Source organism: Anopheles arabiensis, chromosome 3 (genome assembly GCF_016920715.1).
Source record: "Anopheles arabiensis isolate DONGOLA chromosome 3, AaraD3, whole genome shotgun sequence".
NCBI classification, from domain to species: Eukaryota; Metazoa; Arthropoda; class Insecta; order Diptera; family Culicidae; genus Anopheles; species Anopheles arabiensis.
This window is the reverse complement of record NC_053518.1, coordinates 4,377,307-4,521,485: the sequence shown is the minus strand read 5'-3', so window position 1 is coordinate 4,521,485 and position 144,179 is coordinate 4,377,307. Positions and strand designations below refer to the sequence as shown.

Genomic DNA, 144,179 nt, shown 5'->3' with positions numbered 1-144,179 from the left:
CATTTCGCTGCTGGAATGTAAATAAATACGTGCGAAGGGAGCACAGAAATGCAACGTTTAATGATGGAAGGAAGCTGCCGCAGGCATAAAGGCGAATATTTGGCATATTTGTTTGATCCATGCTAGAAATGGGTTAACGATTTTATTGATACTTGGTCAAAGTTACGTTTTAACGGCCCTCGTTCCTGCTACACTTTGTTGTGGCGTGACAGAATGAGTTGAATTTGCCACTTTATGCCCTAGGCTGTTGCTAACGGGGAACGATCGTACGCGTCTCGTGCTAGATCGTTACGTTTCAGAGTGTGTGTTGCCACTGCCGGACCGACTGAAAACTGAGATCATCAATTTTATGTTCGTGCTTCCTTGGCTCGGTGTTTCTAAATATGAACCTCCAACAAATGCGAATGCTATTAATCGTTTCTCTTCCCTCCCCCTCCCTGGTTTTAGCACTCAACCTCGAGCAGGACATACCGGATTACGATATGGACAGTGCGGACGAGGTGTGGGTAACGTCACATGAGAAGAAGCTCGATCTCGATCCGCTCAAGTTTGAAATCATGATGGATCGGTTGGAAAAGAGCTCCGGCCAGACGGTGGTCACACTAAACGAAGCCAAAGCCCTCCTAAAGCAGGACGACGAAGTGAGCATAGCTGTGTACGATTACTGGCTGAACAAGCGGTTAAAAATGGTAAGCAGCCGATCGCTGTGGACGAACGTGTCCCGAACAAAATTAATGTAAAATTGTCTCTAAAACGTTTGCCTTCTACCAATGCCATTCCAGCAACATCCTTTGATACTGTACGTGAAGACGGAGAACCGGGGCAACATGACACCGAACAACCCGTACCTTGCGTTCCGGCGGCGCACCGAAAAGATGCAAACGCGAAAGAACCGCAAGAACGATGAGTCGTCGTACGAGAAGATGCTGAAGTTGAGGTACTGATCATGCGACGGCTCTTCTTCGTGCCACGCACGGCGAGAGTACACACGGTTTTGACACACAAAGCACACACCCACACTCACCACTCTTGCCGGACGGCATTCATACGGGACCGTCTCGGTCCTCCTGTTTGTTGCATTTTAGGCGGGATCTCTCGCGCGCGGTGACGCTGCTGGACATGATCAAGCGACGGGAGAAGCTAAAGCGGGAACAGTTGCACCTGAGCATCGAAATCTACGAGAAGCGCTACCAGGCGCAGGATTTCCATGGTCATCTACTGTCCGAGTTTACTTCGAACGCGACGCGTGTTTCGAGGTATGGGGACAGGGAATTGGGTGAAATCGATTCGCACGATGAAGAACCGATTGTGCCTAACCAGCCTTTCTCCGTGTTCTCTACCTTTTTCCCCCGCAGACCTGCCTTCGCTCCGATCTACTCCAACCAGTACGCACCGTTGGCTGGCGGCCAGGGCGTGAATGCGGTGGGCACGGGCGCCGGCTCGTATGCCTCCTCGTCGCAGTACGGTGGGGCGGGTGGCAGCAGCGGCACGAACAAGCGTGATAATGAGAGTCTCAGCAGTCGAAAGGAGAAGCGACAGTACAAAAAGCGGAAGCAAAAACTGCAGAAAGACCGTGGGCTGTCGTCGGGCGGTGCCGGGAGCGGCAGCGGTGGTGTGCCGGGCGGTCGTGGCGATGCTGCCGGGGGCTCGAGCAGTGGGAGCGGTCTGGGCAACTCGGCCAGCCATCACCATCTGCATCCACAGCAGCAGCTGCACTATCACGGTTCGATGGTGGGAGGCATCGGTGGCCGCGGTGTTGATGGTACTGTGTCGGGCGGACATGGGACGGGTATGTTAGCTTTCGCTGGCGTTTTTATCAGGACGGGAGCGAGTAGTGTCTAAATTTGTTACGATTTTCAATCGTTTTAGATCATCATCACCATCTGCACGGCACCGGCGATCATGCTGTTTCGTCCGATGACGAGGAGCTGGCGAATCTGCAAGGAACGTCGCCAGAAGAAGAGTACGCTTATGCATTCCGAAGGAGCAAACACAGCCAGTATCATAGGGTAAGGGGAAACGGCACGAAACCGTGCGGTTCTCAAAGTGCAAAGTTTAATGCTAAATGTTTGTTGTACAGCCTCGTGCGGATGGCTACGGTAACTGGCCGTGGACGTCTCGGGAAGAAAACGGTTCGGCGGATCCAAGATTTCGATTTACGCTTACTTCTTTACGATATCCTAGGTATGTTGGTACAGGAGAAACATTTCGATTGCCATTTCCGTCCTACATTAATGCTTCCGTTTGTGCTTCTTTGTAGACCCCGCTGTATCGGTTTCGCCCGCAGACGCTTGGGGCGCGGTGGCCGTGTCATAATAGACCGAATAGCGACCGATTTCGACGACCTGTGGTCCCGGCTGGACTACACGATTGTCGAGAGTGAAACGATCGCATCGCTAACCGCAAACGAGCCAGCCAAATCCCGCGACGAGCAGCAGAAGGAGGACGCTAACAACGAACCGATTGTGGTGCCGATCGGAAGGCGACAAATGGAGCGTACGGTCAGCGTGAGCAGCAACTGCAGCAACACGAGCAGCAGCGCGGGTGTAGTGGTGTCGTTGAAACCTCCCCGTCTACTGCCCGGCACCACCACCGCGGCCTCCGTCAACCACCACCAGCACCACCAGCCGCTGGTGAACGGAACCGATGAGCCCGGTGCGGCCACGAACGGCACCCCGGGCACGATCGTGTCGCGCCGGAAGCTGATCCTAAAGCAGGAGCATCCCGCACTGCGCGATTACGAATCCGATGGCGGCGAGATCCAGTTCCTGGCCAGCATCGGTCTGATGAACAAGGCCGAGTCGCAAGAGTCGTCCGAGGGCGCCGCGTTCGCGAGCACAAAGCGACGCCTTCGGTTCGACAGTGAGGAGAAGGACGAGCAGGTTGAAAGTGTAGTGGCAAGGGAGCAGCAGCAGCAGCAGAGTGGCGTGTGCGATGAACGAACATTGAGTGGCGTTCCAAACTCAGATTCAATTGTGATAAAAAGTGAAAACGACACGGAACCGCTGGTGTCGACGGTGGGTGGCTGGGGCGGTTCGGTTGTAGTGAAGCAGGAGGAGCCGGAGGTGATGGAGGATCACCAAAAGACGGGTGCAGCCTCCGGGGGAGGAGTGCCGATGGCAGAGGACTTTGAGCAGTTGATAGACAGTGTAAATAGTCGCAATAACGCCCGGAATCGTTTTAACGTTACAACCGTAGCCGTAAGCAGCAATAGTATTAGTTCCACGTCGAACGTCGAAAGGGTCACCACCACGACCACCAGTCCGACCACCGCCACCGTCGGTGGACAGTCGCAGGAGCAACAGCAGCAGACGGTCGGTTCGTCCGCAAGCAGGCAGCAGGGCCCGGGTGGATCTCCTTCGCGCTTGCACGACGCCACGCGCGAAGATATCGACGCGGTGTACAAGGATTTGCTGAACGACATTCAATCGAACTGGTTACACTTTCGCCCGAAAACGCCGGAACCCAGCCAGGACGATCTGCTTACGCTGGACGGTGAGGACGACCTGATGGAGCAGTGTCTCGGTTTGACCGATCGCAATCGCATCACGCTCGAACTGCAGGCGCTCGACGAACAGCTACCTGCGACGATATTCTCCACCACCGCCAGCAGCAGCAGCACCAAGGGATCGTTGGGATCCTCGCTGTTCCGTACGACACCGTACGCGCTGGACAATCTTATCGAACCGCATCCGTTGTCGCTCGACGGTGAAGGCGACGGTTCGGGAGCGAAAGCAGCAACGACTGCTGGCGCATCCACGTCCTCCATCGAGGTAAAGCTGGAGACGTCGGGTTCGTCCAGTGGGGAGAACAATCTCAGCGTGCCGTCCGAGCTGAACCTGAGCTTGAACGAATCGAGCGAGGACAACGAGAAGATGCTGGACAACATTCTGCAGGAGTGCGCGATCGATGATCCGAAGCAGCTGCACCAGACGAGCAACTTCTGGAACGGCATCCTGGACGACGGTATGCTGAACAGCCTCGACACGGGCCCGAAGGAGGAGGACGAACCGATGCCGGAGGATCCGGACACGAGCGAATCGAACCTGCTCGCCTTCAGCACGGCAAAGATTGGCTATCATTCGGATCTGGTAGGGTACGGGCGTCCTGCCGGTGCGGCGGATCGGCGCACGAGCAAGAGCAAACGGCGCAAGCTGCTGAAGCGCTGCAGCTATCTGGTGGGCAGCAGCTACTTTGCGGTGAAGAGTTTGCCCAAGGAGGAAATCTTCCAACCGCTGCTGGATGCGGACGGTCAGCCGATCGTGCTGGGCGATGGTGAGCTGCTGGATGCGCTCGGCCCTGGGGGCGACCAGTGCGACCTGCACGACGTCGACGAGGCGATGGACGCGGACACGGCGGTCGGCGTCGAAGCGATGGAAATTAAAATGGAAGAGGAAGCCTCGCTGGCCGCGGCAGCAAACGAGCTGTCGGAGACGTCCACTCCGATGGCACTGGGGCCGGGCGAGCAGCACGTGGTCAAGATTGAGCCGCCGGACGAGCTGGTGGCGTCGAGCGAACGCAGCGAGGCGACACTGTTGGGCAGCACGCCGACCGCGGTACAGTTTCTACCTCACAACACTACGTTGGTTGCTCCCGACGGGACCACCATCAAGATGGAACCGTTCAATCACATTAGCTCCATGGCGGCCCGCAGCTCGACACCGGACGGCGCACCAGCGGGACGCGCAGTGCCGACCGGCTCGACGACACTCATCCCGGCCACCATCGTGGTCTCGCAGCCATCGTCGACCGGCGGCAATTCGTCGATGTTTTCCACCACCGGTGGCAGTGTGCCGGCCGTGGTGTCCGTCGCCCTTCAGCAGGGTGGTTTGCATCAGCTCGTGCACACCTCGTCCGCCCCGTCGATGGCCCCAGGCACGACAATGCTCGTGATGCAGTCCATTCCATCGAACAATAGCGCGGGCTCGGTACAATCGACTCCATCGGCGTCGGTCGCTGGTACGCCGACCTCCTTCCTGCTGAGCACTAGCGGAAACACAAACGCCATGGGCGCGGCGTCCTCGATCGCTGGTTCGATCCTAGTGCAAACTTCCGCCTCCTCATCGCTGGCCAACGCCGTCCAATCGTCCTCCGCCTCGTCCTCATCCGCCGCCTCGCTACTATCCAACTCCACGCCGATCGTCGTCACGGTGCCACCGGCCAGCAGTAGCGGCATGTCGTCGGTAACGGCCGGCGGCGGCACGCAACCGATGAGTGTTGTAATGCCGACGAGCGGTACCAACACGGTCGTATCGATCGCTGCACCGATCGTCGTGTCGTCTGCCTCCGTCTCTTCGCTGGGCCAATCGATCGCCAACGCCCAGTCAGCGTCGATCATCGGGAACAGTGCCGTGGTCAGCAGTAACAGCGTCACGTCCGGTGTGAACACTGCCACCGCGCTGAACAGCTACATCGTGCAGCACAACTCGACGCCGATCATGATTTCGCACCAGCAAATGCAGCAGCTGGCAAACAGCGGCGGGGCGAACATTATGACCGTCGGGGGACAGCAGGTTGTCACGACCAAGCAGCACCACGGGGAAACGTTTGTGCTGACCCACGCGACCGGCAAGAAGCAGATCAATGGACCGTCCGATGGAAGCAAGAATGCCACCACATCTGCCGGTAAGCTGTCGCGTCAGCAGGAATCAATGAGCTTGTTCGTTCAATAACGTTTTTTTTCTTTCTCATTTTAGTCACGATGCAAAACATCAATCATACAAAGTTCCACGCGCTGCTGGGTCAAAAGCTGGGCGCCAAAGCGAACGACAGTGCGCACCAGAAGCAGCTGGATTTTTTACGCAAAGCCGCGCTGGTTACAACCGCCACGGGTAACAACGCCGCGCCAAAGATGATCGTGAAGACGGCCAACCATGGCCAGCAGCTGCTCGCTGTCACGGCCGTCAGCAGTGCCGGCGGCATGACGGTGCACCATCCGCAATCGGCGTCCCAGCAGCAGCAGCAGCAGCAACAGCAGCAGCAGCAGTACAACGTGATCCACCAGAACTCGCTCAACTCGCCCATCACGATCGTGTCCGCGCAAAGCTCGGGCCAGGGCCAGGCGAACAAGATCATACTGAACTCGTCGCACTTGCTGCAGCAGACCGGTGGGGTGCCGTTGAACCACGGCAAGCTGCAGCTTACCACCGTACACCAGGGCCAGCAGCAGGGCGGAGGAGCAGGTGGTCAGGTCGGTACGGTCAACAGCGACGGGCAGCTGGTGACGCTCGATCCATCGGGCCAGGGGCAGGGCATCGGTGGCGTTAAGCAGGCGGACAAGAACCGCGTATCGCTCTACAACATCAAGGGCCGCACGCCGATGATTGTTACGAACCAGAAGCTGCTCAACCTGCTGCCACCGGCGCAGCAGCAGAAGCTCGCGAACATTGCGATGCAGCAGACGCACCAGCAGCTGCTGCTGAACCAGGCGGGGCACGGGGGCAGCACGACGATTCTTAGCAAAGGGCAGATGATTCAGCGTGTCCCGGTAAGCATCCGGACGCTAACCCAGTCCCACCAGCAGCAAACGAACCTCGCCGACATGGTCGTGGTGAACAACCCGAACAGTATCAAGTTCATTCAGGCGGCGGCATCGGCAGCAGCAGCAGCGGTCGCAGCCGGAGGCGGAGGCGGAGGCAATGTGGTGAACAACAACAGCAGCAGCAGCACGGCCGGAACGCTGGCCACGAGTCGGGTGAACTCCATCACAACGTCGGTCGCGTCCAGCACGACCATGAATGCTTCCTCCGACGGTGGCACGGGTGGCGGCACAGGCAGCAGTAGCGGTGGCGGCGCAGGCAGCAGTAGTAGCAGCAGCACAAGCAACTGTGTACAAGTGGCCACACTGTCCACCTCGACGGCAAACGTCAACAGTAGCGGCGGCGGTGGAACGTTGGCGAACAGCAGCAGCAGCAGCAGCAGTAACTCTGTCGCTTCAGCGGCCACGTCTACGGTCGTCACGGCAGCGTCGGGCGCTGCTGGCGGCGGCAGCACAACGGTGGTGGTTGGTAGTGCCAACAGCAATGGTGGTGCCGGCGGCAACGCTAGCGGTGGTAACACTAACTCTACAGCCAGTATAAACATTACCAATAGGTGAGAGTCGAAGATCCAGCTCAGTAGGTAACTGTTACTGTATTTTAACTTATTACTAATTAGTGTTAACGTTTAGGCAGGGTAGGAAAATAGTAAGCAGGAAGCGGTGTGCAGATGTTTGTGAGAGAAGGCAGACGCGTAGTTGTACACAGACCGAACGAGTCTTGCGTAGTGGCAAGAGAAAGCTGAAAGACACTTAAGAAGAAAGAGGAAGAGGTGTGGTGTCGTGTGGTGTGGCCATGATAAAACACACAATGTGAACATGTGTGTGTGTGGGAGTGTGGAAATCGGTCAGCCTGTGTGCTTAGGGAGGAATGTGCTGATAGGATTGACCGTTTTACTGTTTTTTTTATCAAAAGATGGCCAAAAGTCGTTTTGAAGCTCGTATACCAAAACATGTTTTAGAATTTCTGAACAGTAAGAGGCATGTATTTGCACAGGTTTGTCTTTGTCCATACCCGTCATATTAACTACAGGAGATTTAATTATTCTGTGATTCCTGATCTCTTGATGATCGTTGTAGGGATGCTATTTTTTAACTGAACATTTCAAGAGCAGATAGTTTGATCAATTCTTAGTTGCCGATCTCGAGCGCGCGCGCTCTTTCTTTCTCTCTCTATCTCTTTCTAAGTCAACTCTTTCGAAATTGTAAACGCTAGTGAATTTTTAACAAAACCTGTTTTTCTTTTCCAAACAATCCCAAAGCACACCGAAACTTTGCCACAGGTTGACCGATGCAACCACGTTCGAAATGCATGCGATTGATGCATATTCGTGATTTGTTGACAGACACAGTTCCAATGTGCACAGAACTGTGTGTTTGTGTGTGTGTGTAATAACAGCAAAACTGGCACGAATTTGGTATGGTAGTGAAGGAATGTTCCTACTGTTTCTCTTGCACCCATTTTCCTCCCTTCCGTTGTGTATTCTTTTAATTTTCTAAAAGGATATTGCTTCTGAAGAGCAAACGCTGCCCTCCCGCCCTTCATCCCTCCGTGTAGTAATGGAGAGCAACGACCGGCACGCGATTTACCATCACTTTTGGCAATCCTACACCGTATCTCTTGCAGCCGAACTGTACAATGCTAAGGCAGCATGTTTCTTTGACACGAAGAGGAGTTACGGAAGGAGTTTGTGTGTGTGTGTGGTTCAGATGCATCATCGCTGATGAAAGCGGAAAGCAATGTAAAGAAAAACGCATGGCAAACAACACACTATCGAAACAATCGAACCCCCTGTCCTCTCTATCTCTCACACACATTCTGTCCGCTCATCGTCATGATGGAGGATAGTGGTATGATGAAACGGAATAAAACGTTCGGCGAACTGAAACGAAGCGAGCCGGTGTGTTGTAATAATAGGGTCCTGTAAGTAATACATAAGTATCTGTACATATTAATAGCTTTAAAACAACTGCATAACTCTAGCTCGGTTAGACCGTTGTAGCAGCAGCAACAGCAGCACCGGCAGCGGCAGAGGAACGATCTAAAACAAGCCAGGGGAATGATGGAGGGGGGAGGGGGAGGGGGGGAAGAGCTCTAGTAGCAATCTGTGTGTTTGTGTGTCATTCATTGGTGAATGCAATAAACGCGCTAGTAAAACGAAGAAAACAAACCTACACCTCATACACTCATCAACAAAACAAGGAAAATAAAAGCAGAAGCAATTCCAATGAGGGAGAGCCAAGTGCAAGTGAAAAGCAGAAAAAAAGAATAATTGGTTATAATAGAATATACACTAAACGGAAGCAATGAGAAGCAAATGCAAAAATAACGAAAAATACAACAGCAGCAGCAGCAAAAAACATGCAACCCAAAGGAATATTGGAAAGAGCATATATATGTAGCACTGGATAAGCTTTCGCGCGACGTAAGCAGGAGTCCTTCTAATTATCTTTTCTGTTGAGAATTTTAGTAACGTTCGGAGTTCCTTTTTTAGTTGGATGTTTGGTGCAAGCCGAGTGTGTTTGAGGAGAAAAAAAACGGATCTGTGCGCATCATAGTGATGACATTTGGTGGGTGGTTGGGTTGTCTGTTCGGAGGCGAACGGCTGCGAACCAAGGCTCTTGTGCTACTAACCGTCAATTTCCCATTTTCTCCCAACAAAATTGCCTGCAAAATCAGCTTCTGTTTCTCAATCCCACTTCGCTCCTTGGTAGTTTGGTCTGTGTGTGTGTGTGTATATATTTGTGTGTATTTGTGTGTTTTAGTTCGTGTTGTTGTCGATCCCCCGTGGTATGTGTACTTCCTGTGACACTGTTCTGTGTTCTTGTTTGTTTGTTTGTTTCTCTGCCTCTGTTTTGCTCCTTGTTCCTTGTTTTATGTTTCTTCTAGTTACTGTGTCTGTGATTGTAATGTCGTCTTTCTTTTGTTTCCGGTACTTGAAAGTTGTGTAAAAAAGCAAAAGAAGAAAAAAAAAAGAACAACTAGTTAGAAGTAGGGATTTACTTTTACGAAAAAACAAACAAAAAAACAGAAAATATCGTGCGCTACTACTCTGGTAATGGTAAAAATCTCGTTATAGTAAAGTAAATTAATAATGGTAGTAAATTTATGGAACTAGTAACGAATATAGAATTACATGACTGCATTAAACAGGAATAGTTAAACAAAAACAAAGAGGGAGAAGCAAATCGACTCCCTCTCTCACCACACTTAAAAACAAACGCTTACGGAAAACGGTTACGGATTTACCATTTTCAACCTACATCCACATCGGGGGGTGGGTTATACACAATATCGTGCAAACCGCGTGTCACGGCAGCTACAAAAACATTGACCCGGTAACCTGTTGGTAAGACACACATTAAAAAAAAAACGGTTCTTAACAACAGAGGCGGGAAACGGGAGACACGTTCTCATTCTTCATTCATTATTTCACACGCCAATAGCGAAATGATGACGATGCGTGGTGTGTGGTGTGGTGGGTGGTGGTCATGACTAAATATTGCAAAACGTAAAGACACATCCATCCGGTTCTACTTCTACATTCACAAAGAAATACCCCCCGGGGTACGATTTACTACCAAAAAAGCGATGTACTACTATTATCGCGTAATAATACTATTACTACTACCTAGATACTACTACCACACAACCTACTACTGCTACTACTACTACTACTACTATTACGCCTTTGGACAGTTCCAGTCGCGTAAGGACGCTTAGGGGATGTTTTATATCAATAACGATCCTTTGAAAAGAGACGCGAGACGCCAGACCGGCCAGGCTGCTGGGAATAACCGGGCAAGAAGCTTTATCGTCATCTGGCACGGGTGAGAGGGCTCTCTAGCTCTGTGGTAGATGCACACGTGTGTTGCAAAAACGAAGAAAAGAAAGGAACAAAAAAAGAAAACAATTGTTTTAAATTGTTTTGCTGTAAATCGTGTGTTGTGTACGTCGTCTGTTCGGTCTTATTGTGTAAGGGAAAAATCAATCAATACGGTTTAAAAAAGTGAATAGTTAAAATGCTCTGCGAACTTTGACCCAGGTGGTGGTGTTGTACGAGGCGGAGAACCCTTCCTTATGCCAAACATTTGCACCCCTTTCGCGGAAATCATTGCTGCTCCCTCCCTCCCACCCACCCCCGTTACACGGTTGTCTATCGCCTATTGCTTTTTGTCCACTGCATCAGTGTGAGCGTTGTGTGTTGCTGTGTGTGAGACAGAGAGAGAGGCACGAAAGCGGCTTGTTTTAGACACTTGTGAACTCCACCGACTGATATTGTGGTCGCGTCGAGGGTAACAACGTGTTCTTCTCACTTATGATGCAAAATGTTCCCTATTTTGTTCTGTCTGTCATGCTGCTGCTACTACTACTTTCATTGCCGCTACAAATAGTAGTTACCAGCAAAAGGGAAGAAAGATAGAGCAAGCAAACGTATAGTATTCCGGATTCCGGACGTGTTTGTCCATTTTACATGAACCCGAAGCAGCGCAGCACATGGACCTTGGGTGTTTTGTGGCACTACAGAAAATGTTGTGGTGAGCCGATAGATATGAATGTAGCAAAAATAGAGTTAAAAGAAAGAGATACAAGCTGGTAGCAAATCGTAAGCAGGAATGGTAAATGAACATTGGTAAAGTGTGTGTGTGTATGATGTGGTTTGGTGAAAAAAGGAAGATAAACATTTCCAAAACACACAACAAGAAGTAACAAACTTACAACATGAAGGATGAAAGAGAAGTAACGAATGAGAACAGCTGAAAGGAAGCGGAGGAAAAACAAACCAAAATGATATGGTCCGTTGATTTGTTGCAAACACCGCTAAGCTTATAACACATGATGGCATATATTCGACAAAAGTTTGATAAAAGAGGAAAGTGAATGAAAAACAAACAAAAAAACAGTCAGTCAAAATTCAACGAAACAACAAAACATAGTGGCAAACACTATGGTAAAGACATGGTAAAACAAACAATGCACACAACTTGTGAGAACACAGAAGAAGAATGGATGGAAGCGGCTGAAGTAAACGCGCAAGAGCGGAGTGAGATTGAAACACGGGTCCCCTCAAGTAAAGCAAAACAAAACAAAAAAATTGAAAATGAAAAACAAAAGTCAGCAAACCAACCAGAGGAGCTAAACAAAATTGGAAGTAATATATAAATGCATGGTTATGATGTAAAAGAAGCAAGCAAATAATCTTAACAACTGAAATATGTATGAGAGACGGGCAGAGAGAGAGAGAAAGAAGGAGGAGTACACAACAGCAGAACAATAGTAAGAGCGCCCGTCCACGGACGGGAGTGGAGGCCGGAATGACGGACCTCCAGATGGCGGCAGCGTCAATCCGTTACATCAGATCACTCAAATCAAGTATTATCCTTATGATGAGAAACCAATAAATAAACGAAAAACGATAAAAAGAAATGAAAAAAAAAGAATCAATAAAGTGTTTGAATTCAAGTTAACACTAAAAGAAGGTAAAATGTGAGAATATTGCATGTTTTAAACAAACCCAGTCTCGTTACTAATGTCTTGTTTGCTTTTAGGTCAGCTAGAGCAGTGAAGTCATGAGTCGAGCACGGCCAAATGCATGAATCAAACCGTGGGCCGATATCTTATCCATCCGTCTAGCGTGTGTGTTGGTGGTGTCAGTTCTTCTATCCACGCTTTCATCGACAGGTGAGACGACGCTTACGCCGGGGGTTTCTCTAATCTTATCTTGCACCACCCTCCTGCGGACATGTAAGCATCATAATCGGTACGGCGCGTTTCGGCAAACCCCGTTACTATCGGCAATGTCACCGCGGGTGAGACTTATCGACGTTTAGTGTGTGGTTTGTGCCCGCGGGTGGAAGCAGCCGAGCCATGGTGGATACGCTAGCCCGGAATGTGCTGCTGGACGTGGAGCAGGCGATCGTGCTGTTCGAGGAGCTGCTGCTGGTAAATAATGGTGCGAACACGCCGCGCAGTATCCTGTCCGTCGTGGTGCACAAGCTGTGCGAGGAGGAGCTCGGGCACGTGCTGGAGATAGTGCGCTTTCTGCGCCGCTACTACCAGTGCCGGACGGAGCACACGGAGCAGCGGGTGCACACGTTGCTGGTCGGCGTCGAGGAGCTGTTGAGCTATCTGAACGCACTGGTGCCGTGCATACCGCGGACGGGCTGCTTGCTGCTGGTGTACGGTCTGGTGGACGAGGCGTTAGCGGGCGGGGCCGAGTTCCTCGACCTGGAGGAGTCGGTCCAGCGGGTGGCCAATTTGAAGCTTTCGCTCGAGTGCGTGGTAAAGGATGTGACGTCTGCTATCGCGCAACCGATGGCGGACGACGATCGGCACAGTCTGGCGGCCCTGTTCGAGCAGATATCGAGCGAGCTGCTGAAGCGGCTGGTGGACGAAGCGTACGCGGACTGTGCCGAGGGGCTGCCGCACGTGTGCGACTTTGTGGAGCATCTGCCCTGTATCGATCATCAGATAATCGCCTGCCAGGTGCTGTACCGGCGCATGAACATGGACACGGGCCGGCTGCGGGTCGGTGCGACCGTACTGGCCTATCGCATCCGGAAGGTGATGCGCTACACGGACTTTGCCCGGGCGAAGCACGCCGGCGAGATGCGCAAGTTGAAGCTGAAGCTGCCGGAGGGCGTGTACGCGATTACCTGGGGCTACGTGAACATTGCCGGCGCGCAGTTTATGGCCCCGAAGCCAAAGTCGGAGCGGATCGGTGAGCTGAAGTGCAAGCCGGCCGGGTGGATTGAAACCTGCAGCAAGACGGCCAAGCACGAGCTGCAGACGGACGATCGGGGCAAGAGCTTCGCGATCAAGAACACGCACACCGGGCTGTTTCTGACGGACGTGGAGGGCGCGTTCTGCTACGTGGAGACGACCCCGCCCGACCGCTGGACGGTGGAGGTTATCAAGCGCGGCGAGGACGTGTGGTACAAGATTACGAACCGGCGGACGGGCAACTCGCTCGTACCGGCGGGCGAGGTGCGCGTCGGCATCGACGACCAGTGCGACGGGTTCAATCTGGTGGACTTTAACGAGCGGTCGCTGGTGGTGGTGCAAAAGTTTGAGCTGCAGCGTAAGAAGGCGGCTTGCAGTGTGCAGTAAGGCGGAGTGCAGGATGGCTCGAGGGCGGTTTAAATAGTGTGTTAAGAGAGACAGTTTGTGTTAGTTGTTGTACATCATGACAATAAAGTGTTCACCCGTTACAATTCAGCGTCGTTAAACTGCAAAAGTGAGGCGTTTCGTTCGGGTTACGTTCAATGCCCTGAGTAGATCTCGCGCCTCGTCGAAACAAGTTGAAAATGATGTGTTGGAAATCAAATTCTTTACTCACGGTTGAACAAACGATGAACGCAATGAAGATCAGGACGTGAAATCCGAATCCGGGATCGGGCAAATTGTTTCCAGAAAAAATGTCATCGTATTCATCAATCGCATCTTTACCGAGCGACTTTTCGTTTTGGGTGACTGCTTTGGGGGTGTCGTTGGGACAAAAGTTACGTCCGCCAATCATCCGGAAACCCACCCAAAGATGGAACGGAAAGGTGTGTGTTTGTGTTGCTTCAATAGAACCAAAGCAATCAATCTCAGCAACCGGAGGAATGGATTGCCGATTTTTTCTGTCTTCCGGATCTCCTTCTCCAGTTTCAGATGGCCGTAGTGTCACAGCTTTTTTTTGCTTTATCCTTCTTTTCCAATTGCAACCTGGTGACGGTGGACGGTGGACGACCCGGATGACTGCTATATTGCACCGGGGCTGCCGGGGCTGCAAATGTTAATCAAAGTTTGATAAAGAATTTGATCATTTAATTCTACCGTTCTGCGTCATTTAACACGGGCTTCAATAAAAAGTTTTTTTTCCTTCTTTTTGCTGTTCTGTTACCCTAAGTTGACCGATGAGGAATTTGAACAGAGGGGAAAGAGAAGAACGCCTTTGTAGATTTGGATTTGAAGAGCGTATTGATTTCTTTTACAATTATGTTTAATACATAGACAAAAGAGTTCAATTGGCTTATTTTAAATGCATTTTGCAGAACATTATCAACACAATACAAAGTATTTTAGTCTGTTTTGAATACGTTTTAGTCCCTTTTCAAGCGCCTTCCAACTCGATTGGCACAGAAGAATGTTTTGTTTTACTTACCAATCGACGATAAATTTGTCACGCTTTAGGTTTTTGTCCACTTGAGAGCAAGCCCAAGATTGTGTCAGTTCGTGTGAAAGGACGATTTTGTAGCAAAATGTTCCAAAAGACTGGATTCTACCGCCAAATACACCAACAGTGTGTAAACAAAAAAAAAAAAACAAAACTTTATTACAACACAATTTCCAACTTACGAACGATGAGCGTCTTGGGATGTTATTTTTAAATTAAAAACTATTAATCGAAGAGGAAAAAAAGAGAGCGTTCCCCCTTTTCGAAGGTGATGATGAGAACACTTTGCAGTAGATGAAAATTTAGAAGAAAAAAACACGAGAACATAAAAAAAAACTGTTGCTAAGAAACCCAGCTCGCGCGCGCGGTTCGTGACGAAAAGCATAGCTAATGCGATCAATTGCAACCGGTCGACAGTGGTGTTAGTAGTGATGGTGTGTGGTGACGTTGGATGTAGGGTTGTCACGTGAAAGTGACTTTCAGGTTTCGAAACCGAACGAAGCGTTAGAACGATGGTGTGAAAAATGTGTCCTAATGGCGCTTGCATCCCTTTTTTTCGCAAAGATCTATGCGCGTTTGTTCTGTTTCTGTTTATGCTTAAATGATTACTTTTTTGGGGGTTTTTTGGGAGAAGGTTTATACGGTCGTGTGTGACATTGATTGTTTAGTGTCATCTTGTTTTCCCGTTGTTCCTATTGCAGGATTGTTGTGTGTAATTTGTCTTGTGTTTGGGTTTGATTATTATCATTTCTCTTTTGCTTAATGAGTTTCCTGGCGAGCTTTGGAGTTTGAGTTACTAATTGCTTGTGTTGTACATTTTTCTTTTATTCAATTTCATTTTGTTGAAATGAGTGTTTAAGAAATTTTTTTTTACTTAAATAGTTGCAACATTTTCTAATCTCCTTTTTCTTTTTAAAGTTCTCTTCCATTTCATTGATTTGCTATTCACTTTACTATTCTATCAAACTCTTCCCTCTTCCTCGTTGATATAATACTCATATTTCAGACACCCGGCAGTAGCATCAGCTTCATTTAAATGTTTTTTTGTTATTCCTCCAAGAAGATACGCCATTTCGTTCTACACCCGGAAGGTGAAGGTCCCCTAGCCCGCCCCACCAACAAACCAACCCCTCGTAAAGTTGTGCAATTAATTAAATTTTATTTGATTAGTCAGTGGTGCGGAGTGGATGGTGTTGCAGTCTAAATGAATGACCAAAACAAAGGGAAAAAAGCACAAAACAAAACAAAACAATGTATAAGGAACTGAGCCTATCCACGGACACGAACATCGAATTGAGGATGTGTCGTCCTCGTCGTACCTGGGACTGCCCAAGTCTTAGCATAGATGGTCGTTTTTTTCTTTTTTTGGTTTGGACTTCGGACGACAAAAGCGACGATGAGGATAATCTTGGATTCCAAAAATGGAAGATGGCTCTGGAAGTGTCCGGAAAATTATGCGAGGAATGCTCGTGACACGGTGCAATAATTAAAAGTATGTACACCGGACAAGACGGTGGGTGGTGTGGCAAAATAAAAGGCAAAAAAGGTACCAGGAGAGAGAAGAAAAAAAAAATCGTTCGCAACATCTACTGAAAGAATTCCGAAAGGACGCGCGCCTTCAAAAAGGTATGGAAAGTGTAAAAAAAAAACAACACAGTGAGAAACGATATAAAATTCTCAAGATGGCGACAGAGCGTAAATTTACGGGTTTTAAATGCGAAAGGGCAAACGAAAAGTATTTAGACAAAAAAACACAACAAAAACACGCAAGCGAAAAGGTAAATTGGTTGAGGTAATTTAGGTACGCTTTTATTTTGGTTCCGAAAATGAAAACTAATTCCATTGCATCGCATTTTTTGTTGTCGAGAAAGGACAACTTTTATCTGCTTCTATGCTGGGCAGGGTTCTGTTATGATTCAATTTGATTAATTTTTGATTAAAAAAATAATGCACAAATTAATGCAGAAAAAGGGTAAATCGGGTGCTCAAATTGATAATTGAAACGAATTGAAAGAAATATATTTTTGGGATTAAAAGAAAGAGTATATTATCGACTTTCTTTTCCACAAACATGTTCTTGTTGCAAATTTGAAGTCTAAATTTCTGTTTTAAAACATCTTATATTTCCATTTTTGAGACTTTTAATCGCTTTCTCACGATTATACAATTGTTTAAGTGCATGTTTTACAAAATACATCGTGTTATAAACTCCATTTATGAACTTTCCCCCAAAAAAAAGCCGTTTGTAACTTTCCCCTTTAAAGTGTTTCGTGTCATTCGTGAAGGAAGGGAACGGGGAAGGTTTTCCCACTTTAAAAACACATACCTGTCAAACCGCTCATTTCATGGCCTCCGTGGATAATAATAATGATGATACTACTGCAGGGTGGGGGAGGACAACTCCCTCTGCCCAAACCTCACACATGGCAACGTCATGGCACACCTCATTATCGTTCGCAGTGCGTTCCGACAACAATCCCGTAGTAGTACACCCACCGACACATGCGGACAGCGAGAAGGTGTCGTCTCCCGGAATTACCCTCATACGTACGTACGGTCCGGTTCGGACCGTGATGGCGGCGACCAACTCCACCCCCTTCCAGCTTGAAAACACGCATTTTCAAGTGGATGTGGTGTATGTGTGTACTCCTTTTTTGGAGAGGAGGGTAGGGCGAATGGGACATGACTTGACCCCTTTGCAATGCTATTTATTGTTCCGTGTGGCCATGTTCTTGCGACTGTGGGAAGGGTCCCATCCCTGCGAATAGCAACCTTTTATTATTTAATATATCGCAGTACGTCGTCTTGGAACTATTTATTTAATATATCGACCACAAATGGCCGAAATGGATGGCACAAAACCCCTCGCTCACCGAAGACACTCACACAAGACAGTGAAAAGGGTCTTGGTTGGAGGTTGGAGGTTGGGAAAACATAACATTTAAATGGTCTATTGGAGAAAATGTATCGATGCGCGCGGGAGGAACTGTTGGGCAAGAAGACACGGTACCACCATCACTCCCTTGATTGGCCGTAATTATTGGTATGCGTGAGGTGGACAAGTAATAGCTTTATACGGTGAATTGGGTGGAATATGGGAAAAATTGCTTCATTGATACTGATTCCAGAAAGGAGCCAGCTGGGGCTGGAGGCGCGGCAATAGTAGTTTACAGTGGGGATGTACTATTATTGAAGCAGTAAAGCATGTCTAGACAATTGCGGAGAAAGTATAATTATGGTACAATGGGGCATCTTATTTTGTTTCGACCATAATTGCTGGAATAGGTAGCGCAGTGAGGTGAAAATGGTGTAGGGAAATTGTTAGCTGTTGGAATTGATCGAATGATTGTATCTATGATGGTATTATACATTTTGAATAGATTGTAAGTGCTACTTAAAGTCTTTATTTTACGACACAAAAGACTACTAAAAAGGATATTTCTCAGCAAAGGATTACTTTGAATGTTACTTGTTACTTTTGAGTATTATTCTACTTACTATCTCAAAGTTAGATCGTGCTTTGTGACATTTAAAAACAGTTGCCTCTAACATATGGAACCATTTAAGGTAACGATCGTTCCATTTTAAACTGTAACACTAGTGCGTACAACATCGTGAGACAATAATGTAAGGACGGTTCATCCTTAATGTAAATGTGCGTAGAACATTCCACTTTAACGCTCCCAGCTTGTCACCTCCTTCTCCCCCTATCCCCTTCTCCAAATTGTCGTCCAATTATGTGGCGTTGATTGCCTTAAATGCTAATGATAACATCGACTCCCGGAATTGTACCCCCGAGTAGCAACAAAGATGGCCGGAGCGAGTCGTGTACCGGCCGTCCGGTGTATCGCGACACGGTCTCAATGTTTTTCGCGCCCGAATCGTGTCGGCATGTTTCGGCATCCCCATTGGAAAGGGCGCGGAAAGGACGATGCGACGCGGCACTAACGACAGTTTGTAGCCGCCCCGTGTTGTGTCGACGTGGCCAGGAAACGGGAAGCTTATTAATGTAAGGCTCATTATTCGGATGCAGCAAGCTGCTGCTGCTGCAAGGGAGCCGTTGGAGAGTAAAAATAGGAGCATTTGTGCAGGAACAGATGGAACTCGATTGGAACACACGTGTGATCGAGCTGTAATGAGGCACAAGAGGTGGAAGGTTTGGAAGGCGTTTGCTTCGTTAATATAGTGGCTCCGTGGCTCGTGATCGGTTGCCGGGCAAGGCAACAGATTTTGCTTTATTGTTTGGTGTTGCGCACCCGTCCACCATCATTATCACATTTGCATGCCGTGCCGTGGCTGGGATGTGCATGAAAAGGTGTAAATTGTCGGAATGTGGTAATGAAAGGGGTTTCTTTTGTGCATTGGCGTGACCGTGGAGCGAAGCTGTGTGTTTTGCAATTAAACGACACCAGTTTTGATTTTATTCTAATTAATACGATCGTTTTGGTACAATGCGATCGCCAATCGTGCAACTGTATGAGACAGTTTGAAACACAGTTTGATTCGAAATGTCCCCGTTCTCCACCACACACTATTTAGCTCTAATGCATCATTTAATGTCCAATTGCTCGTCAAAAGCCACGTGGTTGAGGCTTTGAAGTCGGCTTCCCTTTATTTTTCCTTCCGATCTAACCTCAAACAAGGCGCCAGTCATGTGATCCTCTCAACTGCTCATCGTTCAAACCGTTTGGCACCTGATCTGAGGTAGAACGTTCCATCGTTAGCGTGACCTCCTCCTCCCCAGATGTCCCAAATGTCGCTCGTGTTCGGTTTTGTGTGTGTGTTTGTGATGCTGTCATAATTGTTAATCCATGCCCAATCGTTGTCCGCTTTCCGCTGCTCGGTGCACAACAGTGATCTATCACGGCATTACCAAAACCACAAATGGTTCGTTCCGTCATTCGGGTGGGTGGGGAGGATCGTTTGCTCTATCAAAAAGCCGAAGCATAAATCAATCATAAACATGTTACCGCACCGGAGATTGACTGTTGCGGTCAAGTTTGGGGAGGCAAAAAAGAGAGAGAGAGAACGCCAGAACGAACCCACCGCCGCTCGGGAGGATGAGTGACATTAATGATAGTTCCGTGATTGCTGGGCTCAATCGAACCGTTTACAGTGGTACGATGGGAAGCAGAGCTCTAGCTCGGGAGTTTTGTGTGACATTAAACTGACAGTATGTTGTCTGCTAGATGAGACAATTCTTCAAACATTACGCTAATGAACACATGTCGTCGGTGAGGGAGGAATTCGAGATCACCGTCCTGCTCCAGCTCTGGTGCTAAATGAACAGAACTCTTTACAGGAGTGTTGTTTTGTTTCGTCTTGTGAATGCAATCACTGCAGTTTTTTGCATGAATTTTGCAACAAAAAACCTCAATCCTCCATATGTGGTCCACCGGAGCAAATTATCGTTGGCTAATGATATAATTAATAATTAACGTGTCAGTGAAGGTAGACGACGAACCTGTGGTGTCATGTTGTGGTGTGAAAATAAGCTCCTTCAGAATCAAGGACAACACAAAAAAGAGCTTCGAGGGACGTGATTGAGAATCTGAGTGTTGAAGAATGTATTATAACAGATGTTGGATTGGTTAAAATCCTGTTAAATTGTATTATTATTTCAAGAGAAGGTAAATTATTTGTTTAAATGTTATATTATTCTTTATTCAAAATATTTCAAAGTGAATATTCCAATTCAAGTCCTTCTTGATCTCTATTTTCTATGTCAAAAAACCGATCAACCCCACCATGTGGTAATGATTCTGTAAAGTGGTGCTAAGAATGGTGCATCAAACTAGCCGCCATAGAGGTAACTAAATCACCGACCACTTCTGTTCCACCAGCCTCGACAGATGCTCGACGACGTGCAAGAATTGTTGGCATGCTCTACACACACACACACACACGCACACACACGATCGCACGTAGATGGAGATCAATTATGTTCCATGCGCAACCCGACAAAGGCGTCAAACAAATACTTATCGCGTAGTCTTTTTTACTCTTTCCCTCTCTCTCACTCATTCTCTCTGTAGGGCTAGGCGGCTAGTGTTGAATCGTGAAGAAGTTAATTTCCTATTTGCTGTCTTCCTTTGAGCAGCGGGAATGGAGGCGAGCATTCTTTGTGCTTGGGGTCGAGAGCTTGGAAATCTCATTACAGTCCCGCCCGGCGGATGCTCCGATGCTTCCGGGCGACGATCGGGGACGATCCAGCTTTTGCTACTTCACACTCTCCTTCTCTCGTTCACTTGCGAACGTGACCGCTGCCCGACGTGTAATGATGGTTTGGGCCACTTTTGGCGCCGTCCTTCTGTACTGTAACCGTCCGTCCGTCCGTCGGCAGGAATAGACGAAGCTACGGTTGCGAACTCTTTTTTTCCCCATTTCTTCTCCATCTTCTCGCCCACACAGTGCGTGCGCGAGGACGTAAATGGTGTCCACGGGATGAGATTATGCAAATGGTGATGCAGACATTCAATTGAATAAGGCATTAATTAGATGTGTTCCCAGCCAGCCACTGGGCCATGCGGGTTCTGAAGCGGCGCGGCGCGTTAACAGTCTCTCACTCGGGGGGGTGGTTGATCAAACCCGAAGATTGATTTGCCTGGGCCGTGGCGGACGCAATCTCGCGGGCTCTTCCATTTTGGGACACTGGACCGGGTTTCCGTGATCGTGAGCCAAAGTGTCGATTGTGTGCACCTCGCAACTCCGCTCTTTCCCTTCAATTGAGGAGTTAAACACACAGCTCGCATCACACACAGTGCGGCGAAGAAATAAAGGGGTAAATAAGTTTATTTTATTGACCATCCGAGATGCAGCAATTTTCTCACGCCAGATCAAGAAGAATGGCGGCAAACGACGTTAATAAGGTCCGTTTTTTTTTAATTTGAATAACAGCAAGACAAGAGGAGAGAAATATTATCTTAATTGGTGTGATCTTTTATGTCATTATTAATTCGTTTTAAGTTCTGTTCAGAAGGAAATGAATAATATGAGTATTTAGATAAGGTAACCATGTTTTGTACTACTAGGTTTGGTAAATTCATTATTTTTACAAGATCCACATAATGCTTTTGCTCAATTCTTTTGCTATTTTCCAGATTTTTTTTAGGTTTATAAGTTCTTATGTTTTTGATATCTTATCTAAGTTTTTGATATTTAAGGGTCTTTTCGATGTTTTAAAATATGCTACTTTCTGCCAAATAAAATAAGTTATGGAAAGCTAGCAAGAATCATAAATATTGCACGAAATTGCTTTCATTGCTCTTATCGTTAGAGTATACAAATAGCACCAAATAAATGTTTATGAAGAACAATTTGTCAAACATTGCTATAAAACATTAAATACGGTTGTTACATTTCGCTCCAGTCAATCAGCTATTATGATTGTGTTAAATGAGCTGCAATTATTCGCTTTATTCTCACTTGATTTTGAACACCCAATCGCCGCTTGGTGCGTTTCTAAATAGTAAAACTAAACCCATTCGATTTGTTGGTGGGGAAAAGAAAGTCCTTCGCTGGGGGCGGAGAACGAGGGCTTTTTCAAATATTTACCCAAAACGTATGCAAAACCCTTTCGGTGCAAAAGCGAACCGTTTTACTGCGTACTGCAGTACAAAATACCTTTCTCCCGGGTGGCCAAAACCTGGGACTGGGCGCCTTCTGGAACTGAAACTGCAGCACCAGAAAGCGCCGGCTTTTGAAGGCGAGTCCTGTGGTTTGCGTGTGCGCCCGTTTGCTAACAAATGGGAAAGCATAAATCAAACCATACCGTTTCGTAGTTAGAACACGCGGTGTTGTGCTTTTAATGGGGAGCAGCAACACAAGCACAAACTGATTCACCGTAAGCAGGTAAAAATGTTAACCAACTAGCACAAACATTCACCTATTTCTGTCGCTGTTTGCCGTTGTGGTTGAAACCGCATTTTTTAAGCAATTCAAAGTGAGTTTGGTGGTCGGAATGAATCCCGCCATTCGTGGATTGCAAATGCGATTAAACCGGGCACAAACTATGCATGCAAATATTTCGCTTTCGCTGGGCAATATTAGCGCTGAGGTTGTGGTTGTTTCTGAGGCGAATTTCATGCGTCATACGAATTCAACATACACAAAAAAGCTCCTTTTTCATCCGACGACTGCAGGTGTTGCCGGGGACTCTGTGTCCTTTTTTTGCGGTAAAACAATGCATTTAACTACACTTTTAAACTGTTTCAACCTTGATGATACGCTTGATCGGCAGGCTGTCGTCCTTTTTCCCCCGGGTCAGGCGATTAGCTTTTCCAACCTCACACTCAGCATTTATCCGACCGTTTGGGAAAGGTTAGGCTGTCATAACATACACCGACACATACACACACACAAACACACGGGATCAAAACCTTCGGGCCCTTTGGGCGTCCGGATATCCCGTGGCTTTTGGAAGCAATTTTCACCGACCAACCGTATCGACGTGTCCTGCGGGAGGGACCGATCGGAACCGATTGTTGTGCTCGGTTGGTAAGCTGTTCTGTGTCGGCACTGGCGGCAGTTGGGCGTTAACTGTTTTGGCTGATGGCGAGCGAATGATGCGGGATGTATTGTAAATATTTTGCCCAAAATAGACCTTTTTTGTGTTGAGGAAGAAACCGGCGTCTTGAAGGTTCTTTTCTTGCATTTATTTGATAATTTCGGTCGGTGTTAGGAGGAATTATAGACAGCTAAAATAGGATGAAGGGAATGGATGACAAAATAATGCAGGAGTTTATAAATATTGCACAAAAGAAGGGGAACAACATCAACTAGCAAAGAATCACGACTCTTCCCTGAGCGCGCGCGTGTGTAATGTATGAACAAGCCAACGGCAGCAGAGAACGCTCGCCAGAACGACAGCGGACAATGGCAACGTTCGACATGAAGCGCAAACAAATAATAAGCACAAAACATAATCATGCCACCTCCTCAATCCACCCAACGGGGGAAAACACACACGCGAATGCAACACAATGCAACACGATCGTTAAACGGGGAGATCCTCCCTGCCCTGCCGAGAGAGGATGCTTTATGCAAAATTCGTTAATCGAATTCATGATGTCGATTGGTACGATTGTAGGTGGAGAAGATGTTTCGAGAAGGGATTGTGTGCCATCCCGTGGATAATAAGCACGCTAGCAGTATTGGGTGGTGTTGATGCTGCTGCTGCTGTTGTGGAGGGCGAAACGAAAAGTCGCATGAAAGATCGAAAAGAAGGTGACAATGGGCAGTAACGCTCCCGCATTTTCCGCAACCACGTTATGCACGATCACGTTTCGCTGTTCAGTCAGGATTTGGTGGATTTTCTCCTTCTCTTCTTCGAGCTCCCTTTTCGTTGCCCGTTTCTGCTGTTTTATGTACACAAATTCGCAAGCTCCAAAAGGGAAAGGGAAGCGATATTTGATCTTTGCTGGAACGACAACAGAACCGAGCGGAAGGAAAAGCGGAGAAAACAAAAATGCAACTGGAAGGAGAATGCATGAAGAAGTGTTCTGTTTTTGGTTTAATTCAATTTGCCTCCGTTTCGGAGCAGTCGTCAAGCTGTCTATTGGTGGCATTATTCTTACCCTTTGGCCAGTGCTGGGGCCCCGGGATGGGGTTGAGCCTGACGCCCAACTGGCTCCCGAATACCGTACCCTGGCGAGGCCATGTTTGGTCTAATGAGGCAGAAATGGTTGTCAGGTTCACGAGGGCACACACACACCGACTGCACAATCCCTTCCCTTGCTGGTTGCATCTGCTTTGCGATCGATCGTGGCGGAGTTTTTGGGCCCGAGCGATGGTGACCTTACATGGGAACAATATGATCGATTCCTTAACGCTTGTTTGCCCGTTTGCGTTTGGTGGTGAAGGTGTTTTTGTTTGCGTGTTTTTTTTGTGTCAATTTGCATAGCGAGGAATTTGCGTGCTCCTGTAGCGATCGGAACGCGATTTGCATTTAAGCAAATTAAGGAAACATCAAATTTGATGGACATGCTGTGTGCGTTGGAGGGAATCGTTTATTTTTATCGCTGACTGGAAAGGTTAAAAAGAAGGGATAACAATGTTTTATAAACGAGACACTTAAGTGTTGTGTTATTGAACTATTTTTATATCCTTTTTATTGCGAACTTTTCTTTCCCAGCTGATGAGCTAAATTGATTTGAAACGATTTATTCTTTATCTTAATCGTTCCGCTATCAGCATGTCCATTGCAATTCTAGTGCACTTAATGAACGGCGGCCCCTGAAGCAACCCGCTGCTACTTAACATTCCAGCTCGCGTCTATGCTTCGGCGATAGCTTTCTTAATCTTTCCCCCAGTGCGAGCAATCCGTTGCAGTCGCTGTACTACATTTATCTGTAGCATTTACTTGCAGCTCGCTACAAAGGCGCAAGCAAAGAGGGGGGGAAGATTGCGGGCAATGGGCATTCCAAAAAGTCAAGCCCCAAAGATTCATCTCTCCATCAGACTCCATCGGCTTTGGAGGCTTTGGAGCAGCGAGGTCGGTCGTGACGACGATGTACGTCGACCCGTCGACGATAATTTAGTACCAACTGCGGGGCACACACACACACACACACACACATAGAAACAAGGGGGGCGAGATTGAAGGAGACAAAAAGCCGAAAGCAAAGCAAAAAGAAAGGAAAATCGCTACAACGCGGCAAAGTTGTGCACATGATGGTAATCATGATCATGGGCATGTTTTATCATCTTCGACATCGGTTCCTTGGGATGATTGCGTTGGGAGTAGTTGGTGGGAGCGGCAGGAAAGTAGGAAAACTCGGGACAAACACTGTTGAATGGAAATAATCGTACAAAAGGGGTAGCGCTTTTCCATGGGATGGATGGGAGGATGGATGAAGATGGTTGGTGGTGGTTGTGCTTGGCCGATGAGTGGAGCTCAAGTGTAGTTGGAACTGTTGGAACAACGACGCAACGACGTAACGACGCAAAGCAGTGGTTTAGTTTGTATTTGAACGTTGTTGTTTTTTTGCGCAGATTTGATTATCAATTTAGAGATGGATTTAATTGAAACTGGTTTAAAACGAATCTATCTTAATCGGTACTTTCAAAATAACATGGTTAGATTCGAATGGCTTCTATAGGCTTCAACATGACGTTTTTTCAACTATTTAACTGTTTCGCATAACTCCATAATAAGATTATTAGCCAAAGCATTAATTTTATTAGTAACTTACTAAACAAATTTCATTTTATATATTAGCAAAAATCAATTTTATAAGTTTTTAGGCACTCAAGCTTGTTTAATGATTTCAGCAAAAGCTTATTTAATGATGATTTTTTTAACGGATGTTTGCTGTTTGGTTTAACCCTCCCTTTTCCATGACAAAGAATGCTATCCAGATTTTCACAAGCTTTTTGTATCCGAATCAACAATCTCTCGCTATTTGATGCCTACAATCAGCAAACGATCGAAATCAGTAACAAGTAAAACGAGGTAATTTGAAACGTAGCCAGCGAAAAACCAAAACGAAAGAGACAGGAACAGCGACAATATGTATAAACACTTCATAATGCTTTGAGCAAATACCAGAGGGAACCTTTTTTTATTATTCCTCATTTCGACTGGCTTTAGCTTACGCTATGTATCCCCAAAAAGCTTTGAATCTCGTGCCTGGCCAATGCGATACATCCAGCAACAAAAGGGGTAAAGGAAGCGAGCGGCAGACACAAGGCAGAGCTCATTAGCCCGCTGGAGGACTCGCGGCACCGACACGGCTACGCCATAAAAGTCCTATTTACCATTTAGCTTTTCGTCGGCAGCGGCCGGTGTGTGGAAGCTTTAAAGTCAATTGCTAGCGGACGTGACGGGGGGGGGGGAGGGGAGGGAATGAAGAGGGGGAAAAACAGCACATTGAAAAAACATGATGCCCCTAATTGTAGTTCTGTTGTGCCTACGGTTTGTGCTGTGCCATCAAAAGGGAGGCGAGATTCTGCAGCGCCACCGCTTGAGCTTTCATCCCCAATGGGTGGAGGGGAAGGAGATGAAGAGCGGTAGCAATGATGGCTCAACATAAGAACTGCTACATAAAACAGGCGCAAAGGGAAAGAACGAAACACATAAGCGCTACACGGTGGAGGGTGAAATAAAATCGCACGCAACCCCTCCATAAAAAAACCCCATGTGGCGGTGTTTTTCTCCTTCCATCGAGAAGCTTTTATCATCGCATCGAACACAACAGTGTGCGTGTGTGGGTGCGAGATGATGCTGTCAAGAGTGGGGGAAATTGATTGAAGCTGGTGTGCTGCTGCGCATGTGTTGCTGCGGCCTGCAGCAGTGTGCGTATACACCGTGTGTGTAGCATAATTCCAATTAGAATTATGCTTATGCTCCGCCTCGAGCGGGCCGAAAACCACTCCTACCGAGCTTTGCGTACACGAGCGCACGGTGTGTTGGTGAGCTGCCCGCTCACTGCCCGTTTGTTTTAGTGTGTTGGATATTAATTTAATCCAACGCAAAGGGCACAATTGAAAGAGAAAAAAGGCCCGTCACCGTCGCACCGGAAAGAGAGCAGCCGAGCATGCGCGCGCACCGTGTGAGTTAGAGCGAGCGAGAAGCATTGTGTCCGCGCTGTGTTCGGCTGTCGGACGACGCCTACTACGGGCTGGTGCTGCTGCTGCTTGTGGGGATTTCTTATTGGAAACGGTCCTCAGTTGGCTCAAGTGTACCGCGATGGAACGACTGTTTTCGCGTTCGATTTTCGCGCTTGCCGGTACCACGCGCGAACAGTGTCCCCGCTTCCGTCCGGTCCCGTATCCCGTGCCATCCCGTAGCACCGTTTAAAGCCCTTTGCACCCTACTCCCCTCCCGCGGTAAGGGCTTTCCCACCGCTCGAAGGGAAACCCGGTGTGGTTAGTGCGGACCGACCGGTGGGACAAGAAGCACACGGCGACACGGCAGTGCGCGGGACAAACGATTAACGCGGTGTGCTCCATGCTACTTAGCTAATTTTCACCTTAACCGCGCCGATTTTGCGAGTGTTTGTGCGGTGTGTGTGTGCGTGTGTGCGATCATTGTTTAGTGTTTTGTTTTGGAACGTGACGAACACACACGGTTCCGGAAGGTTTGCGAGCATTAAGGGTGCTTTTGTACATGGAAAGATGCGATTGTGAAAATGTGGCTTAGAACATGTGTTCCGAGATTACAGAAATGTACTGGAAGAGGTGAACAGTGAAGTGTATGTGTGTGTGTGTGTTGCCAAATTGATTAAAGCATGAAGCGACGGTAGATGAGGGAATAGAACTTGCGAACAGGCACCAACAAGTAAACAAACATTCTAGTGGAAGGAAAGTGCGGATTTGTTGGCCTTTTCCACGCTGCGTCTGTAATGTATCTTGGCCAAACCCCCGGCAGTGGGTAGTTGTTACAATGGCCACCATAATGTCGCATAATTTACCCCTGATACCGCTTCCGCTGAAGGCGGGAGTGGCCCTGGCCAAGGCGAGCCTGATGCTGCCCGGTGCTGGAGCGGCCGGCGGTTTGCTGGGGCTTGCCGTGCCCCCGGAGTCGAGAAAATCGTCCGCCACGCCACCCGAGGCACCGCACGAAAGTCCCAAACTGCCGGCGGACGACGATGAAACCGATCGGATGAGCTGCTGCAGCGACGATAGCGAACTGTCCGTGGGCCAGGAGGTGCCGGATGATCTGCGTGCACCGCCAACCCTGCACAGTCCACCGGATGACTTAAGCAACGACTCATCCCGCTACTCGAAAGACACTCCCTCGGACTTGGAGTTTGCGGCTCGGCTGCAGCAAACGAGCATGCTGCGACCGAGTCCAACCCGCCTGCACGAAGAGTTCCTTCGCAATTCGCAGCTCTACGCCGAGGAGCTGATGCGCCAGCAGATGCAGATTGTAGCGGCCGCCCGGGGACTTACCATGAGCCCGGCCAAAGCGGCGCTCGGTGGGCTGCAGTCCGACCGTAGTCCAACACCGGGCGAACCGAGGATGGGCTTTCGACCGGCGGGTAGTGGCAATCGGAGTGATTTCTACCGCCAGGATGCATCCTCCCCAGGGGAAGGGGCAGGAAGCTTCCGCGGCATCCATTCGCATCTCAGCGCAATATCGCAAATCACGCAAAATCTCAACAGCGACCTCTCGAAGCTAACGTCACCGACGGCGTTCCGTACGTCGCGCGAAAGCTCCCAGTCACCTCCGTCGGCGGGGGCAAACCTTCACGGGCTGCATCAACTCCACCAGCAGCAGCAGCAGCAGCAGCAACACCAGCTGGCTCAGCAGCAGCATCACCATCATCAGCTAGCGCTGGCCGCACTGAACAACAACATTGCCGTGGCGCTGAACGACCAAAGCCTCAAGTTTAGCATCGACAACATCCTGAAGGCAGACTTTGGCCGCCGCATCACCGATCCACTGCTGCTGAAGCGAACTTCCAAGAGTGGCCAACAGCACCATGGGCCGTCTGGGGCGGGAGCAGCGGGCAGCAGAAAGCCGGCCAGCAAAAGCCCGTCGGCAATCGATCTCAGCGGTGGCGAGCAAGGTTCCTCCACGGCGACGCTAGCGCCCCTGTTGGCCGGTACGGGAAGTGGCGTGCCGTGCAGCATAGCGAGCGCACTGTCGACGGTGAAACAGTTCTGCACGGCGGTTAGCACGACGACGACCAGCAGCAGCAGGGCCAGTTCGGGATCGGTCAGCTCGGTCGGTTCGGTGGGCAGCGAGGACGTTAGCCCGATATCGCCCCTCTCGTCGACGGGTTCGCTGAAGGGTGCGGACCATCAATCGGGTGGCCAAGGTGGTGCGAGTGCAACGGGAGCGAATGGTGGTGCTAGTGGTGGTGGTGGAAGTGCTGGGTCCAGTTCCGGGTCTGGCAGCTCGGGATCCGGTTCCGGTGGGCCGATGGTGTGGCCGGCCTGGGTGTACTGCACGCGGTACAGCGATCGACCTAGTTCAGGTTAGTGTTCAATGCTTCAAAGTCCTTGGGGAGAAAGGGTCAAGCAAGAGATGTAAAATTGGTTAGAAAAACCTTGTGAGACTGCCTGTAATGTCTCACGATTCTTAAAACACTGCTTTTGGTGCTGCACTCAAACGATTGCCCAAACTCTAAACGATTTCTCATGCAATTGCGTGTAACCTCCGCCTCAATTCTGAGGAAATTCGTTGCTGACTTTGTGTTTTCTGACGCGACAGGAATTCTGGGAGCATTTCTCGGAATCACCTGCAGCCGTACTTCTCTGCACTGTCAAACGGTTGCATTGGGAATTTGTCATCAATTTTGACCGTTTGCTTGGCATTTCATTCGGGGGCATTGCGAGTTTGAACCGGCTTGTAGATGTCTCGTGGAACACCGAAAACGATCACGGTATTGCTGAAGCTTTTACAGACAAACTCAACATCCCCGGGAGAACTATTGGCATTCATTATGGTTGCGGAAATGCGATTGGAAATGAATTGTCCTCACCCTGCGGATGGAGAACACCATAAAAGAGTTGAAAGCTGGGCTGTTTATGGGCTATTTTGTTGGAAGAAGCCTAATTATGCGGTGCAGTTTTTGGGTCCGAACGACGTAGTGCTTCTGTTGTGCAGCATAAGAAAACACCAGTTGAATGTGTAATAGAGCAGCCAACAAGCGGGAAGGCTTAATTGAACCAGACATGTATCGCTCACAAGTGCAAAAACAAACGAGGTCAGTTTGAGAATTATTTTAATTGCCGCGCTGGACACACTCAAGACAAACGGTGTAGAAATGGTTTCTTGAAGTGGAGAAATAATTTAAAATGCATCTGTTGCTGGTTCCCTTAACGCGCAGCATTGTGATATATTATACATAAATCTGTTGCCTGTTCTGCAACAGGTCAAATGGTTAAACGGTTTGGGAAGCAAACCAGCTGGCAAAACTCAAACGGCAACTGTTTGTGAGTGTGCATTATTTATCAAATGCGTCTTACGATCGTTTGTTCCATTTGTTTTTTCTTCTCCAGCAAGAGAACAAAAAAGAGTCTTCCGATTTGTGTTGGTCGCTTTTTTGTTCGTTTTGATTTCTTCGCCTTCGCCGACGGACATTGTTTCACGCACCTTGAGAATGCGTTTCTTCCGGTATCCGGGCACTGCTCGAAGTAGGTTAGCCGAGACACGCGTGCATGTGTGCAATCTTTCCTTTCTACTCCGAAGATCACAAGACCGGGCGGCCGCACTGGTCGTGAGTGTTTTTGTGTCGATTTGTGTTTTTCTTTTGCTCGCTTTGATCGACTGCTGCCTCGTGATTCTGTTATCAATGGAACGGAATATTTGATTTGCTGGATGTGCTAGGTGCAACAAGGTGCAGTAGGGATGAATAAAAGGTTTCAGGGAGAACAAAACAAAAAACACAACCATACAAAGGAAAAGAAAGGGACTACATGATCGATGGGGTGGAAAAGAGGGAACTCACTACAAACTAGACAAACAAATTAAAACATGCAGCTACGCATACTGCATCGAGCAACACGCCATGCCAGGAGGGTCTGGCGAGGGCAATTAAGTGTGCGAAGTGGTACGAGCGGGTCTCTCCCTTTGCCTTTGTACGCAATGAACGCGAAAGAAAACAACCGCCCGGTCCTACTAAATACTGTGCCTCCATCCAATTGGAAATCGCGGCAAATCAAAGTTGCAGAAAAAAACAACAACAAACGATTGCATTCTCATGAGACACAAACAGGACCCGAACAAACGGTAGCCCAAACGATGTTGGATGATGGCGTGCGAATTTACACTATCTCTCACACTGACGCAAGGCAGCGTGAACATGGCCCCGTGCTTTCACCCTGGACCGAGACAGCTCGCAAAGACGCATCATTTAGCACGAGTGAACGCGGGTCACGATTTATTTTTCCTTTTGATCGTGCAATATGATATGCAAACCGGGGGTGGGGGGTAATGTGTGCAAGAAGCAAAAAGTGGGAGCAAGAGAAGAAAAAAAGTGTATCGTTATTATTGTCAATTTTGTCTTTTAGTTGTGGTCCGTACGCGTTGTTCTTTGCTGTAGTTTGTTACTATGTATGAATACTTAAAAATATGGAAAAAAAATGAAATAATTTTATTGGTCGGGAAAAATGGAAAACTTCACCTCTGCTCGGGGGTACTTACCGATTATTGAAATTAACCCAAAGAACCCCCAAGGAAAACGGCTCCTGTGTGCATGCTTATTTCCCTGTTTTTGCTCTCTCTGTCTCTCTCAAGTGTGTGAACAGCGCGAGAGTGAAAGAGCGAAAGAGACCCCTTGCCAATGTGCCGTTTGGAAAATTAAAATGTTTTATTTATGCACTGTGAAGCCTCGTTTACGAAAATGGAGCGGTGAGAAGGTATAGAAGGGAAGGGATTTGCCTCGCACCTTTTGCAAGGTGGTGGGGTCTGTTTGGACTCGGCAGTTCACGCGCCCCGGTCAAAAGAGTAATAATTTTCCCGCCTGCCACCTTTTGGGGTGGGGGGTTTGCAGTAAATGGTGCGGCGCTCAAGCACAAAGGGAAAAGCAGGTACAGTGTGGCCCAATCGATAGTGAGGAAATGGTACCGCTGGAGAAAGAAATGAGTTCGGTGGAATATGAATTTTCAGGATTATGTATACTTTACAATTACTTAAGATACTACTTAAGTAAACTAACTTAAGACTACTAACTTTCAAACTACTTAAGAGGGTTTGAAAGCCGTTTAAGTAAAGGAAAACTGTACTTTTTTATGAAAACATGGGGAAAATGTTAAATTTGTTACTCATATGTTCCCAATTTCTTCAATGGAACTCTACAGTGCTCAACAAAAATGCTTCTACACTTACCACTTACTATCGTTGTCATTTTATACTGCACACATTAGCACCTCAAATGCAACCAACCAAAGGTGTGTTTGTATAAGAAAGCCAGGAAGAAAAGGAGCGAAATGCCCAACACTACAAACGAAAACAAAAACGATCTCTACCGTTTTTGTTGTGCTTGCGCTAGGGCATTGAAAAGGCACACAACAACACAAGCTTCTCTAGGCCTCGGCTCGAAAAGTCGAAGAAAAGTGTGCGGATGGAAAACGACACGGTATTTCCTCGTTTAAAACCCTCACCACCCGCTTATCCCCTACCCTTGTTTCCCGTCCCCCCCCCCCACCAGCAAGCGAGACACGACGATTAGACGGCAGCTGACTTCATTTGTGAAGCCCGCGTGGAACACGTTCCGGAGGACATTGCGTGCCGTTCGGCTGCACAAAAGCGTCGCCATCTCGCTGCCGGCAACCCCTTACACCCTTCCGTTTTGCAGGGTAAGGGGAAGGGGTGTTGGAAAACGTGGCCGTTGCGTTTTTGTGTTTACCTCTTCCTCCTCTGCTCAGAAACACATACACACAGACACACAGACAAACTGAGAGCCACAGGAGCTCATGTTCCGGTGAGGTGGTAGCCCGCACTCGCCGTGTCCGTGCTGTCTGGCTGTCTTGTATGCAATTTTGCACTGCAACTGTTGTTGTTGTTGTTGCTGTTGTTGGATGCCGATGGTAGTGGACGCAATGGTTAGCGCGGGACCTGCAATCGACTGGGTCCGTCTAGTTTTGTGGTTTTCCATTCACAGCGGCTTTCCGCGCTGCCGCCGGCTCGAATGGCTCAATCGCACTTCCACGCACAAGATCCCGGTGAGGATGTCGATTGGAAATTTCATTAGCCGGAAAATAAATCATTCATGTGTCACCTTCTTGCCCGGCTTTGCAAAGAACGGGGGTTTCCTTCCCTTTTCCCTCGTGTTTCCGTTTTAATTGTCATTTATTGGGTCCATTTGTGGAAGTGGATGCAACGGTGTGCATCTGTGTGTGCGCCGATAATTCTGTCTCAGTTTGTGCAACGCCTTTCGATCGGTTTTCTGTGCCTTCGCGGTGGACAGGGACCCCTGCAAGCGAGCAGCAATTTGCATTTCTAAGGTAGTGCATAAACGTCAATCACAGAAGTCAGAAGCGCCCGGAATGGGGAGGAATGGGGCAGATTTGCTATCCAGTTTTGGATTTCGGGTAAACAGACAGGCAGGCAGCAATCGTGCCGATTGCGTTCGGTTAATTAGGGGAGGGCTAATGTATCGTGATCGATCGAGTGAATGAACGGGAGAAATTGCTAAATGACACTTGGAGGCGTAATGGTGGGCAGTGCGAGCCGATTGAAGCGGGCCGATATGTCACAACCTCGCTTCCAAGGTTTCGCTGTCTACGCTTTCTGATCGAAGAAGGCGATTTGCTGGACGAATGAGCGACTCCTTATTGAAAGTTCGGTGGTTCGGTTTCGCTTAATTAAGTTTCCATTACCTTATTAGTACGAATCCAGGACAAAGTTTCATTAAAATCGCGCACTAATATTACGTTTTTCAAGACTAACCATTAGTCACACTATTAGTGCCAGAGCGGAAATCGAACCATTTGGGCACGATTGCCAATACCGTTCAAAGTAATGCACCCGTGCATCATGGTCTCGGGACAAATCAAGTCATCCGCCCGCACACACACACTCGCGGAATTTCGTGCCTTTGAACCGTGCCGCACTCGCAATGCCAGTGCAACGATTGCAAAGCACCGAGCAAAACCGTATCAATTACAATATCAATTACATAAAACCTAATCACATTCAGCCTGCATCACGCCGTCGTCGTCGTCGTCGGTGATGTCGTCGTTTGTCGCCGTTTTGGTGTGTCGTTTGAGCGTAATTTACCGCCAATCGATCTGTCCGGCCGGTGGGCCGACTGCTGCATGCCCAGGGTGGAAATGCCATGCCAAAGTGGTTGAGCGGGGCGGGCTGCTCTTTAGCGCTCGCGCGCGCGCACTCTTGCTCTCTGATCAAAAGCCTCCGAAGCCGCCAAAGCCTACCGGTGTTACGGTTGAGGGTTGGAAGATGGGAGGTTTGGTTTGTATTGCGGCACACGGCAGTAGCTTCGTTCGTCGTCTTCATCTGCAGTATCGCGTTCTTGCGAGCTGCGAGCTGATGCGATTAGATGCAATCCGCCATGCCGACATTCGGGGACCGAAAGGTGCAATAAAAGTGCAACCATTTCGGATTGATTTCGATTGATGCATTCCAGCTGGAGTAGAGTTTTGTTGTTCCTCTTTCCACTTCTTAAAAGCGTTAGATTTATTGGAGTCAGTGGCCTCGTTCGCTATTGGGGCTGGGGTGAAGTGGAAATTGTAAATAATCGATTCCGTTGGCTCACTCAGGCCGGAGTGCTCAACTTCCCTCAACCGACGGATGAGTTTGGCACAGTAACCTTCCCAGCGGGGGAGGCACGCTAGGCAAGCGCATGAACATTGGCGCGAGTTAATAGGAAGGTTAATTCAATCATCAAACTGTGCAGCAGTCGGGTCGGTCAGACGCAGTGAAGCTCCTTCTGTACAACGGAAAGCATTTGTTCTTGCCTGATGAAACACAATCACAGCGAAAGCCACACACCAGAGTAAAGAAACTGGCGACGACAGCAGAGCAAGAAGCCGCAGCAAATCGAGCAGATTATCTGTGCGTCCCGGTGAGTGGTTGAATGCTACTACATCGCCAAAGCTACTGCCTTTGGGTCGCTGGGTGGTTGGCCAGTCGTCCGGGTCTGGTAGTAAACTTGCAGTTTAAACAAGGTAGCTCGGGGGAGTCCTCCAAAGTCGTCCAATGGCGTGAACGTTGCGTGAAATTCGCGATAAGAACTCAACGCCATGCGGGAAGTTCGTTCTGTTGCAGCCGAAACGCAATCGTTGCATTAGGACGGCCGATTGCCATCACTGGTAGGCTCCTTGCTGTGCTGGTACAGGTGGTACAGGTGAACCAACCTGACCGATTGACGCGCCGCGAGCGTTAAAATGTTGATTTGTGTTTGAGTGTGATCTGGCGCTCGCGATAGCGCTCTTTGTCTGGGGGTGGGTGGAACGTGCTGACAAGTCGCCATTGTTTAATCCAATTTTTATGTAACAACATGAAACCTGTGCTGTGGAGCAAATTATTCGATCCGGGATGAGATAAATGAGGAAAGTAAACGAACTTTGCGGGGTTATGAAAAGCTTCATTTAAAGCTGTTTAATGTTAACAGCTCGTTCTAATTGGCCGCGAGTCCAAACAAAGCCTGCTGGAGATAAGATAAGAGATTGATGCGTTTATTTGTATCAAATTATCTTGCTTCGTATAGTTTATACAACTTTATGGGTCCCAAAATGGTCCACTCCTAGGTTGCATCGGAAGCAACCGTCCATCCTGCCCGCAAATAGTTTAAACTATTCCATCATACCCGCTTAATGGGCGCTTACAGTTTCGCGATAGACTCGCGCGGGACGGCAGATTAATGACCACCGACCCGTCGTGACGTATCATAAAACGTTCCACCAGCTTGAATTAATTCATTTAGCACACAGACCATCGCTAAAGGCACTCGTAGGCCGCCCGCGTGCATTAAATTACGATTTTTCATCGCTCACACTCCTTGCAAAACCGTGGCATTTTGATACCTGACGTCGGGCTGGACGCTAATCTTATCGCACCTGTTTCATGAGCTATGCTGCTCCCTTCCGAGACCCGGAGTTATGATTTTCCTTCCCGCACTCGTTTGCGCTATCTGAACGTTTTTCATTCGCAGATCACATTTTTTATCGACTTATCGCTCGACTGTATGTGCCTTTTTGTGTCACTCGCTCCACGCAGGGACACTGGTACACTGGGTTCCTTTCTTCCGATCCTCGCCGCATGCTTACCTACCTGAACGGATTGTGTGTGTGTGTGTGTGGTAATTAATTGGTTGATGAATTAATTAAACCGCGCGAGACAAACGCACTGGCCGGCTCTGGTTCCAGTAATGATAGGATGTTAGTGGCGTCACCCTCCCCAGTAGGGCCTGACCACGCATCCTGTGTGTGTGTGTGTTGGTACGGTGCTTCCGCTGCACACATTAAGATTAATTATCGATCAATCATGCATCTTGGTGGTGGTGGTGGTGGCAGTAGCGAGGTGTACGCTGTGATTGCAAACGCAACGGGAGTCGTCAATTAAATCGTCATGTACTTGTGAAGTGCACTTCCAGCTAATATGTCGTCGCAAGCCCCAGCATCTTCGAGGTGTGTTGGGCGAGAGGTAGATTGAGAGAGGGCGAAAGGCAAAGAAAAAGGAACAAAACGTACTAATCAACTTGCGAAAGGCTAATAGATTGGATGGAATCTTTCGACTGTGCTAATCAAGCAGCGATCATAAACGATGCGTCTGCGGAGTGATGCGATTGATTATGATTAATTTATGACACGAAGGCTAGAAAACTAGACAACTGAAAGACCCAAACACTAGCCCGGGTGTCATAAACCGGCGGTCTGTTTGTTTGGTGGGCCTGTCTAAAGGGGATTTTGATTTGGGGTTTAATGAGCAGATGAAGCTTTTTTTTGGAGGAAATTTCGTTTTACGGTGTGCATGTGTGACTATCCGCTCTACTCGCTTTGCAGTTAGTGTCGCTCTCTTCGCTTCCCGAAGGTGCTGAGGTGTGAAGGGTTTTTTTTTTATGGCACCTTGGAATGTTTATGGTCCTCGGACCTTTTCCCGCTCTGTGCGGTATCGTTTTGTCTTTGGATGAACTCTCCTTCTCTATCTCTCTCTCTGTCAGTCTACACCAAATGCACCACTCCACGCTCGTGATAGAGGAAAAGAGAAGCAAAAACGCACAATAAAAACAACAACAAAAAAGTCGAACACGCAAAAAAGGAGAGCAAAAAACGCGCGTTAAAACGGTTCCGAGACGGCAAAAAGGCAACGACAAAACATATCTCCAACCGACCACCCACCGTGTGACCACCCAGCAAGGATATGGATGACGCCGTCAGCATAATTTCGGCATCCGTTTTCGGCCGGCGAGCGCGCACGCTCTAATCGCTTCGTTTATCATAATCCACCGATCACAAATGGTTCGAACCGGGGGCTACCCTGGGAAATCGAACGGGAAAAGGAAAGGATGGATGGGGTCTGGCTCACACAGCGTACATGGAATGACATCCACCCAGAGGTGATGCGGCGAGAATGGACACGAAAGACACAGTAAAAGGCAGGACAATATTTGGACGGGAATCGGGAAACGGGAGGGAGAGAGAGAGGGAGAAACGCTAGCAAGATAGGGAAAATACCGTAACATTGCCAGCGGGATGTGCCCAAAGGGGGTTGCTCTGTTGTTGTCGTTGTAGTTGGGAAGTAAGTTCTCGCCTGCTCCGGGCTGGCGGAAGAGTTCTTCACTGCACCTTGGCGGGGTGAAACGTTCGTAGAGGGAAGCATGCATGTTGGTGCAATTATTTTCCCCAAATTAATTATGCTGTACAGCCACCCATTGATCTTATGATGTTATGATCACGAACATTCGTGCTTGATCCGATTAATTTTTGGTATTTTTTAATCTGTGTGTTTGCGAGCGGGAATTAAACTTTTAATGGAAAATTGCATGTTATAATGGCTACCTCGCTCGCGCTCTTCCAGTCACTTATCAATCGTTGAGGCGAGAATGAGCCTCGACACGGGAACGATTGACTGTTGTTCCCTCTATTTTGGGCACGAACTCGTTCAAGCGCGCGTATAAATTATGTCATAAAGATACACATAATTCGGGCAAAGACGACTTAACTGACCTAAAGGAATCGAGCACCAAACCAAAGTGCTCAAACGAAGAGCACGAGTGAGCAAGCCCACTGATTGAGCCGACGGTGGAACCAGAACAACGGTGCCAAGCTGCTGGTACTGGGTTAGTTTCTTCTCGTGTTTGCTTCACCGGTCAATTCTTTGGCTCGCTCGGCTTATCAATGAAGTCTCTGGGCTGGTTGGACCTTTCCAACCACTCCTGCCCTGTTGTCTGACTCCGAATCCCCGCCGTTTGACTCCTCGGTAGGTCTCGCTGTGGTTTTGCCCACCCACCCGGCACACTTTGAAATTTGTCACTTTTTGTGCGTGCTTTTGATGCGATGGGTACGTGACAGTTTCGGGGCTTTGCTAAGTGAGACATAAAACCAGGCTCGAGTTTGGTGCGGTTGGGAGACGGTTGAGAGGGAGAGAGAGGAGTAAAGGCGAACGTAAAGAGGCTGAAGTGGCTTAAGAAAGGTGGAATGTGGTTTTAGTGAAAATGAAATTGAAAGTAAGCAATGGAAAGGGAAGGTAAAAGAGAGGTAAAAGAGGTGAAAAAGAAACAACAAAAAACATTACACAAAAGCTGGTAATAACAGTTAAAGAGCAATTCTAACGCACACAATAGGAAAAGATATTAAAACAAATAAGCTTATATAGGAAAAAGAGTCTAATTAAAAAGCTACAAAACGCGCACAATAAGAACTAATAAATCGAATGAATAATTCAACGTAGTGCGTAATGTCTCGGCGTATAGCCTCGGTGTGTGGCAAATTTCCCAGTGCTCTCCTGTGGCGCACGAGATATTATCTGCTCAGGTCCGTTACACTCCGCAAATGATTCATTTGTCAATTACCGAATGCAAAGCACCCCTTCAACCCTTTTTGATGGGAACTCCTCGGACAGAGCGGGAAAACGGAGAGAAAGAGAGATGCCCCTCCCGAAACAAAGTCGAACTAAAAACCTTCTCGAGAAAGAAGCGACTGCCCAAACGGATGACGGGTCGGGCCCGGAATGTATGCATTTTAAGTGCAGTTCCTGAGTGACTCCAAAACCCATCTGTAAGAAAAAAAAACATCGTTTTCATGGGCGCAAAGGGGACCTTGCGGTAACGACCCTTTCGGGTGTGTGTGTGTGTGTCGGGTGTGAGCCGTTTTTGGCGGGAGGGAGAGCAACAAACAGGAGAGAAAAAAATACACACACAAGGGAGATTCCCTGTGCGGATATTACGGCAACAGGAAGCGAAGGCAGCAATGCATCAGTCCCCGGAGCACGAGTGAGTCAACGTACTGAGGCGGACGCACGGACCTGGAGGACCACCCAGGTCGCGCACTTGGCAATTGCTTCCATGTTGCAGTTTTTGACGAACTTCACAAGGGGGGGAATTTGCGCACAGACCTTTTGGGGGACGCTTGCCTGTTCTCGAGGTCGTGTTTCGAGGACAGGCAAACCCCTAGCCTTAATGTGTGTGTGTGTTTTGTTTGTGTGTCTGTATTTTGGGTCGGTTCCTCAATTTTACGAGTGCCTTCACGGTTGTTCGGAGAATTGGTAACGGGGTGTTTTAATTTGCGCTATTTTCCGCATAATCCGGTGGCAGCTTTGGAGCGAAGGAGTGCCGTTGGAGGGTGCTAAGGATTTCTGGAGAAGTGACACTCATTTGCTTGTAAGGCGAAGGACAACAGGCAAAACCACCGGAAGAAAATTAAACCCGCATTATTGGGCGTGTTGAAATAGAGCAAGCAGAAGCAGTGCCAATTATCACACATAAATCCGGTTCGAAGGACCAAATGTTACAGTGACGTTTCGGTTGAATGTAGGTTAAAGTGCAAATTTGACCCTTTACGACGACGCGATCAAGGGCTTCGAAGCATTTGATCACCTTCAAAGTCTTCCTGATTGCGTTAATTAGCTGAATGTGAAGAATGTTTGTGAAATGGCTCATAAATAAGCAAAAGATTAATGCCATAATTGAACAATGCGACATTGAAATGTCGATCGGTGACATTCGATCTAGCAAAACGATCGCTAACACAATGCATTGTCAATAAGATGCTGTACTGTGCAAATCGATATGAGTGTAAATGTGTCTTAGCCGGTTCATTCCACTCGTTTGAGCGGCTAATCACTCAACGTACAGGCACGTTAAAGCTCCTCCAACGATGATCACGCGATGATTGCGTAATCTCAATTAAAACTGTTTCGCTAGCCGTACCGTACCGTATTGCGCGTTTCCCAGGGAGTTTAGATCGAGAAGATCCCATGCTGCCGGTGTCGACCGTGATGTCCGTGGAGCGGATTTACCGTCCAAATGTAGCACGGTAGCGACAGAACGTTATAATTTCATCATTACCTGCTAATGGTCGGCGCACAGTGGACCGACCGGGTCAGAGATTGCCTCGCCAACTCGTTACTGCATTTTTCCGCGGTCTCGCGAACTCGCCAGCGTACATCAGTTTTAATCGTGCCGTGAAAAGTGGCCGCCGCACCGTGTGCTGTGCGCGAAAATGCCACGACGTGTTGATGCGACGATGATTAATTCACGTTTTCTAATCCATAAATCATTGGCTAGAAGCAGCTGACGAGGGGGAGAGCAATGGCGGGGGACACGAACGATCGTAAAAACCCGTCGCAATTGGCTCGATGCTCACGATGCACGGGGAAAATGGCGTGGAAAATGCGAGAAAATGCGAGTGCACACGTGAGAAGGATGTGTGTGTGTGTATGTGTGTGGGTGTGTGTGTGTGTGTGTGTGTGTGTGTGTGTGTGTGTGCTGAAAAAAAACACACACCATTGGCACATCCGGTGTGCGGTGTGCGTGCAACGGAGTGGTCGTCACAAGCGAGCACCGATCGCGCAAGATGATGATGATGATAATGATGATGATGGTGGAATAATTTAATAATTGCAACCGTCTGTAATTAAGTGCCGCCTCCGGGATTGGACGGGATTGAATTGCTCAATCGTGGTGGCGGTAGCGGGCAATATATATATAAAAAACACGCTACTCAGGCCTTCCGTTTGCCTGGTTGGGTTGGGTGTTGTCTGAGGCCTTTTTGTTTGTTTGTATTGTCGATTTTCCACACCGCTCGATTGATGCTCGTACGCGGATCCGGTTCCGGGCTGTTATTCGGCATTGACGCCGAGCGGGGATTGCGATAAGCCACAGTCGTGTCCGTGTCCTCGTCGGCGTCCGCGCGCGAGCGCTCGCCCGCGTGATTAACAATTCTAATAACAGGTGAGATCACCTGCGGTGCTGCTGTGACAGGTCCCGTGAGTAGGCCGGCGTGCCTAGCGGATGTTTTAATTGAAAATCGACGTCTAGCTTCGAAACCGAATGCCGATGATTAATCTATTAGCTCGCGAAGAGGAGGGAGAACCGTTTGATCGATCGTGCGCCAGTCTGGTTGACATTTCGTGTTTGCTACCGGCTCGTGTGTGTGTGTGCGTGTGTATTGCTGGTTGTGGTGAGTAAAATATGCGAATTGGTAGATTCATAGTGCTGCCTGGGGGACAGTATGGCTGCGGCAAGTGCATGATTCAGCTCGTCGAGATGAAGAGGGGCGAATCTTTGGTGTTGATTGAAATTAATAATCTTGTCGATAAATTATCCAAAGACCCGGGGTCCCCCAGCTTGCTGGCAATCGTATCGTAAAGATCTTGATTAAGCAGATACAATCATCACGACTTTGTACGCATGCCAGGCGTTTTAAAAGACTTGATTAGACTGTTGAGTGCAGTGAGGCACAATTTATCATTAAGTCTGTGCGTTTTTATGCAACCAAAATTCCTCTTCAATCGTAAACATAAAGCTTAAGTAAAGATTCATGTTTCGTATGGTGCGTCCTTGGGACCAAATTTAACTACCACCTAGAGGACGGTTTTACATATTGTACACTTTCCACCGAACAAACAAAAACAAGACAAAGTGCACCCTGACAACGCTAATTAACATATGAATCAAATGTTGATCGCTCTGACGTACGAGTTTAATGGGCTCGACTCATAAAAAGTGACACGAAGCTATGTACCGTATGGAAGTTGCAGCATGGCGAGCATGGAACGAGCGCGACGCTCTAGGGCCAAAGGCGGAAAGGCAAAACACAAACGGGGCCTGTATGGTGAAATGCACTTGAACGCACTGCACTGCATCGTCCACGGGCACAACTTGCGTACACAGAGTGCATTTCGCGTCGTATTCGTGTTCGCAATGGTCTTCCCTCCATTCTTCGGCCTATGCACTTGGCTCTGCCTTGGAGTCCACACGGCTTCGTGGGTGGTCTCGGAGTTGGAGCGTAGCGTCGTTTTTCATCCTGCTCGCCTTTGGCACGGGAAAAAGGAACGGAAGGAAGTTTCGCGTACCGCGTACCGAGCAACGAACGAATGTGCTAACGATGCCCAATGTCAAGCCCTGATGGCTCATGGCAAACGGGGAACGAGCGGGCTCTCCCCCTTCAATCGCTGCTTCCTCCTCTTTCCATTTTCAAACTCATTTCAGTCATATTTGGACACGAATTGTCATAATACGGTTAGATGCAGAGGGGTATGATGGGGTGGTAGTGCACACTGTCATATTCACCGACACATCGGAACGATCACTCACGCATGCAATTCGACACACACCGAAAGCTCGCCGGGTTTTTCGGTACGTTTTGCATCCGATCATAACTATGCTGTTTCATGACTAATGCTGTTCGCTCGTTAGCCTTCATCCCTCTTGCCCCCTGTTTTTTTTTTCCTCTCGCAACTTTCTCACCACCATTATCAGCTCGGACTCGATATCGTGTGTCGAATCGAACGAACTGCTGCTTGTGTGCGCTGCTTCTCTCCATTTCCGCTGGTTGGGCCAGGTCATTTTTCGCTTCACTCTCGAAAATTGAGAATTAATTTATTGCCGAGTTTTATGCTCGACCGTATCATGTTTTAAGTGATTCTCCTCCTGTGTCTCGCTGCCTCATATGCGATCCTGTTGCATCGCCTGTTTCGGGAGGGTTAAATGGAGTTCAAAGTGTTTGGAGGGGAGTAATAAAACAAAAATTCATTCATCGCGATTTTGCATGCACTTTGGAAGTGGAAATGAAACCATTGCGTTAAATATAAATTGTGTAAAGACGTTATATTTTCTTCTTCTTCTTTGGCTCAACAACCGTTGTCGGTCAAGGCCTGCCTGAACCACTAGTGGGCTTTGGCTTTCAGTGACTAATTGATTTCCCCCCATAGCAGGATAGTCAATCCTACGTATGGCGGCACGGTCTATTTGGGGATCGAACCCATGACGGGCATGTTGTGAAGTCGTACGAGTTGACGACTGTACTATGAGACCGGCAATATTTTAAGATACTCTTAATGTAAAAAAAGTATTAAAGTTTTGGAAAAGTTTGCCATTGAATATGTATTTTATTTTTTAAACAAAACAACACATTGGGCACAACAGCAAGACTCATAAAATACAACCCTAACCCCTACCTCAATGCTTAAGCCACAGTGCTAATAACAATGGCAGTCGGCAACCTTCACCACGCCCCAGCGCCCCAACCTCGACGAACAACTGCAACTGCAAGCGGAGCATAAAAAATAATCTTCTTTAGATTGAAATGTCAAAATATTGTTTTTTATGAGTCACACACCGTCACCCGTTCTCCGTTCCGTTTTGTCTGTGCTGGCCGACGGTCGGTCGGTCGGTGTCTTGTCGTTTCGGTCTTGACGGGTCCCTCCTTTCGTCCCTCCCGCCTGCTTATGCCTGACGGAAGGTACAGCAAGACGCTTTCGGGCAGTGCGCGTTGATCTTTCCAGTGCTGTCGGGAACTATTCCAAAGTGTGTTTGTGGTTCCCTGCTTTTCTATTCAACCAAAAGTGCCAAACTTTTCTTCCAAAACACTCGAAAGAAACATGACCCCGAACCCCAGCCGTGCGGAGCGGGGCGGGATTGAGCGCTTTTTCGGTAGTTTCGATTTGGTGTGAAATACAATCGAAAAGAAAAACAGACATAAACCATTTAGGAAATGATTTATCCAGATTAAGAACGCAAACAGCGCAAACCCGCAAACCCCTGGCCCACATCCCAGCGAAAGGTGGTCACAGACGCAGCGGGAGCGTTGTGCAACACGCAAAAGGACAGTGTGTGGTGAGCGAGAGACACGGCCGGAGAGGTGGACGGCACACGGAACAAGATACGGACGTTATTGCGGGCATAAAACGAATGAGAACGGACATAAGAACGAGATAAAGACGCACATCAACCGAGGACACCCAGCAAGTTCGCGTTGGGTGATCCGAATATGGGTTTGAGAGAGAGACTTTGGTTTTGCCGTCTTTGGCTGGCTGGACTTCCAATGTCCCTTCCCTTCCCTCGCAGGCTGTCGCGGCTGTTGTTGTGTCAGTGGAGATCGCGATCGCACACCCGCTCGCCGGAGCAGTAGGTCGACACAGTGGGCTCAGCGGCGCGAAAGGGAGCCACTGAGCTGGAGAGAAGGAAAGAGAGATATCATTGACCAAAAGAAACAACTCCCAGCAGCCTTCGGTCCTGCCTTCCATCTGTACGAGAGCCGCGGACGGTTTAAAACGAAATGTTTGTCACACGACAATGTAACCCGACAGGCACCTTCTGGCGCGCGCGTGTGTGTATACATGTCCGCCGCCTCTTGAACCGTCGGGGGAAGTCGGGGCCGAGCATCTTCGGACCTCGGAATTGGAAGGTTTAGATGATTAAGATGTTACGAACGGTTTTAGATGATCTTCCGGGATAGATAAATAAAGTCTCTGCGGGATCGCACCGAAGATCTGATGGGTGACGAAGTGGGGTAGCGCATTAAGGTTTTAATAGAGGACGTGAGGGATGAGAAAGGGAGAATCAACGAATCAAACGATGAAGTGATTCGATGGGAGGTCGAGAGAAGAGGCATCATTCATGGAACTATTTGGGGAATTGATTTGATGGGAGTTTTGGGCTTTTATTTGATGAAGTTACGAGTAACGACGAGTGAGCCCAAGTACTTCAATGGTGTGTCCAATGGTTGTGTGAGTTGGTTTGTAGAATGATTCATACACCTTCTGATGTCAGGGGACAGAAATTTCCTATCGATGAGTTACTGACTCCAGTTCCAATATCCAATACCTTCAGCTCATAGTCATAGATCAGCTGTCGCTTCCGTGCCGTGCCCTCCCAGGTTGCTGGCTTATGCGTGGCCCCTAGCAAAACGCGACAAAAGCTCTCCCATGCCGTCCCGTTGGACCACCGACAGCGAGGCAACTGTCACGCATAAAAATTGCTTAATAATCTACGCTCCACCGTCCTTGCAGGCGGCATTGTTTTCCTCCGTTGGCGTGGTGCGTCCTTCCGTTTCTGTGCTGAGCTCGCACCGATTAGCCAATCACTCCGAGGTTCAGACGGGTTGGTGGATGAACTGCCTTGCGTATTGCGCTACCGGTTGCGTTCGCCAAAACTGTGCGCCTCATCGCCGCTGAGGGACAGAACCCAACCGAAGGGGACAGCTGAAACAAAATAAAGCTGAATAATTTATCGACCTCAATTGGTACCGCGTTGGTGTTGTGTTTGGAGTTAAGCAAAAGTCGCTGTGTCCTGGAACTGCTCAGGACGGGTCGTTACCGTGGTACAGAGCTATTCCCAACCCTGACCTAGCATTGCTGGATCTGGAAAGCGTTTTTTTTTTGCAGCTTTAATTTATTGATGGCAACACGTAAGCGAAAGAGAACGTATTGCGAACAGTTTGAGGGTCGCAAAAATTACTGTAATATCAAAATAATTTAAAGTTTAAAATAAATTTGCCCTATTTTATATGTATTCTGCCCTCGCCAACTGCCCTCCTATTAGCGGTGCAAATGTCAAACACATCAGCGGCTGGTGGTTTTGTGGTTAGGCGTTCGTTTCTAAATTTAATTAAACCACATCGGCAAACCGCATCGACGAATTCCGCTTTCCGTTTTCTGTCCACCCGTTTGGCAGTTGGCAGTTTGGCAGGGACGGCTGCAGATTGCTGTTAATAATCGGGCAAGTTCGGTTGGTGGGAGACGCCGCTTCACGGATTCGATGGCAAGATTTATGCGTTTTTAACAAGACTCAAGGGTGTTGAGAGGAAATCGTACGCCGACAATGGGACGCTAACTGCAGCAGCTGCTGCTGCACTTGCCCCGTTCAATGGCCCCCAACTGGACACACTGAGAAGGGGCACGAGTTAGCGAGTGAGTAATGGATTTATGCGATTGTGGCCACCGACGGTGGCAAGCGAATCATTAACATTTCACCGTCGATTGACTTGTCGCCTGGATGGCCGGAGGGTCCAAGTTGATGGCAAAATAATAGAATCGATTCTAATGGACTCTCGTTTATTTCTTCTTTTTGCAGGTAAGACCGGACGATTGGAAACATCAGATGAGCTAGGCGGACGATTTGCAGCATGGAGTAAGAAATGCTGGGGGAATAATTAGAATAATATTTACGAATCTACTCAATCTGTCATTTGCCTTTCCGGCCAGTTTACTCTCTAATTGAATCGAAGAGTGTCCCTTGGTCGTGATGATGGGAAGCAATTTATATTTATGACCCTCTAGCGAAACCACAAATTGGCACATTTCAGTCGGATCGATCTTGTTCACCCTATTTTGATAGGATTTAAAACTGTTTTACTTTCAATTCCTGGGATATAGTGGCATCTCTTGCATGCTGAGCGGCTTTAGGACCTTCAGATTTCATCAATTGCTTCTGTATCTGGTTTGTCCATTTCCCACATGTGTACAGATGCAGATGCGCCACACTAACCACCACCGTTACGGCTGTTATTGCTGCTGGTGATGATGGTTATTGTTGCTGCTGCTGCTGCTACCCTTCTTTTCCCTCCTGCTTGGGATGGGATTTGCAACTGCATTGATATTGCGGAGAGATTCTTCGACAGGGCCCTGTTTTCACATCAAACTGCTGTTGTTATCCGTCCAAGATATAGATCACCGCAAGAGGGGCCGGAAGGGAGAAAAGCGCAAAGATGCGTTCGTTATGCGGGACTTTGATATTCGGTCATTAGGGAAGCTAATGACTTGTAATGATAATGATGAGGTTAATTACGATCGATCCAGCGATGGGTCGGTAGAACGAAAAATCTGGTACACAATGTCTCTACCAGCAGTCAAATCCGGTCTGGTTGCAACATATGCTGCTCGGGCAGGAGAGAGAAAAGCTGGAACCTCTCTCACTCTTACTCTCCACACTACAGACTGTGTAATGAAGCAATTTTTGCAATTGAAAGATATTTCTGATGCACAAATGATACTTCAATGTGGAGATAAAGAAAAGAGTAAAACAGGCTTGAATCTTTGTCGGTCAAGCCAAACCTTGAAGGTCATCTCGGAAAGTTCAAAGGATAAACCTGATGGAAAGGGATAATATCTTGTTTTTCTTTTATCTCGTCAATCGATGACTTTCATTACGAGCAGGTTCGTATCAGCCAACCAACCAATACGTGATGATATTATGTACCGCTTTTTTGCTACCCGATAAGACCCGATCGTGTGTGGGAACGGGATAAAGTCAGCCCCCTGTCACAACCTAGACGCGGTTGGAAAGTTGGAGCAAAATAGCTGCACGAGTGCACGAGCGATCATGGTTTTCGCGAAACGAAAGTGGCAAATGACAACCGTTTTGCGAAAGAGCGTTCAATTGCATTCGTGTGCGTCCATTACGTCCGCACAGTGCAAGTGCAACAAACCGACCATGCATTGGCAGTGCAACAAATCGCACACCACCAGCGAACGTGAGAGCATTTCGGCATCGCAGCTGCTGCAGAGTTTGGTGCGGGTTTTGTAGTAGTTGCGGCCGTTTTTTGTTGTATCCGCGACGTTCCGAGACGTCAACCATCAAGCCCCCACCGCCTGTTTTTTTTGTTGCTCCACTCCCGTTTTTTTACTGCATGCACTTCGGTCGGCACACACAGGTTGTGCACCAACACAGCCGAGCGAGCTCACGAGCGGGCGCGCGCGCGCGCATGTGCAACGAGAGCGCAAATGCTAGACCGAAACGACAAAATGTTGCCCTTCTTCGGGGTGTCCGGCGCTTGACCATTTTGGGAAGCGGTTAATGTTTGGATTCTGCGCGATGATTATTGTTTAATGGTTTGGAAGCCCAGGCCGGAGGGGGCTTTTTGTCGTGTGTGTGTGTGTGTGTGTGTGTGTGTGTGTGTGTGTGTGTGAGTTGTGCAGGAACGGATCTGACATTAACCGTAGCTGCAATTAACCAACGGAGCGCTAGAGGCAACAATGTTGACCTAGCAAAATGTCATTCGGGAGCTAATGAACATGCACTAATGGGCGGTATTGCTGTTGCCTCGTGTAGATGTCCACCGAAAGCGATGAGTTAATTATTATTTACCTCATTTTCAAGACATTATACCGCTTTTCAAGGTTTCTGTAAGCGTTTTTCCCCATTAATGAACTGATACCAGTGTCAAGTAAAATTGATATTTTATATGTTTCAATCAACAAAAGTCTGAATTGTATATTATTTTATTACTTCCAAGAATAGATATTAATTGATTTATTTCGTATATCTTTACATATTTATTTGCAACTCTATTCTCTCCCTCATTCAGCTTCCGCTGCTTCCCCGGGATACATGAACCTGTCCCGCCCGCCGTTATTCATCGTTGCGATGATTTAATATGGTGCGCCTTTTTAAATACCCAATTTATGTCCCTATCGATTTGAATATTCGTTTTCGTTCCGTCCACCTTGGACTTTATTTGTGACGACTTCTTCGGTCTGATGGTTCATGCGATGTTTGATTGGTGCCAGCCTCGCAACCCGTGTTGCCGTGCGGAATGTAAAATATATGTATATGATCGGTTTCCTTTTTATTTCCCAGCTAGGGTCCAACCCAGCTTACCGCCCAGTAGCTGATCGGGAGCTGCCAGCTGCCAGCTCACTTGCTGGAAGGAAAGCGGATATTCTGAGCTGAGTTTTTGTGCCGAATGTCTTCTCAAAATTTGACATTCATTGAGATGCATTTGCAACAAACAACCACAAATATGAAGGTGCAGCGAAAAAGTGCATTTGATCTCTTTCGAAACAATTCCCTCGAATGCATCTTCATTCGGACGCTGAAGTTATGGGGTCAAATTTCCACTCAAGCTGTACTTCTCCCTCCCGCAAAGATATCGTTTTTTATTAACAATAATTTTTAATCGCCAATCTTAACTGAACCTCAGCATGCTCGAGGAGCGCTGAATGGACGGGTGGCGGGCGACGCAAAGGGCACTCACATGTGTGTTTGTGTGTGAATGTTTGTGTGTTGCCAATTTATTAGCGTTATAAATTTCTCATGGTTTCGGAAGCTGCGTTTTGGTTGTGCGAGATGTGTGGCGGAGGTGGGGTTTTTTGTTTATTTATTTTATTCCCAACCCAAGCCTGCGTGCGTCGGGCCGGGGTCCCCGTTTGTCGGGTGGGGGCTGCATTCAAATTAGCGGAAATTGAAAATAAATTTGAATAATCCCCCAAAATATAAACTCATTTCTCATCTTCCAATTAAAATCCGCTCGAAACGAACTCGTTTTCGGGGTCGGAGCCTTTGCTGACATTGCGGTGGTTCCTCATTTGGTTCAGGTTTTTTGAGCCGACTCGGACAGACTGGTGACTGCTGCATGCTAGAGTAATCGACGTGTCTGATAGACAGAGGGAGAGAGAGAGAGAAAGCTAACTCCAGTGACCACCAAAGTGGACAAACTTGGCGCATCGCTTAAAACCGGCCCGCGACCAACGTCTGCGGTTTAGGCCGCAATACACACACATGCTTTTCATTCATTCGATACCGTCCGATCACAGCTGGTTTATGTGAGGACTGTCAGCTTAAATCACAAATATGCACGCGAATTGCAGACGCTTTGGCCCAGCTTCGTCGGTGGTTCAGGTGCATTCGGTGCTTTTGCTTTGGCGGCGGTTGCATACTCCTTAGCGGAGATTTGCTTATCGGCGCCGATGTTTTCGTGCGAGAAGCTGCCGGAAGCTGACCTGTTAGGGGCCACTTTTCAACCCCATCCCCCCCCCCCCCCGGTGCCGCCAAGCATAGAGAAATCAATTTAGATAACTGAGTGCCAATGGTTGTACCGCGACCGCCTCCGAACGGGGTGGATTATAAATGGGCGTCAGTGTACAAATGAGGGAGTCGATGCGGTGCGCCGGTCGGTAATTAAGCCATTTAATTGCAGCACACTTAATAAGTGGTTTCGGCAGAACGATCGCCTGTACAACGCAGCGCAAGCAATCTAAGTGGCGTGTTTATATGACACTCACACTATCAAGGGGGTGGTCTATCTACTATCGGTGTCGATCTAGGTGGTCGTTGGCGTGATGGTGGCCTTAGCATGTGCAAGAATGTAGCTAAACATATTAGCGGAGATATCGTGGCGTTTAGATTTGGTGTTGGGGATAGCGTGAAGTGGAAGTAGAACAAGATTACACAGGTGACAAATAAATCAGTTTAGCACGGTGTCATGTCGCTGAACAAAGGGAAAGTTGTCAAGCTATTCAAGCAACAATGTTTCACACTTGTTTGCACCTGCAAAACTGACTACAATAGCTAAGAAAAGATTCATTTAGGGCCTTAGTAGAGCAGCGCGAATCATATCACAGCTCGTCTACAGATGAGGCCACCCAGTCCAGAACGGTCCAGATTTAATGGACTCACATTAATTAGCTGATGTCTCGATCAACTAAACACCAATTGATCAATGTGAATTAGGGTCGGCCCGGTCATTAATCTCACCCATCGTGCAACGTGTCGGTGTGTCGGTACAAAACACACAGCACCATGCTCACGCTTAGGGAAAAGACAGGAAATTAGCATAACGTACTTGTTAGCCACTGGACCCAATGCCAGTCAGCTTGGGGCGACATGCGCGCGAAGATGCGTGAGCTAATGGTAACTATCGAATCGATATAGTGATGCATTGCCATTTGCAGACACAGGATGGGGCGACCCGGGTTGATAAATGACCGATAGATAGCCCCGAGCCGATGCCTTTTGCCGCCGCAAGGTGCATTTTAGCTAGTCAAGCATTTGCTGTAAATCAATCAGACAGGAAGAGAAATGTAACGCCAAGGCGTGGACTGGCCGCCGGGCACTGGTTTTTGCTAAGCCTTCACTTCCATGCGGTCCGATGTCTTCCGCAAACGGGATACGCAAACCCGTCGCTTGCGTCACTAGCAAACGGCGGGCAAAATAGGGTGGACAGGTTTCCACGGTAAACTGTTATCTTTCACGCCATACCTTACTGGCGCATACGTGCTGGCTAGTAGTCCTCCTGCTAGTGGTGCACCAAGCGTCAAAATCCAACCGTGACGTTTCGGTAGCCGCCTTCAGTGGAGTACACGGGAGCGAGTGTGTATGTGTGTGATTAGTGCGATAATAATCATAATTATTATTAATTGCTGTTAACAATCGATAATGTTGGATGGGTGGCTTTCTCCTTCTCTGCCTTTTTGTCATGAGTGGTTATTCCTCTGCCCAGGCCGCGTTTATCGATGGGATTCATTTTCCCCGTGACCGGTAGTTTTTGTCTTAATTTTGAAACATCAATTTTCCGTTGTACAAGACATTAAACGCATTTATCAAATCACAGACGAAAAACTACATGATACATTAAAGCAAATGATTGCAACAAACATTAAAGAAAAGACCACAAGAAAAATAATTGCGGATTTCAGTCCATTTGTTGATAAACTTTATTTACGGCGTGTTTTGAAAGAAGCTGTAAACGACTGTAATAACTATAATCAACTTTTCTGTAAAGTCTCGAACGATCGTGTTAAGCTCGACTAATGAAACCTGAATAGCTTTAATTTGTTGACAATCTTTTAACTGTTTAATTAAAACTCTTGCTATATTGTCATCTCTCTCTCTCTCTTTCTTTTCCCTTTCCTGTCACTTGGGTGGTTCGCTTGACTTCTCCAACCGGATCGTTAAAGCCTAATTCGAACGGTTTGAACGATGGACGGAATTAGTTGATATCAGTTAGATGGAAATTTATTCGTTCATCCGGCAAAACGTTCGGCCCGGGGTTTCGATACTTCCTCCAAACGAGCGCTACGAATGCGCTTCTTGACGATTCTGTTTTGAGACGAATCGCCCGACTCGCCCGTTGGGTATATCCCGAAGCAGCACCACCGGTGAGTCACGTCGGGCCAGCAGCTCGTTGCGTGTGGCGTGGACTGTTTTATTGTTTCAAATGTTCCTACATTTATTTCGGCTGCAGTGGCAATGATTACAATAATTCAATGTTGGTTTTTGAAATTTGCCCTATAAATCCCTTCGTTCGGCCGTAAACAATTTGTAATGCAACACGGGCCGGGCAGCAGAAAATAATTACTTAATTTTGTGAGCCTTTGGGGCGGCCAGCGTCTCTCACGAGTAAGGAAGTCCGGGAGGCATAACCTCAACGATCCTCCAGTTCTCCAGTTATATACAAAGGCACGCAAAAAGGCAACAACACTCGCAAATACAAACACAAACAAAAAGCAAAAAAGGCACGGGAAGCAAAACATGCAAACAAAAAAGGAAAAAAAGACGGATAGAGCAAAAAAAACATCAGATATTAAGCAACTCCACACTGCAATGTCCAGTGCGGCAGAGTGAATACACGTAGCGAATAAAGCAGAAAGACAGAAAGAGAAGCAAAGAAATCAAAAACAATAACACAACCAACAGCAACAACCGTCCCAGAGCAGACCCCAGAACGCCGACGGGCCCAGCGCCGGAGACGAAGAATGATATCGAGAAGCATTGTGGTACAAGTTTATTAATAAAGACCACACATCTGACATCTCGGACCACCCAGCGTGCACTGGTGGTTGTGTGTCCGAGGCTTCGGGCTCCAGAGTTTGGAGCTCCCTCGGGGTGCCTTCCCCCCACAGGGCACAGGGAATGCTGACTTCCCTATTGCTTGCTCTTTCGCTCGCTCTCTCTCTCTCTCTCTCTCTCTCTCTCTCTTTCTCTCTCTCTTTCTCTGTTCTGGGTCCGGGGTCTTTGGGTGGAGGTTCACTTTCCCTTTTCCCCCTGGCGGGAACTTGAGAAGCCCTGGCCAAGTTTGACAGTTCGGTGGTGCTCTGCGAAGAATTGCGAATGTGAAACCCAAAAAGGGTGATTAAGATGAAAAATGCTCGTTGATGTAAGAGATGTTGTCGATTGATTCTGGAACGAAGGTCTAATAATAGACATAAGAGCATAGAATTCGTAAGGAGTGCAATCAGCCGATGATAAAAATTAGATCACAAGAGGTGTCAACACGTCCCTGGGAAAGCCTCTCAGGCGGAAGTGTTTCCTGTGCCCACCGCAAGACCCTAGTAAGACCTCCAACGGGATGTCCTCATTTGCGGTCGTACGAGCCGTGCTTCTTTTTCGGGTGACATCGCTTATCGTACCAGACATCTTAATTAATTATGTTGTTGTTGGGTGCTCAAGTGCGCCAGCCTCGCCGGCTCTGCATAACGATCCCCGTGGGTTACGTCTATCCAGCCCCGTTAATTACTGGCTGTGGCTCGTCGTTCTTATCTTTGGCTGGTTCGTGTTAGCCACGCACATGCCCACTTGTGTGTGTATATGTGTATTTTCTTTTGTTTATCCCTTTTTTCCAACGGCGCTTCTCACGTGCCAGCGCGGCTAAGGTCAATGGGGGCGATGAATGAAGCTGAACGAAACGAAATTGATGACGGAAAGTCGCAAACGGAGCAACGAGAAAGCGAGAATATGCGCTGTAGAGGAGAGAGATGGCAATACTTTCTACCGAAATGATCGGAACATATCAATTTACCTACCGCGCCGGTGCCGTTTAAGGGCTCAATTTAGAGCTCGCACACAGGTTGTATCGGGTTCGGAATTCGGTTGCCCGGGTTCGGGTTCCCCGGGACGGAATGGAAAGCAGGGCACAGTGTGAGCCGCCGCTCAAGGGCTCTCGCTGTGCTTCTCGGGCTGCTCCAATAGATAGCCCCGAACGGGATTATAATTAATTATTTATTAATTAAGCACAGTAGCGCATCGGCTGTTGGGCGGTCGAATGTTTGAGATAAAGCCCGGGCACTCCCGGGGTGGGTTGACACGAATGCGCAATGTCGTGCGTGTGTGTGTTGCTTGGGAGAAGATTTGCTTACTGGGTCAGATGACCCAAACAACGACGGAGAGACCGCAGCGCAACGAAAAGGAAGTACACGATCGGAAGCGACCGATCGGTCCCTTTTTTGTGCCTTTTTAACGGTGTGTCGCGGTTATCGTGTGTTCGAATGTTTTATTGGCCATTTTATCGCGACGATTTATTATCGGCAAACACAACTGACCGAAGATTGGTTGCGGTTTTTGTACTGTTTCTTCCCTCATCCCTCTACCCGCAACATTGTCCATCGCTTGGACACCAGTTTCCATCGAGCTGGTCAGTTTCACGGTCCATGTGTTTCGAATGTCAACACACCGGCACGAACCGACACCTGCAGCACTTGGAGTAGCAGCAGCAGCAGGCCGGAAAGGAGAGCCTCCGAAAAGGAAGCCGTTTTTGTAGATGAATGTGCTGCGAGTGTTGCCGTGTGCGTCGTGATGATGCTGATTTGTGTGAGTGTGTGTGTGTGACGAGTCGAGGTGTACCGCAGGGCTCCCGCACCATAAATAGGGGTTAAATTATTGAGGATGAAAACGACACTAATTAGCGAGCGGAGGGATGCCGGCATCGTCGGAGCGCGCGGTCGGATCAAAATGAAGGGTTTTTAGTGAAGGCTAGGTAGACGATGATTAAGCGCTGGGGTGAAGAATTATCACATTTGTACGGAACGGAGCGAACGAATCGACGCAAATCGTCACCCGTGTGTGAGCGCGTGTGAGTGTGTGCTTAGTTAAGGCATGAAAGGAGATAATTGACAACGGTGTTAAGGTTGGCGGGAGCTTTCGGTTGTTAAAGTTAAGTGAAGAAAGGATCGTATATTTGTAGCCGCTGGAAGGTATCCAATTAACTAATGATGCAGACAGTATCACACTTGAACATAAATGTATGGCCGACTGTGAAGGGTATTTTATGGGCAGAAGAGTTTTATTTGATTTTTAGAGTTAAATCAATCGTACCGTAAATCTAAACACACCTTCAACATTGAGTTGTTTCCACGTTTTGTGCTTGAAATTACGTCACTTTCTGTACACAACCAACATTCAATTGTTATTTTTTTCTCTGTCCGGTAAGACAATTTCCTATTCCACCTTCCCTTTTTTTCGCTTCACCATTGTCATCCATTTCTTTTTCCGCGGTTTCCGTCTGTTTTCACATTCGCACACCGCGCCGTGTGCGGAAGCTTGTCTACGCTTTGGTTCTGCTGGGCTGCCATCCACCGCAAATGCAGCATCGGAGGGGGGGGGGGGAAACGTTTATCCCAAAGCCAAACAACGCCACTCGTACTGGTGCTCGTTTCCCTACTCGCAAATTAATCAATCCAACTGCCCAGTAATAGCTTCTGACAATTGAATGTATCCGCGGCCTTATGCACACAACCGTGCGCGGACCTCCCTCGTTGCGGCCTGCATCCCGGATGCGTTCGAGTAAAGCGCGCGAAAATGCACTTTCGTACAAAAAGTCGCCCCCAGGGTTCGACGGGGGGTTCGTCGTCCGGCCGGCGGGTTTCGTTTTCGTTGTGGAATTCTTTGCCCTCGCATCAAACCGTCTTCTTTACGTCACGTGAGACATTAAACTGTCCATTTTGCTCTTCCACCGACTCCACTGGTTGGTTTTCTTCCCTTGTCTTGCGGAGCGACCAAACCCTGGAGAGAGCGAGATAGATCCAGTCCAGCTGACTGGAGGTTCAATTTTCTTTGCGTTACGTTTTTCCACCACGAGACACTTTCCTGTCCCCTGTTGCCTTGCGCCCTGCCCGATGACCCGACCGTCTAGAGAGGTTTTTTTGCACGGGCTAGACAGACAGCGGGCGATCCGAGCGAATCCGAGTCTAGTTTGCATTTTTATTATAATGTCAATTTGTTTAACTAGCACGCGGCACGTTTCCTCACCCGTTTCGCCCGTGAGCGCTTGCGCTAACAAGCCCCAATCGAACCTGTCCGTAAGAATGGAAAATCGTTTAGAAAATGCACCGACTGGCCGGGGTTGCGGGTGGTTTTGGGGAGGGAAATACAGTCAGCGTCAGCGGCGATGCCCTTTCTGATCTACGGTCGAATGCCCTTAGCTGCCCTTCACGCAATAGCGTTTGCGGAGCGATGTTGCGTGAGTGATCAGTGATTGTGAGGGGTCGCTGAAGGTTGGTGAGTTTGACGTAGCATAGAACAAGTTGCTATTCGATTTGGAAACCAGCTTGCTGGAAATCGTTTCTCGGTGCTTCTTGGTTGAGTGCAGTCGTTTCGGACACGTTTCCCGTGTTGGAAGTCGGACATAAATTCCTCAAATAGATACACAAATCTTTAAAAACTCACAAAACATTCAATCGAGCTCATCCTCCCACCGACAAACCCAGCCGATAATCATCGCCATCATCAGAAGTGACCGAAATGAAGCGCTTCAACGCACCACCGCCGGGTCAGATTGATGTGATAATTTGCTCACACATTAATGTCGGCTTCGATCGAGCGGTCGGTGCGCAGAATTAGGCACTTTATGATGCCCATTCCCGATAATGGGGCCGGCGAACGCATTCCGCAGCGAAGCGAATTGATCGCACCACATTAGCGCTAACCCACACCCGATGGCACGATCGCACGACAGCCCCAGCCCGCGCATATGGCAGGTTCTTCTCATTTCGCCTGCCCGAATTTGGCGAAGGCTTGCAGGGGAGGGTTCGCCGCTACGCCACAGCTACACGCTCTACCTATAAATCCTCCCGAATGAAGTCACCCGATTTGCCCGAAGGATCGTGCGGCCGTGGGTTGTAGGCGCGTAGGCGCAGCAGCACGATCAAGGGGCGGTTGAGCATCTCGTAGTCATGTTTTTGTGGTTCAGCTACGCGCCGATTATCGATTAATCACGCGCTTCTAGGAAGTGGTTGTTGGGCAGAAGGGGGGTTGTGAGCATTGTGGATCAAATTTGTTATAAAATGTGAGATCTTTGCTAAGCAAAAAATGCGGTATTGATTCACATAGCAAAGATTTTCCGCAAACAAGAAGGAAGAAAGCAAAAGAGACATTACTGGAAAGGAAATGATCATACCCGACCCTCCCGTGATCGATTCACACTTCATAAATTTTAATTTTTGCTTCCCCTACCCTGAGCTCTTCTTCCTTTCCAATTACACCATTGCACGGCGAGGAAGCCTCAACAAGATGGTATGCGGCGAGAAGTCTGTCGACCGGTTTCGGGTTCGTCGCCTGCTAACTGTTGGTGTTTTTCGTTGCAACTGTAACTGTTGCACACAATTGCTGTCCATTTTTTGTTTGCTGTATTTCACCAGGTACAGGGTTTGACCACTCCCGGTTGCGATTTGCGCGTGTCGTTGGCAGCGTCTTCTTCTCGTTCGTCGTTGTCGTTGCCGGCTTCCCCCTGGCGACAGGTTTCCATTCTCACGAAGGAAACGGTTTTGCAGTGCGTCATTCGAGGCAGGCTGCGCCGGGCGATCAACACTCGTTGATGTCACCCAGAAGCGGGGACGAACGCGCGACGCTGCTTAGCCAATGATCCAGCAGCATCGCGTCCAGGGAAGGCGGTAATGGTGGTTTTGTTCCCCAAATTCATGGAATTAAAGCCGTTCGCGGGACGAGGCAAACTAAAAAACCGGTAGCCCTAGCCGGTAAACAGTAGCATTGTATCGGGCATGTTTTCCTTCCAGCTGAGAATGTCGTTCGTACGGGCAATTGCTTCAGCACCGGGACAGGAGGAGCGTCATCTCCCGGTGTGCCCGTGAGCCTGTGACAGGTGCGGTGGAGGAAATAGAAATGTTAATGAGTTAATTAGTGGTCGGACGACAACGGTCGGCCAAAACCCGAACGAAGATGTCCGATAGCGTTCCACGGGAAGGAGCGAGAGGAGGTAGCAGGAGAAAATATACTCCAAAGGCCCTCCCGGTCGGAGGTGCGTACGTTGTTGGCAGGTTGTTTTGTGTGGTTGTTGTTCGTTGTTCGTTTTTGTTGAACCGTTACACAATCCTTTTCCCACTTTCCACGCTCGATCATGCTTGTGGACAGTGTCTCTTCACACAGCTGCTTTTCACTGTGCGACAGGATAGTGTTGGGTCCATGGCTTAAGTCCACTTCTGCTCTTTACACATGTGTCAACGTGTTGACGAAGATTTTACCGCCTTTAATTGATCCTCTGTTGACGCACCGAGGATGTCGCCGATCCTCAACAACGCTTTTTTTTGTAAGTGTGATGAGATGAAAAACTCCCTTTTCCCACCAAAACCACGAAATTAATGTGCGTTACTTTCCATTCGTATGTTTATTTATCCAGCTGCAACTCGTTACAGCGAATGCGTGTGTAGCCTGGAGTATATTGTTTAACACTAATTGATCGAGGGAAATTGAAAAAAGCAACCACCGCGTACAACTTGATCGTGTAGAGCGTGAGAGCACGGAAGCATCAGGACGCACGGAAGGGGCGTGCGTTGATTAATCAAGCGATTTAATTAGACGTCATGCTGATAACAGTGCTGATGGAGCTGTATGTAGTACTGTTTGCCGCCTGCGAATCATTTGCGGGCTGATGTCTTCATTAAGGCTTAATGAGTCATGTTCCGAGCATTGTGTGGTTTTATCAAGACGATGACAGACACTGCCAGCATGTGTGCTAACTGTGATCGAAGAGGAAAATCTGTATTCAAACAAACAAATTCACCATAAACACACACAGCATCATCGCACGTTCGTTGACCCACACAACCTTGACGGCGTTGTTAGCGGACATCGCGGATAATCGCAGGTGTTATCAAATGGCGAAATCTTACCCTTTTTGCTGTCCCATTAAATGTGTTTTTAATAGCCACTAAACGGCCGAAGCCAGGGAGTGTTACTGTGGCCAGTTGCCCGTCTCATCCGCACAGGACGCGCACAGAGTGAAAGCGCAAAGGAAAGCCGGCGTCGTTGTGGTGCGGCGGGCCGGGACCGAAAAGGGATCCCGAGATCAAATTTCTTCCCCACGCCCCGCGTTTGCGTTGAAACGTTTTACGATCAAAGTGTCACAATTTTACGGCCACGGGCTTTGGTTTTGTTTGCGTTGCAAGTGTTGACGAAGCGGTCCAAGCGCAGTGGGAAGGAACGGTGGGGGAAACGATAAACCCGATCGTGGACTGATTGATTGTGGTGCGTGGATGCGTTTGATTTTATTGTGCGTTTTATTGGCTGGAAACATCGTCGCAAAACTCCTACATTATTCATTTATGCGCTTTGGACGAGCTTGATCTGCCCTGCGATCCCGGCGTTCCCCTCTGCGATGCGAGCGAGGAATGATCGATTGATCGCGTCGGCTTGTTTCAGAGCGACGGGGAAGCATGGGACGTTGGATAAGGGTAGATTATGGATGCTTTATCCACCACTGGGCCACCCTGGCTGATGAGATCGTTTCATTTTATTTATCCCTCCCGGCAGATTAAGCCCGAGATTGCAATAAAAGAGGACTTTTGATGAGCCCTGTGGACGCTTACACGCCCAATCAACCTATTTTCGAACTACATCTACAGCAATTTGTAGGTTATGTCACGAACGGTCGAACGTGTTTCGCTCATCTAGACAAACATAAAGCCACTTGGAATGGAATGTCATTTTGCAGTTGTTTTAGGCCACGAATATGAATACCATTTGATGGGTTTATTGGACGTCTCACCAAACAGGGAACTACGGAAAGATTCTCGAAAACACCTTTCCGTCTTATTAAGATTCCTTTAGCCATCGATCATGATAGCTACCAACAAGGAGAGCGATCGAGCGGCAGAAGAAATGCACCCGCTGCCATAAACAGAGTGAACAGAAAAGGGATCTATTTTGTAATCACTTCTCGACGCCCATCAAACTTCAATCTGTTACGGACAAATGACCCGAAATGGGGATTGCTTTCCGATCGGATCGGCTCAATTCCCTGGCGCACGCACTGGGTGAAGCGTGCTGGCGAAGCCGGCGCAATTGGCGCAAGTATCGCACCCTTCAATCGCGATCACGTGCAACCGATGCCAACGGCGTCGCGTGGTGACATTCCACCCGGGATGGACGCTTTCACTTGCTGGCGTGACATTAATAGAGACAAATAGATCGAAATCTTTTCCCTTTTGCCTTATGTGGGCGGCTTGATTGGAATTGGCCCAGAGGCAGGCCGTTGTTTTGACCCAGACTATCACGAAACACGGTGACAAATCAGCTCTGAGCTCTGTTTCAGTCCTGGGCTGAAAATGAAACCTCAAAAAGACTTTTGCTGGAAGGCCTTCCAGACTTCCCGATGTCTTTATATCCGGTGGGACTTTTCCCCGTCAGTCCCGTTTCGAACCACGTTGCCAAGAGCCTGGAGATTTAGGGCTGTAGGGCAGTGGTGCGAGAACACCAAGACGCGAACAACGCAGCACAACAACAAAAAGCGGCTGCCCATGTTGGGAACCAGAAGTGTTTGCCACCGTGCGCGCTCACATTCGCGTAACTCACGGTTGCCGGCTCGCTTCATCGCTTGCTGCTGCCGCTGTTGAGGCCGCTTTGTTGTGTTGGGCCTTCTATAAACCTTCAACACCACACCGATGGCCCCAGTGGCTGTAAAAGCGCGCTCAGTCGAGGGAGAAAAACACAACAGCCAACATATGGAGACCATTTTGGGACCACCCAAATCGAGCGCACCCAACACCCCTCGGGTGAAGCTGCAGTACAGGCAGGCAGGCAGAGAGAGAGAGCGGGTGGCGTATGCTGTGCGGAGCGCTCGCGTTCCGTTCGAGCAAGCGAGCGGAATTGAATCGTAAACACATCAGACGGATCTGGCTGCCCGGGCTTGTGCGGAAGATGAGGAGTTCGTCAATGCTGTTTTCGGGGGAGTTTCGGGTGGAAGCGGCCGTGCAGTGAATGGTGTGTTTGATGTTGCGTCTGCGATGGGAAACTGTGCAAGCGGGCGGTTGCAGCCCGTGGGCTGGCTAGGAGCGAGAAGCTGATCGTTTCATTTACAACATAATAACGTGCCGCGAGTTATGACCAGCAGATGGAGGGTGGGGGGAGCGAACGTTGGTGGAGTTTTATTAGATTTGCTTTGAGCTTGCTAATTGAAATGTGAGATGATAATTAAGACGAAGCTCTCGCGCTCGGATCGCGAAAGGAAGGAAGGGACCGTCAAAGAGGAGGCAAACTCACGACGTGATGCAATTCTTCGCTGTTTTGTGTGTTTTATGTTGCAATTTTGTATTGTTTTTAATGCTTTGTGTACATTTCCATCCCTCTGACTTTTCAAGCTGCTTTTTTGCCTCTGTGGGATTTCGTTCATTCTGAAGTTCCGAACATTCCAGATGTTTCGATGGTGGGACTCGGATATAAATAGCTTGAAGGATCACAAACAAAACCTTGCAAGACATGACATCAAACAAACATGACATTGATCGCCTGCAACGCATGACATTTAGACGATTAAACACAGGCAACACAATCCACGGTGTACAATTAACTCCGGAACCTCCACCCGGTGGAATCGATACAAGCTAATGACACAAACAGTACAATGACTTCCTTGTGTACTGACCAAAATAAAAAAAAGACCAAACCTGTTACTTCATCGCTACTCCAGTGGGACAAGCAAGCAGGCATATCCCCCGCGTGAGTAAAATTTATCACCTCATTTGCACGGGTCCAACCGTTCGCCTCTCGCATGTGTCACGATTCGAACGCGAACCCTACAAATGGCTTATTACGGTTTATAAAATCGGCCACAAATCTCTCGCACTCGGACATCAATTCGCCAAATCGTCTTTGCATCGGGTTCGTTTGGCTTTGTTACGTGTTACCTACGGCGAGACCCGGCCGACGAAGGAAACCCGGCCAACCAACCCTTCGGGACGTGCTTATACGCGCAGCTCGAAACGCTCGTCTTTGGGCGCTCAAGTCGTTGCCTTTCTTTCACGCTCGTTCTCTTCTGTTGCTATGCACCCGAGCACCCGAGACTGCGACGTGGGTGGCCAGCACGCTGGCAATTGGCATGCACCGTGCACAGTCACAAAACCAGATATGCACGACATGGCACGGCGGTGCATATGCAAGCGGCAAGCAGCCTGCAAACGATCGGCCATTGCGAAGGTGTAAATTAATTGAGTTGTAAATTTTTCCACGTTTCCGTTCGTCGTCGGCGGCCTTCGTTGCGCGCGAGGGTCTTCATCGCGCGGGGTCGTTTATGTTGATGTGCGCCCCGTACCCAAGGCTCGGCATATAAGGCCCGGAAGGTCTTTGATACGCTGGTGCCTTCCCTTGCGCCCTGTCGCAGCCCGGTGGACATTTACGGGAATCAAATTTACCGCTAATTTTTCTTTCCCTTTTCCCTCTGGCTATGTGTATGTGCCTTTTTTTTGGGTCGATGTAAAGTGATGGAGAGGTTGGAGAGCTGGGAGTGATTCGTCCGAGCGAAAGGGGGAAACTATCGGTTGACGATAAGCTCCCAGCAAGACAGCGCGATCGCAGATCTGCCCTTTTTTCTACATGGCAGTCAAGTTGTGTGCAATCTTGCTCTCTTTTTCTCTCTTTAGTTCTCTCGTTTACTTCATCTATCTGTTTGCTTTCTTCGCGTTCGCTAGGCATTGATCATAGCCGCCGTGGAATCCGCCACCGAGACGAGTCGCGTCGTTGGTGGGCCTGGATTTGCCCGGTTCGCCCGAGACACTGGGAGAAACAAAAAGGAAACATATCTAAATCAATCCCAACCCTCCGGCGGAGACGCAACAAGGGGCCGGGTGGGTAAAGGGCTGCCAAAAATTAAGCCACCAGACTTCCAGACGATTAAACTTACACGCACATAACCGTAAGCTAATCAGTGGGACGATCCATCAAATTGATTAGCGTCACCCGGGTAACCGATCTTCAAGGTTCATTAATCCACGTGCGTCTATGCAAATGCTGCTGCTGCTGCTGCTGCTGGGATGAGATGCCTCTGAGGACATTTGTTAGTTCTTCGGGGGGAGCTAATGCTAGTGGCCTGTTTGCAGCAGCAAGCCATGTTCAAGGTGGGTGGGCACTCCTTTGCATCGACCTTGTCGCCGAAATCCAACGAGGAATTATCCCCCAACCGGTCATACTTCTTCCAAGTGATCCTCAAAGTGGGTAGGCGCCCCGGGGAAAATAAAACATTCAGATAATTTCACCTGTACTTGGCGATCTGTCATAATAGTCGTCAGTAAATCCATCAAACAGGAATCCGAACGGAACCACCGGTCTAATGGGTTAATCTAATTCTCAACCTCCTCGCAACGAAGTGTTTCCAAATTCCTCTTCAGAAGCTCCGGCTTTATGACCACATTACGGTTATGAGTCATCGACTCGCTAAGAGGATTTACGGCAAAGAAGAACAGAGAACCGAAGCACCTCGAGCAAACGAAGCTCCAATGAAGATGTCAGAGCTTTGGACACGACCTTGACGGGCTGTTTCGTGCGCGGCGTGCTGGATGGTACAACGAAGCGGCGGAGCCTCTTCCAGCAAAGCGACAGTTCTTGAACGGTCATCAAGCGGCGAACCTGATTGTAGGTTTTAATCTGTCCGGAGCATTGCGAGTACAATATCATTACCTGAATGGGTGCGTTTAATTTCGTTGTTTTTGTAGTGGAGTCGTATGCAGGGAGACCTACACCACGCTGGAAACGCGAATTGCCCGCATCAACTCGCGGGTATATAGAGCAGATGTGAAAAAGTTCAGACAAGCTGGACCATGCGATCTTTTCGTTGTCTTGTGTTTTTTTTTCGGGAAGTTTCGCTTCTTTCGCCAGAAAGCCCTAACCTCTGCATATCGACAGGAGGGCATAGAGAGAGCAAGAGTGTGTAAGACCAGGCGAATAAGACAACCTGACACGAATAGAAGAAACACCCCAGAAGACAGACCTCCATCGTTGCGCACGGTGGTCGATGGGATACTGTGTGTGTGTGTGTGTGTGTCGATTCCTTTTTACCGTTCCCTCCGCCCGCGGGAACTTCGCTACCGGCACGGTCTGGGACCAGGGTTGCGCGCCTCCGACTTAATAAATATATGTTTTTCTTTATTGAAAACTATTCATGGGGGCATTAAAATGATTACTATATTCATTTGAATTTTAAGATGTCTTCATTAGGTTTCGGTTTTCCCGTCGTGTGCGATCGGGCCGACGCGATCGTCGAGCATCGAGCTCAAACCAGAAGAGATAGGAATGCAAAATCAGAAAAAGCCCCCCAGACCAGAGGGAAAGAAGCGAAACGAATGTCTGATGCGAGGAGGAATACGAAAGACGTGAAGTTGTGATAAATAATCAGCAGCTCGTTGGGGATGGGGCGAGCACGGAGGGGCAAGGGAAGATCTAGAGATTTGTTGATCGTCTGTGTTGATTCAGGAGGATCACAACTTTTAGCACGAAGGGCATTCATACTGTTGCGTTGGATTAAGAAAAAAGAAGCTAATGAAGAGGACGGCTTTTTGTGTTGGAATGGATTTTAGACGGATCTATTGAGTGATATGTTCCCGGCTGCCGTCTTTTAAGGTCAGAAGATCTCTTGGAGCGCTCGGTACATGAAAGACGAGCTCCGTGACGTTGTCACTTTGATGCACTACTGCGAGATAATTTAGCTGTATCCCTTCCCAGAATCAAGCCTGGCACTGGCTTTGGTAACAAAATCCGTCACAAGAAGTCACAATGCAACGCACAGTATCCAGCTCTCCCCGTCCCTTGCTTGATGCGTTCCGAGCGACCGGCTATCAGTCATGCGCAACCGATGACAAGGGCGACGACGATGATGCGTATATGCAAATAAATGAACGCAAAAAAGCACGCCAAAAATCCGCTCGCATCCACATCCCACACCGATTGTGTGCGCGCCGCACTGCATAATGAGCCGAATAGTAAGATTGCGTCGAATATGGGCAAAAGCGAAGCGAAGGAATTAAATAAAGCCGGGTACGGGTCGGGTGGTACGACGGAGTGGGGCCCTCCCTCCGGGAGGACGACGAGAACCGGCAGCGAAAAAGCGCGCGCGAATGTTGAACTCGCCGTCATACATAAATCACATAAATGGTGTACGGTTCACATTAGAGCTGAACATTATAGCATTACGAGCGGAATGAATGCCGTGAACATGCTTAATTGGGCCCCCCGTGTTGGATTATGTGTGAGGTCTCTGCTCGGAAGGAAGGTTCGGGCGCGGAGCACATGGGGCAGCGTGCATCGAGCGGGGCGGATGAGAGATGACAGAGCGATGCAGAATGGAAAGCCACTCCTCTTCTTGGGTTGGATGAATTGGAGCGAAAATTTTGGAGAAAGATTGTGGAGAGTCTTGGTAAGGGACGAAGGAGCCAGCAGTTTGGGTTTGTTTTGGCATGCTTTTGGTGCATAGAGCCTCGTACAATGCGTCACAAAATAGTGATTTCATGTTGAGATTTAATATAATAATTTCTCTGGTCATATTTTGTTTGAAAAAAGTGAAACTCAGTGTTGATTTGCATCCTTTGTTACCTCAAAGAAGGACATAACTTTTTGGCAAATGTGCCTCGTCACCAAAATTTGTCATCGCCTGTACCCTGCGAGAGCGATTTTTTGCTGTTTGCTATCGGAAGGATCACACACAAACAAACACACACACAGTTCGCCTTCGATCGTCCGGCTTTAATCTCGTGCTCGTATGTTACGGCCTTCTATGATAACATATGTGGAGCATCGCTACTGCCGCTGGCAAGGCACGGCACGGTGTTGTGTTTGCGGTAAAGCGATCGTGCGTTCCAGCGGGCCAAGAAGAATCCTCCTCGCATGTGGTCACCGAATGCGGCCCCAAAATGAAGATATTACAGTTTGATCCGAAAAAAATCAAGCAAAGCCTTGGGGCGGTTCAGTTTCTTTGCCTGCCGTTTCCTTCCCACCGGGGAACGATTTGGTTTGTTGGTTTTTGGGCCACATTGGAAGTTTTGTTTCTTTTTTGCTTGCTCGCAGCATTTTGATTAGTACAAGCCCATCAACCGTTGTGTCATGTGTTTTGAGGAATGTGTTTGTTTAGCATTTTTAAATCTTTGGATATGTTTTATGGTTTATCTTTGATTGAGATTTAGAATGATGTCTATAAACTCCACCTGCTTTCTCCTTAATTGATGTCTTATGTTAAAGATCTCATTTCAAAGTGTTGTAACAAATGTAGTGAATTCTGCAACGTTTATCCCCCAGCAGCTTTGCATTCCTTTTGCTGCCATTCGCACCATGTGTCCACCGGCAAGCGAACCACATCGTCTTGGGAGGTATGCATCCGTCAAACGGATTCGCCCATCGTCTGTGCTCGCTGGCCCACAGCCACACACACAGACACACAAGGCATGGCCTTCGAAGCGTCATTCATGCCTACACACCGGTTGAAGCCATGCAGCGCGAAAGAGGGCAGAGGTGGTGTAACTGTTTGTAAAATAAATCAATTAAGCCATCGATCGTAACTGAGCCGGCGATCATCTGGACGATCGGTTGGGCATGCCCAAGCGCACACACACACACTTACACACATACGCAGAGCGTAAATAAATATCGGACGCCCTGACGGACCATCGATCGGATGGACAGCTCGATTTGAATCGCGATTGCGTGGAGTTGTGCGACCCGAGGGGTCTTCTGCGATTCGTTCGATAAGCGATGATGCGTTTTGTCCGTTTTGCAGTGTTGCCGCTGCATGTTGGCAAACGGTGCGATGTGAGGGGCAATCAAAGGGAGACAATGCAAAGAATACGGTCGATGATGAGATTTGACTCTTGATCAATGGGTTTTTGGGAGTCTTTTTTTTGCTGCTGTCTGATGGAAGCTGTTTCTTCGGTGGAATCGTTTACTCAAAAATCGTCTTCATTTGGGCATTTGGGGTTGGCAGCATATACATGTACACATTGTGATGAAACCGGCGTCAATCGTTTCTCTTTTCCCGGCGGATCGGTTGAACGGTGGAACGCACGTTTTAAAGAATCGGGGTGTACATGTTGTGGTGCCCGTTGGGTTACCGAATTCATCGGCGGCTTCGTTCGTTTCGCTTCGTTCCGTACCGTGGCCGTTGTGTTTGGTCGCTTGTTTTTTCCCCTCCCGTACACGCTTTTGATTGATGTACGGAGCCAAACTTTAATGTCTTAATTAGTTCGAACGCAGGGAGACGGCCACGCTGGGTGTGCTGTTCCGGGAAGACGAACGAACAGCATCCAAACATTCTTGGCGCTCTTTTGTGTAATGGATACCGGGGCGGGAGCTTTTTTTTTTTGGACAGCGGCATATTGACAGCGAACTGAAATGTCATCCTGCGCGGTATGATGCACTCGCCGCATGTCCATGTGCGATCAAGTTCAGTGACCTCCATTGTGTGCGCAAATGTATGTGCGAGTGTGCATGGTTTGTGCTAATTCATGAATCTTCCATTAGATGATTGATGAACAAGCGTCATGGTAGGTGGATTAAACCGTCGCCCGAAAAGAGACAAAAACACACACAGCTTCGTACGAAACTGTCGTCTGGGCAAAGAAAATTGATTGAAGGTGTGCGGAAATGGAATAGCTTAAAGAAACGCCAGCAGGAGAAGCAAAAAAAAAAAGATTGCCAAACGCACGGGAAGTTTTTATTTATCGCTCCTTTCGTCGCCACACACACACACGCGGGTTGTTTGGTGATTCGCGGAAACATCAGACGCGCACGTCATCGAGAACGGCCGCCACACAATGGATCGTTTGGGAGGTGTTTGGCTGGCCGTTTGAATGGATTTTGTTAGCATATTTACAATGATGAATGGATTTCTTTGTGCTCGAAGGGTTAATTCAATGCTAATTCAAGGTTACCGCTCAATTATGCAGCCTGCCGGGGCGGCGGCGTAAGGGTTGAATTGGGCATGGTTATTTTGAAGCTGTTTAATGTCTCAATCGTAGGATGGATGTGTCGATTTCAAGAAAATGGAATTAGATACAAATTTCAAAACGAAACGCTAATTACGAATTGAATGTTGAAGCTCGACGCTGTTTTATGAACCATAAGTCAATCATTTTCATTAATCTAATCACTTACAAATGTTCACAATTATCTCGCAACGACACGACATTCCAGCAACACGACACATCGTCGTACAAGGCAGTCATAAAACAGTGATTCTGTACATTCTGTAACCAAACATGCACACATCATTGGGTTGAGAAGTAATAGCGCTGTATGAGCTGTAAAACATTAATGCTCGTTCATTCCTGTGTCACAGTGCTGTGCAGCTTTTATTACCCTGCTCGTCTGTCTGTACTAAAACCCATGCAGCAGGATACAGCGTTGCATAAAATGGTCATAAAATTATAGCTTTTAAATCGTCCATCCTCTCCCGGTGAAGAGGATTTCTAGCGAGGAGTGCCACGGCACTTTAAGTGTTTATGAATCTGAGCAATGAATCATAAACACTACGAGCGTTGAATCGGAATGGTCGATCAAAGCTCGGGCGCAGTTTATGGCATGCATTAGGAAGAGACCCAACATGACGCAACAATACCTCAACGCTTAAGCTAATTGTGGCTCATGAACGTTCGAGGGAAAAACCAATTCAATCAACGTCAGCCTTATCCGAACGCAGGCCAAAATCTCAGACCGCCCAGGGGTTTCGGTCCGAAAATTGGCACCATTACCGATAACCTCAAACTAACCACGTAAGCATATGCTTCCTATCTGTACCCTTCACAGCAGCTCGGTCCGCCTCATAAAAATGCGCCTTGCGAGAAGCGTGTGGCCACTTCAACCGATACTGCTCTTCAGATTTAGCTCTCAATTATCGATAAACAGAAAGTGAGAGTGCGAGTGTGGGCAGGAGTTGGTGTTAATTTTCTGCCACCGAAAGCAAAATAGGAGAAAAACAAACATCACCATGAACCTTCCGGATCCGGTCGTCCTTTCTGGCGTGGCGCAAGGGGGAAGTGCGTAAAAATTTAATAAAAGTAAAACACTTCGGGCCTCGGCGTGAGGGTGTGAAGTGACTGCTGACACACCAGCCAGATGATTACCCCCGATGGGATCAAGGGATACTGTTGTTGGGCGTTGGATAAACCAGTCGGAGGATGAGGGTAACAACAGCCCTAATTTTTCCAAGTTGGTCCAAGTCGCCCTTCTCTTCCTTGCGTTGCCGAGGGAAATGCTAAAGTGAGGGCATTCCCGTTGCTATGGAGAGGAGAGCGAGAGAGCGAGAGAGGAAAATTGAAAATCATTGCCGTTTACCACGCACCGTTCGGCGTTGGGAGGGGTAGCGGGTAGAGTGTCGAAACGATTTCATGCTTTTCTTCTGCCACCGTTCAAGCTGGAATGCTTGTGCTGTAAAAAAAGAGGGGACGAAAAGAGACAGAGCACATGGAAAACTTTTCATTGCATCTCGTTTTCGCTCGTTGCGCTTTTGTGGCGCGCGCGCTCGTGAGTGTGAAAAGCATTATGTTGTGCAAGATAAACTCAAGTGATGGGATGGGTAAAGGGAACGGTGGAACTGAATGCTGAAGAAGCTATCGGAAGCAATCGTCCATTAAATGGAATCGGTACGGGCAAAACGGCGATGGGTCGAAGGAGTGCCGAACAACGGAAAACGGATCGATTCACTTTTGGCACGAGAAGTTCATGAATTCGGTATTATATGACCGCTTTTTCCCCCTCCATCAACGGCAACGAGCCGAAGGGGGAGCGGACAGGAGCGCATCCCTTTTGGAGGCAATTTCACACGAAGGGCACGAAGGACTGCTGGGCTGTATTGGACACGATTAGCCTTATCATCGGCAGCAGATCCTACCACCATTCGGTCGTAAAGCAATTTAGCTAAAAGTGTGAGTGGATTATTCAATTAAACGCTATTGGTCTGTCCGAGGGCGTCCATATGGTGCGGACAAAGGATCATTAGAGTTGTGATTTAACCCACTCGATAAAAGAAAGCGTTGAGTGTGTTGCTGTATTGCTATTTTGAGACTGTTATCATAATTAAACGAACTCTTCTCTTGCCACCGCACAAAACCGCAGCAGATCCATTCCAAGCGCCACATCGTTTTGTGTTGGAAACGTCGTTCTTTGTGTGGTTGGAATAATAAATAAATACACAATTAAATTACACACCCTCTCTTTTAGGGTGTAGCTTTTGGGGCAGTAATTGTTTCCCACATTGTATCCACTGCTAAGCTAGCTTGTCCAGTAGTGCTGACGTTGATGAAACTGGTAGAATGATTGGTGACTTTCGCTGTAAATTTAGAACTCTCGAGCCATTTTAGGGGGCGTAGGATGGTACTACACGCAAAATACACTCACCAGGAAGCTTAGAATTCATTCACGCCTTCCGCTGACGGACGGTTGTTTGGTGTAAAATGTGATAATATCCCATTCACTCGGAACTGTCTCTAAAAATGCATCCAACATTTAGCACGAAACCCGCCTCGCCCACTTCCGGATCGTCGCTTTTTCGCTACAGTTTGGAACGAATTTCCACGGAACGAATCGAAAATGTTGGCATTTTCCCTGGCAAAGCGTGGCGATGGCACAGAGCGGGACGGGCAGCAGCAGAACAGACACAGCGACATGAAGGATTTAATTAAATTTAACTTCATGACAGTTTGTTAAGATGTGACGTTTGAAATGAAAACCGGTGGCGATTGAATTCAGGGGGGAAAAGGACCGGGGGAAGTTTGGGCGAAGCTGCCAGTATTCGTTTCGCGCACCACGGTACCGTGGAGGAAGGTGGAAGAACATTCGGCTCGATGTTGCCGTTTTTCGCCCCCGGAGGCAGGATGGACCACAAGGCGAACAAGGATTAAATGTTCAAATCTGCAATAGTGTGGCGTCTAAGCTGGCATGGCCACTAGCTTGGGATGTTGGGGGCAAAGCGTGGCAGCGAACACGGGCAGCGGAAAAACATGACAGATTCAGTTTGAAATTACATTTTATCCCAACCTCTTCACTACCTGTTTGGGTTGAGTGTTTGCGCGTAGATGTTTTGCGTGCTTTTTTTTACGCTTCTCGTAGGGATAAACTTCATTGGCGCTTTTCGGACGGATGGGCAAAGACAGGCAGAGAGTGAGCGAGAGCGCCCACTTAGAGCTTGTAGTGACATTCTCAGCACGGAAGAACAAGATCATTTCGGCTTGCAAAAAGGAGGGTGCAAAGGGAAAGGGGCGCATGTTGAGCTGCTTAAAATACAAATAATTAGTTACTAAACTATGTCTAATTAAGATTTTGACGATGTTGTTATGCTGCGGCCGTGGGGGTTTCCCTTTTCTTGTAAAAAACGATGTATGTCGGTAGTGATTTTCGCACCGTGTTTACTTCCTGGGTGAGGCCGGTGGGTTTTGGGAAGGATTTGCTTTATTATTAGCCGCACTTCTTGAGATTGGATGTCGGAACGGTTAGGTTAGGAAAATTGGTGCCAATGTTGGGATATTTTTGGCACACTTCCGCGTGATACTGGCGTGAAGAAACCGACCCGTTAATGGGTGTGAGTATGATGTTAAACGTTTGTGTTGTGTTGAATGGAATGTCGGTATTGTTTTGCGAATGAGTCCCTCGGACTGTTTGCGTTGATTGATGTTGATATGAGTTGACATGTACTGGGCATTAATTAATTCTGAGCTATTCGATGCTTTCAATTCGTTTGATTGACGCATGAGTAACCATGCTTGACCTATTGGAATGCTATTTTTATGTCAATTTTCAGTAATTTAAATTGAATACCGGCTTGAAATTATTCACAATTTACACAATCTACACGCTATGAAGACGTTTGCACGATGACGACAGTGCTTAAATGTGTTTCCGTTTCGACAACGTTACTCAGCGGGTGACATAAATTCGCTTCTTACTACGCACGCGGCCGATATTTGATACATTTAATCCGTGATTTATAAGCAAATCCACTTCCCGGGCGGAATGGCGTTTAAATCCTTTTTTCCTGTCCGAAAGCAAACCTGATCACACACAGCAACGTTACCTTTAAGTCGGACTAAAGCCACCAACTTGCTCTCGTTCGCTACCTTTATCTCCCACGTATGTGTTGAGGACCATTTCGAGCCTTGGTTGGGGTAATATGTTTTACCAAGGAGGAATGCTTGAAGGCGGTCAGGCAGTAGACAATAAGCACACAAAAAACACACTCACACCCGTGGCGAACCGTTGTGCCACTATAAATAATAACAAATCGACCAAAAATAAAGCCATTAAACTGTCAGTATGATATTTATTGCGCCGCCTACTGGCATTTGTCAGGACCTGTGATCGGGCATGGGGGGATGTGTGTGTTTGATCATTTGCGCATGTATGATCATCGTTTCCCTTGGCACGGTTGACATTTTGTGGCGAACAGATGTTTGAGTGTGTGGGCGCGAGTCCGGAGCGAAATGTGTAATTCGCACAAATAAATCCTGCTGCAAACAATGTGCAGAGTATCCGACAGACACACAGAGCGGCTTAACTACCTCACTTAGCAGGTGCGTTGGAGTGCATGTTGCAACTTTGCTAATTAATCCTCTAAATTGGAAGAATATTGTGATTTGAAAAATAGCAAAATAAGTGTATGATTTGTTTGTTTTGCACACCTCTTTGCTGTAATACTATGCCAATCTTCCTTCCAAAACGAACAATCGTCTCATGTTTTAAAGGTCCAGGACCAGTGTTTCTGCACTCAGGCGTCGGAGGTCGAAAAAGGCCTTCTTAAAGCCGCCCTCGCAACGACCTTTAATGGCCGTTCGAAGTGGGATCGGGTGAGGTAGAGTGTTTCGATTCGGCACGGTTTTCTATCGATCGTTCATGCTCACGCTGGTCGCTATCGCACAGGCCCGGCGCGGGCCACTCATAATTCATACTATTTACGATCCACCAACGCAGATTTATGCTTCGAATAAATCGATACGAAAAATCGGTCGTTTCCTGGGCCCATAAACTCCACTTCGTTGTTGTGTTGATGTTGTGCTTTATTTATTTACCTTTTTTTCTACTCCGACCGGGCGGTTTCGCTCACCTTTCAGGAAGGCCCCAGCATTACGTAGCAGAGGAGGAGGTCCCAAATGGGTGGTTGTTTTTGTCCTCGTTGTTCCTACCAGAGAGCCAAAATGAAGGAAGCAGCCAGTAGGCTGCTCATAAAGACATTCCACCTGTCTCGTAAGGAATTCACCGTCGTCACGTTCCGTACCGCCACCGATCGTTATGATTGTTTATGTTGACCCCCTACGGTATGTGCGTTCCCCAACCCCTCCCTCCATCTGAGTTTGTGCATAATGGATCAGCCCCGGTAGAGAATGAATGGTTGACTGGGAACGGGAAACGCCGCTTTTCTTTGGGTGAACCAACTACCCTTTTTTACGACCAAATCGGCAGTAAATATATCAATTGGTTGTCAAACGGTGACATGCTGCCAAAACGATATGATGATGATGATGGTTGGCGGAGCTGGTTGAAATTGCGTGACGATTATCGATTTGTGGTCTTAAAGGCACAACAACAACAAGCTCTTGTAGAGGGAAAGACTCCATAAAATGGAATCAAACGCAACAGAGTGGTGGAATTTCTTGTCTTTTTATCTAAATCAAGTTTATTGATTTTTAAGATGACAAGCTTCATTTGTTAGGCAAAAATAACATTGTACAAAAATTGGATTCCTACTACAAAACTCCATTATTTTTACATAATTTATGCAAAGCTCCCAAAACATTGCTCAATTGATTGCTTGACTTAATACACTATAAAATGCGAAGCCAGCCTTCCAAGCTTCTCCATCACCAGAGCCTTTTTTCCTCTCCAGCCGCCTTGATAGTGTTGTAAGATGGGGCGTTGACGACGTTGTTACCCGTGTAAAATCAATAAGCAATAAATCAACACCTACGGATTGTCGCCATTTTATTTTTCATCCCATCCCAAACACGGCAAACGCGATCAAACCGGTGTGGCCGTGCTTTGGGTCGGAGCGTATTATCGAGCGTGCTTCATTTTTGGTATGGAGTTGATTTTTCTTTCGGGGCCAGAAAACAATCGATATTCCACTCACAACACACTCACACAGGCACACAGGACAGACACACTGGACGGGCTGATAAAATTCTTCACCGCACAAGACAATACCAATCAGTCTCTGAGGGGACTCGGGGAGCAGGAATGGCAGAGAAGAAGCAAAAGAAAAAAAAAGACGCGCACACTGATTCGTACGTACCACCTGTCAGTGGCGAAAGATGGAGACGAAGATTTATTGCCCGCTTTGCGCTTTGCTTCAAGATCATTGATTTTTCCAACCAATAAAGGGCGTACGTACGCTTTTTGGCCCGAGTGAATTGTATCCTCCAAAAGAGCACCAGTGAAAGTGGAGCGGTGTTTTATTTTCTTTCTCCGCACGGTTCTATCTCACTGCCTGCAGACATGGCCGCCCTTCTTCCAGTTTTGAGCGAGATTTAAAGATGGATTGACACTTTAAAGAAAGAAAAAAAAAGCGCACCAAATAAAGAATTTGTACACAGACGTCACCGGGAATGGGCCTTTCTAGCTTTTCCAATAAACTGCCACCGGCAAGCTGCTGCCTCTGTTGAAGGGCGAATCGAATGTTGATTTATTAGCTCAGGCAACCCCTTTTTCCTCAAGGATGCTCGCTGGCGTATCATGCAGTGGACTGTGTCTGAGGACTGTGGCGAGGGCAAAAAATCATAACCCTAACCTATCTTCCGAGTGCCACCCTCTGCAGTACAGGGTGTGAATAGCTTGATAAACCCCAAGGAAACAAGTGTGTACTATCAGCCTTGTCCCAGCAAGCCGACTGTTGACACTTTATACCCGTGTAATTCAATAAAGATTAAAACACACACACACACCCGCAACAAACTCCTTTCTTCTCGGTTACCGCGGAGGAAGTGTCCTGATGACACTTTAAATCCCCTGGATCTGTTTGTTTATCCCAAACCCCTACACAAACGCCAGGGACTGGGAACACGTGTTCTACAAGAAAGATATTTGTTCCCTCGCAGTTGTGGCCGTGGTGCACCCTCGGCAGCAAGAAGTTGATGGGTTTCCTGCCTGCAAAACGGTATTTGTTGCTACTGCTGCTAACAGGTTTTTCCCCGGTTCCGAAGAAGCAGTGTCGTGTCCCCGCAGAAGAATGGCAATTTTAGAAATCGGGCTGCCGTTTCGGTTGCTAGGAGAATGATTTTTATTGGATTAATTTGAGGATTATTATTGCTTTATTACACCGAGCATACGGACGTTCGCTCTGCTTCCCGGTCTGAAGGTCACACCGTCTCGTCTCGGATGCTTTGGAGTGGATTTTCGGGTGAAAACTTTCATGAACGCACATTGAGTCGAACGATTCCGCCCGAGAGCTCCATTTAAAATGGGCAAGCAATTTGTGGTGAATGGGGTGTAAACGGGCACGACGGCATCTTTGGGACGGGGTAATATCTTTCCGCTCAATAGAGTGCGGGATTTGATGACTTCTTGGGGTGCGAAGGTTTTGGAGGGAGGCATGCAGAAAGATAATGTTTGGTTTGTGTTGGTACGCAGGAGTAGGAGAGAAGAAATGGTTCAGGACTTTAAATCCGAGGAGATTGCATAGAACGTATTTTTAAAGAGTTTTGTCTAGAACATGTATAATAATAACTTATTTTTCTCTATTTCTCTTACAGGAAGAAGTAAGTACTCGATGAGCAAAGCAAGACATCTTCAACCCATTCTCAATAGTATCATCTATCCGTAAGTATAGAACTTCCTTCTGTTCCCAACGCGTCCCCGAATCGGTGTTGATTGCGGAATCAAGCCATCACCTGTGGAGAAGCTGTCAAATGGCATTAGCGAGTGGCAGTCTGTATGGCCATAAATCCGCTCACAAACACACCCAGGCACAGATCGATTACCTACCGGATCAGCACAACGATCGCGAAGCCCCTCGTCTCCTCCCATTCGCTTCGCTTGTGGTTTCGGGCGCAAGGCCACCCGATCCGACGACGGGATCAGAAACGTGTGATCCCGTTGTCACTTCCGATAAAGGCAGTCGCATTCGTACGATTGATCCTTGTGGCGATCCCCCGTAGCTCATTTGCTTCCTCCGCAACCGTTCTCCGTTCTGGGCGAGCACCGGGCGACAAAATCCAATTTAATTAGTACATTAACACATTTATTGACGGACACGATCGCCGGTTCGATCGCCGATCGTGCGGCAGGAAGGGGGGCAACCTTAATGTGCAAAAATAAAATATCACTTTCATGTCATACATCACAAAATTGTCAACGTATCGAGTTACGAATCCGGTGCGGTCGGCCAGAGTGTAAATTTTTTGTCACCTCTCTGTCTGGGCGGGAAGAGCGATTTTTTGCTGTTGGTTGTTTCCCCCCCCATTTATTCCTTTTACACCAAACGATCGATTCCCGTTTGCCGCCCGTAATTACGTGATCACGATCGTCACGGGTGCGTCACATGGGAGAAACCTGTTTTGTATGTTCTTATTGCAACTGACCTCAAGGGAAGCTCATGTTGTAAGCTTAACGGTGTTTAAGTGCATCAGATCAACAACAAAACGGTTTTGGGTTGATTTTTGACATTTTGAATATCGTTTTTTGTTGTTGTCACGCCGTAACAAAACCAGAGCAGCAGCAACACGTCGAAATAAACCTTTTAACCTTCGGGGCTCGACCTGGGTGCGATAATTTCAGTGACTTTTCACCACCAGCCACGCTGCACCAGCCTGTTCCACTTGAGCCGAGGAGATGAAGAGAAAATGTCAACGTCAATAATTGCCGCTTCCTTTCGCAATTAATTTTTATCCGTTTCGTCATCGTCCGTCCGCGTACACACACGGCTGCTGCTGCTGCAGCGGGCTCTCGGGACGCAAAACGGTGGCACTGCAGCGGGAGCAGCACACCATAATATTTGGTTCCTGTTTGGTCGTGCTCGCGCTGGGTGCGTGTTGATGAAACACCATTTTTTAACCGCCACAGCACGTTTCCCTTGGGACGGAATGCTTCCCCGTTGTTTGTCCCTTGGCCCCCTCAGCCGATCCGGTGCAATTAGTGCATTGGTCCAATCCTTGGCAGGGAGCTTTTCACGAACCAGCAGTTTGGCGTTGGCAGTACGCATTTGCTTAATTACTGGTGAATGTGTCGCAGTACGTCAGCATCACGGGTTCGTGTCACGATTGGGAGTAGGGACGAGACTCTTGCCCCTTTTTCCCGGTAGCCACAGAGCACGATCGTTGTCGAGCTGCCAAGACGATGTAATTAATCCATTTTCACCGGTGCTCTTAATTTCGCATTTTTGCAAAACCCCGGTTTTCGCTGTAATGGGGATGAAGAGTTTGCAAAAAATCTCTCTTACACAGAGGGAGAGAGAGAGAGTATTTTACAGTGGGTGTGTGCATTTTACAACGCTTCATAATTCAGCGATACAAGTGTCATCGTGTTACGTTTGGCGATCGTCACGCAATTGACCAACGTTTTTTTGTGGATACAAGGGACGAAAAATAGAGAAGACAGAAAAACGCTAGAGAGCTAATTGTTATGCTCAATTTAGCCGTTGGCTGAAATGTTAATTAAAGCTAGAAGCTAGATTCACCCAGTTTTGGGTTGGGTTTTTGTGTGCCGTGCTCGTACGTCACGGATGGCCTTTCCCTTGCCGAAGGTGCGCCTCTCGACTCGTACGAATTTCGAGCAGCCGTATGAATGATTTGCGAAATTTTTGCCATCTCAACACACACACACAGAGCTCGGGAAAACATGCATATGAATGATGGTGAAACATTCTCGTACCGGTTGAAAAGATTAGACGGCACGACAGCGCTCCGTGTTTGTGTGAAGGTATTTTTTTTTGGGAGAGGAAATGAAGAATGGCATGTCACACACGGCGTGCACTGGGAGTGCATTTGAGATTTTGACATATTTAAACACGGGAGTGGAATGTTGATTTGCTGCTGAACACTCACTGGGATTGAGGACGATGAAGGGGAAGCTCCCAGCACAAATTGTGACACGAGTTTTGCCTATTCCCTTCGCCCTGATCGGCGGTGCAGCTCGATCGCTAATTAAATCAAATTCAACACCTTTGACACGGCTGGTGGTCCGATCAGCCGCCATTGTGTGTGTGTGTTGGTGTGCATATAAAATGGCTTAATTCGTGTGATTTGTTTGACATCTCTGTTGCGTGAGCCGTGTTGTTTTATCCATCCATCGCGATGGTTGTTTTCCCGCCCGCAGACTCAACCTTGTCAGTTCCGAAACAGCGTTCAGCGCAATCATCGCGTGTGTAGGTGTGACGCGTGTGTTCTTTCTAAAAAGGAAAAGCCTCCCACCTGCCCACTTTTTGGGTAAAATCGGTGTTTTGCTGTAAAGGTGAGGTTTAAAACAAAAGCAACCTTATGGAGTGGTTGTCCGGAACCCCTCGTTTCTTTCCTGTACAGCCGATGATTATTTATGCCCCGATCCGAAGCGCCCTCTTCCTACGGTGCCCTGATCCCAATCACCTTACTCGACGCGATTGCGATGGCGGAACCCATTACCACATCTACCACATCTTCACGGCAGCACAACCCCGCTCAGGGAAGGAAAGTTTTCAAGGGGCTTGTGCGGTCTGGAGTGACTCTTGAGAAAATTGTTGGAGCTAAATTTGAAACTTTTGCTATTCGCTCGCTCCGCACGCTTCCGAACGATGGTTTTGTCGACGGGGAGGCCTCCCACGGCAGTACAAGAAGCTCGGAATTGAGTCGGTACCGGGAGTTCGTTACCCAAAAGTAACCCGCATCCAAAACATCCCTAACAAACCATCCATTTACGAGGTTGTTAGATTTTACGGTGGAAAGATTTATGTTGCTCATTACTTCTCCGGTCCAGCTCCAGGGGTGGAAGAGAGAGATGGTGCAGGAATGCAGTACAGGGTGCGGTACGGTACGCTGGGTTCGTTTGTCGGGGGCTCACAAAGCAATTAAGCATTTAAATTTTAGCCAAATAACTCACCGGTACATGAATCAGCAGCTCGTCTACGGTCGTCCCCAAAACGTCGAACGAGTATCATTACTTTCAATTGCCACTGGAAACAAACCGTCCGGAGCTTCTCCAAGCGAGTTGCCGTTGGTTGAAACTACATTGCTTCCCTCTTTTGGGTCACTTTTGATGGGGTCAGGGGGAAAAGGAAATGCTGCTTAAAATAACTCTCCGGCTCTCCACCGCTCTGTGCAAGGGAGTCGAAAAGTTGTCCCAGTGTTTTTAGGGGCGCTCTTGTGGTACGGCATGGATTGGGTTGGGGCGTCGTAAAAGTGTAGCTAATTTCTCACCCACGGCAGCATGCCAATCCAGAGGAGGCCCATTTTGAACGTCTTCAGGAGCATGGCGTTTGTGTAGCTGTCGAATTTCTAGACCTTCCTTCGAGTGCATGTCTTGAAAAGTACTTTCGAAGCGTCCTGATGGGGCCATTTCCTCCTGAAGGATACGCCCTGGCCCCTTTTACACGTCTATTTGTGGTTTCAATTTTGTGCCGCTTGACAGTTGCAGATGTCATTAGGTTTTTGGCAGGAAAGTTTGCTAGTAAAATTGTGCTATTTGTAACTGTTTTGTGTTGGGAATGGTTGGAAGAAGTTGCTTCGATTGCTCTATCGACATCAAGCTCACATACTGTTCTGTCTTTTTGCTGTAGCTCAAGAATGTTAGTTAAATGATTTGGATCCGAGACGAGTTGGACGGTTTTTAGGGATGTTGGTCCTCTTATTGTTGGCTTTCGGCAGCTTTAGTCGTTCGGTCAAACACTTCAATCGATTGAGACATATTGAGCAGAGTGAAGCTTTCTGTGCAACCTACCCAACCAAACTGCTCCGTTTTCGGAGTGTGTTTTCCAACTTCTTGAGCTAGAATGACAAGCAGCACATTCTTCGGATGGCACTGCAAACGGTTGCGGCCGCTTGAAATTGAACAGTTTTCGATTTAATTAATTGTTTTAAGTTTTAATTAGAAAATTCCATCGCTCGGGCAGAGGATGATTTTTGTTGGGAAGGGAGTGGATGGTTTCATTTCCCGCTCTACGGTGGCTTGTTGGCGCCCGTCTTAGCTGATGGGCCGTGATATAAATGTTATTTCCTTTATTTGTGTACAGTGAGTTGCCCTCCGCTGCCTGACTGCCGGCAGGTCAAACAATCAATAAATTATCGATTATTTTTGCAGTGCTCGAGAAAGCTTGCAGGATGGGTGGGAGAACAGAATGGCGAATTCATTCGCTGTTTATCCTGAAATGTGGAATAATTGCAACATCACCGTTTATTAGCCAACACCGGGACGGAGAGTTTTGAAAGGCCGAGTTTAAAGGCTTAAGCCAGTTTCAGTTACAGAGTTATGGATCGTTTTTTTTGAGGTGCTTTCGCGCATAGCGTAGCTGCTCATACCAGATAAATAATCGACTGCATTTCACTCCGGGCAGCCTGGCCAAGAGCCGAGCTAATGAGGATCATTTCTTTCAAGGATCTTGAGCGTTAATCCGACGGCAATCTCATTTCCATCACGAGCCCACAAAATCAAACAAAATGGATGTCTTCGACCCAATCGATGGGGGGGAAACCTGTCGAAGCACTTTCCGACGGGTGGTGGACATAGCGAGGATGCTGGCATACATTTTCATACATTCTTAAATGGTTCGCTGACACAAAAATGTGGGACCAATTCCAAAAGCTCGGCAGTGTTTCGGCTTGGCTGGATTCTTTTGGTGTGTTATGTGTGTCCCGCTTATGGATGCAACATGTGGCTCAAAGTTTGTGCCTGATTGCGAACGTGATCGCGAACGGTGGGAAGAACTGGTGCATAGAGGGGAACGAGAGATGGGGGGTCTGTATCGCTTTGGATCCTTTCTCCCTTCACCGGTACGTGCAAAACGCTCCACAGCCGTCAGGAGCAATTACAATAAAGCGATATATAAAGAAATTCCGGTTAATGTTGCTGGGGCCGGGACCACCCACGACGGTATTGGCATCGGGCCTGTCGGGATGCTGTCCTGGTTGGCATGTATCTTGATTTTGCTCGTGGTCGTGGCACTTTATTTCGACCATTTTTTTGTGCGTGTCTTTTTTGCTTCTACTGATGCTGCTGCTGCTGCACCCAACCGATGAAGGATGAGAAGATGTGATGGAAATCGATGAGAGATGAGAGGCTTTGTGGTGTGTGAAATGATGGAAGTTGACCGAGAGAAAAAAAAACAAACCAAAGAAATGGGCTGGAATGTGGATGGGAGTTTTATTGGCGAGGAAGGAATTTGTTCGTGAGCGAAGCAAACAGTACAAGGAAGAAGCTAAATTATGAATAAGGAGTGAAAATTTAACAAAATTGATTTAAAAACAGTGATAAATATTTATTGAATGTGTTCCAATTTGTCGCACTGACGCATATTTGAATTCTTGTGTCGCTTGTGCGGTCCCCTTCTTTTGCTGCTGTTTTCTTCTTCCCACTTCCAATCACCTCCCAGCACCACTCAACGATCGTGTGTGCATGAGTCACCGCGGTGAAGTGTTTGCACGGCGCTCGTACCGATCATTCTTCTAATAACCTTTCGATGTTGGGACAGTGGAAGAAAAAGCAAACATTAGCAACAGAATCGAAGAATCGGTCTATCTTCGAAAACGAAGGGGCTCAAACACAAAGAAACAACATAACCTTTTCCACCAGTCAGTACTCCGAACGCACGTCATCGACAGATCGAGATCATAAAAAGGGGGAAATGAAAACATTATGCGGTGTGTACTTTTATTCAACCTTTCCGCACCACTCTGGCCATTGTTGTAGTTCGTGTTAGACTATTGAATAGACAAAAAAGGGATCTAGAACGGAGGGAAAGAAGTGCAAAAGAGTATTTTTTCTAACACTCTCTTGAAACGCCCCTCTCTTCGGTAGAGGAATAGATAAATAAGTAAACACAGGCGAGCGAGAGCGTTCAATCCTTTTTTCGAGTGTTTGTGAACATGATCCAGAATAGAGCGGGGAAACACGCACGCTTTAAGCCTTCTAAGCGAGTTTTGATCACATTCCTGTTCTTGTGTTGCCACAAAAATGCAACAAACCCACCAGCACAAAGGGAAGCGGCGATCCCTTCGCGTAGGTAGTGCAGTGTACCACACCTACTCTTTCAAGGCGCATCTTTGTTTAGAGGTAGAGCGCGTTTCGCGAGCGTTTGCGTAGAGGAGCGAAGCGTTCCGGAAGGACGGGGCTTTTAATTGAATGAAGTAATAAAACATCGTTTATGAATTCAAAAACAATTAATTACGGTTGGTAAACTGAAACCCTACTGGTTGGGGAGGCAGCTGGAGCGGCGTGGCAAGGAACGCGATCGGTAGTAAGGAATGCTAATTGGCCGAGTTTTACGATCGGACAGCCGGCATCATTTCCCATCCAAGACCACCCACCAGGAGCGCAAGCCAGTCCAGTCGATCAGCCGTGCCTGCCTGCCTGCCTGCATAGCTGGCTGTGTTTCTATGGGCCGTTGCACAGTCGATCACACGGGACCGAGGGCCCCCGGGTACTTCTGGTGTTGAGGAAATGGGTGCGTGCGTGCGAGCGGTTCTATTTACTTTTCCTTTGCGCAATTGCGGATCATAACAAACGGAGTGGAGCAGTTTTTCCCAGCTGGCCCGCTGGCAGCTACCGCGGCCCGAACGAAATGTGGGTAAAATATTGAATGTTTGATTTATGAAGTCGGGGTGTTGCAGTAGTGGGGTAAAGTTAGTATGTTTGGATTTATTTTGTGACAAAAGCCACAGGATGAGGTATGCGGTATCGTTTAGGTCCAGCGGGATCGTGTTTTTGTCACGAAAGTTGACCGCACGCTGTTGCTAAACGGTGCACATTTCGAACACCATTTGTCGTAGAGGCCGTAAATTGTTTCCCTTGTAGTTAAAGAGTTTGTATGAATTGTGTGACATTCATTTTCCCATGACGCTTACGTGATGCTAAGCAGCCAACAGACGACAACAATGTTTGTTCCATGCCCTTTGCTTCCCCTTGTATTTACCGTTGACCGTGTCCAACATTTAATAATGATAAGCATCTTGAAGCACTCCATCTTCTCCAGCTAATCTCCCATTTGAAACAAAGATCTCGCACGACAAAGTCATCGTGACGAACGCAATCAGACTGCGGATCGGTGTAAAATTATCACCTTCATGCATCGCCCGCTTTCTTCGCTGTTTGGCAATCATTTCCGGTACAAGGCGTTTGCCCTTTCCTTTTTTATGAAAAAACTGATGCCTTTTTCTATGCCCTTGGTCAGTTGTGTGGTGGGACTGCCGTCGACACGAAACAATGTTAGGATCAGCCTTTACTCAATCAATCGAACATCGAACTAAGTGCCCGGATCCGGGCAGCGCTCTCTCAAATCCGATGCAAACGATAGGGATTCAAGCTCATTGAAACAATATTAAACAACAGTCTTGATCCATTCACACCTTTGTTGGTGTGTTTTGTTTGTTTAGTTCGTTTTGTTGATGTAACTAGTTTTCCACATCCTTCCCTGCAGTGTTTCTCTTTCCTCTTGAACTGTGTCTGGATGTTTAAAAAACCCACCAGCAAGAGGATCACTCTTGAAGGGCAAACGAACAGACACGTACACCCGATATGGCACGGGGCGTATGCAGCGCCGGTGGCGTCTAGCCCAAGCCCAAGAGAAGAGTAGGAGTTTTCAGATCCTTGGGAACTATTTCCCCTTTGGGGTGGAGAGCTTTCCGAAGAAAAAAAGCCCCTTTGGCACACTTCCACACATGCCAAGAGTCACGCAGCACAACACACTACCAGTATCGTCATGATGATGATGATCATCGCGATCATAAAATAATGCACGACATGATACTTGAAGGTCTTTGCGAGAACACAGCGATCGAAATCACGGTGATGAGGGCCTGGGGTGAAGCATAGAATCTCCCGTGGACCCCGTTCTTCGGATCCGTACGATGTGGCGCGATGGGTTCAAGTGGCATACGATAAACAAACAAAAATACCACAAATGGGCGAGTTATTGTTCCCGTGTACGCGCAATCCGTGTGTACCATCTGTGCGGTGAAGCTGTTGGGAAAGACATGGAAAAGGAAGAAAAAGTGCCCCCCTCCCTCTGCGGGTGTACCATCTTGGCAGGGAAAGCAAACAACAAACGATCCATAACAACATGAGCGCAAACAACATGACGACAGGCTCATATGGATGCGTCTTTCGTCGAGGTTTTCCCTGTGACTGGCTTCACTGTGTCAGCTTCTTTTTTTACGACTTTTAACCCGCTTGTGCGCAAACCCGCTTAGTTTCTTCTGGCCACTCAAACTGTCTCCAGTGCCAGTGTTAGTTTTTTGTGTGTTGGTATTGTGGTGTTGCTCGCAGCGCTAAAGACCTTATGGTTTGGGTTTGGGTTCGGAGTTGCGTGTGGTGTAAAAACCGTTCCCAGCTGGCGCTTGGGAAAAGCGCTGGGACAGGGGAGCACAAAAAACCCCGAAGGTGGCCACCTTTTGGGCGCCATAGGGCACACCGGTGTGCCCGGTGTCTCGCGCGCGAGCATCTTGACGCAACACTTGAGAAAGTGCGCGGGAAAAATCTTCCCAAAACTATCCCGGTGGTCCACAGCTGCCAGCCAGACAGACGTACTTCTTTTTTTGGTGGGGTGGGGGGTCAATTTCCGTTTTCCCTTTTCGCTTTCTCTCCAAGTCGCACACACACACGGAGTTCTTTACAGACGGAAAGGTTCTAATAGCCCTGTTACCCAGCCAAAGACGGAAGAGACGCTATTTGTACATCAATTATTACGCATCGCTACCGTTTGATTATTCGTTCGCATCGGTCCGTGATGAAGTGCTGCAGCGAGCGCTCCCAACGAGCCTCCTTTTATTTGATCCCTCCCAGCAGCGCCCTGCCGCTCCCTAGCACCCTACTAACGAGATCTTTCCTGTCCTTCTTTTTTCCCCTCTCGTTAAAGGTCCACGGACGCGCAAACCAAAGAAAAGCCCGGCGGAAAAGAGTAGCAGCGGCCCGGCACAACAGAGTGCCTCCGCGGCGGCCCTCGCCGACGACAAGCGACCCCGGACGGCGTTCAGCGGGCCCCAGCTGGCACGATTAAAGGTAAGAGGTCTGAGGGAGGGAGTTCACTTTTTATTTCGACCACTAAATACTTTAATTGCTGTGAAATGTAACAGTGAGGTGGAAAATGGTTGGCAGCCTTTTTTGGGAGCATCTTCAGCAAGCAACTGGGGAGTGTTTGGGAAAGCAATTTGGTGGTCTTTTTTTTGGTTGAAATGCTCCAGAACGAACGCTCCAGTTCTGCTGAGGTTGACTTAACGGTGATCTAAGGCTACTTGCCTTAAAAATGTGCTAAACGTTCATATTAGACTCATAATTATAATTGGAACAGAATTGTGTGGAATTTCAGTTTAACCTTGCCTTTTCCTGTTGTTTTCTTTCTCCTTCCACCACCCAGCACGAGTTTGCCGAGAATCGGTACCTTACCGAGCGCCGTCGCCAGCAGTTGAGTGCGGAGCTGGGGCTGAACGAGGCACAGATCAAGATCTGGTTCCAGAACAAGCGCGCCAAAATCAAGAAATCGTCCGGCCAGAAGAACCCACTCGCCCTCCAGCTGATGGCCCAGGGTCTGTACAATCACTCGACCGTCCCGTTGACCCGCGAGGAGGAGGAACTGCAGGAGATGCAGGCGGCAGCAGCGGCGGCAGCCGAATCGCGCACCGGTTCGGCCGGCCCGGCAGCTTCCGCGACGGTAGCGAATGCGTAATCTCCGGATCCTGATCGGACTGACAAAAACCCTCCTTCGTTGCATCACTTTAAACACTATTTATTAATCGTACTCCCAGGGTCCGCGAGATGTAGGTGCATAACAGAGGGATAGAGAGAGGGGAAGAGGAGAACGCATGAGAAACCATGGCAATATGAAGCGTAGCGCAAGCGTGCGCAAGAAGCGAAATATCTGTGATAACTAAATAATTGACTACTGTAGTGACTAGTACCATGGCATGTAGCAAGTAGGCACATCATATGTTTGACCCTTGTGTTCCGTGCAGTGCAGTGGGCAATGTGTGTACAGATAATCTTTAGCTGCTAGTGTATGGTTCTGTTTTTTTTTATTATTATTTATTATTCATAAACAAAAACGCAAAGGAAAAGCTGCTCCTTCTTCTCCTCAAACCTAAACCCGACCATACAAACACGCTTAGCCCTGCTGTAAATGAACTTATTAAAACCAAATCGTCCTATTATTCAGACACACAAACACACACAACAAGGGTTCCGAGCGATAAAACGCAAACCAAAATTAAGTCATATCTAGTTGGAAAGGAGTCCCGGTATCACGAAAGTTCAGGTAGTCAGGCCCGAAAACTTGTGTTGTTTGTGAAATTCGTCTCTTTCTATGAACTTTTACCTTACAGGGTTTCCCACGATTTATTGGTTGGTTCCCATCAATTTATGGTAGGTTCCCATATTTTTTTGGTGCGTTCCCACGATTTTTTGGTCGTTTCCCAGAATTTTTTGGTCCAATTGTATTGACATCCAATCGGAAAATACCAATAAATCATGGGAACGAACCAAAAATCTATGGGATACGACCAAAAAATCGTGGGAGCGCACCAAAAAATCATGGTAACTGACCAATAAATCGTAGGAAACCCTGTATCGTGTGGAGAAGTGTAGGCCACCATCACAACCACCAGCACAATCATTCGTTGAAAGTAATCCTTTCCTTCCAGAACCGAGGCAACGCAGAAGCGAAAAGAAAGCGTTTGATTACAGCGCGTGGTTGGGTGTACAGTGCCAGGCAAACGAGAAAAGCGAGAAATTGCAGGCGCTGGTGCTGCTTGGCTGGTGTGGTTTGGCAAGTTTGGAGGCAAACACCCGTAACTTGGAAGTAATAAAATATTCATAGTTCAATTAAAAGCTGTTCGAAACCGGCCCGGTTGCGTGTGTTGATGTTTGAGAACGAAAACAAACAAACAGAACATGAGAAACTTGGACATGCAAGTGAAAGAAAGTTCATGGTAAGTAAATGATTAAAGGCATCTTTTCTACGAAATTCGAACTTTCTGGCTTTGCATTATTGAGCGGCATTTGTTTTTCCTCAATAAAGCAATCAATCAATTGCTCTTATTTTCCCATTTAGCTTGGTAAATCAAATTCTATTGGTTGCTGGAATTGCTTCATCAAAGCCCGACGTCGAATGGAGTGGAAATATTTGAGAAATTCAAACACAGTGAACTTGGGCTGCCGATAGCAATTACTTTATTAGAGGCCAACTTGACGGTGACGGTGACTGTGTTTGGTTCTTTGCAAAAAAAAAAACATACTAAGCCCTCCTTCGAAGCGTCACTTAACACGCAATGGTCTCGTTTGCACCGCAAGGAGGTCCCTACGCCAGGTCTCGGATCGATTTTCCCCGATAAGCTGCTGACGCGCCGGCTCATGCTGATTAAGACTCCTTGGTGACGTGAAACTATTCCAATTCCAATTACACAGGTTTGCAGGACTAGCAGTAGTAGGTAGCTTTCGTGTCCATTTGCCATTAAAAGAACAGCCCGAGCACGGGAACGTGTAGGCGAAAACGACAATCGAACTCTTCGTCTCTCCGTCAACGGAAATGGGCACAAAATTAAGTTATGAATTTATGGTATCGAGCCCCATTGGGACATGGACAGCAACGTTTGGGGGCACAGCTTTGGTCCGCCTTCGCCTTGGGCATGGAGTGCCATTCGGATTCCATTTTGTTTTTCCCCCCATTCACTCCCCTCCGCCAAGTATTGCATACAAATGAAAGCACGAAACAACAACAACGCAACGCGCTGGCGAAGAACGCGAGCACTCAACGATCTTTCTTTCCCCCTTTTTCATTCCGTTGTGGTAGTGGGAGTTGGAGCATAAATTTCGGCGGCTTGCTGAAATTTGGAACATGCCATAGCAACCGTAATGTGTGAGGTTGAAATTTTTGGTTAACATTTCTCTCACCCCCAGCGCAGACCCAGGGCAAAGAGCGTGCGTGGAAGAAAAAAGAAACCAAAAATCAGTGCGTGATTAATTATGCCCCGAAAGGCTCAACGTTACATGGAGTGCGTTTTGGCATGTTCATATTTGTGGAATGTAAAGATAAAGTGTATGAAGGTAACGTTTTATTACAGCTTGTTTGTTATGCATCTGAACGACTTTCTTTTATAGCAAAGCGGCAGCAAACGAACGAGCGCAATAACGTTCGAGGGAATCCATTTTGCTTTTTCGTTGCTCACGATTTATGGCCGGCGTTTAGTGGGTAACGATTTCATTATACTTTTAATAGAGCCATGCTTAAACCAGGAATGCTCCTAATCGGCGGAAGGAACAATCAAAGCCTAGCATTGTACAAGGAATGAGCGGTTGAAGGTTGAATATTCTCCCCGGGGACATTAAATTTCATTGCTTCATTTTTGTGTTGCAGCAAGCAAACTACCCAATTAACCCAAAAAACTGTTTATGAGTCATTGTCTTTTCTTCTTCCATCAAAAAAAGGCACAACTCCCCGCATCATCATAACCCATCATCACGTCGATCGGTGGTGCGGATCGATTACAACGCCTCAACCAACGCTGACCAACGAAAAGGCAAAGTTCATTCCGCGCTTGACACGCTTGTAAAGTCGGCTCGTCAGCTCGTCACCCATCATTTGCCTCGACGCTGAGGCCCCAGCCGAACACGAAATCAGGCACGATCGGGCAACAGCGCACCAGCGAACGAAGGCATCGAATGGTGATCGAGAGCGCGATCCCGATGGCGGTGTGAAATCGATGTGAAACAGCACATTAAACATAACAAATGGACACTTTTCACTGCGTTTACAAGCGCATACACATGCGGCCGTGTTGGAGTTAAACGGGGCTACACTTTTAGCAACAGGCAGGAGGGGGAAACAACATAAAATCAATGATAAAATATGTTTCTGTGTGCATGCAAGTGGTGAGAAAAGAATGGGAAATGCAGTGCATTGGGAGGTGCAGTGCGATCTATGATTCCACGATCGCGTAAAATGAATCATACTGGAGGTGGAGATCGAGGGGGAAATAATAAAAAGAAAAACTCCATCACAACACCAAATCACACACACACACACACACACATACATCGTCCAATGGATAAATAAACATAGGTTAATGCAAAACGGTTCAACAAAACGGAGTGTCTTTCATGTGCTGTCTCCCTTTCCTTCTCTCGGTATTGAATGAGACGAGAACGAGGCACGGGGTTGTAAATGTACCATGCAAGCAAAATCGTGTAATCATTTAACAAATATATGATTCAATTGTTTAAATCATAGCGCTTAGAGGCGTTAATTTAATAAAGAATTATTTATGAGGTTCGTCGCTGCGTGTATCGCTGTGAACACGAAGCAAATCTCGCCATTTTTTGTTGTTGTTTTGCATCACCCTGCTGAACAAGATGCACTCGAGCAGATAGGAGGCAGATCGCGCTGGAATGGTGTAAGTATGCGTGTGTGCAACAAATGACCCTCCCCCCTATTTCGATCTAGATACTAGACCGATTGGCTTTTGTTTGTGGTTCGTGGGCGACTGGGAGCGTCACGCGGAGAAGGAAAAAGCGTTGTGCGAAGTGTTGTTAAGTTGAATATTAATGTACTAATGTATTAATGTACTGTAATAATTAATGATATATAATGTTGCGCGTGATATAGTTATATATCACCATGTAGAGAGAGAGAGAGAGGAAAATAGAGCATTGAGAAGGCTACAACACTAGAAGGAAAGATCCTGGTACGGTACGGTCGGTACAGTTTGAGCACGATGCTGCACGAGGGTGTTGGATAATTGTTGCTGTGTTGTACCGTGCACCCCTTTTTTGCACACAAGACACGCCTGTTTGCCCGTTCGGCTCAATAGCCTAAATCCTTGTGTCAGGCTTTCTGGAGCATTTAATTGGCCCGGGGACCTGGGAGCGGGCGACGAAGGGACCAGGTGTCATATTTCAACGCAGACCTTTCTTTCGCACGCCGGTCCATGCGGTATCCGGAGCGAAAGAAATCACGAAACGAACGGTTTCCATTCTTGATCTAATTGAAAAGCGAACCATAGTCCACACAGAGAGTGTGTATACACAGAGAGCGTCGAAACTCCCCTTTGAAGTTGGCCCCGGAAAGCTGGGAGCGGCACTGGCAAGCGGCTTTTCGTTGCATAAGATTAGGATTAGGCGGTAGATCACCACCGCACACCGATCGACGTGGCGCTGGTGACGGTGGAGAATGGTGTCGTGATAAATTACTGTTTTCTAGCAACGAGAGGCTTAATAAATTCATGACTAATAATTTTATCACGCACACACCCTCACCTGCCTTCTTCTCTTTTTGTATACCGACAGCAAGGGAGGAAAAAGGTTGGTTCGTTTTGAATAGTGAAAAGGCTCTCGGCAAAACTACACTCGGATCATAATAAATTCCCCACATTGCGTATTACATCACTGTTTACATGCACGAGAAATGTCGATTTGTTTGTTTGAATGTAATTTATTCGCTAATGAAGCATAAGTGCTTTGAGTTGAAATTTAAAAACGTATGGCAAAATACATCATGCTATTGAACCAATAAAGCATTTCCTAATCCCCTTTATCTTACATTACTTCCACACTGGCCCCCAACACACGCTCGCATATCTCGCTACGACAGCACTTTCAAAGGGCTCGCACGATCGCTCGCCTGTGTACGATCGTCGCCTTAAAAGCTTTTAGGTGTCACTTTGCTACCGATTACCGCGTACTACGACGACGGACACGACCACGGCGACAAACCCGGGTCGCCAACGATAAAACGTCGCCAAACACGACGAACACGCTTGTCCACCCGTGGTCGCACGGCGGCCACCCCGGGGTGCGCCCGGTGGTCCATCACATTTACATGTTAATTAGTGATCATTTCGGGGGTTCGGTTGTTTAGACAATTTGCCACGCACGATTACCGCCAGTTCGACACAGCCATACACACACACACACACACACGAACCAGAAGAGACACCGGACGCGGTCCAATGGCGATGGTGACCCTTTTCTGGTGGCCACAGCCAATTAGTCGCTGCAGCAAGGAACGAAGCAAGCCGGGTTGAAGTGTGTTTGCAAAGGCCTGTGGACGCTGGCGCTGTTTTGCGAGTAAATAATTCAAGGTGGCACCGGTAGCCGTGAGGGCTCATCCCGCTTGGGGCCGAGGCCCAACCGATCCGGGCAGTCCATCCATGCGGCCAGGCGTCGACAAGTGGCCAGTGTTTGCTCTTCACTTCACACTTCACACAAGCAAAACGCAACTAATGAGTGACCGAAGGCTGTGTGCGTGTGGTGTCTTTAGGGCTTTCTGTCAGCGAAGGAAAGGCTGATTAAGGATGTAAGGAAGGTCTGTAATTCTGTTTGATTAACAGATTGATCGTTTAGGAAAACAATTGTGCTGCGAGTGTGTGTTTTTGAGGATGATTTTAACGATCATTTATAAGACACATCATATGGAGAGCAAGCAACTTCGTACTTCCCTTCAATCGATCTGCTTATATGCCCAAACACTTCTTTAATGAAGTAATTCCTATCCTCATACAGTCAAAATAAGCAAAAAGAAACACAGATTTTATTAATAATCTACCAGCTTACCAAAGATCAGTCTATCCATCATTAAACGCAACAGCGGCAAAAGTATCGAACGAAACGAACAGAAGAGCAAGAAGGGCTTCGCGGTTCTGAGCAACAGTGTGCACCAGAAATGCACTGAAATTTGCATTGGTCCCTCCTGAAAGGTGATGTTCAAGTCGCTCTGCTCGCATTCCCGTGATGGACACGCTCGCGTTAAGCTGACGTTTGAGGATTTGTTTTGAATAATTTGGTCCCTCGGTGCCAGTTGCATCAACATTCTCGCGCTGCTTGTCTGGTGCAAGAAGCAGTGTGGTAAGCGAGAACAAGGAGAGAGAGAGGAGAAAGAATCAAAATAAACATAATATAAACATCTAAATATGTTGAAATGGAAACCCGGCAAAAGGCAAACATTCCTCCCCTAGAGGGTTAATTAGAAATCGAACGATCGAGTGCGAAATGATCGTGGAGGAGTTTTTGTTTGAGTTTTGCGACACAAATTGTGTTGAACAGTATGACAGTTTTAAAAGAATTGTTGTCACAAACATCAAAATTATATTATTTTAAATACGATCAAAATTAGCAAAATGCGACAGTCGTTCTTCATGAAACGTTTATTCCGTACTCGGCTGTAAATAATCAATGTCGCAAAAAGCTGCCACAACCTTCCACCTGGTCCTCCATCACCTCCCAAACGCTACATTCTACCCCGATTTGTAGATCAAACATGCTTCAGAGGTCTTCGGAGGGCTATCGCTTCACTAAACATCCATCCATCCAGATCTGATGAACCGAACGTGTCCAGTCATCCATTGAGCTCGAACTCTCCCCTCTCTCTCCCTCTCTCTCTGCTCCCTCAAAACAATCCATCGTCCATTGCATCAAATCCTCCCCAAGCCCCGATAAAAGTAAATACATTCATAAAACGGCTTAAAATCGACGCTAATCCTTTAACGGTGTGTGCTGTTTGTGAGCGATCGCGCTCGCGCCCGCTAGCATCATTGCATGCATTTTCCTTGTAACCATCCTTTCCCGTTGGAGGGCAATGGAGGGTGTTGGAGCCGGGGATGCTTGGCACGATCTGCGTACACACACACATACCCTCCTTGCCGTTGCCGTTTTGGAAAAGAACCCGTACGAGTGACATGGGTTGAATTCTGTTCCGTTTATCTTATGCTGCTCCTTCACTCTCGCGAGTGTTTTGCTCCGCTCATGTCCCCCCTTACTCGTTGCTTTGCGTCTTTTGGTACGGCTCGCGTCATGCGCCAACTGCTTCGCCAAGCAGCCGAGCAGCGCTCTTGAGCCGAGCGTCTTGGGTGGTCCGCGGGCATCACTCTTTTATTACACGACATAGCAGCAACAGCAGCGGCAGCAGCAGCAGTAGTGGCAGCAGGAACAGCAGTCGGCATTACGGCGCACAACTGAGAAGAGGTGGCCGTAATATTGCAAACCATGGAGGAGGAAGGGGGAGCAAGTGGAACTACTTTGGGAGTTGGGAGTTGAGTTACATCGTCAGCACACGGGCAAGATCGCGATCGTGAGCGGGAGAGAGAGTGAGAAAGAGAGTTGGGGTTTCGTGCCCGGTTTTCCCTGGTTTTGCGAAAGTGGAGACGAACGATCGTTCTAATGCAAATCAAGCTCTCGATCGTTTCGTGCGATCAAGTAGGGAGGGGGATGAAAACCCAAGGCGTAATGAGAAAGGTAAACAAACGATTAGAATATGATAAGCGAGCGAAGAGTGGTCAAGAGTGTTAGGTCGAGAGTAACCCCTCCCGGCAGCGATTATTGGTCCATGGGGCAACGGACCACGGATACAATAAAGCATGATTTATTGTCACCATCGTAAATCTGCAACGATGAAAATGCAACATTTTTACTGCTCACCGTACAGTATGCGACAGTATGCGTCGGCTAATTAAGCACGGAATGTTCGCGAAATATGATAAATTTTCCATTTCTAGCGCAGGAAATTTTCCTTCCTTCCTGTTTCCGCACACCGACAGAAACGGGGAAGTTTTCTCGTGAAAAACCATCCCCTTCTTTCCCCCTTCCTCAGCAAACAAAACGAATGCGAAAAATGATTCTGCCGCTCAACTATTTGCGTTCTTGTGCGCACTCCTTGCCTTCACGTTGCTCTCGTTTTGCTTTTTGGTTTTGTTTTGCCCGCGCCGCATCGCCCTCGGCTCGGCGCGGCCTCAAGAACCGACGGGGCGGCTAATTAATGGCGGCTGTTTACAAAGACACATAATAAATATTTATGCAAACAATCAAAAAGTGCATGTACATTTAATTAAGTGAATAATTCATTCCTCGACCGGCCTCCACTCCGCGAACCGTCCCTGGCCGGGCGAAGAATGCTGGCGTTCCTCTCGGCTATTTTGTCGGTCTTTGGGATTCTCTTCGCTTTCTGTGCTTTGAAAAGATCTGCATCTCTCTGGTTGTGCAGCAGCAGCAGCAGAGTGGATTTCGCGTTTGGTGCAAACAAACCTCGCAGTCACACAACCGGATGACGGTGCAGGTTTACAGCGTGTGTGTGTGTATAGCGGTGGTTGTGTGCTTTGCATTCTCGATAATTAATCAAGCAGACAATTATTCGCTCGGATGCGGTTAGGTTGCGTTGACTGGTCATTTGGGTTCCGAATGCAGTTAAAAGTCGGTGACTAAGCAATCGCACAGATGTGACACAGATGACACAGTGAATGTTTGAGCAGGTTTGGAAATCGTTTGCACGATCATTAGCTTAATTGAAATCGAACCAATAATGATAATCTTCCCTTCTCAAAGACACCTCCGACGATCATCATGCAACGTCACGCGGTTTTGGCAGCTCCCTTCCGATTCAAACACATCCCTCTTCTCGTTGGATTCGCTTTTAGATGCCTAATTTATCTCGTATAAGCCTGACAATATGAGATAAATTTAATTTCAACCGTCTAAAAGCGTCTTCTTTTTCGAACGCCCGCTGCATCTCAATATCTCTCTGTTCATCCGAAAAAATCCGAATTTGATTGCTTCATCGAAAAGCTGCGGATTGAATCATCGCGCTTTTCAAATAAATAACTTTGATTGCCGTTTTTTTTTCTTTCTTCTGTGAGTGAAGCCCATTTGGGGCCAGTCCAGTCCACACGAGAGATAAGTCTTCGGGCAGTGATTCTTTGCTGTGGCGCGATCATCTCTGCTGATGTGCGCGATTGCAACAAGCGATCATCGAACCTTTCGATCGCTATGGGCTCGCCCCAAGGCCCAGAGAGAGAGAGAGGGTTTACGGGGTGGATTATTATTGATTTTTCGTGCCAATAAATTTTGTGATCGTCAAAAACGAGGAGGGAAGAAATGCCTAATGACAGCAATTCATCAACAGGTCGGGCTGTTGGGTTTGAGTTGGCAGCTTTATGGCTGTTGAGGCAGTATGGACCTCTCGATAGCATTCAATTGGGCGTTGGGGAGGTTTGATTTGAGTTTTCGTTGGACATTTTTACGATGGTCTTTTGCGGGTCGCTGCTTCGTTTGTGGCAGCTTTGGGGAGTTTTACGATCATCGCTTCGACCTACCGCGATGAAACCACCGTGCTCGATGTCCGTATTGTACGGTGTGTGCCGATTCGTAAGGCGTCACTCGGCTGAGCTGTTGAACAATTATGAATTTACATGCACTAATTGAGATATATGGCGCCGGATGGGTTGAGCCGGACTGATGATGTATTCAAAATTTCAAATATATGACGAGTGATCATTCAGTGATCATCAGACGCAATCTAATGAAATAAAGTTAGGTTTTTTTGAAAAAAGGGTTAATTTAAAGGAGTGTTTTACTCAGTAAAATAATCACAAAATGGCTTCTCCCCAGGATGCTACTCCAGCGCAAATTCAACCACCTCCAGAAGGACACGATCGAGAGGTACGCGGGTGGCGATAAATTGCATGCATGATTAATTTAATCCCCCATCGAGATTGTTCACCTTCTTCCTCTTCGCAAAGGAAGTACTCTCCAACCATCCATTTCTTTTCGCTTTAAATAGCGAACGCCTTCCTCCGCTGGAACGGCCTTTATTAAGCGATACAGCGTGCATTACCCACCCAGTCTCACCCAGCGCTCGCATCACTCTTGAACGATCTTGAAGTGAGTTGTAGTATAATTGTTGGAAGATAAAATTATTTCTTCTGCTTCTTCGGCCACTTTGCAGCCACTGGGTTCGCGGTGGGCCAAACACATATAAAATAATCATACATCATCATCATCATCATCATCGTGGTGGTGATCGTCGCCGTTTGCGTGGTTGGTGTGGTCCAGGCGGCATCGAGTAATCATCCGCAGCATCATCGTCAGCCTTTCGAAGAATTAATGGTCAAATGGGCGTCATCACACCTGGACGTGCAGGAAAGGACAATTTGCCGGACGGAAGCCGGGGCCGTATTATTTGCATCCCTATCTCTGCCGCTGCATCTCGTTTCCTAGCGGGTGTATGTGTGTGTTAATGTGGCACTCCTACACCGATCGTTCTTGATGGCCGATGGCCATCTACGGTACTGCCAGGCAGCTCGTAAAAGACGTGTCCCATTGCGCGCTCAAGAATAATGAACTGCGAAGATCTGGCCATTGTGTGTGTGTGTATGTCGGGTTGCGAAATGCCTTTTTCCCAGGATCCCATTTACGATCGGTTGCCATTTGTTATGTGCAAGTGTTGTGCATGTTTCTGTTCGCTTTATGCTCCTTTTTCGGTGCATTCGTCGTCGTCGTCGTCATACCCGTGGGCGGGCAGATTAGGGCGCAGGGAATTTGTTTTGACAATCGTGTGACATCGGAGAGGTGACTTTTAATTAACATATTATTAATTAACAAAAAACCCGCCACCACGGTACGAGTCGAGGCGAATTCAAGCGAAATCTCTGCCTGTTCCGTTCCGTTCTGTCCGTCCGTGTGGCTGTGTTGGTTCGAGGCTTGAAATGTAATCTTCTCAAACCCTTCTGTGGCCGCGACAGTCCATCGCGAGCTATCGCACGTTCGTATCTCGATCGCCTTCTTGGCCAAAACGGATGACGACGGCGATGACGGTCCGGGGGAGCAGGCAGTGGGTGGTGTGTGGTAACGAACGATACGCGACTGAAATGACAACTTATTAAGATGGGCGACGTTCAATATATCATTACCGCGGGCTTATCGGTGGACGCGAATCACTGTGCCGTTTTGTTGCCCCCGGGGGCCGGTTGCGCTGTGCGACAGTATAGAGTTGTTAATTATTGGTCAATTTAATTAACCATCGATATGACTTACGAAGCTATCACAGTGAAGTGGAGAACAAAAAGGCAAGGACGATATACTAAGGGACGCTTATGGAATGAATAAATGGTTGTTCGTGATCTTGACGGTTATGTTGTTGCCTTTTTGTGGTAAGGTTGCCTTTAAGAGTGAGGGAGTTTTGAATTTATTACAGCGCAACTCTTTCTGTTCATTTGAAGCAGGAAATCCTCAACATATTCTAATATTTGTTTCACTTTAATTTATTTGTCTTGTGTTTACAAATGAGCTGAACCATTTTGTTGTAAATTAAGACCGAATGTTTGAACGCTATGCTACGAGTGCCATTTACTTTAGCACCATCACGCAAGAACGAACATGACCGACGGAAGGACAGTGTCGATGTCGACCATTTTCCCGTTACCGTTGCCTCGTTATCTCAATTTTGTTTTGCACTTGTATTTACTTTCTCCTTCCATTTGCCTGGTTGTTTCTGTGACGGTGTTGTTTTTTGTGCATTCAAGTGTGTTTTAAGACTGCAAAATTTCCAAAACTTCAAATTTGAAGTTGAAGGAACAAGAGGAGCTAAGAAGTTTTTTTTGAAGATCATTTATATTGAGGAAAAAATGCAAAAATGTGACCAATTTTTGTATTAAAATTTTTAAAAATTTAACATTTCTATAACATCGTTCCTCCTCAACAAGACTTGCTTCCTTGTTTCACAGCCTAAACCCTTAAAAAACTCGTTTGAAAAATGTGTTCATTACCTTCAAAGCTATTGAAAGGTCAGGCCAGTGCCTTGCCTAATCCTGCATGATTCGTGACCGGGAGCTAATCTACCCTACTCGAACTACGGATCCATCTAGCAAGACAAATAGCTTACACTTCAACAGTGCCCTAGCGAAACATCAACGCCTCAAAGAATCACTTTCGTCTCCGGAAACAAAGAGCTCATAATAAGCTTCCAAAATGTTCGGTTGTGTCGTTTTTTTTTCGGCTGCAGTGACCCGCAATTAATCTTCACGATGTCTCATCGGTGCAATCCTTCACTCGTCGTCCGAACTCGGGCTGAACCTAACCTTGGAAAGCCATTAAAATGGAACGACATTGACGGATACCTGGCAGAAGTGTATCTCAATATATCTCAATGCCTTTCTTCTGTTTTTAAGTTCCAATGATGCACGTTTTTTCTTTGCAGTAAGTTTCCTGATAAATACATCACTATTTATGCTTATCGGAAAGCAATATTTCACACTCTAATTTACACTTTTTCGGAAAAAAACCCTCGGCTTGTGCGTTAATTGCCATCCATCAGGCGTGAACCTTCAGGCAGTTGGAAGCGATTTGGTGGAAACCGATCCATTTCCCACTCCCGGAAGTGTCACTCGACTGCTCAGACTGCTTGATCTTGACCCACTGAAACACATACAGATCAAAACCGTTCCCGATCTTTGACGTTTCGGGCAGCTCACGTTTGACATGACCCATCCATACTCGGAACTTTGACAACCTTTTTGAGCGCATCGGAAACGGGCCGGCGATGAGGATGAGATGTACCGATTTTCGTAGATTTATTTGCTCCCATCCCATTTCTCAGGCGGGATCGTTCCGATGGTGAACGGGGAGTGATGGAGAGGGACTAGGGACTTATTATTTATTTTACGTTTGACGATAAAAATAAACGACGATCGTTGATCGTTGATGCTTCTGCTGGCAATGCGCTTGGATGCATGCGTTTGATGCATTCGTCGTTCGGTCGGTCGTCTTCGGTTGTCGTTAGTAGCAGTCGTCTATCTGTGGGCCCATTCATCAGTCGCCTAGAACTGCTGAATGTTACAAATGGTGGTAGAAGGAAGCAAGTGAGGGAGATGCTTGATAAATGCTTCCCCATCGTTCACTCAAATACACTCCGCTATCGATAATGAGCAGTGGGCTGGAGACTAGGAGGGTAGATATAGACCAGCATCAGCCAGGGGTGACACGATCAAACAATGCAGAGGTGTAATGAGATGAGTCGTAATCGGCTAAATGATGTTCATTATGAGGCTATGGGGAAACAAACTTTCCATCACGTTTTCTAACCGAATAAATTCCCAATATCAAAGACCCGATAAACGCAGAGCTGCAGCAAACGTCGAACGAGCGTCTTTAAATTCAAATCAATTACCGCACGCAAACACACACATACACAAACGCACACCAGCGTAAATCACTCGTAAAAGTATGCTAGCGATCGTTTATTTATTCTTCTCGTGTAATGATTATATGGCACACGATACACTAATGCATACATTACTCCCAACGATCACTTGAAACCCTCGCACGCCGAACGCCGCCACGCTCATGAGTGCGCCCAGTCATTTTCAGGCAAAATCCACCCCACATCCCGCCCGAGAGATCGCGGGCAACCCTGTCTCCCGCTTCGTCGTGCCATTTCGAGAGCAATCCACTGGCCCAACCCGAGCTAAAAGAGCAGGACAAACCTCCGAGCTCAAAAACCTCGCAGACGCAACAAAAAGCGGGAGGCTGCGCAGAAAACGGTGAAGCGCGAAAAAGACAACACGCAGAGCGCACACACACCGCACGAGTGCGATCGCGAGCTGCGCCAAGGCTTCCCACCCTCCTATCCTCTCTCTCTCTTATGTTCACCCCTTTCGCCCATCGTTCGAACGAGCTCGAGCTCGAGCTATGGTGAGAGAAATGAGGACCACACACGTCGATTTTTGCTTCTTTGCTTTGCTTTGCTTCGACACCCGTTCGTCTTACTGCCAGCGCTCCACTCTACTGCCCCTCTCCTCCCCCTGAGTAACTGAGCTGCCTGCTAGAGTTGATGTTTTTATCACCGCCCCTCCATTCGATTCCCTTTCCACGCTCCCTTGCGATGGAGCACAGTGGTAAAAGAAAACCATTTGGCCCTTTTTTGCCTTCTCCCCTCGCTTGCTTGCTGTGTTTGGTGGTTTTTGGAGTTAGACCAAGCTGGCCGATGCGCGTTACCATGGCTGTGTTGTGCACTGACTCCGCGCGTTGGCTTGTGTTTATGTTTACGACCGATCGATCGTATGGGGATCGCTGGTGGATCGCTTTTCGGGGATGAAGCGGTTTTGGGGTTTTTTTTCCTTCTTCTTTTACCATCGCTAGCCTTGCTGGCGTTAAACGCTTGTGGTTGCAGTTTTTGATGAGCACAGATTCGTCAGGATGCGTCATCCGGCCGCGCGATGATGAGAAAGGAATGTGAGCAAAATGGTCCAGTGCACGCTTTGATGGGAAACGCATTTTCGGGCTTGAATCATCCCGCAAGCGATCGCACCTTTGCTGGGACGTGTTGCCAAACAAACCGCCGGCTGATGCTGATTTAATGACAGAAGAGGGCAGGAGAGAAGATTAGAATAGCCAGCAAATTGAGACAAATGAAGGTAGTTTGCAAATTTGCACCATTTGTGGTGATTATGAGTGCTGAAGTATGATTTGTTTGCATGTAGAAATCCCTTTTTCACGTCAGCTTCACATCAGTTTGCCATCTGATTCTGCTGACAGAAAAATCAGCCCCATAGAGCAATCGCTTGAAGGAATCTATGTCGCGCTCCTTCCCATCGGCATCATTCGTAACAACAATCGTACACGTACAGCAAACGCGCACACGATCTCACACGATTCGTGTGTGTTTCATTGAATAAAATTCCTGCTCCCCCCCCTTGCCCAAACTCCCTAGTTCACCGCCCGCGTCTAGTCGTTTGATATAGATTTTCTAATTAGCGCTAACCCCGCACGTGAAATGTAATTTTAATTGAAGCAAATGATTGTGGGCCTGAACGGAGGCGCAGGATCCCTTTTGCGCAAAATGCCGCTTGCGCCGACTGCCCGTGAGACGCAGTGGAAAGCACTTTTCCCGGGAAAATTGCGGTTGTTTTTTTGTTTCTTCTTGTCTTGTTCTTTTTCTCCCGCTGTGCAATGGGATTGCATTTTCTAACGGAATTTTTCTTCACACTTTCGCTGAATGGTAGGAAGGCAGCGAAGAGTCGTGTTGTGGCGGACAAACTGTCATGACCATAAAGCGGCGCGAGTGTGTGTTGCTTATCTGTGTCCTCGGAATCGGAATCGAGACCGTCACGATCGTACGTGTGTGTGAGTGCGTCGGGAGGTTCCTTTTTTGGGTGGCAAAAATATCGAGGCAGCCGGTCGTGTATTTGGCTTTTTTAAGATTGTCATTTGTGTCGTTTGCGGTGTGCAGTTTTGCGGAGGTTGAATTGAAACGTGCGCTGACTAATTAATGACAGATTACTAACGGAGCGGTACGCCCCGTGTTTGTCGCTCTTCTCTTCTCTCCCCCCCCTCCCCTCCCCTGTCCAATCAACCAATTCAGCCGGATGGTGAGAAAATCCGCTTCGTCGTATCATTCACACTCCCGGACAGGTGACGGAAGTACTCGTTGACTTTTCGCCACCTTTCCGACCAGCACCGCCGCAAGCAAACACTTTGCTCCATTTCGATGCAGAATGTCTCCGTGTTGCTCTTTCTACCGCTGCTAAGGTGACGATTGAATTGCCAACGATCCATTGCGTGAGAAGGAATTAGGCTGGCGTTTAGCAAAACCCATACTCGTAAACCGCGCAAACAAAGCAAAAAAGCATCCACCAAATGGATGGATAGCGAAATTAGCACGAGCTGTGCGCACTTTTGAAGTTTTGCCCACTAAACAACAACACAGTCAAAGAGGGGCAACAAAAAACCCCTGTGACACTCCACTCGCACACACAATTTTGTCGCTAATGAGCCGCCAACAGCGACCGCGCGGTGCTAACAGACGCCAAAACGCCACACCAAGCGAACGGGAGCCCGCCGAGGACGGAAGCAACGGTGAAAATAATGAGACAAATCGTGCACACTTAATGAGAAGCCAGTTGACGAGTGGTCGGCTCATCATCCATAAAGTTCCCTTTGCAGTAGTGGCCTCCAATTTGGAAATTGAACGTACCCTCCTTCGTGCGCAACGGCGTTCCTTTGTGCTGGTGATTTCTTTCATCTTTTCTTCGGCTGCGATCGCTCGACAATCTAAGGGGAAATCCAGGGGGGTGGCTAAATCGACTGGAAAAGGCAGCGCTGTAATTAATTTAGAAGGAAAACACAAAACACAAACAAACAAAGTGGCTCTTGCGCGGGAAGCGATTGGAATTCGTGCTTTATTATTCCTTCCCCTCGCGCACACACCGCAGGCCATTCCAGGAGGATCGCGGGACAGCTCCGTGATGATCAAAAGCGAAAATCTCTCTTGCTCGCTCCCGAATTCGATGGAAATTTGTGACAAAAGTCGTGAAAAGCGCCGCATGGAAGCGATTTTCCTGAGCTAATTAGCCAAAGTGTCTCCACTAATCGCGCCGAATGCAGCGGGTGTGGGGGCGATGAATTGCATAGGGGAAATGTTGCTTGGACAAGTGGTGCAGTGGCAGAGACAAACACGAAGCGGAAGCATGAAAAGAATTCCTGCTGCCACTCGACGATGACGAATGATTAATCTGTCCGCTGATGTTTCGTGGCAGATGGAACGTTTTATGTGCGTTTGATAGCTTCTGCGTGTGATATTGATAGCGTTGAACTGAGTGTTTCTTTATACAGATTGTAGTTGTAGTGAGATTTGTTTTCCAGTCAAGCTTATTCAAATACGATCACTTCCAAGAATGCAAAATATTCACAGACAAACTATTATATGAAGTAATGCATGCTATGTGTGTGTCCTCTACTGAAAACCCTTTTCTCTTGTGTTTCTTCAGAATTGTTTATAAATATTACAAAACAAAACAAAATAAAACCATCCCAGAAATGAAAAATGATCTTCTTTAAAGTGTGGTAAAATTAATGATGCTACTGAATTGTTCTATTTTTATGGCTTCAACTCACATTCCATAGACTTTTAATCCTTTCTACCCTGTAAACACTACTCCAGGCTGTCTCCAGGGTGTGATCCATTTCTAATGCTTGTCTGTCCAATTGGTTCAATCGATCCTAACAATCCGTTTTGCAGCTTAATCCTCATTCTTTTACTTGTTGCTTCCTTAAAGATTGCAATTTTTCATAACTCTTTCAACCGTTTGCTACCTGTCTTGAGCATTGTTTTGAGCATGGGATCAAAATAAAGGAAAAATATGACAGAGGAGAAAGGATGTGAATGAAAAGAGCATGCAGATGACTCGCAAAAAATGCCTTGCAAGTGGCAAGAATCTATTTTGCCACACGACGACGAGCGACTCTCCGGGGAATAGATGTTTAGACAGCAAAGAGGAAGTAAAAGATGAAAGAGATTAATTAACAGACGTCAGGAGCTTTTAGAATATTTAGAAACAAGTTGAGAGCAAAGAAGCAAATGTCACAAGAGATGAAAATATGAAATAATAGAAAAACTCTTCTACTAAAACACACAAATCTCACCTACTTCTCCTACATGCGCAAATTTATTAACCACCAACTAAGCTCCATGGAAATCCCTTCCCTAATGAATCTTGCTCCCGTTTATCATTCAGCCCAGTTAGTTTCCACTCCACTCCGGCAAATAAATCGATTCCTCCACCGACGAGCCCACGAAAGGAGGACAAGTGCTCAAGAGCGGCAAATTTATTCCAAAATAGCTTTATCGAGGCCCGATACGACGATACGACCTGGGTGGTATGCAAAGTGGAACAACTGTACCGATTGCTACCGTTTTGCGGAGCCACGGACTCCACGGCCGGGGACGGATGAATCAGCCTACAACAGAGCACAAACACACGGAGCAAAAAGAAACGGTAGCCCCGCAATCGGATCAAGGAAATCCGTGAACCAATCAAGCCAAAGCCGAGAGGCTGCTCTGGCCTCTCGCAACACACCGAACCACGGAGCCCGAGCAGCAGCAGCAAAACGTCAACGCAAAAGATTATCGATGCGAAATGATCACATTTCTGGGGCCTGTTTTCGCAGGTCGTTTTCTACCTTTTTGTGCATGCGGTCCTCTGTTGTTGTCGTTCCGCCTGTTGTTGTTGTGGTTGGCTGTGATAGGAAGTGGGCACATAAATTAGGATTATTCCCTTGCAAAACCGCCGACTTCTAATCCCGCCAGGATCGGGTTAAGGGATGTTCGCATCAGGTGCACACAAACGCAAACGCTCGGGAATGGTGTGTCGAATGATGTGTTTCGGGTTTGGTTGGTGTCACCTTTTTGTCGGACACACAATGCACTCTGTTTGTGGGGGGCTGATGGTGATGGAGTTTACGGATTTATTTACGATTGCTGCGAAGGCTGCGGACGATCATAATCATCCTTTAGCGAATGTCGTCGGCTTTGGCGATCTTGTGAGTAATACTGCCACCGGAAGTGAACGTGTTCTTGAAGTGTGATTTTGAGCGTGCTCATAGAAGGAAGTGAGAACGGGCGAACGGTGTTTCATTTTTAGTAAACTACAGCACCGCAACGAAAATGCTTATTTACTATCAATTTACTTTCCAATCCCAAACGAATGCCGGATTGAACAATCGAACGTAAATGCATAAAGCCACGTTTTATGCTCGATAATATTCAAACAGACTCCTCCACTTGATCCAGTTTGAAACATTCACTTTGCCATGAAAATGATAGTGTCCACTCTCGGCAGTACTACCGCTTGCATGCAAAAAGGATTTGCCTCATTCAACCCTGAACGCAGTACGCCCCCGGGGGTTCAATTTCAAACAATTTAATTGAAATTCTCCAACTCACAGGATGCGCTCGGCGGGGGTTGGGAATGGGTTGAGCGTAATAATATCCGACTGCAAATGTTTCGCTAAAGCTTGAACGGACGGGTTGTCATCTAGGGTTGCATATTGATTGTGTGCTGGACAACGTTCGAGTGAGTCGAGTCTTTAAACTGGAACGAATCGTTCAATAAGCGCACACGGTGGGATGTAATATGGGCACGCCGGGATAATGACAATCCAAAGTGTTTGCTACTTGGGTCAAGTATGGTAATTAAAGAATAAGGGACGCGTTCTGAACAACATGTGCAATGCTCTCAGCTAAAGTGGATTTAAATCACAGGAGGAGAGCTAAAAAAGTATTTAAAGATGAGGTTTGTATTCATTTATCTTGGGTATATTTGGGAATAAAATGCTGGCAAATGAAGCAAATCATTCATAATCGTTCCTTCCAGCCATGCGCTCGGGATCTCATTTGATTCTGATTAATGCCACACATTATCATCACTCGATAGGAAATTCAATCAGACCCTCGCCACGAATGCAAACCATCCGAACCAAAGCCCAAAACCATCATAACCATCTCGGGAAACAAAGGCAGTTAAATATGCTGTCCAATTAATTAAATCAGAACCAAATTCGCTGCCTTATGTCCACCATGAATAAACCATTACACTCCATTAATCATCTCGACCCCGCGTCGGCTGCTGACCCTTCGTTGGGAGAAGCAAGAAAGGGAGAGAGAGAGAGAGAGAGAGAGAGAGAGAGAGAGAGAGAGATCGTAACAAAGACAGAGAGAAACCGTTTAGCACCGGCTCATCATCCTTGCCATCATCATCAATGCCGTCGTCGTCATCATGCCTTTCTACTTGCTTTAGGGAGGTTTTAGGGTGCGGTCCAAACGTTCCACTGATCGTCCGGCATGAAGGTGGAAGCAAAGCAGATTCAAACACACTGTCAGTTTGTATCTTTCTTTCGGCTTTGCCCAAAAATCCACCTTACATTTGCTTCCGGGAAAGAGGGGAAATTCATACCGGATTTCGGTTGGCCCACATCGTCGCTAGGTTTGGTCTCATTAGACTTTGTTTGTTAATTGAACGGTTTATCATTAAGCATAAACGTTTGCCATTGGGTTGGTTTTGCTTGTTTGATCATATCGGTGTGCATCGAGCCGGTGTGCTTAGGAAATACCTTTTTCCGTTCCGATCCACACGACGTGATAAGGTATAAGGCACGAAAGACTGAATGGGTGGAGCGACTGGTCATTCCAACATGCGATCTGTGGTGAAACTGTGGAAAGGAAATGGTGTTCTAGAAAAGCTGTCGAAAATTGGCAAAGATCGTCACATTGAAAACGTTTCATTGAGTCAAAAAGGAGTTGCAAACTATCAAGATCGTATTGCCAGACTTATGATTGCAATCACATCATTTTGGCAAATACCATGAAGCCCATCAACTACATCAAAGTTGCATTCGTTTGCTAACGACCTTACACAGACTGTTGAGCGATCGTGATCATGATCATCACCTACCTTTCCCTTTTTAGTCGATCGTTTCCATCTCCAAAATCTGCTTATGCTAATTATACCCTCGACCCTCGAGTGATCTTATTAATTACAAAATGGTGGACACTCGATCGTTCGCTGCAGGCAAAACAGTTTCATGCTTCAATTCGAGCACAATTCGAGGCGCAAATCGCCAACTCTACCCCCCTCAGGAATTTGCTACTGGCAATTCCATCCACAAAAAGAGGCGCTTCATCTGCTCGAACCCTTCGCGAAGCGTTCGTGCTGGAATGTTTTGTGTTGGTAAACCAAAAGCAAACACTACCACGGGTGCATTTCATAAGGCACTCTCGAAAAACAAACCGACCACCAAAACAGAAGCTACACGAGAGTGCTTTCCTCCATTTCACACACCTTTGGCAAGGTTTTTCCTCCCCTTCCGTACTCCCATCTTCGGTTTGCAAAATCAACTGTATCGGTTCGGTTTTCTTTACATCTCAACAACTCACCCCAGCTGGTTTGGACGGCACACCGAGTGCACACCTTCACCGCCCCGAAATGCTATTGTCTCGAATTGTGAGGCTCTCGGCGCACGGTTGAGCTCAACCGGCGTTGATTAATTGACTGCCCGCTGCTTACGAAATGGGGGTGCACTTGGAATATTATATTCAAATTTCTCGTTCTCCTCTTCCCTTTCCCCCCGTTCGGTGGATGTTTTCAATCGCCACTGGCTTTGCTACTGGAATTTACAGCATTTCAGGGGGGGGGGGGCCCTCCGGATCGGTAAACGGTAGCATTTAGTGGCCGGATTGGGCAACAACAGTGAGCACAGCGTTCGGCACTCACTTCTTCACAGGAGTTTCGAGGCTTGTGGAGCATTTCGAGAGGCTGTGAACGAGAGAAAGGTAACAACACGAGGAAGGGAAAACATGATTAGCCAATGCCAATAAAACAGAAGTTTGGATCGATAGCGAAAAAAAACACCCAGCCAATCTGCATAGCGAAGTGAAGTCGTTTGGAGTGTAAAAAACCAACAACAGCGTGTCTTGTGTGATATAATACCGGATTGGTTCATCAATAGCAAATAAAAGCATAAACTCTTGACTGTTTTCGATTTGAATATTAAATTTTCATACTTTAATTTACTGCTTCATTCGCGATATCACATGAGAGTGTGCAAAAGTGTGTGTGTGTGTGTGTGTGTGTGTGTGTGTGAGTGTGTATGTATTTGTGTTTCTGTATTGTAGCTGTCCATGTTTTCTGTTCACTTACGCACTAGTACCGTGGTGGTTTTTAGTTGTTGTACAATATACGCGTTGTTTTCATAATAAATTTACAATACATACGTAACTGCTTAACTTGTTTGTTTGCCATGGACGCTAAATGGCGCACTCTAAACGCGCCGGCCTAAACACATTCAGCAAAACAACTCTCTTCATACTTGCTAGGAGGGTTATCTCTCTCTCTTTCTTTTTATGTATATATTCTTTCATATGGGTAGGATATAATTAGAGATAATATAATACTTGCATTTGCTTAATGTGCTACGCTTCCTACTTTCTTTTCCTACCCGAGAGAACGATTGATAATTGCAACTTTTACACAGAACTCTTCAATGCTGGTGCTCGGAACACTCTAGTGAGAAACATTTTTGTAGATGCCTTAAACTTTTCGCCCCCTTTTTGCTTTTGATGATTGAAACCATTTTGAGGCATTTTAACGATCTTTTTATGTTTTGCAATAACTTCTGTTTTCTACTCTAAATAGGAAAGGAAACCCACAACTGGTTAGGTTTGTCGTTTGCTGCGTCGTCTTTGCTCTTAACACTGCTAAAAACTTGCTCTCTTTTTATATTTACAAACTCACTGTACAGTTCACTAAACAATATAGGACGCTACTTGAAAAGAATTTCCAAAGCAGAGAAGAGCGCGAGAGAGCTGTCGGAAAATGGAGGAATAATAATTTACAAACATCTGTAACCCTTATCAATTAAAGTAGGTATCCTTGTCGCGTTGTATTAGCCACTTTATAGTATTGCTTTGATTCTTGCTGTCCTCGTCGCCTTCCGGACGTCTCACCACCATACCCCACCTTGTTGCTTGATGATCCTTTTTTTTAAGCTTTCTCGCTCTCTCTCTGTCTCTTAGTATTGCACCAGCGAACCAACTAAGCCATCGCTCTTCTGTAGGGACGTCCGCTACTTGTACCCTGTTAGAAGGTGGGTGAAAGTTGGGGATAGGATGGTTGTCAAGCATGTGTGTGTGTGTATCTGCGATCCGTCCGAATGCGTTTCCGTTTTATTTTATTTTTTTACGGGATCTGTCCGTTCATGCGCATCTCGAGCTCTTCCTCCTCCTTCGTGAGCGGCACGGTCGAGTGATTGTACAGACCTTGGGCCATCAGCTGGAGGGCGAGCGGGTTCTTCTCCGACGAGCTCTTCTTGATCTTGGCCCGCTTGTTCTGGAACCAGATCTTGATTTGCGCCTCGTTCAGCCCCAGCTCGGCACTGAGCGTTTGCCGCCGCTTTTCCGTCAGATAGCGATTTTCGTTGAACTCATTCTGCAGAGACCGAGAGAAGAGGCACAAACAAATGGCAAACGATTAGAACAGATGGTAATAGGCAAATAGTACATCGTAGAAAGAGCGCTGGGCAAAGCGTGTTGTGCATTGGGAGGTAAAACAACGAGGAAAGAGCGAGACGGGAAAAACGAAACCTTACCTTCAGTCTTTGCAGTTGCGCATTGGAAAAGGCTGTCCGTGGGCGCTTCTCCTCACTGTCGCCCTTTTCCTTCGGCTGCTTCGTGCGTCTGTAGCGAGGACCTGTAGCGGGAGTAAGAGAGAGAGAGAGAGAGAAAAGCAGAAAATTAATAAAAATGTCACTGGCTTTAACGACTGCAAAATTGCTAGGCAAGAAAATGCCCCGAGAGATGCCACAAGGGGGAGGGGATGGCGAGAGATACTCGACCGTTGGTGAATAAATAATCATTACTGTCGCTCTTATCTAATTCAATTAACCGTCGGATGAGATAAATCGAGCCAGTGTGGTGTGTACAGTTTGCCGAGGATGTATAGGTAGGTGAAAGCAAATGATCGTACTGTTTATTGCACCGAGGGGATCGAGAATTTGGCCCTTCCCCTCTTCCCTGTTCTGGCAGCGGTTTGTTTGTTTTGCATTAGCACTGTTTTCTCGCTGGCTGGCGCTGGCACAAACATGGCCGTCGTAAAGACATGGAGGGGAACGGGAACGAAAGCTCCCATAAGATTAAGACCCCAAGCAGCGGGCAGCGGAGCACCGTTTGCAAGAGGAATGTGTTTATTTCACTTTGAGACCATTTTTACGATTACTCCCCGAATGGTGGCTCGAATTTCCTTCACCCCTTGGTTCATAAATTTTACACGAACGCTTTCGCTATTTTCTCCTGACGCTGCGCTGGTGCGCTGCGTTGCCCCCATTGCTTCATTTAAATTAGTTGAAATAAATAATCGCACTAATTAATGAGGCCGGCCCGGGATAGCCCGAGCGCCCGCGTGGGTCAGTTGCGGGCGCTTTTCTCTCGACGCCCGATGTAGTCCCGCGCGTAATCCCGAGCGTACGCAATAGAAGGTTAATTAATATATTAATTCGATAATTAATTCGAGCCACTTCTTGGGCCCTGTTGTTCCCCTTTCCAACGTTCTCTCCGCTACGTGAGCTCGTCGTCCTTTCGTCTCTTGCGCTCTTGCGGGATGAATATTAATGTCTCCGTTGGTATTTTTTTTTCGGGAGCTGCCAAGTGAGCCTCACCGCGGGAACTGAGGCACTACAACTCACTCACTATGACTGTGGGCCGATCTGACGGTTCGATGGTTTATCATAATTTGACATTTTAATAGAGCCTTATACAGCGAAAGGGGTTAGCTCGGGGCGGCGGGAGCAAAGCAGAGACGGCTGACTGACTGAAATTGACGAATAAATCGTCACAAATGGAATGGAATAAAATTTTGATGAACGCTAACGGATGACGCATTCCCATAAACAAAGAAACTTAATCGCTTTGCTGGGTGAGTTCCTTCGCGAGCTTTTGGGAAGGTGAATTTTGTTTAGACCGCACACAACAAGATGCCACAAATTAGGGATACCGTTTAGCACCCGTTTGGGGCCCTATTGTTGAATGTTTGAAATAGAAGAAATTCATTTTTAAAAGAAACAAATACTGGCAAGGTGCCGGTGAGGAATCTCTGCTTAAACGCATTTCGCCTAATGAAACACGGTTTCGAAAAAAGTTTGCATTTGTGAGCAACATTCCTAAAAATAAACGAAACAGTACCCATTTGTTCACACCGATAGAGGGGACCACCAAACATAGCACAGTAACAACAAACACACAAACCTTCATCAGTTGCGGCCCGAAATTAAACGAAAACGACCGGCACGCACGCTTTCCCACTTAATGCCGATCGATAAATGACACGGGCGACGAAAGCGGACAATTTTTCGGGGGCGCAAACTCTGTATGCGTTTGTGTGTGGTGTAATACTTTGGAAGTCGCGATAAATGGATGAAAAATGAAACCCTATTAAAAGCTAGTAAAAAATGTACCGAACTAGAAATTCCCGTCCGCCGCTCCGTCCGTCTAATAATCGAACGATAATCGAAAATGTACATCGAAAACGGGAACACTACGAAGGGAATGGAATAGAACGAACGAAATAGAAACCTATCAGTGCTCCCCCGAAAAAGCGAACGCAGCAGGGCGACGACTGACAGATGAGCTGTCGACAGAACTCAGCTTCCTTAGGCAGTGGCTGCGATAGTGGGCTTCCCTTCGAAAAGGGGTGCGCAGGCGGATGGGAGTTGTTGTTACCCGATTGGAAATTAATTTGTTCGAACGACGTGTTTGACAAGTGAGTGTGCTACTGTTACACCCGATCGATCGATTGGAAACATTTATGTGATTTGTCTGTGTGCATGGGGGTGTGGATCATTTTTTTTGTCTCTAAAACCCCTCCATTTCTCAAGCACTTAGAACTGTGCCTCTGCGAGAACCTCCAAAGAGAATTAGTTTCTATTAAACCGCCTTTACGATCTCACTTTATAGCTTTAATAGTTTGATCGTTTGCCCCGCTGGAATGCCGTGCTCGTGTTTTCATAACTCGCCAGCAAATAGGGTAAAAGTTTTATTACAATCTGGCCTCTTTTGCTGCAAACGCAAACGTTACGAAACGTTAACCATTATGGGGTTGGGTGCGGAGCGCACCAGAAACTTTTTCTAATTGCTTCTAATAAATTGAAATATCAGCCAGCTTTATTGGCTTAAAGGTTGCTTGCGGGTTCGGTGGGAGCTTGTGTGTTGAATTCTCCACCGAAATGGAACATAAAAAAGCTCCGCCTGCACCTAGAAGTTTTACTTCCAGCACAGCCAAGGCTCTTTGCGCGCTTTGCGAGGAGCAGCACCCATAAAACTTCGTCCCTGAGCTTCGTAGTAGCTAAACCCCGGTCGATAGTAAATTAATTAACTTCCATGCCATCCTTTCTTGCCAGCAGGTTAGGCCAACGTGGCAAATGAAGCAATTCCAGTGCAACTTCGTGCTTGGTGAATTTATCGAGCAGCGCACCTCCGCTTTTTTTTCGACTCAATTAATCCTCCATCGAACAACGCGAGGGGTTAAAGGGGCGCTGCAAGGAGTGCAACAAGAGTAGCGATGGCTATCGTAAAACTGTGCAATTGCACATACACACTTCACTGCGCTTTGAGCTAGCAAACAGGCAAAACGCAAACAACGCACGGAGAGTAAAAGAGAGTAAGTTAAAAATGGACGCGATTGCAATCATCATCATTATTCGCTCCCGGTCGGGGCGGTGGGATCGCGCGCAAGACGGAGACGACTTTTTTCTTGGCGCGGTAATTCATTTATTATTTCTTAATGCACTGCTCCAGTGCTGCGTTTTCCACTGGGAGATGCACAGAAAAGGATCAAACAGGGAGCTGTATATAAATCCTTTTTATGTGTTTTTTGCTCCCCTTGCTATCCCCTAGTGGTTGTAGTGGGATGGACTGTGAGTAAATTAAACGATCTTTCTTGATTTTGCAGCGATCATTAAGCTCTCGGGCAAAGTTGTGTTTCTCTTTTTGTTTGCGTCCAGCAACGCGCCCAGACCGTAAGGACGTGACACGTGACAGACAGACACTGCGCAAAATGGTTGCCAGGGCAACCAGGGTCGATGAAGCGCTCAAAAGCGTGTACATTGAACGCATCTTGCGCGCAAAAGCTGCTTGCGTATGTTGCCGTTTGCTAATGGAGCGTTAAATCGTCCAACGGGCTTATCGAGGCGGCCAATCCCACACCCACCGAAGGGACCAAATTGAGCGGCAAAATGCAAATATAACACACAGCAAATAAGAAAAAAAGCTACAATCCAAAATAGATACACCAAGCAGTCCAAGCGGAAGTCTTCATGATCAAGAGCCGTTTCGCCCGGAGGGTGTGAAACGTGATTGAGCGTTCGGTTTCGGTGTATTTCCGCGGGCGTCAATCGAGCGTCGAGGTAGGACCATAAATTATCGAAAATTCCACCGCCCGTGCGTCCGAGTGCTAATGAGGCCCGGTGCCAGTGCCAGCGGCTATCCGAACCGGAGCACTATCGAGCTCACGCAGGCGATAACAGAAATATGAGGGTTATGAATAAATTATCACATCACCACGCGCGTGTGGAAAATCCATGCGAGGCCTTTGCGCTGTCGCCGATGTCTATTATCATTCGGGCGGGAAAGGGGCCCGCAGCATTCAGCTGCACCCTGGCTGAAGGACCCTCGAGTGATTAAAATCCTATAAATATTGCACGATTCAAGTGGATGGATATTGTGTTACAGCGGCTAACAATCGTTCCTGATAGTGTGTGTGTTTTTATTGCTCGTTTTAGTGCTGCAGGAGGCATATTGATTCAATTAGCAATGAGAGCGAGTGTCTGTGTGCATGATAATAGGAATCGATTGAAGTAGAACTATTTCAATGACCTTTTTTCTACCTCTTCTTCGATGCCTAACGGACAGTAGAAATGTCACAATTGTACGGTAAATGGACACAACTATTCATCACTCACAAGCTCCGTTTTGCGGTTTTTGTTTCCTCCATTGACTTTAATGATTATAGGTCTTGTCCTAGTTGGGGTCCTCTAACAGCCAAACAGTGTGACATGTTGACTTGTTGTGCGATGGAGAACGTACTAATTAGTTTCCTCACTTTGACAGAAACATGCGGAAAAAGGGACTGCCTTTCCTGATTATTGATTTCTCCCCAGCAGTAGTTGACATCGTTCCACCAACACAGTGAGTGGCATGTAATCAAATCGTTACACCTGGCCAGTTACAAGACTAAAGTTCCCCCCCCAAATAACAAACTAGAAACTTACCAGAGCTTGGACGATCGCTGTACCGCGTGCAGTACACCCAGGCCGGCCACAGATTGCTGCCATTTTCGCTTCCATCCTTGGTGCTGCTCGTTTCCGACTTCGCATCGTCCGACGACTCCATGCCAGCGTCCTGCGACGAGGAACCATTGGTTTCCGAGCTCGGCGCTGGTTTCGGGATGGGCTTTGGCGTTGGTTTGGCAGTGGCCGGAGCACCGGAACCACCATTCGACGCCCCATTCGCTGCACTGCTCGATCCGTTCAAGCTGCCCGTACCGGCCACATGCTGTCCGATCTGTGACACCGTCTTGCACAAACTGCCCAGCGGTGGCATGTTGTGGGGTGTCGCGGAAGCGGCCGCCGCAGCAGCCGTGGCCGCCGCAGCCAGTGCCGCCTTCGTTTGCGATTCGATCAGCTTCGCCTGGAACTTGCGGTGGCTGTTGATGATCTCTTCGTGGAGTTTGGGGTAGCTGGCGGCTGCACTGAATCCATTCAGCAGCGCGGCTCGATGGTCCAGGGCGCTCGCTTTGCGGCTATAGTCGTACACACTGCCCGTGGGACTGCTGGTAGTGGCCGGCGTGGTCATGGCGGAGGAGGCGGACGAGGGCGAAGCGATATCACCGTACGTGGCGGGACTCGGGGCGGACGTTGAATCCTGCGTCGAGCAATCGCTGTCCGTGTGGTACGGATGGAGGGGCAGAGGGGTGGCCGAGCTGCTTCCATTGCTGCTGCAAAGGCGCGGGCTCTTGCTGATGTCGTACGGCCGGAACAGGCTGTCCCTTCGCTCCAGAGACGCTCGCTGAGGCTGGGGCACAATCGGCTGTGGATGCGATGGCGACGGCTGGTAGTAATGGTGAAGGCCGGTGTGGTACGCTGGATGGAGCAGGGCCGGATGGTGCGCAGGGTGGAGCACGTGCTGTGGGTAGGGCAGGAGCACCGCGGGATGGATCGGTCCGGGGCTGATCGGTTCGCGGATGGCAGGAGGTTGCGGATGGGGCTGCTGCTGCTGTTCGGCCGTTGCCTTGCCAAACCGATCGCTCAAGATGTTGGTGATGGAAAAGGATATGCTGGCGGGCGGGGAGGTCTGCGGGGAGGGCTGCTGCTGCGGATGATGCTGATGATGGGGATGATGGGGTAGCTGGTGGTGGTGGGGATGCTGGTGGTGGTGAGGTGGCTGCGCTGGCATCGGTCCATCGCTGCCGAGCGGTTCCTGCTTGATGTGCAGCGGAGAGATCGGTACCACTAGCGACATCTCGTCGCGGGTAGGCGAACTAGTCGCGCTAGCGCCAGAGGTGCTGGTGGTGCTGGTGGTGGTGGTGCAGGCGGGCACAGGACTTGCCGTTGCCATCGTAACCGTGGTCGTGCTCGTCGGGCTCTGGCTACTGTGGTGATGATGCGGTGGACTAGGAGCACTCTGGGGACTGCAGCGATCTTCTAGGGCCATGTTCTTGTCTCACTATCTCCGGTCTCTACCTCAAGTAATCACACAAACACCAAAATGTTTCAACAATAATCACTGTCACTGGGTGCGTCTACTCAAGCACAACGTCACACTATCAACGTTCTAACTGCATTCAAACAACACTGCTTCAAACGCTCACTTCAATTCACATCTGCACAAACGCGGCACTTGTGCCTGAGAGCGACTTCAATCACTGCACCACAACACACTGCTTCGACGCGTGCCTTTTGGGTCTGTGTTGTCGTCTCACACACGTCTTCACACACGTCTTCGTCTGCTGCGAACAAATATACCCGAAACCGGACCGCACTCGACCGACGCACGAGATAAATTGTGATGTGACAATGTCTGAAAATGAAATGAAATGAAATGTCAAACGCACCCTGACTGACAGTCTCAATCTCGCAGACTCCCTGCCAGCGGCACCCGCTCCGCTGTTCCCATCCCTTCCAGCAACAACACTGCTGCTGTGTGTGTTTCTCACTCTCTCCTTCGCCAGTCAATCATCCCTTCCCTTACGCAAAGGGGTAGCATTTTTTGTTGTGTTAGTCTGCGGAAAGCCACACGAAAGAGAGCACGCTAGCGGATGGAGCGGGAGACAGAAAAGGAAGAAACAGCAAACCCCGCTTGCGGTTGTAGTGGTGCGGCAGGTAAGGAAAATGGGCGTGTTTTCTCCACCGTACGTTTGTGTGCGTGAAAAAGTCAATTTGCAGGGGAAAATGCTTGTGACGATGCGAGAGTGTGTGCGTGCGCACGCGGTACAACTCTATTACCGTACCGAAACCCGCTCCGCTTTGGTGTGCTCCGTCTCGTTCTCGTGTGCCTCTGCTCGCTCCTGGACCGGGACCACACACGTCGAAAAGGGGGTGCGTTTTCATTCCCTGCGCCAACAACCCCAATGGCGTTCACTTCCCGTTTTCTCGGCGGGGGAATGCTGGGGATGGTTGCAAAGGGGAAAACAGGCTTCCCAGCGTCAATGCGTTCCGTGGCTGCGGGTTGCTGCGAGAATCGAGATGTTATTTTTTCAATTGTATAATTTTCGAAATTAACCCCTCACATGTGACTGCACACACGTGTTTCTCTCGCCACACACACACACATCTGCCGGACGGGTGGCATATCCGCTTTTGTTTCGTTGCTTTTTTTGGACTCTGTTGCTGTCCGCGTCCTGATGCGGTTTTGACGGACTTTTTACATTTTTTTTTTTTGTTGTAAAGCCATTTTACTCCAGTTGATTTTGTGAAGTGAATTTTAGATGTTTTTGTTTGCGTTTGGGATGATATGGTTGCGTCTAGGACGGTGCTGCCTGCGTATCCTTGAGGTGCTTGTCGTTAGGTTGATGGCATACGGGCGAACCTTGATGCAGGAGTCTATTTTCAACTCAGACAAACTGATGGCACGAAGGCACGAAGGGTTTTGCACCGCCGTATTGTTTGTTCTGGCGTGGTTTTGTTTGAAATCGCAACACATTGCCGTCAACGGCTCGTTGTCGGGACGGAGTTTGGTTTAAAAATATCCATCCATACATATACTACAGATGGCCCATCGCTTTGTGTTGAAACAGTATGGTGGATTTTCTTTATTTTTTATTGCGTCTGTCGCATAAAAACAGTATGAACAAACAGAAACAGAAACAATCAAATAGAGTCCTTTTATGTTTATGCATCAATATGTTTGTGAAGTACGTTTAATGTATAAAATAAATAAATTTAAATTATATTTTAAATGCATAAAAGACTTTCACCATGCTCTAAATCGTCACTATTGTGGAAACAACAGTCAAAAGGATTTCAAAATGCTGCATCAAACGGTACCTAGTACATTTCACACACTACATTTTTCCCACTCAGAGCTTCTAAACACAATTCAACCACACCGCCCTGCAATCGGTACAAATCCCACGCATTCCTTCTCACGCGCAATGGCAGGCCATACCGGCATCGCTCCGAATCCGTGGTGGAAATTCATTACATCCCATGTGTCCATGTCCATCACACCGTCGCAAACACACAAACACACCGCAACACCTTTTGCAAGACACCCTGAGGTGTGTGTGTGTGTGTATCATTATTACACTTTTTTCTAATTAATTCGTTCACTGCAAGCGGCCACCGACACCATTCACCAGTATGTGTGGTCGCCCTGTGGGGTCCGGGCGATTGTTTTATGCCCGCGATAATTGCACCCGGGGCCGGACGGAAAAATTGCTCCAAAAATTCAACCTAGGCTGCCTGCCTGCCGGCCCGGCAACATATAGAGTGAAGGCATTCCGCCGCTGCTGCCTCCCGCCCGCTGGTCTCATATCCGGTGGATTATTGCGAAAGGAAAGCTCCACCACCTTTCCTCTCATTCAGCACACGCTCCTTGCACCGATGGAATGTTCCCGCTGTTGGTGGTGTTGGCCAAGAAAGCGAACGGTGCTCCATCCCCATCCACGGGGTTCCTCTAATACTGTAATTTTACGCGCCAGGAAAAGCGCTCCAAAAAACGACGGGTGGCTCCACACAGCTGCTGCTGCTACAGCTACAGTGTGAACGGAAATCGGTAAAACAATAACCGTAAATAAATAAACAATTAAACCTAATTGCGGCCAATCATGATGGCGGTACGCTGGACTCTTCAATTAACACCGAACGGGGAAAATTAAGTTCAGCTCTTTCTATCCATTTCGTTGTTGTTTTGTTCATTGGTATGCTTCGATCGTCAGGCCCTGGGCTCTGGGACCCAGTTCAAGTTGTGCCTTCATTTACTGACTCTCTAATTCATCCGCAGCAGCAGCAGTAGTAAGAGAATGCTAAGCTTGTGCATCCTCGCAACAAAGCCTCTAAGCTGCGGCCATTGCTTTCCAACCCCTTTTTTGCGCAAATGAAGGAGGATTGAATTTTCCTTTTGCTTTTCTCCAGCTCTTTTTCGTCTTCCACCTTCAACCCAGTAGCTTCAATGGCTGCGTAATACGTCAGTGCAGTCTAGCAAATCGGCAGTCCGATGGGGGAGAGCGAGAGTTCTTTTTTCGGTAGGTGTGTGTGTCGGTTTCGGAATTTCAGTACAAAATTACCAACCAAAACCACCGAAACCCCTGAATGTGTAATTTAAACTCTCTTTACCCACCCAGCGCACCACCGTCCACTCCTACACCGAAGGCTTTTGGCGGTGCGTAATTGCAGCTCAATGAATTCGAATGGACTACAATTAACCCGATTAGAATTCGATTCGTTGTGCGCCATCATCGTAATGCTTCCATTTTCCCTAAATGAGCCCCCAAAATTGGACACTCCCAGCGAATGAGAACGGAAACGGGGAGAAAAGCGGTCGGTTCTGTTGGATGGAAAATTACACCCCGATCGGTCATGATTTGGTTCGGCAGCGGTTTGCTGCCCTGCAACCGTAACCGACAGAGGTCCGTTCCGTGATTTCGGTCCTCTCCCCCTCCCTTCCCGGCTTCTGTGTTTTGAGAGCAATTACTGTGTGTACCGGGGCTGTGTGTACTTGCTCGAAAAGGGGAATTAAAAAGCAATAAGGTTGATTTTCGTCTAATTTTGCTTGTGTTGTTTTCGGCATTGAGCAAATTGGTTTGAAAATGAGCTCTCTGCTGTTCTCTTTTTTTGCTGCCAACTGACCAGCAATCATACAATAATGTGTTTTTGATACTTTTGGAGGGAATTGGGGCTAAGCTGGAGACCGAAGAAAAAATGTGTTCAATATTCACATGATGATTCAATTCACACCCCATTGTTGAACACTCCTTTCAAGGAGAAGGATTGAGGCAAATCATCTCTCACTCAGCCAATCAAGTCTCAATTAGGATGCGATCGAGGAATGTCGCGCCATCCTCCGGGGAGCTTGTTAGAGGAGTTATTTTTAACTCACAACACAATCACAAAACCAACATTTGTTGCCACGCTCGAATAGAATACTTTTATCACCGTGGTGCTACATTTCGAGCCAAACAAATCAATTTGGAGTCCGAAGTCTGCAACGATTCGTTTCTCAATCATGCGCTGATTGTACTCGTACGTGAATGTTCAGCTACAAGAGCTCCAATCAATTGAAAGTTCGATTTTCGATCCCCAAAAATAGATCGAGTGTGTTAATAGATTGATCGTTTAACACATTCCCGTCTAGCAAGTGATACTGCTCTCGGGAAGCTTCGAACAAGTAGTCAAACAAGCAATCGTGTCTGAAAATCTAGCAAAACCTTGAAATAAATTCGTGCCACGCGTAAGCCATTTCCATTCCAATGCGCTCTTCCTCAACCTGCTTCATTCAACTAACGAGACCTTCGCCTAAATCTCCATCCCGGAACCTTGATCGGGTAGAACACTCGAGGACACGATGTGTTTGTTGAGCTGAGCTGTCGCACGACTCCCATTAAATAGCGTCAAGTGTGGCCGGCAAATGAAGGTGTTCAGAGCCCTGGTCCAAGTAGGAGCGTAAACACTCTTCTCCCACCAGGAGAAGAAACCTCGCCTGTTTGTTTGCATATTAGTTACTCCCTGTGGACTACACGCACATTCCCGCCCTAGCCCGAAAACCGGTGGCCCCTAATGATGGCCATTTCCCTTCGGTCCCACAAACAAGGCCAAGCGCAAGTTGGTCTCAGCAAGGACGGTGGAAAGCTAACACATAGAGACATGAGAGAGTGAGTAAGCTTATCCCCGAGGGGAAAAAGAAGGAAAAAGAAACACAAAAAGGCAAGATTGTCTAGGAAGGCTGAAGGATGTCTAGGACAGGGATGAAGCAAGCAAGCAAGCAAGCAAACAAGCAATCCGGTCCACGGGATGTCTCATGTCATTTTGTTCCCAAAGTTGTCACCGGAGCGCTACCGTTCGAAGGGTTTGAGCTTGGTGAGGACATGTTCCAGGAACGATGGCTGCTTTGGTACTTCGATTTTTTTCTTGAGCCAACAGATCAGCTGGAGATCAATGAATGGCCTTCGGAGATTGATCGGAGGATTGACGGTGTGTGTGAGAAGGATTTGTTCAAGGATCGCGTCGAAGCGGCGTGTGCCAACGATTTGCGGGAAGGTCGATCGGAGGTCTTGCCGGAGGACTTCCGAGGACAAATTGACAGGTCTTTGATGAGCTTACTGTTGATGAGAAGGACTCAAAAAACAAAGTTTGAGAACAAGAGACTCCGAACTCATGTAAAGAAAGAAAAGTAAAGAAAATGCAATCAACATTGGAAAGAAATAATAAATTATGAAGAAATCTTCACGCAAATCATATTTCTCGCAACATTCCGTAACGCAGAACAATTTCAAGCCTTCCATTGGGGCATCGACTTATACTTTCCTGCCCACAGTTTGTACCAAACAATCAACCATCGCAACCAGTAACGACGCTCACGCTTCTCGCTGTGTAAATAATGATTAAATTATTTCTTTATCAACTTTCGCAAAAGCTACCCCACACACACACACACACACAGTGTAGACGAAACACGGTCTTTATCGCAATCGGACCGGAATGGATGGAATTATCTCGCGAGCCAGCCTGCCAGCCCCGGTGTGCAAGCAAGGGCGAGCTCGCGCACATTCTCGAGCTATTTCAGCTCCGTGTGCGTGCTGAAATCGATGGCTTTGTTTCATCTAGTAAGCTGCGGTATAAAATAATGGCTTTTCGATAAGGACGAACTTCACACAAGCAGAGAAAGAGCGCGTGGGGCGTGATGGGGTTTTTCTTCTTCCTGCGAGTTTTTTCGCCCTGCCTTACAGTGTGTTTTGTTCGCCTGCTTTCATCCACTGGAGCGGAACGCGATCGCCGCAAAGTGATCAGCAGCGGCAAGAGAACAAAAGCAGACCCATCGCACACACACACACACTCCGGGCGAAGCATGGCCTGCTGCTGCCGTCTGCCCACAAATCATGCCACCGATTGGTAACGGATTTATCGGCCTCGATTAATCGATGAAGTCTCGTGCACACAGCTCACATCAAGCCTCGCCACGCTATGCCACGCAACAGCAAGCCATGCGGCTGGCGGCACTTTACACGTGTAAAACCAGCGCTTACCACGGTGCTGCGCATAGCCGTGGAGCGGCGAAAATGAGTGAATTCAATTTACGAGACAACGATCGAACCGTCGATCGTCGTCGGCATTGCTGGGGCCGTTTCCGGGCACTTCTTTTTCTGCCCTTCTACACTTCTACAGGCAGACAAAGAATGCAATCTCTGGCGAAACAATCGACATTTTCTCCCTGCGGGGGAAACTGGGCGGAAGAAACAAAAGGGATGACAGGGGAGGATGCGAATGTTTGCGATGATCGCGGTTCGCTTAAGTGAATTAACGGTGCGACTGTGAAAGGATTCCTCGCAGCAGCCATCTTCTCTCCAGACTAACCTTGAACTGAGTTGAACGAGAGCATTATGGTTGTGCCGGGCTTGTTAGTCGGTGGTTGATTGAATTGTTTTATCCTTCAAATTAATTTCCACGTACAACCACGGCACCATTAGCATGATGATACGTCAGCATGAGGAGGTAGTATGTGTGCGTGTGAGTGTGTGTGCAGCGATACAAACGGTAACCTTTAAACCGGTTTTGTTATTCGTATTTTTTTTTCCCTGGTTCGTCTGCTCTCTTGGGACTAATTTCACGATCAATGCCAAAAACGAAACCACAGCAGCGCGTCATTTTCATCTTGATGAAATAATTAAAACATTCACCTCAAAACTGGATGTCGAGAAACGTGAAAGACGGTGGAAAAAAACACACACACACACGCAAACGACAAAACACAAAAAAACAAATTTAGACCCGCTTGATCGCGCGCTGACTGACTGACGATCGTTTGACGTGTGTGGAAGTGGGATTAAACAAAAGAGCAGATGGAGTAGCAAAAAGACAAGGGGGAAAAAGAGCAAACCAACCCCATTCAGCTCCCCCGGCATTCAAACATCCCAAGATGGCATACGAATATTTGGGCTGCTCGATTGTTCGGTTTGCAAAGCGATGGGAAATTAATTCATCAAATCGTATCGACCTTTTCCATTAGCCGTTTGCATGCAGAGGGAAGCATATCGATGGGTGATGAGATCGGGAGGGAGATGGTGGAAACACGAACACGATCGTGTGTGAGTGTTTTTTTTTATACACACACACACAATCTGTTGGCTATTTTTTGTTGTTTATCTCAGGTGAGGATTAACGTCAAACTGATCGATTCGATTCGAGATACAACAAGAGATGGAGATTAAGAAGATCGATTTACGCCTGCGGAAAGATCGTTTTTGTGTGAGAAATCGATGTTCTAAGAAGCGTTCTATTGCATAATGATTGTACACATCTTTTTATGACCGGCTTTTAATTGCTAACGCTCGTTTCAATCAAAAACCTCTTCTCCGTATGGCATATACAACGTTGTAAAGTTTTCCACTCACACAATGTCGGAAACCCGAAAATCGGAAACATAAATTTAAATTAATGTGTCACATTTATTCTTATGCAAATGCCAAGCGTGTCTGTGCTGTGTGTTACGAGCCACAGTGCTACGGGTACGATTTTAATGAATTTGTTCACTGGCTGGCGCTCGAGAAAATAGAGGGCAAAATAATAAATTTCGAAACTGTAATCCCTCTATAGTGAGCGGTTCTTCTCACGCTGGTGAGAAGAAAGGCGGAGCTTGTGGCTCATGACGGGTTCGATCTGAAATGGAGTAAAAGAAGGCAACGATGGAAACAGGCCACTGTCTACTGCAGGGCGTGGCTTTGTCGGCATATACAGAGAGAATGCACAGGAAAAGAAAACATGACGGTGTTCTTCTTGCTTTTCTCCTTGCTACCATTTATTTACTTTGACGCACGAGTATGTGTATGTGTGTATGAGTTTTTCGCTTTTTTCTGTTTAATAAACATGTTTATCATAATTATTACATTATCTTGCGATTGCTAAGAAGCGAAACGCACGCTGCTCTTGCTTGTTTGCGGGGAGTAAAAGAGAAATAAGTAAAATAAATACATGAAAAATGATCCAAAAGGTGGCCGTTTCGTGGCGGTTTCAAAGCGAGCGACCCGGCCCGGCGAGATCGATGGTAAAATAACAAATGATATCAACGCGAACGCGTATCGATCAACTCTTCAATGCTGCCAGCGGCTCCGAGCCGCCCGATAAAGACGTGTGTGCGGCGTTCGGTTTCCAATATTCCAACCGGACCGGTGTTGATCAGGAATGCATAATGCTGTGAAGAAAGCCATCGATGGGCACACACGCAGAAAAAAACTGATCCACCGTACTTTGAACCGGTTGCTCGCAACGGTACGATAAGAGGCAACCCGATCACCGCACTGATCGCCGTCGTTGTCGTCGTCACTGTTGTTGGTAAATATGATTATCATTATCATGTGGCAACTGGGCGCACTGGGGCCGCAACTGTTGCGCTGCAACCGCTAATGAAAACGTTCGCCAAACAAGCGTTAAGATTTTAACTTAAAAAAGGTCGTACAACTGAGCCGAGCCGAGAGCAAAGCTGTTAACGTACCGACGCCGCGACTTTATCGCGACGGACACCGGATGTTTGATTGTGACGCGCCCTACCACTCGCGCACACTAAGTGGCGGCTTCCCTTGGGCCGGCGGCGGCACACAGGGACTTAATGAAAAGCCCAGGCCCATGGCTAGGGATGGCAGCTAACGGCCGGAACACAGGCACAAGCACCAAACCCAACCGTCCATCGTGATCGGGCCCATTTAGTGTCACTTAATTATGTATTATCCGGGCAGCGGCCCCTGAGCGAGTGAGTCAACGAGAATGTTTACAGGTAATTGCAAATAACTATGCTGCAGCAGAAGAAGTATGATTTTTTTTGGTTTGCTATTCTGTTTGTGTGGAAGTTGTGTTTGCACTCTGAAGGTAAGTTTAAAGGAGGATGGGGGCAGTGTTGGTTCCGTTTGCGCTTCCTCGCGTTTAGTAGGGGAAGGTAGGTAAAGACGGACACTGCGGGTAAGATGGACACTTGTCATAAATGCATCAAAATGGTAATTTTCGAAAAAATCTACAATGCAGCATCCTAACTTAAAGTTTAACAACACATTTGAGAACATTTTTGGCATAATATATATAAAATTGGTTAAATCCACGAACAAAATAAATTTTCAATCATGTACACCCTTGTGGATCTAATTTGACTACTGCCGATCTTAAGCTCTACAACTTGTATTGTTTATATTTCCGGAAGTTTTATTTCATGAATGGGTTGTCGTGATCATTAATGAAAAAACTGGCGAAAGAACGAGGATAAAAGCAATACAAAATATTGTTATCTGGTGGTTTAAATATTCTGACACCAAAGCGGGAAAGACGGACACCTTGTTGTAGGGAAAGATGGACACCGAATTTATTAATTGTTTTACTTCTTATATCAATTGGTGATGAATATATTTCTTCAAATACCTTAAAAAAGGGTAATCCGATGCTATAAATCAATCAGTAACTAGATAAAGTATTGAAATAAGCGAGAAATAAAACATCGGTCAAAATAGTAGCCATTCGTTATACTATTACTCGCTCGACGTTGATGAGGCGCTTCACAAAATCCAATATCTTGTCACGACTTGGACAACTTTAAGCAATAAAAATATGAGGCATTTATACGACATTGTTAAGGAATAGATGAGAAATTTTATGGAATTTCAAAAATCAAATGTTGAATTTTGACATGGTGGAAAATGGATTAAACTATTAACAAGTCCCTCATAAATACTGGGGTCGTGGACTTTTTGCGGAGTAATTTCCTAAAAGGAAGTTCTAGACTGTTGTTCTGTAAGCTGGAGCAACGTCAGCTGTAAGTGCGCGATATGTCAATAATGCTTTAGATGCTGCATTCTACGATATATTACAAGCGCTGTTTAAAATTCCTAAATTCATGGCTGAATGAATCGTCGTTGCAATAGGCCAATAATTAGTTTATAAACGTACCAGGACGTGGAAAGTGATAGAATTTGTTAAAAAAAAACTGTAAAACTCTTCACTTTCCAACGTTTTCTGCAGGTGTCCATCTTACCCTTCATGGTGTCCATCTTTCCCATATAAGGTGTCCGTCTTACCCGAACATTTCAAAACCGCACGAAAAAAATCATGTTTTTCATTCGTAAAAAAACGCAAAAATCGATGGAAACTTAAAAGTTTCAACACATTTTCTGATAAAACATGAGTGTAAAATAATGTATGCACATTTTCATGGTCGTTGCGCTTATATATCCCTAGATTTTTAACATTTCCCTTAACGTGTCCGTCTTTACCTACCTTCCCCTATGTAATCTTGGTGAAACGGTGCAAGATGCAGCGCGCAATGTTTAATGTGCTTAATGATGTTTTTAATGTTTTAATGTCACAGTGTGAAAGCATAATTATTGCTTTTGCGCTGCATGTGGTGTATGTGCAGCAGTGCACGTTTGGTGCAGTTTTCAAACCCACGGTTAATGGGTATTATGTGCCTGAATAATAATGGTCTAGTGTAATTTATGGCTTAATATTGGGCACTCTGTGGAATGTTGATGGATGTCGAGCGATAAGGAAGAGTATGTAGTCACCGTAAGAGACTTGGCAGCTTTCGAAATTTATCTGGATAAAGAAAGAAGTAAAGTACAAACTATAAGACGTGAGGAAGAATTTTGCAAGGTTTTCGTCTGATCTCGTTACGCTATAACTATGATGGCATTATAACACACTTTTAATGAACGAATCACAGCACCACGCTAACGTGCGATGCAATAAGAAGGCGCAATGAGTTCATTTGCTGCAATGAATCACACTTCTTCACAGCGGCCTAATATCCAGCCGGTCAATCCATTTCACATCTCACACTGCCCCCAAACTGACCAAACAGGCTCGCCGGCTAAGTGGTCTTGAAGCTAACGCAGCTCATCAGCAGCAGCAGCAACAGCAGCATGAGCACCACCAGAACAGTGTTGATCCATTTGCGCATCCGCCGTGGTGGGAAGGGTGGAGTAGCATTCCTGGTCGCAATCTTAGCCTCACCGTGGTTTAGTTCTCCGCTGCGAGGTCTCCCATGGGAGATAATGCACCTACCAACCAGCGGGAAGATATTTGCGCAATTATCAATCATCGCGCAAACTGCTGGAGCGCGTTTGGAATCTTTTGCGCGCTCGGTCGTCCCCGTCCGCAGTGCTCAGAGATTTGTGAAGATTTATCGCACGAACCGGTCCTGCGCAGGGGGCCCAACGGGTTCACTTGGTGGTAATTATAATTGATTTAATGATGAATTCATAAGTCCCACTGAGCTGGCGGAACGTCGGAAGCAGGCAGGCCGGGCCGGGCTGGACTGCGGGTTCGGGTATTAATTACTCCGGCTGGCGAGTCCAACTCCGAGCTTATTATTACTATCGAGACCGACCTGCCCGGCAGTGCCTGCCAGCAATCATAATTGCCACCACGCGGACAGGTCAGTGAAAGAGGTCGCACCCGATCGATCGATCGTTCGCTCGATCGTGAAGTGGTTCACATTTTTTGCTCCCACCCCTGCGGGAGCTGTGTGGTGGCTGCACAATAATGTGCGAGAACCACTGTCACAGAGCGGGTTGCGGAATGTGGTTTCCGTTTTACTGGTACTCAGCTCCTCCCGGTGTGCTTTTGCTGCAGAGTTTTGGAATTTCTGCACACCGTGCAGCGAGAAGGTGCGCTTCTTGGAAGTAAAATGTTTTATTTTCTGACACGATGCAACGAGCAGCGCAAGGGAGCGGGTGGGGAACACGGTCGTCAATTTTATGATCGATTTAGACATCGACATCGCAACTGCAAAAAAAACACATACACTCATGCAGAGGCCCGCAAGAAGGTAATGGTTCAGAAGCGGAGCGCGAATCTCGCAATCTCAATTGTCGATCGCTGCTGCGGAGGATCGTGATCGGAGTGCATGATCAGTGTCAGTTGGGTCCGTTTGGCCGAATCTTACCACGCCAGACGTCGTGGGCTACAAATTGATTACTCTGTGCGTAGAAGAATGAAAGGGAGCAAGCGAGCGAGAGCGAGCCAACGAGGATCGATCGGTTAAACATTTTTCACACCGTCTCGTTGGACGTTAATTAACGTTTTAATGCAACAAACTCGGGACCAAAACCGCGAAGCGAGCGAAGGAAGAAAACGTACAACGACGTGCCAATTTTCCTCTACTCTTTTACCCCGGCCGCAGTGCAGCTAGCGAGGGATGGAATTGATTTATTCTATCAGATAAACCAAACAAGGGACGATCAACATATTAATTTCTCTCACTTAATTCCGATCGATCGCTCGTTGGGGGTTAGGTTTTATTGGTTGAATCCACAGGTACAGTCCTTGAAAATCACACCGTTAAGCACAAAGTTGAAGAAAAACTGCACACCCAAAGTACCATTAAATCTATTCCCATTTTTATCGCCCCTTTCGGTCGCTCGATCGACCATCACGTAACGTTGCAACTGAACTAATCACTCAATAGTTTGTTAGCCCTTTTTTCTTCCACCAAGCGTACGTACCACGCTTGCCATTATGCAATGCTTATTTCTCTTGCTGCTTAAGGTCTCCGATAGGGGCTGCTTTAATGCTGAGCTAGCTGCTTTCCTTTCGTTTCACACGATCGCGAATCAATGCCCCATGCATGCGCACTTCCAAACGGTGATATATTGAAACCCTTTAGTGACGCATATAATCAGGCTAGTAGTCAGGCACTGGCGAAGGAAGTGAGCGTTTGTGCAAACAGAGCAAGCATAAAAAGTAATGTAGGCGCATAATATGTGTCTGTGTGTATGCGCTATCGAACGTGTAATGGAACGCAGAGGAGGGGAAAAAGGGTGAAGCGGAGAGACATAAATAAATAAAACAAACGCGATCGGCAGCGGACGGCAGTGCAAACGGACGGCAACACCGATGGCATTGGTCGCATAGAATTCGCATAGAATGCAGCTGGATGGAGTGTGGAGAAGGTCTCCGGGACCCGGGGTGACCGGTGAACAAAACGCTCAATTTAATAATCTGCTTTATAGAGACGCAATGCCTGCCCGCGTGCGCACGACTCGCACAGGCAGTCGCAAGCATTGGCAGGAGACCCATTAGCGGAGCAGAATTGTTACCATCTTTTTCCCCCAGTCCCTCCCTGACAACTCTCGAGCCCCCCCCCTCCCCCAACCAGTACGATCCTCTTTCATGCTTGTACCTTCTTGTTATCTCTTCTCCACCGTTTTCCCCCGCTGTGTTGATCGTCGCCCGATCGGGGGGAGGGTTCGTCGCTTTCAGTCTTTCGTTCGTGCAGTAAATGTGTCTGTTTCTTTAATGCGCTCGATTTTCATGCTGCTCGATACGAGGGGGGAAGGAGGGAAGAAACGAGGGGAGTTTTGTCGCAAAGACCTTCCTCCCGCATGTGCCTCCGTCGATCGTTCTCTGTCTGTCTTGCTCTACCCCTGTTGCTTTGTACGGTTGCCTTGCGGTAATGCGTGTACTAATGTATGTTTTGTTTTGTCATTGCCATTTTAATAGCGAGCGAGCGGGCGCAGAAACGAATGAAGAAAACAACGACGAACAAAACCGTACACACAGAATGAAACCGAAACGCGATCGCGATCGCAGCAAGGAAAAGAGTGAGTGGAAGCTGAGCAGGAGGCTGATAGTTGATCACTTTTATGCTCCCAAAGGAGCACAACGCCGAACGCAAACGATGTTGTCGTCGAAGGCGAAGAAGTTGTCCCACTACGCGTTGTTTGCGTTTGAGCGTCGAGCTAGTGGTAGAAGTAGTCGAAGGTGGTAGTGGTAGTAGTAGTAGTAGTCGTAGTAGTCGTTGTCATTGGAAGCTGTTCGTCTGCCGTCTGCCGTTTACGGTTGCGCCTTCGTCGTTGTCGTCGTCGTTCGGGTGTGTATGTGCGTATGCCGACGGGGTAAGGGAGATAAATTTTATTCCTGAAATGTGATCGCACAGCGCAGCGGCAATAAAGCATTCGCTTTCGTACGCAAGCTCGCCAAGCTCGCCAAGCGGAGGTTCGACGTGGTCATGCGGAGATGCATTCTCTGTGAATGTCCCTTCCGCACACAACACGAGAGAGGGCTTGTTCTCGTACCTTGCCGCTTCGTCTCTTTGGGGCCTTTGGTGGGTCGATAATGGTGGAGATGGTGGGAAGTGGCCCTGGAATAAATTCATATATAAATTGAATTAAGAGAACAATTTATTATATTTCGCTTCATGCGGACACTGACAACTAACAAGATAACTTGCTGCGGAAAACTGCGGCGATGCTCGGGGGATGGGCAGGATGATAGGGAAGCGCACCATTGGGAAGAAGATGCCATTGTTTGGCGAGTGATTTGAGGGATAATTTTCCGAAGGAGCGAAACGGAACATACAAACACAAGCACCGTACCAACTGCATCAATCTGACATGAACAGCTTATTAAAGCGGGTAGGTTTCGGTTTAAGATGCTCAGATATGAAATGAATTATCAGAAACTGCTTTACATCCATACAGCCTCTCACGCACGTACGCTTGTGGCTGGCTTGTTTAGTGTGTAACAATGTATTTTAACTGTTTTAAGATACGATCTTTACAGACGCATTCTTCACCGAGTTCCTAGAAATTCGTTTGTTAGTTTTCGTGTGTCATTCGCCTCCTTTAAATTAACCGCAAATTCAGCAACACATTACGCTGCTTCTTCTGCACATCCCAAGGAAAAAAACGAGCCCATCCAAGCGTTATCTTTTGCCGCAACCACGAAGTTTTGTAACAATTAGGACCTCGTTAGGCCTCATTGCCATTGTTATCCCTTTGGCTAATATATCTCATTAGGTCACCGTTTCGATACCATAGTTTAGCAGGCTGCAGCAGCTCTCAGCACGGAAACAAACTTGCCACCACGAGCGCCATATGTGCTGAGTTCTGAGTTTGTCTTTTGCAGCCCCTTTTCCGGAAAGGGGCCCAAACCCAAACGCATCGACAACATCGACGTGCTGACGAAGCGATGAGTTTCTGAGAAAAGTGCATCATCGCCTGCTGCGGTAATTGTGGGCAAACACACTGTTGGATTGCGTGATCGAAAACGCCAAGCATCGCTGGGTATCGCATTTCAAGGAGCGTTAGCAATTGGGATTGGTCGACCGATTCGAAGTAAGCGATTGTGTTAAGCTTTAACAGGGAGTTTTCTTGCGTTTTTGTGTGCCGGTAAAAGCTCGACCTGCAACGAAGACCGAGATATTCCATTACATTGCTGTTGGTTATACAATTTTGATTAGCAAATATTTATTCAAGCAATTCAACCGCTCCCGACGCAAGCGCGTGCACATTTTAGGGAAAAATTACACCAAATGATTCATAATTGAGCAGCTCGAGTCCATTTGCGCATACAGCGGGTTGATTGAATTTCCCGTGTCGTGGGGAGGGGGGGGGTAAAGATTCCCGGAAAAATGGAACCAATTACGAAGGCAATCAAAATGCTCGCAAGGACGAACGAGATGGAAATTGGTGTAATTTATTCATTCAGGAACCGGGAAAGGGAACCTGGTCTGCAGTCCTGTCAAGCAATAAGCAAATTGATTATTGATTTTTGGATCTACAAGGAAACGGCATTAGACGGCAGGTTGAATAACACTCCGATGCGGTGATCCAATAAAACGAAAAGATTCCATTCGACCGTTACAATCTATTCCATCGGAACTAATCAACTACGCAGCCATGTTGGTTGTAAAACTTGAAAATGCAACGAAATACTTTGGCCTTCTTCCTTCTGTTTTCAGCTATGCTTCCCCGATTGCTGTACAATCTCCTGCAGCTTCTATCGAAAACCCCTGCATTCCTCTTAATAGAGGCCTTTCGGTCTCGGATGTTTTTGTTATATTTTTATTTACCAAAACGCAAAGCAATAAACAACAACAAAAAATCGTTCCACCAAAAACGGATGAAAGGAGACCCCAGCACACCCCGCCCCCAGACGTTCCCGCAACCGACTCGAATGCTATCAGCAGGCAGAAGCCACCGAATGCTGGCAAAGGCGTATTGTTTTAAGATCAACCCGCTGCGACGGTACCCACCACCAGCTACCCACCGCTGTGGTCGCTGTGTTTGCGCCGGCCAGCCCAGCCAGGGAGAAACACCCGTCGGCGGGCACATTTATCAAAATGAACCCTGCGACGCACCGGGATGGCCGGTGGTGCGATTGCGGAACGGAGCGCACTGTTGTCTGCGGCACTGGAGTCCTCCTGGTTGGACGCGGCCAGAGGCGGGTGGCAGGTGCGGCAAGAATATGTTCTAAACATTGCGGTCACCGTACAATGGGACCGGGCCGAATGTTTAATTTATGGATGGTTTCTTTCGGACTCCTTTTTTTCCTTCCGCTTTTCTACACTACGCAGCGAACAAGTGTTGGAATGGAAGGAAGATTTCGTCCATGGGCTTTCGTAAATGGTTCCTAAAATATCGCTCTCGCGATCTCGCGAGTAGCTTTTTGTTGCTGTTTGTTGGTGGAGAATCGATTCGAATGGCTGCAAAATGGTTGGACGAATAAACATAAATATAAAATACAAATGGCGCAATGAAAACGGACAGCGAGTTTTACTTTCGAACGTAGAGCTACCAATTCTGAAGCGTCTGTTGAGACGTTTCGATTGATTGATGACGATGATCGTGGATGTAGTAATTAGCAAAGGTTCAGAAATGGTTTGTGTTGTTTTTTCATAGCCTGACGAACCTGCTTGACAGTAAAATTGACTCTATTAGTTGAAGATATTTCCAGCTAGTTGGGCTACCGATTAGCCTCCATAAATGGTTTCGATTTAGGTTGCCTTGGTCAACGGTAATAGATTTTTTTTCCATTTCTGGGCTGTTTGTTATTTTTGACTGTTTGTGTCTGTTATTCGAAAAGGAATAACCAAAAATACTGCTTGAATAATTTAAACTACAATAATTTACTTTAACCCTATTACCCCTGTAAACAATCTGCTGTTCCATCAACATGTCCGCAGAGCGTTATCCCCGTGGCCAACCCGATCATGAATACCCAGAAAAAAGATCGTTCGAAAATCATGTGTTGTGTTGTGTCGTTTTGCCAAATACCTTTGACTTTGACGCTTATCCTTATGACGATCAGGTTGCGTACGCAAATTGTTGCATCCAATAAGATTATCCCTTAACGCCCTTCTGCAATTTATGTGTTTTTATTTGTTTTTGTACATTCATTCCATGCTTCCCATGCGTACACAGCGTACACAAACACAACGCTCAAACTACCTTTCCTTCCCCCTTAGTGCCAGCTTTCTTTCACAACCTGCAGCGCAGAACGAACGTAAGAAGGTAAATCCTGCTCGGAACATCCCCAGAAGAAAGAAAAAAAAGCAACAGCCTCACAAACGACAAGAACGAACCCAAAAGCTTAAGATCCGATTAAAAAGTCAAAATATTTTCCATCGCTGTGGTGAAACATTGCCACCGATGCGTACCGAATGGCCGGTTCAGTGTCGGGACAGTCAGGTATGCAGGCTGCAGTTTGTACACACTCACACACCGGTCGGTCCGGAGTTAAGCAGGGATCCGTAACAGATTTGGGGTTGCCGAGGTTCCACTTCTAATGACTTGTAACCGATACGTTTAAATTGGATAACAAGACAAAGCGTCCCCGGGACACAGTCTGGAGGAGGAGGAGGAGGAGGAGGAGGAGGAAGACGATGGTTCATTTGCGAGCAAGGACAAGCAAATGCCGGGCAGGAAGGAAGGAAGACATAGAGCCAAAGTTGACCTCGGTATGGGAAGAGATGGATGGATGGCCGTGGCTAATAGGTCCTGCTGTGGTGGTGGTGGTGGTGGTGCGCTATCGTTGCAACATTGCAAGCAAAACTGCACTGCAGCGGGCTAAGAGTGTGAAGAGGATTTGGCATGGACATCGTTTGAGGACCTCCCGTTACGCCGCTCGAATGCTGCATGTAGGGAAATTCTGTAAGAAAAGAAGCATCATAATTATGTTCGGTCGGCTGGTACAGGGCAGCGACTCAGGTTGATAGAAAATATTCTAAAAAATATCAATCGAGAGCACCAGCTCTCGTGTTAGCAACAGTTGCAGTCTAGACAGGTCGTGGTTGATGCCACAATTAAAAGCTGAACACAAAGCAACACACACACACAACACTCAAAGAAAGCAAACCCATCGAAGACCCCAAAGGTATGAAATTAAAGAGACAAAAACGTGCCATTTGTGCAACGATCTGCTGCTCAACCGTCTGCTTACCCGTCTGCACAGCACAAACGCCAAGCGGTAATCAACGGCGTACGGTTGTCCTCCTGACAGCTTCAATTTACGCTCCGGGTGCTGCTAGTGTGTGTGTGTGGCTGTGCGGATTGTGTGCAACAATTTAATGCCTATCCGTGGTGCAAACCGCAGACCAGGCACGTCACGTAAACGAGATCATTCAACAGATCGGTGTCCTTAAGGGAATGGTTTTTTGTTGTTGTTGCTGCTGTTTGCCATGCTGCAATCGTTTAGCAGGTACATACTAACATGTTTAAGGTTGGCAGAAAAAAATATGTGGTAAAAATTAAATGAAGGTTTCTTTTCGTTTGGTTAAGTTTAAAATATTTCAAACGTACGATTCAACTTTCCCATTGATACGATCACTTTAACCATAAACGCGGCCCTTTAAACAGCCCGATAAGTTTGTTGTAAAATGTCCAAAAACTGACCATCCTAACGCTTATCTTGAAACGCGCTGTACACAAGCAATTGCTTGTGGTTTCACTTAAGGCACACCCTTCACACTGTCCTATTGTTCCGTACCGAACGATCCATCCCAAAACCCTTCAACGATCGCGCCTTTAACCCACACCACGCAGCATACCCCCGCAGCGTTCGATCGTCATCCGCCGCTAAATGACGGTTTTATCCTGTCACAACTACCGGTACCGGCTTACTACAACCGAACCGTCCCGGGGTGGCCCTTGCAGCCTCACAGCCTCCACTGTCCCGATACCGCCGCCTTCGACGCCATAAAACCATAAAGATTACACACCTCATCGGCGGCAAAAGCCGCCGATCCGATCCGTGCGGCTCACCACAGGACACCACCACCGCCACCGGGAACCGCGGCTGTCCTCACCGCGGTGCCGCGTTTCGAAAGGTGACTAAAGTGGCTTAAATTCCGACCGCGCGACACCACGATCCGCTACGCGGAACGGAAAGGCTGAGGTGCGGTTTATCACCGTCGCTGCTTAGGATCGACACGCCGGGTCTGGGGGCCGCTTTTTGTGTTGCGTTGTTTTCGTGTGCGCCGAGTGCGTCGTCGTCGTCGTCGCGCACTTTAGACCGCATTTTACGACACTGTGGCTGTGTTGCTCGCGTTGTCTGTCTTCTTTTTGGGATACGGGAGTTTTAATGGTGTTTTTTGAGGCTACCTCTCGGCGGCTGTCAGTTTTATCCGGAGTTCGGTTGGTTGGGACAGCGGAGGACGGAAGGGATCGACAATCACAGCGGATAGGGGTGTTGTTCGGGGGATGTTCGATATACGAGCGGCGTTCGAATGAAGTCGGCCTGTTGTCACCCGTTGTTATTGCGTGGTGGATAGTGAGCTTACGCGTCATGAAATGGTCTATTTTACGGGCAGCCCTTTTTGTGAGAGATATCCCACCGAAGTTAATGTACAGCTGAAAGAGGTCTGTTGGTAGTCAAACTGAAGACGAATGTTGAAGTAGTATAAGTAGAAGAACATGTATTGAAAACTGAGTTCTATATAAATATAAACTCAATTTGATGTGGAAAGTTCAAGATAAAACATCACGAATCACATTGCTCCTCTTTGCCTTATGAATTAGAGACTCAATGCTTCAACAAATCCTCCCAAATTTCAACAATTTGAGCTTGCTTGCTTCAACTACAAATTAAATTACTTTAACATTCAGGAGACGCTCCCACCGACGACAACCCTCGTTGTTCTATTTAACGATTTCATTTGCCCATCTTACGGTTCCCGATCGATTCTAATGAGCTTCACAGAACGTTTGGCTCTCGTCTTTGTTCTTTTCCTCAGGCCTCAAGACGATTGTCATCTAGCACGTTCCACATACCCACAATGCCACTCGAATCGAAAATTCAGCTCGAGCAAGTTTATTATCGATCCACCCACCAAGCCACAGGCCGCCCGCTCCCGCCACGCCAGAAGCAGCTCGCATTGCTCGTTTACAATACAATTGGCCGCATGTCAATCATGCGCAGTTTATTGGCAAAGTCATATAATAAAAGTGCACCGATTGGGGGAGGCATCGCGCTGCAATTCGCATGCGACCCGACATAAACGGAATTGGATTTATTATGAAATGGAACAACGGACGACGACGACGGGGGCGATCCTCCCTGGGACCCCCCTCTCCATCGGCCCGGGTGGGTGGATTGGTTTCTTATGTTTTCTTTACCAACATAATCGCTCATCGCAAACCTCCCTTGGGTGCACAGGCCTCCGCAGGGGGCTCCCACTTTCCTCTTTGCTCTTTCCCCCCCTTTAAGTTGGTAGTGAAACGACAGCAAACAGCTTGTTGTCAATATCTGCACAAATATTGCTGAGTAAGTGGACCCTATTTTCTTATTATTATTGCCATTTTGTACGTGTGTGTGTGTTGCTGCTTGCCGTTTTGCACAATGCACACGAGGGAGGGAAGAATTTACGGGACCCGCTTGACATCACTCCCCCCCGGGGTCCTTCTTCCACCCCCAGGGCTAAGGAATTCCCATGGCCAAATGGCGCCATTGTGCAAGGGCCAACGCGAACAGTGCACACGTGGAGGGGCGCCTGGAGGACCACTGCGGGGAAAGGGAAAAAAAACTGGAACCAGCCTGGGAGGCCGTGGCCGGTGCTTCCGAGGGGTAGAGTGAGTCGGTAGGCAAGTTTGTTCGGCTGTTTGTTCACTTGACAGTTCGTACATGTATATTTATTATAAATAAGTACATTCAAGTACGAAAGTACTGTCGGCAACTACTGAGTGTGTGTGTGTGTGTGAGTGTGTGTGTGTGTGTGTGTGTTGCGATTGTGGGTTAGTGCGCTGCACGGGCTGGCATGACTCTTCCCTTTTTTTTTGCGACGCATCGGTCGACATTGCTTCGGCAAACAGTTTTTGATGGGCCGCCCGTGCAACCGCGCTGGAGCAATTCTGGGGTTTGGTACTTGAAGATGTGTGTTTTCGTATTGTGCTGTAGCTGCCTTTCCACAGAGGGGTCCTTAGCAAAACAGGACCTTCGCGGCTGCGATGCAACGTAAGCGTCTTTAAGGAACTGCCTATTGCATAGGAGCAGCCCGGCGAAACAAAAAAGGATGGTAGAGCAATAAATGTGATATATTTCATCAACCCATCAGCTTGTCAGTGTCAGCGGCTTTTGTGAAGGATCCTTTTTTTCCTAGCACTTCCTCCGGGTCTTTCGATTATTACTGTTGATTGGGCGAAATTTTTACGACTTTTATATAGCAAACAAATAAAAGTCATCATGCTAGGCAGGGGGCCAAACCACATGTTACAAAGAGGATCACAAAGTTTTGTTTATTTTTGTGTGCAAGGAGGAAAGCTATAAAAAGATCAGTTTTGCTATCTAAAACCCCCTTTTGCATACTTTCAGAATGAGAAGTAAATAAATCATTTTCGTACAAGCAGTACACTGAATCTAATAAAAGGGCATACACCTGGCTAAAGTGCTCTCCTCCGTACACTCTCCAGAACACTTTCTTTTTTCCTTAAACTGTTATTTCCCTCCTCTTAACATTCAACATTCTTCGGCTTCTGCGCAGGGAACGCAATTTTGAGGTGCTCCAAGCTTAAAAAAAACCCATTTCTCTCGACCCTTTTCATCCTGGGCCGCTCGTGAACATCATACACGTTTCAATTCGCGCCGCTTGCCCCGGTTGGCGACTTCTTCGCAATACCGCTATCATCATCCGCAAACAGTCAGCGAACGTGTGCATACGTGAGATTTGACCCCTGGCTGTTGAGCGCTCAACAAACTTATCTGCATGCCCAGTATCAACGACATCGACAGTGAGGACGAGTCGCTGCATTTATGTTTCACCGGGTGGTTTTTTTTGTTCGAACGTGCGCGCACCTTCGTGTTCGGGATGTGTCCGTTCCCTGATCTGCAGCCTCACCCAGCGTCGCCGCGATCAAGCTGACAGAAGAGAACGATCGAAGCTTGTGAAGTGAAGTGTGCACCGTTTAGCATCCCGAGTTGCCGTAAAACTCCTTCTCTCTCTCTCTCTCTCGCACACACACACTCATTTCTCATTTCTCTCTCACTGCTGCAGAAATGTGCAATCTCCTTCCGTCCGCAAGATCGTTCCACACGAACAAGCGGCAACATCCGACGCGAGCATTTGGTTTCGGTACTTTGGAAGAACGCAGAGCCGAGCAAAGCCAGGAAAGCCCTGGCCCAAGCGGACTCCGATGGGAAATTCGACGTGTGTGGTCCCCGTCTTGTTGAGCGTATTTTATAACATTTAAATAATTTGAAGCACACACCGACACACAGAACACCCGAACACAAGGAACGAACAACCTCTTCTTGGCTCGTTTGCCGCATACCGGGCGTTGAATGATGATCGTCACAGCAAATCATGCGTGTGATGGTAGATGGCCGAGGAAGCTGCTGGGAAGGGAGCACGCGAGAACGGCCGAAAAGCGAAGAAGCTGCGAAACAGGGGATGCTTTTGGAGCCCTCGGACTCGGTGCATTGCTCGGTGTGTTTCGTTCGCTTTCGCAGATTTCGTCCCGATAATCATTTTCAGAAAAATATTTCTCGTTTGTTTTCTCGTTTCCAAGCGCTTGTTTGGGAGTTTATTTTCTCGCTTTGCTCGTTTGTGGAGCGGTTTTTGTTGTTGTTGTTGTTTTCGGTGTGTGATGTGCAGGATTTCAGGTTTCAATTTCCGCAGAATATGCTGGCTTTTGGGGCACGCCTGCCGTGCTGCAGCACTCGGGTGGTGCACACCCAGGGCGGTGATGTATAATTCGGTGGTTGAACTTTTCACCGGCGCGCGAAATGCACCGCGTAATCCGATAGGCTGGGAATAATTCATGGGATTAAATTATTAATATTTTTACTCGCCGCGTCTACGGAGCGCTTGGTTGCTGCTCGGTTTGCTGTTGCGACAAGCCGAGTGCATTGATGGCTTAATAAGTTGGGATTAAAGCTTGCGCGTGAGAGCGCGTGTGAGGGAGGAGCGAAAGAAGTGTGTGAGAAGGTGCAGCAAGAAAGGGAATGATTAGCTGAACTGTGGATTAGATATGGCAAACGGTTGTCAAGATAGAGCAGAAAGGTTATGAAGGAATTATTGCAGTTTTCATCCGTGAGTACATACCAAGAATATTGTTGTAAATTCTATTTTAAATTTGATGACCCAGTACTGAACTTTCTTCCAATACACATTCACCCAATTGATGTCTCTCCCTACATAAAACCATCCTCTTTACGCAAGCGATACATCATCAGCCGCCACTAAACACACAAACGATCTAATTATCCCATCCCAGGACCGAGTGATCGTTGATCGTTTAATTGCGGTATGCTAATTCCTAGCCATCTGCACCAGCGCACCATTAGCGCACACCCTTCATCCCTTCTCTTTCTCCAGCAATCAATTACGCACCGACCAACCAACCAGCCTCATGCATTGCCTTTGCTTATCTCGAGCACGCTACCATTGCTTTTAAAATTCTCCACCCGCAATTAGCACCTCCCTGCTGCTGGTGCCGCTCTCCCTGCTGCCTGAAAAGGATTGCAATAAAAAGATCGGACAATTTTACAACCTCATCCAACCAGCGATAGGGATGGTGGTGTAGAGCCGCTTTTTTTGCGAGTGGATGCGTTTTAACTAACTTTAGCGCAAAGCGGCATCTGAACCACTCCGAACAGCATTTGCATGCCGACACGGAGGCAAAAAGTGGGGAAGGAGGGCAATAAATTTGCTCACCATTGCGTTGCGTTGCATTGCGTCTCCTGTTGCACATAAAGTTGTCTGAAGCGGTGGATGCAATCTCCGGCGACGCTACTGATCAGTGACAGCTTCTCTTTTCTAGCTTGTGTGGAGCGTGCGGGGGGGAAGGGGAGGTGCTTTCCACCTCTCGGTTTGCTGTAAAAGCACTCTTAAGCCGTACAAAGATACCCCTCACCAGGAAAGGGTGTTTTTGCTTCATTGGCACGTGAAGGTGCGTGTTTTTTCCACTCGCTTCATTTCAACTTCGACTTCTTAGGAAGAAATCGACTCGTTTGCCCCCCCTTTCCATCCAACGCACTCCAACGCAAACGAGCCAACGAGGTGCAGTTGATTGGCTTTTCAACGGCCAAAGCTGCAAGGGAAGCTGTTTCGGTGTGGAGTTAAGTTATAAGCCACGTCACCTCGTTCAATGGCCAGTCGCCAGCGATGCCGATGATTGGTGTTGCATTTTTGCATCCGTATCGTATCATCATCCCCTGCGCCCCGTAACGGCCGTTCTGACCGTTCATCATTCAATCTTGGGCCGCCTCAATCTGGAAGCCTCACAGGTATTAATTATCTTATTTTTGCTCTTTATTGAAGACGAGCAGCAGCTCGAACGATGCTGATGGCTTTGGGGTTGGATGTGGGAAAGTTTGCACCCGAGTTCGCTCGGACGGGCTTCGTTTGTAATGACTTTACTTGTAACGAGAACACCATCAAGCGATGGTACATGGGCACATCGGTAATTACTAGCTAAAGAGAAATGAAAAGGGGGGGGAAACAGTGCTTTCTGCACTAAATTGCACACCAATTGTGTTGGGTCGATTGTTTCCTTTCGCTGTGCCGCTGTGCTGGACCGATCGATGAAGAGATTGTGTGGCATGATAAGCGACGGCAAAAGCGACGTACGGGCACAGGGGGGACAAGTGTGAGTTTTATTGAGCGGTCGTCCTAGTTGGTGTTGGATAATTGGGACTGTACGTAGAGGGGAACAGGGCCTCCGGGGTTTGCATTTCGGTGCATAAAGGACCAAAGTGCATCGGAGAAAGAACGATGGAACGTTTTGCTTTGGGCAGAAATTCGATCAAAACTGGTTAAGGTGTTGAGTAAGTCGTCCGATGGCATAAAACAATTTTGGAGAAAGTTTACCTTTACTGTTCGTTATTGTATTGAGAGAGCAAATAAGGATAAGGTAAAATGTCGTTTAATTATTTAAAATCCACAGCTAATGCGGTGAATCAAACCAAAGAACGACCTGCTAATATAACAATTTGTAATAAAATGAATACGAAAAAACCACGAAAAATTTGCATCAAATTGTAAGCCTTACATTCCACCCTTGAACTTCAGTAAAATCAACCAATTCTACACCAAATATCTTCCCAAAAAAAAGTAACAAAAAATCACACTGAAGCTATCCTATTATTCCGCATTCAAGCATCACCTGACGCCAACGAGGACGACCTGCGCGACGATGGTCATAATTTTTCCTTGGGCAGCAATTTTTCATTATGTCCTTTCTGTTTGGTTTCATAAATCACGCGCACCACCACCATCACCAGTCGCGAGGCGCAGTAGTGTTTGCGTACACTCTTTTTTTCCCCGCCATTCACTTTTATCTAGCGCCAGCGCCCGATCGCAACACACTTTCCGGTAAAGGTATTTGTTCGCTCAAGACAAAACATTGTGGAAATGGAAGCGGAATGGAGTGGAAGCAGCACGGTCGAAAAATATGCTGTTAGGGGCCAAATGGTCTCATTCTGGCGACAGGTGATTCGGGGATGGCGTTTGTGCAAAAGAACAACAGTGGCAAAGAACAACGAACGAACAACAAAAACTTTATACCAAAAACAGCGCAACCTCAACGCTCATTACATGTTACAACAGCAAATGGTTTCTTTCTTTTCCTGTGCGCTTCTTTCTACCCATCAAGTGTCTTCACGGGTAGAATCAAGATTAAGGATTGGAGCAAATGGTAGCCATTTCGAAGCGTATCCTTTTTCTTGGTTCTGCTGTTCTATCTTAGCGCACCAAAAACAATTTCCCAAAGAAATCCCATCCCACGGTGTGTGTGAGTGTGTGTGTGTGCTTTGCCCGGAACGGATCGGAAACCATTGTATCGAAGGAAAAGAACAAAAAACACGCTCTCTTATCATCACTTTCACCGTAATAAATCTTTTTACCGAGCCAACCAACGTTACAGCAAACCCTCAAACTGCTTGCAAGATGGCGACCGAACTGTGGCAGAAGATTCTCCATTCTTCCACGCCCTAAAGATGATGATGATGATGATGACACGGCATGTTCCGGGACACCCAACCCAACAGGAGTCGGAGGAAAAGCAATATTGTGCAAATGAAAGCGTAACCACCGCTTTGGAGGCTCCGTAACGAAAGATCCCCCCATTGCACGGACAGATTGCGGGACAGAAGTGGAGCGATTTGGAGCTGTGTGGAAATTGATTCCGATACTGACAACAAATGGTGGCTGGTTATACACGGAAAAGCACATGATGAGCAAGGGAACGCACAAACAAAAAACCCACGCGAAAGGGGCAATTCAATTTACGCCACCCTGGCTGGCTGTTGTTGTATAGAGCGTTCAAGTGAATTGATTGTTTGGTTTGGAGATTGTTTTGCTCGCGTCATTGTTCAACAGGGTGATGGGTTGGTTTCAATCACCGTGCAGCGCTTGCTTGGTTGGTTGCTTGGCAGAAGGCTGAAATTATGTCGGCATGATTGATAAAATAATAACACGCAATGGGAGCGAGAGCAAAGAAGCGACGAGTGAGCTTAAATTAGGAACGCGGTATATTATTTTCACATAATATAAAGACTATTATTTTGCCAAATAAATTTCGGTTCACGCGGTGAGCTAATAAAGTGTGTCTGCTTGAATTAATGAGCTCAGATCGGAGCCACTGCCATCAACATCTCTTGGTTTCTTGCTTTCGTCTAATGGCAATAATTGAACGAGAAAATCTCACTCTTGCTTCACTCGGCTGCTCTCCATATCCAAACACACACCCGCACGAAACCGGCAGTGACCGTGCTGATAGATAAATTTAACGTGCAACATAAATGCGGTGCCAAATGAACAAACAACACTCCCTCAAACCCGTACCCGTACACGCCACCACCAAAGCCCGACATCATAAATTCGTGTACGTGTCCGTGTATCCCTTTCCCTATCCCCGTCGCACGAAACCGGAGGGGAGGTAAACAAGGGGGTATGCAAATTAGAGAGTCACCCAATTTCAACCACCCATCATCCCGGGGTGGTTGAAACTCGAAGCACGCGTGCCTTATCGCGGTGAACACTTTTGCACACACGCTTGCTGCTGCTGGTGCTGCTGTCTCGTTAGTTCAATCTCTTGTGCCCGATCGCAGTGGTTTAGGTAGAATGGAAAGGAAGCAATTTTCCGGAGCGGTTGGCTCTCCCGGGCGCCGTTGGGTTGGGCTGGGGATCCCCTTTTCGGGGATGTGTCATTTGGGACGGTGGATTAGATTATGAAGCTTTTATGTGATTGTGCTCGTTTTACGATCTTGTCAAGTGTTTTTGGGGGTGTTTTCCTTTTTTTCGAAGAGTGGAGTGATATTTTAGTGATGTTAATATTAGGACGGTGGGATTGAAGCTAGTAGGATAGATCTACACAATTCCATTTGACTCGGTTTTATGGCCAAAATGAACTTGTTAAATAATGTAGACGATTTGTAATTTTGATAAAATATGTATTCGATGGCGTGAAAAGAAATATAAAACTAAGGAATAGATAAATTCAATTGGATTTATGAATTTCTAACAAGAACAAAATGACATGGAGACGCCCAGCCTTTCATGGTAAATTATTTAAATTTTAAAATCACATGTCATAATTCACTCAGAATACTACAGCCATCAGCTCATCATACAAATACATTCGTATAAAATCATGATAAGCGAAACGAAACCCTCTCCTCAACACACTTCTGAGATCATCGTCGCCTTACCGAACACCATTCTCCCCACTCATAAATTAACTGTAAACAAAAGCATAAATTAAACAAACAAATGGAAGGCAAATTGCAACAAACTGCAGCTGGTGGCAGCAGCGAATAAAACAAAACACACACACAACATTCTATCATTCCAGCCGTGCACACGCAACACGGACGTGCTCGTGATAGCTAATCCCCCCGCGGGCCTCAAGTCTCAAGCAGTCGATGTGCATCGCAGGCTGTTGAACTGTTTAACACCGAACCCCCCCTTTGAAGCTCTTCAGTTCCATTGGCCTTAATAAGCGTTCGTGGTTCTATGCTCACGATTTGGTAATTATGTGAACCAGTGCAAAATGAATGAAAAATAGCGCTGTGTGTGTGTTTTCATTCTACACGATTACAATAAAGCTAATTGAATTGACGACGAGCGGTGTTTGTTGTTTATTCACCACACGAAACCATGCCACTGTGCGAGCGAAGCACCGTTTTCGTTAATTATAACTTTTTTCAGTTGGTTTCGTGCCCCTTCCTAAAACCACGAAACGACAATGTTCAAAGAAATCGACTCTTTTTAAACCAAGAAAGTGAGCTTTTATCCTTCCAAATGATGCCCTTTCTACCACGACCCTTTTGTCGCTGTGACTCGACACAATTAATGCATCGATAGCCAGCAGCATAGTTGACACCTTTGTGGAGTGTTGTTGGTCGGTTGTTGCTGTACCCTGGCATGCACCAATGTGTAATCGAAGTCGTCGGCTTAGCTCGTTTTCACACCCCAACACTACACTTCAGCGCCTCTGTCCTCCACCTGGTCGCATCGGTTGCCTGGTTCCTGGATAGGATTTCATTTGCTCCACATCCATCTTCACCCCGGTTGGCTGGGTCCGGTGGTGTCGCGATACGACTGCATTTCTGCGGCACCGCAACATCCCAACATCCCAACGCTTGCGTACAATGGCAATCCATTAGCAGGCCGGAATAAATGCCGTAAAAGGAATTTTGCTCGGGTGAGATAATTTTGTTTAATGGCTTTTTATTCAATTTGCAGCTTGCCCCGCGCGAGCTGGCGAAGCTTGTGGAAGAAGGATTATCGATAAG

The 144,179-nt window shown here is 47.4% G+C and overlaps 3 protein-coding genes across 4 annotated transcripts in view; 2 read left to right on the top strand and 1 right to left on the bottom strand.

The window, feature by feature from the left end:
• Window positions 1-8,428, top strand: part of LOC120904882 (serine-rich adhesin for platelets) — a 12,295-nt gene extending 3,867 nt beyond the window's left edge. The window contains exons 3-11 of the mRNA XM_040315339.1: window positions 448-689; window positions 783-937; window positions 1,086-1,256; window positions 1,356-1,789; window positions 1,870-2,009; window positions 2,081-2,184; window positions 2,261-5,625; window positions 5,697-7,092; window positions 7,169-8,428. Of these exons, the coding sequence (XP_040171273.1) occupies window positions 448-689; window positions 783-937; window positions 1,086-1,256; window positions 1,356-1,789; window positions 1,870-2,009; window positions 2,081-2,184; window positions 2,261-5,625; window positions 5,697-7,092; window positions 7,169-7,292 (6,131 nt within the window). The 3' untranslated portion in view covers window positions 7,293-8,428. The remainder of the gene's footprint in view (window positions 1-447; window positions 690-782; window positions 938-1,085; window positions 1,257-1,355; window positions 1,790-1,869; window positions 2,010-2,080; window positions 2,185-2,260; window positions 5,626-5,696; window positions 7,093-7,168) is intronic.
• An 18,952-nt stretch (window positions 8,429-27,380) lies between these two features.
• On the top strand, window positions 27,381-86,812 carry LOC120903631 (homeobox protein invected). Its single transcript, XM_040313168.1, has 4 exons — window positions 27,381-29,621; window positions 75,986-75,991; window positions 85,267-85,409; window positions 85,765-86,812. The coding sequence occupies exons 1-4, from the start codon at window positions 28,082-28,084 to the stop codon at window positions 86,071-86,073; spliced, it is 1,998 nt and encodes a 665-aa protein (XP_040169102.1). The 5' UTR covers window positions 27,381-28,081; the 3' UTR covers window positions 86,074-86,812.
• Window positions 86,813-107,467: 20,655 nt separating this feature from the next.
• LOC120904009 (segmentation polarity homeobox protein engrailed) lies at window positions 107,468-115,563 on the bottom strand. Of its 2 annotated transcripts, XM_040313709.1 has the most exons (4): window positions 113,751-115,563; window positions 109,080-109,180; window positions 108,751-108,919; window positions 107,468-108,568 (listed from the first exon to the last, which is right to left on the bottom strand). In XM_040313709.1, the coding sequence occupies exons 1-4, from the start codon at window positions 115,189-115,191 to the stop codon at window positions 108,558-108,560; spliced, it is 1,722 nt and encodes a 573-aa protein (XP_040169643.1). In that variant the 5' UTR covers window positions 115,192-115,563; the 3' UTR covers window positions 107,468-108,557. The 2 variants fall into 2 exon arrangements, with proteins under 2 accessions (XP_040169643.1, XP_040169642.1); XM_040313708.1 differs by having other exon boundaries at window positions 107,468-108,919.
• Between the last annotated feature and the right edge of the window lie 28,616 nt (window positions 115,564-144,179).

Excerpts from the sequence above, each read along its gene's own strand:
- LOC120904009 (XM_040313708.1), bottom strand. The coding sequence starts at position 115,191 with ATGGCCCTAGAAGATCGCTGCAGTCCCCAGAGTGCTCCTAGTCCACCG. Across the intron at positions 109,181-113,750 it reads CAGCGATCGTCCAAGCTCTG|GTCCTCGCTACAGACGCACG; the intron begins GTAAGTTTCTAG and ends CTCCCGCTACAG. Across the intron at positions 108,920-109,079 it reads CGCAACTGCAAAGACTGAAG|AATGAGTTCAACGAAAATCG; the intron begins GTAAGGTTTCGT and ends CGGTCTCTGCAG.
- LOC120903631 (XM_040313168.1), top strand. The coding sequence starts at position 28,082 with ATGGCCACCATAATGTCGCATAATTTACCCCTGATACCGCTTCCGCTG. Across the intron at positions 85,410-85,764 it reads CCCAGCTGGCACGATTAAAG|CACGAGTTTGCCGAGAATCG; the intron begins GTAAGAGGTCTG and ends TCCACCACCCAG.